Consider the following 103121-nt stretch of genomic DNA (forward strand, 5'->3'; position numbering starts at 1 on the left):
ACATAATTTCCACTATTACACAAAGCTTCTTCAAATGTTATGAAGACATATTTTAAAGGTCAAACATCCCATAATTGTTTCATTTGCTGATAAACTCTACACCCATGACTTGATGGTATATTATATACAATGCATATTACACAATTATTAAAACTCCTCTCATCTGTTGTTGATAGTACAGGAGAAATACCACAATTTAATTAGGGCTCAGATCACTGAACTGTGTTGAAAAGCTAAATAACTTTAATTACACATTAATACAATTCATGAAGATTACCAAGTACATGGAGACAAGTCAGTAAATTACATTGACAATGTGATTATTTAATAACTAGAAATGTTTAACAAGTACAGATTTCTGACCTCTCAGATATTTTTGGTAACAGGGATGATTGAGAAAAAAAAAAAAAAAAAATCTCAAGCCTGAAAATTTTTCTTCAGGTCAGGTCAGGTGGGATGGGTCGTTGGTGGGCCGTCATCCAGCAATCCACAGGTCTGCATTGGAGCAAATAAAGAAATCGTACACTCCTGAGCAATAAGGTCTTGTGGCCCCTCAACCACCCAACTCACACTGAATACATGTCACATTTGGGGGTTCAGGGGCCTTGCCCTGAGAAAATTTAGAAAATTATACTGCCTTTTTATGCAATTTCAGATGGAAACTACTTGCTTGAGCAAAACAACATTAATACATATAATCTTATTTTTTCACTGCTGTTGAATTCACATTGGACAACTAACTATATCTGGAATCACTGAGAGAGAGAGAGAGAGAGAGAGAGAGAGAGAGAGAGAGAGAGAGAGAGAGAGAGAGAGAGAGGAGAGAGAGAGAGAGAGAGAGAGAGAGAGAGAGAGAGAGAGAGAGAGAGAGAGAGAGAGAGAGAGAGAGAGAGACAGAAAAAGACAGAGAGCGAGAGACCATATTTGTGTACTGGTCTTGCGGTTCGGTGCGGACCTCAACCCCCCGCCCCCCCACGTTGAGAGTCCTGTGTGATAACCCGCTGATCTCCATCACTATAACAGACATATCACAACAGATGTTAAGGTTGCATTAATACTCAGTGTGACCCACGCACAGCAGCTCTATCAGCTTCATTGTCAAAGTACGTTTTTTTTTTTTTTTTTAACCACTTGTCTCATTTCAGTATGCAGGAGCATAATGTACACAGACAAACACACCGCTGTCTTAATTATTTGCACCAGCTGCCGTTCGGCTTTCCATCCTTCCCCACCTCCTCTATCCACCCCAAACATCATTTATTTTTCAGTCCATGTGAACCTGCAGGACGTCTTCACTGGTCTAACAGAAGACCTGCCCCCTCTACTACTGATTGGCTAGTAGCCGTAGTTTAACTTCTTGGGAGCGAAAGCCATTGGTTTATCAAAGCGCAGGTTGTACCCCTGGTATTGTACTGGCTCCGATCTTTCTGCATACATGATACATGTCTTGCAACAACCCCCTTGCTGATCGCCCTACGCCAGAAATGCTGGAATCCTTTCACCCCTGTAAATGTAAAGTCATGGCTACAAGAGGAAAGGAAAAAAATAAACTTTTAAGTCACATGCCCTCAGACATTTTAACTCGATATTAATTACCAACCTCAAATCTGGACAATAAACTAAATATTTCAATGAATACACTAACTTATAGCAGAAGGTTCTCTTTCAGATATATGGGTGGCTCTTAAAAGAGCCTTTGGGTTCATGTTAAGGACCAGAACAGTTTACTTGGAGCTGGTGTACTTGGTCACCGCCTTAGTGCCCTCGGACACGGCGTGTTTGGCCAGCTCACCGGGCAGCAGGAGGCGCACTCCGGTCTGGATCTCCCTGGAGGTGATGGTGGACCTCTTATTGTAATGAGCCAGACGGGAGGCCTCAGAGGCGATGCGCTCGAAGATGTCGTTGACGAACGAGTTCATGATGCTCATGGCCTTGGAGGAGATGCCGGTGTCGGGGTGGACCTGCTTCAGGACCTTGTACACGTAGATGGCGTAGCTCTCCTTCCTACTCTTTCTCCTCTTCTTGCCTCCTTTGCCGGCGGTCTTGGCCACGGCTTTCTTGGAGCCCTTCTTGGGCGCGGACTTCGCGGGTTCAGGCATGTTTCCCTCTGATACTTTCAAGTAGAGATGCAACGTTACTACGGGAGTCTCATCTTATACAGGCTTCGTGCAAATATGCTGCGCTGTCTCCCGGCTGTGATTGGGTGATCGGCTCAGTGGGTGGGTCCACTGAAGCTTTATGTAATAGAAGAATTCAGGTCACAGCTGTCATATGATCCTCAGTTCTCCTTTCTTCAAGTGCTCCTTTGCTGTTGCATTCAACTTCTTTGTTGGACCTTTCTTTGTTTCTTGATTGTCCTCTTGGGACTCTGTATTTGTCTCTTTTTCTTTGCGGCTGCCTTTCCTGGAGCCACTCCCTGGTGCAGATTTAGCAGGTTCACAGCAAAAGAAAATAGGAACATCTACATTGTGTGCTGCACTTGAATCATGTGCAGAATAAGATCAGGACAGTCATTCATCCGCATCATGTTGGCGGTGACCCTTAATATATTTAAACAATAGCCATGTGATCATGCATTTAATCAGTTTTACTTGCAATGTCTATTTGTCATATTCATATCACTGTCAACACAATGGTCCATGAACGTAGCAGAAACATTCAAACATCTGTCAAATCTGTCCCTTACCTAGAGTGTAAAACTTAGACCATTGGAAATTCTAACAATTTTAATTCTTATTGAATCATTCGAGTTTTGTCAATGTTTGTGTTTTAATTTGTCATCTTTAATGTTGTCATATTGAATGCTGATTTTACATATATGTGTGAAAACTCCAAATCCCCTCTGGTGGAGGCTGTGCTTAACTTTTCTTTGCTTGGACAGGCCCATTAGCAGAAGAGCATATGTTAAAACATACATCAGTTTTAGACACATGCATCTTTAGTCAGTTTATATACAGTAATGATTGTGTTAAATCAGAAGTTGAGCTGTTTTACTTGAAGTGTGTGGCTCTAAGAGCCTTTCAGTTGTTTAATACCAGTCCAGTAGTGGTTGTATATTTTGTACTTTGATCAAACTAAAGCCCACCATGTTTTAGAAAACATGAGGTGGATTGGACTGAGTCAGTAGGTTTTCAGTCACATTGCTCCTTTTAGTTTTAGTTTTACTTTTCCTCGACTATTGATAACTACTCATTTTCATTTATTACTAAACTACTATGTAGACAAAGCAGACATGCTTAACTCATTTTTTATGACATGGTAAAAGCATCTCTTTTGTGGGAAGTGTGTGGCTCTTAAAAGAGCCTTTTTGTGTTTAATGCCGGTCCAGTCGTGGTACCTCCGAATCCGTACAGGGTTTGGCCCTGCCTCTTCAGAGCATAAACCACATCCATGGCGGTCACAGTCTTCCTCTTGGCGTGTTCGGTGTAGGTGACAGCATCACGGATGACGTTCTCCAGGAAAACCTTCAACACTCTGCGGGTCTCCTCGTAGATCAGACCGGAGAGCCGTTTGACTCCACCATGGCGAGCCAGGCGGCAGATAGCGGGCTTGGTGATGCCCTGGATGTTATCACGGAGAACTTTACGGTGACGCTTGGCACCTCCTTTACCGGGTCCTTTCCCTCCTTTGCTTTTTTAAAAAATATTCTTTATTGAATTTTACAAGATAATACAAAGCACAAACATACACGTCATTCATTCATTCATTCTCTGAACCCGCTTTATCCTCACTAGGGTCACAGGGGTCGCTTGGAGCCTATCCCAGCTACTTAGGGGCGAAGGCGGGGTACACCCTGGACAAGTCGCCAGTTCATCGCAGGGCTGAACATAGAGACAAACAATCATTCTCACATTCACACCTATGGGCAATTTAGATTAACTAGTTAACCTGTGAGTGCATGTCTTTGGATGGTGGGAGGAAGGCGGAGTACCCGGAGAGAACCCACACAGACACTGGGAGAACATGCAAACTCCACACAGAAACATACAATTCTATACTTAAAATATACATATTTAGCCACCCTTATATACATCCACACATAAAATTGCACATTACCCATGTTCACAAGAGTGAGAAAAAAAATTAAAAAATAAAACGAAACAAAAAAAACAAACAAAAAGAAAACATTTGTATATACACTCTCACCTAAAAATCTAAAATTTACATCAACCCATATATATACAATAACAAGGCACACATTCTTGAAATATGCATTCATGTTTTTTTTTTTTTTTTAGTTTTGTTTTTAATGTGAGACAGACTTGGAAGTCTATGGTATTCCATGGCAGTGTCTGCTGTTTGTCCAAAGGTCTTCTGTGTAATTCAGTCAGTATTTGTTTGATCACTGTATTGCTGTCTATGAAGTTCTGGTTAATGATCGTTAAGCATCTTTTTATTTTCCAAAGCTTGACTGACACAATGCAGATGATTAACTGGAAGAGTCTTTGTTGGTTTGTTGGTGTTTTTTCCTCTAGAAGTCCGTACATGACTGAGCAGTAGTTTATAGAGCAACTCAAGCCAATGTTTTTAAAAAAAGTCCAAACAGCTTACGCTCTATAACAGTCAATAAGTACATCTTCCTGAGTTTCATCGTCTCCACAGTTTATCACTGGACATTTTTTGGTTGTAATATAACAGCTCCAGGAAACCAGAGCTCTGGCTGGAAGTCTGCTTACACAGATGAGCCAACGGATATCTGTGTAATTTTCCGAGATAGATTTGTCATGTATGTTTTTAGCAACAGTCTTCTTCTCATTTTCCTTTACATATTTATAATCCACCAAACCACCATAGCTAAAATTGCTTATGCATTTGTAGATCCCTTTAGAAGTCCCCGTCACCCGGTTAATATTTAGATGTTTATACTTTTCTTTTATGTCACCATATATGATTTTGTAATATGGACCTTTCTTTGCCCTGCCTTTTTTTTTCTCCCAGGTGGACAGGTCATCGATCCATATTGCTTTTCGTGACATACTCATAGAAACATTCTTAATAAAGGCAATATTTAATTTGAGACTGAGATCTAGTGCTCTGAGTCCACCGAGTTCTTTACTTTTAAACAATAATGTTCTCTTAGTGACCTCTCTGATGGTTCCCCGGATCAGATTTGCACACTGTTTGTTCAGTCGCATTATCATTTTCTCAGTTGGAGGGAAAATATTAGCTAAGAAGAGTTTGGAAAGGACATGAATTTTCACAATGTTAATTCTGCTTTTATAATTTGTATTCTTGTTCTGCCATCTGTTGACCTCTTCCTTGATCAAAGTCATTTTTTGGTCCCAATTTCTTTCCCCACAGTTGTTATTCCCAAATGTGATTCCGAGAATTTTAATTTCTTCTTTAGTTTGAATATTTAGGTTGGGTTTATCATCAGCATTTCTGATCCAAACTCCCTCTGTTTTGTTATGGTTTAGGACAGCTCCTGAAGCCATTTCATACATTCTGAGGTGTTTGGTTAAAACATCCATCTCCAACTGGGTTTTAATTACAGCAATGATGTCATCTGCATAAGCCATTGGTTTAACTAAACAGGATTGGCCGACAGGTATGCCTGTTATTCCTATATCTGAGTTGATTGATTTTATTAAAGGGCTGATTGCTAAAACGTAAAGAGCAGAGCTGAGAGGACAGCCCTGCTTCACTCCTCTCTCCACCTGGAAAGATTTTGTTCTTCCCTTTTGATTTCTCCTTTTAGGCAGTCACAGTTTATTGGAGTGGAGTCCCGAATGGAGTCTAAAAGAGTTTTCATACAGCTCCTGTTTATATCTTTGTGTGTGTGTGTGTGTGTGTGTGTGTGTGTGTGTGTGTGTGTGTGTGTGTGTGTGTGTGTGTACGAGTTCACACAGTGTTCTCTGATGGTTTCTCTGATATCTTTGTCAGTATTTACTATTTGACCATTTGGTTTCTTTACTGATTGTATAGTTTTACTCTGAATTTGTTTTTGTGCAGAGGTGATAACATATGATATGTTTCCTTTTTCATTTATCTCAGTATCTTTACGAATATTAAACATTTCACTATTCAACTTATCAATTAGAACCTTTAAATCACACATAAGGTCTTCTTCTGTTAGTTCTGTGTTCTTTCTGTTTTAAGGTAATATATTCTTTGACCATGATGTTATATTCCAAGTTTTTTCTTTTACTTAGTTCTCTGCATTTGAATTTAAAGAAATCCTTAACTTTATGTTTTAATGTTTCCCATAGTTTAGTGTAAGAGTTTGTGATACATTGTAATTGTATCACCTTTTGGATTTCATGTTTTAATTCTATTAACAGTTCTTTCTTTTATTTAAACATTGTGTATTAAGTTTCCCGTACCTTCTATGGGCAGATTCACCAGAAGACAAAGTTGTTTTAACTAATAAATGATCAGTAAAGTAATTCAATATTGTTGAATACTGTATCACTTTAAAGTGAGAAGATACATAGATCCTATCGATGTGGGTTTTAGATTTGGAATTAAATCTGGTGAATTCCAGCCCAGAGGGACTGATTGATCGGCAGGTGTCTATCAGTTTGGCTTCTTCACTAATAAGTTTTAGATGTTTGCCTTCAGTTGTGAGGCGAAATGGTGCTGCGCTACAACGATCGTTTTCTGCTGTGACTGTATTAAAATCTCCACTTAAAATGACTTTATAACCTACCATCAGCAATTCTCTGAGCCTTTTAAATAATTTTGTTTTTTTCATGCATCAGGAGCTGTATAGACATTAATTAATCGGTATTTATCACCTTGGTACAAACAACTGATCATTTAAAGTCTACCAGGTATTATATCTTTTCTTCTTATAATAACAACATCACGAGTTTAAAAAAAAATTCCAACCCCATCAGCCTTATCTTCCCCAACTGATATTATACATTTAGCCTTAGTCCACATATCCCACACTTTATCAACATCATCATTTGTAGTGAGCCTTAGCTCTTTTGTGTACACAATGTATATGTCAGAGTTCAACAAATATCCAATCTTCTGTATTCTGTTTTCGATAGATTTGATTCCTCTAACATTCAGAGTGGCCACTTTGAGGAGCCCCATTAACGGGGGGGGGGGGGGGGGGGGGGGGTGTTGAGGAGAGGGCTTATCATTATGCCGTTTCCCTCCCGTGGAGGTGTGGAACGGGATCGTCTTTCCTTTTAACTACTTCAAAGGGGATCTCTAATTCACATGAGCTTGGAACAGGAAACTCTGGGGTGGGTGAGAACGAACCGGACCCCGAGTTCCTACGTGGTGATGAGTTCTCATAAGGAGGGGAGATGGGGGTACTTGTAGCTCGTTGACCTATGGTGTAATCCTGTCTGTATTAGACTCTGAGCTTTGACTCTCGCTTATGCTGATCTGCTGGGATGGGACTCGGGGTGTGCTGAAGCTCGTCAGACCTGGAGCTGAGCGAACACTGCTGGACCGCGGGCTTTGAACTAGGGGGAGGCTGCTGTACCACGGACCTGGAGCCGGGCGGACGGGGCTGGATCTCTGGCTTGGTGCCAGACGAACGGGGCCTTTCTTTTTTCTTTTTTTCCATTCAGACAGTTTTATTAATAAATCTGGTGAGCATACACATAATTTAAATGATTTTATTGTTTCAAAATAATTCCCTTGTAATCTTTTCTGTATTTTTATTTACACTTGCCCTACCTTAGTGACAATGCTTAACACAACATATACATACAGTATTCAATTCACTATATGACCAAAGTAAAAATGAATTACCCCAATTATTTTAAATTATTCTGATGATTTCTTTAGCTTTATTAATATTCCTTGGCCTTTCCCCTGCCACTCATCTTCACTGATCGGTTGTTTTTTTTCCAAAATGTAAAGGTGAAAGAGAGTCCCGTTTATTTGTTCAGTGTTTGGGAACGTTTTTGAGGAAAGTTGGTTAGGGGGTTATTCTTCTATGGATTTCCACGGAAGGTCATTGTTTCTTCTTTGGTGTATTAGGGCCACCAGGTGGACCGTGAAGGGTTACATAAAGCTGATCTCAGGTCGTTCGCTGTCCGAGGTGCTGAAGTGTCTCTAACAGGAGGCAAGTTTATTTGTATGGCAACGGACTGGAAAGATTAAAAAAAAAAAAAAAAAAAGTTGAGAAAATAAGTGACAACAGGAAACGCAGCAAAATCTGGACACATTTCAATTACACTGACCAAACTAAGGCAGAATGGAGAGCGTGCAAGACAAAAATCTCATACAGAGCTGGCTCCACAAACAGCCTACACAGACACATGAGAACTGGTCATCCATCAGTGCAATTTGAAGAAAAAAGACAAGCAAGTGAACATGATATTAATGAAGGTACCAGTGAGTCTACTGCAACTGTTGCTGCTACCTACAGCACCGTCCAGTACACCACCACAACCACCTAAAAGTACAACCCAGAGCTCTATGAGCCAAAATTATAAATAATTAAGCGTTTCTTTGTGCACTTTCTACTTTTTTTTTTTTTCATCATCTGTAGAGCAGTGGTTCCCAACCTTTTTTGGCTCGTGACCCCATTTTAACATCACAAATTTCTAGCGACCCCAGAAGGGAGACTTTTTTTTGCTAAAATTAATTTGTTTTTGATCATGTAATAGTTTGATATACTATATTGCAAATAAAAATTAATTTCAAACGATATTTAGTCTATATAATGTATATCATTATGGACGGAGGCAGAAAAGCCAGGTGTAGATTACTGCACAAAGTGAAAATTGTATTTTCCTTGGTCAGGATATGTAGGATATGTCCAGCTTATATTTAGAAGGCAAATTAATACTGAACAAACAATAACTCAAACTATGAATTATGAAAGAGCTGCAGCATCTGAAACCGACTACAATGAACATTTGACAGATAAACAGAACCACAGTGCTTCAGTTTCAGCTTCAGAGTGTCATGTCATATGTATTGTGATTGTCTCTCTGTCAATTCACCATATATTGTTTTATTAGTACGTTTTTCTTTCTTTCTTTTTCTTTTTTTTTTTTTTTTTTTATCGATAACCAGAAATTTCAGGCGACCCCATTTGAATTCCAGGCGACCCCACGTGGGGTCCCGACCCCAAGGTTGAAAAACACTGCTGTAGAGTGTATAAATACAGGTGTATTTATATAATAAACATTTGATATAGCACGTTTTTTTTTTTTTTACATTAGTAATTCATATTGCGCATAACTTTACATCATTGTTGGTGAATTAATTTAAGCACCAAAAAATCTGAAGAGCCACTTGGGAGACGAGCCAAAAGAGCCGGTTCTCTAAAAAGAGCCGGAATTCCAATCACTAATTAACAATACAAATGCATTTTCCTTCACTGTCCCAGGTTGTGAAATTGCAACAAATCAACAAAATAAGAAGCTGTAGCAATAATGCAATTGTTATTTAAGAAGTCATCACATATTTAAATTTAAGTTATTTAAAGCATATTGTGAGTGCAACATGCTAACTCACTAGCCTTGGACCTCAGATCTTTTACACACAACACGTATTAGAAAATAAGGGGTCTGGAATCCAATTTTTTTTTTTTATCTTTACCTTGAATTTAAATTGATACATAACATAAGATGAATTCCTAAATGCTAAAAATTAAATTAGGTGATGTTCAAAAGACAGTGAAGCAATTTGGCTTTAGGATTTTGCTTTCATGCATCATTACATTTTTATGTCCAACTCAGTAGTCAATAGGACTGAATCACAACAATGACATTACTCAAAATATACCCTTAGACATATAATACTAAATCACACGTTAAATATTGAACATTATTAAGTATCTTCAAGTAAAACAAAAATGACTCAAATAGCATATTGTGATATTTATGACAGATATTCCACTTCGTCCCTAATCAAGCAGCTCTTCAGTGTCCATGTATTGGCTCTAAAAAGAGCCGTTGTGTTTACTGGGGGAGGGGAGGGGGGGTCTGTTTAAGCCCTCTCTCCGCGGATGCGTCTGGCCAGCTGGATGTCTTTGGGCATGATGGTGACCCTCTTGGCGTGGATGGCGCACAGGTTGGTGTCCTCGAACAGCCCCACCAGGTAAGCCTCGCTGGCCTCCTGCAGAGCCATGACGGCGGAGCTCTGGAAACGCAGGTCGGTCTTGAAATCCTGAGCGATTTCTCGGACCAGACGCTGGAAGGGCAGTTTGCGGATCAGCAGCTCGGTGGATTTCTGGTAGCGGCGGATCTCACGGAGAGCCACGGTACCGGGCCTGTAACGGTGAGGCTTCTTCACGCCGCCGGTGGCCGGGGCGCTTTTCCGGGCAGCCTTGGTGGCCAGCTGCTTCCTCGGGGCTTTGCCACCGGTGGATTTACGGGCAGTCTGCTTTGTTCTAGCCATGGTTCTACTTTTCTCTTTACAGAAGGAATACGAGTCTGAAGCAGACAGAGGCTGTTTTTAACCTGTGCGTCTGCGGTGAAACAGTGACACATGTTCAGATCTCCGGCTCCCGATTGGTCACATACTCACCCTGACCATCAGCTCCCACCCCCAGACTCAATATCAGCTGCTGATTGGAGAAAATGTATTTCAAACCACCCGCCAGAAATCTGAGGGGACAGCCCTCTGCGGGTCCAAAGCCCCTTTTGTGATTGGTGGATACACACCTTCGCGCGCTCAGCAGAAGCATATATTGGAGAGTTGGTGGATCCAGCAGACACTTCTGTTTGAATCTCGACTTTGAAACAACCTTTAATCATGAGTGGACGTGGCAAAACCGGCGGTAAGGCCAGAGCTAAGGCCAAGAGCCGCTCCTCCCGTGCCGGACTCCAGTTCCCCGTGGGTCGTGTCCACAGGCTGCTCCGTAAAGGGAACTATGCCCAGCGGGTGGGTGCCGGAGCCCCTGTGTACCTGGCGGCTGTGCTGGAGTATCTGACCGCTGAGATCCTGGAATTGGCAGGAAACGCCGCCCGTGACAACAAGAAGACCCGTATCATCCCCCGTCACCTGCAGCTGGCTGTCCGCAACGACGAGGAGCTCAACAAACTGCTGGGAGGAGTGACCATCGCCCAGGGAGGAGTTCTGCCCAACATCCAGGCGGTTCTGCTGCCCAAGAAGACCGAGAAGGCCGGCAAGGCCAAGTAAATGTCAACACGGACCGGCTGGCCCGAAACCCAAAACGGCTCTTTTAAGAGCCACACACTCTTAGAAAAAGAACACAACTTCTGTTGTCACTTATTCAACAATATGTCCCAAAAAGTCCCATTGCTGAGTTGAGTGTAAATTATGTTCGTTGGTGGAAGAATATTACTGATTATCCTTTATAGCAATGCAGCATTTCTGTAAGGTGAAGTGTCACACTGTAACAGCTCATACATGTTGTGTTAGTACCTACATTATACTTGAATGTATATAATCCATCTAAAACTGGCCGAAAAATAACCCATCATATCTTCAGAATGTGTGTATTCTTTTTTTTTTTTTTTCTTCGCTGCTTATACAGTGAATAATTAGTGTTCCTGGTGATGTCTACTATTTCGTCTTGTTGCATATATTCACGATGAAAACATGTACCTACCGCTTTAATACAAATAACTGAACATAAGATTTCAGTCAGGCCCATTAGACTTTTTTAAAGTATACTAAACACTTGTGCAAGTCCATTTTATATTTTACTTTAATGAAATATAATAGATGAATTATCAACTAAATACCAGAGGTCTACCTTTTAAAAAAAAAAATAAACTTAAATACAGAATACCGACAGAATAAAAGAAATTCTACTTTTATTTGTGGTTTAATGAATATAATTAATATCTTATTGAATAATTTTCCACCCAGTCTTTCATATTAAACATCATTTAGTAGGGACTGTGGATGAAAATTAGCACTGAACTCCGGTATATTTACATATTTATACTGAAATGGAATATATAAATATGTTCATTAATGTGCACTGTCCCGCCTAAATAATAATAATAATAATAATAATAATAATAATAATGCATGTCCATTCACGTTTGTAATACTGTTATATTTTATTGCTTTTATTTTCTATTGAGTTGTTTTACTGCATCAACCATAGAAATTATGTAAAAAACGCGTATCTATTTATAATCTAGTCAAAACTTGTCTAATTTAACTATGTTTTAATTAAATAGTAACTGTGTGTCACTGTATGAGAACATGTACCCACTGCCCTGCTTGAACTGCTTTAATACAAATAAACTGAACATACTAGTTCAAAGCTAGTAGATTTTTTAAAGGACATTAGAAACTTCTGCAAGTCTGTTTTATGTTTGAATTTCATGGAATGTAATAGATGAATTACGAACTAAATACCAGCGGTCTATTTAAAATAAATCTTAAAAACAGAATACTACCAGAATGAAACTCAGAAATCCTAGTTTTATCTTTTTGATGATTATCATTAGTATCGTAATTGAAGTTTTATATCAGTCTTTCATATCAAACATAAGTATTTATGTCCGTTTGAAATACCGGTGGCTTTTATTTTCTGCTGGGTTGTTTAATTGTATCACAACCATAGAAATTATGTAAATGATGTGTATCTATTTACAAACTAGTCAAAGCTTGTCTAGTTCAAGTATGGCTGAATACAGAGGAAGTGATTTACACCCTTTAAGGTAAAACTTATTTCAAATAAATACACGTTTACAAGGAGGAAGTGTCTCTTTCTGGTAGTGGTGGGGGGCTCTTAAAAGAGCCTTTGGTCAGTGTGGTTCTGTCTCAGACTGGACACTTTACTTCTTCTTCGGGGCTGCCTTCTTTGCTGGGGCCTTCTTGGCTGCTTTGGGCTTGGCTGCCTTCTTTGCGGGGGCTTTCTTAGCTGCGGGGGCCTTTTTCGCCGCCTTCTTGGGGCTCTTGGCTGCCTTCTTGGGGCTCTTAGCTGCCTTCTTGGCCGCTGCAGGCTTCTTGGCCTTCTTCGGAGACTTCTTAGCGGCTGGGGCCTTCTTGGCTGCCGCTGCCTTCTTGGGTTTCTTGGCGGCTGCGGGTTTCTTGGCGGCCTTCTTGGCTTTGGGAGCGGCTTTCTTTGCGGGCTTCTTGGCCTTGGCCTCGGTCTTCTTGCTCATCTTGAAGGACCCAGAAGCCCCGGTCCCCTTGGTCTGGACCAGAGCTCCCTTCAGGACCAGTTTCTTGACCGCGGTCTTGACCCGAGCCTTGTTCTTGTCCACATCGTATCCTCCGGCGGCCAGAGCCTTCTTCAGGGCGGCCAGAGACACGCCGCTCCGCTCCTTAGAGGCGGACACGGCTTTCAGGATCAGGTCCCCAACACTGGGTCCGGCCTTCTTGGCGGGTTTGGCCGCCTTCTTCTTGGCGGGCTTGGCCGGAGCCGCGGCGGGAGCTGGAGCTACTTCTGCCATAGTTAGAGTTAGAGATGTGCGGTCACACAAGTGTCTGACTAGACTGAAGGGGAGCTCGGAGAACGGGGTGTCCATAAACATACCATGAGAACCGTGAAGACTCAACTCAGCCTGTCCATCCTCGGTCCGGTCTGAATGCTGAGATACTTGTGTTTTCTCTTCACACATAAAACCGTATAAAACAGCTGTAGGTGAAGGACTGGAGGATGAGAGTGAACGGAGCCGATAGCGGACCTTTGTCTCTTCATGTTCCGGTCATGTAGACCTCTGAGGATCTGTGGATTTAGTCTGAACAGCCTCCAAACCCCACAGATCCACCGGGACGGACAGCACCGATCAACGGATTTTCACACTTCTTTCCCTCATAAAATAATTTCAAATGGATCCAAACTCCTCCAAAGCTGCGGTGTAGTTGGTCAACATTCCTGTTAAGAATCTCAAGGTCTGAAACTGTATCTATACTGAACATATTAAATAAAACTGAAGCTGTTTTGTCAGCACCAAACACACAGATTTACAGCGCAGATTAGTGGAGTTCTGATCAGGTCTGCAAACACACACTGGGATCACTGTTTTGTAGAAAACTTTTCTTTTTTTTTTTTATGAATAGACATGGATCTAAAAATATGAAAATAACATTCATCTGTTTCTAACAAATGAATAACAATAACATGATTTTGCTGCAATAAGGTCCCTTATTATGAGATGAGACAGACTGTGACATTTGCTGCATCTGTGCTCAGTGGGACTGGGCAGTCCTGTGGTGTGATATGGTTTATTTATTCCACTGTGCAATATTTGTTTGTGGTTGGTAATTTAGTTTTCTTACTGCTGTGAGAATAATAACACAATATAATTATTTTTTTATTACTATTCATTATTACTACTTTATTATTTATTTACACTAGTAGTTTTTAATGTGCCAATGCCTGTTTTTCACTATTTTTTTATATATATCCCCCACCCTTTTTTTCCCCTTGTAATGTGTATTATATGTGTTTGGTACATAAAATTTTGTTCTGCTATTAGAACCTTAATTTTCTGAGGGCTCTGCCAAAGGGCTCTATAAAGTTCTAATCAAATGTAATTTTGATAAAGAATTGGTGTAATAACCTTTTATAGGGCACTGATGGACAATACTCTGATATATATATATATATATATATATATATATATATATATATATATTTTTTTTTTTTATTTAATTAATTCTTTTTTTGGGGTCGGGGGGGGGTCAGTCATGGCACTGGGTTGATCATGTAAACTGCAACCGCTGTTCCTGGCCCCCACCCCCTCCACTAGCAGGCAGACGCAGACGCACCATGACGTAACATGTCCTTGCATACAGTTAGTAGCTCTATACTGTAGCTGTGGAGCATATATGATCTGTGCTCTGTAGGCTGTCGGTGGTCAGCTGTGTTTGCTGTTTGAAACATGGATAATAGAGAGAGCAAAGGTGGCGCAGAGAAGCAAGAATTAAAAAGAGGAAAGCTCTTGAAGCAAACACAGCCAAATGTGCCAAAATCTGCAACTTTTTCACAAAAACGACCTCCTGGTTGGAAACAACTAATGAGGACGATGAACCAGGTAAACCACCTTTCAAGTTAGTTAATTATCGAGTCAATGAATTGTGTGGCATTGTGGCGTGAACATAACGTTATGCAATTTAAATAATAGTATGATGCGACACCCCATAACTGGGAAACTTTGTCTTGTAGCTCCTCAGAGTCAGAAAGAACATTCAGCAGCAGACACCAGCCATGAGCCCACAAGTCCAGAGAGGGCAGGTAGGACTGCTCAGAGAGGGAAGAGGATTAGAAGAAATAGACTACAATGAAGAGTATGGTGTAGGCCTGTTCAATATGAAAGGTGCTCTGAGATGCTCCAGGATTCAGCACTACATGAATGAAACTGACACCAAGGCTTTGCAAAATAGAAGATTTGTGCTGACAATTATGACCATTTTTAAAATGTGCTTTAGTGTCAGAAGCAGAGCCAGGAGTCAGTAGTGATGAGGGGATTGCTCCTGTCAGTATGGAAGGAAAAGGTACAGGAACAGACTGTGTGAACAAGCATTAGTTCCAGTAAAACCACTTTCTATACCCAAACCATAGTCCTGACCTTTTTTTTTTTTTTTTATTAAAAGTGAGACAGTAAATACACAAAGCCCACAATTGAAAGGCAATAGCATAAAGTAACATCAAATAAGCCTACATATTTTGCCAATGTAAATATCTTAATTAGTTAAGTAAGTCAAAATGTCTGTAGATATTATTTTTTATTGTGATCCAGGTGCAGGTGAGTCTAGGGAAACTGGAGGAAGTGTGAAAGGGAGAGCAGAGTCTGCTGATGACAGAGGAGCAGCTCAGCAGCACAGCCCTGAACCACTAGGCACAAATGTGACAGATGAAGAGGAGTCTGTTGTTAGCTTTGATTACTTTGCTCGCCCACAGGATATACATACATTTTTTTTCTTATCATCCTCATCAAACCCCTAATATCACTATACCAAAAGTTTTCAATAGCAAAGATGGAACAAACCGCAAGTTAGTTGTGATGGAAATCTTTTGTTGCAGAGGATACAAAATTATAGTTATTAGAAAGTGCAGCAAGCTTTATTTTTTTTATTATTTTTTTAATTAATATTTTTATATATTCTTTTAATTCATTTCAAACATTTTAAAGGTTTGAAAAATGTTAACAATTATAAGAACAAAAATATAGATTCTGTTGTTGTGAGGAATAATAATGTTGGAGATGTCGATGTGCACTCACTGTTGAAATAAATCCACATTGTGAAGCCACCTTTACTTGCGCTGAATTTGAAATATTTTAGAAAATACACTGAATTACAAGGCTTTGCAGAACAGTGTGTAGACCTAGCATGTAAGGTTATAATTCCATGATTTTAATAATAATTGGTCGTGATCTAAAGTGGGCCAGTCTGAGGTATGAAACGCCAGGGCTGAAAATGAGTCTCAGTCCGGCCCTGTGCACACACACACCCAAAGCAAAACACATGTAAGGTGAAAGGAACATCACTTTTAGAACATTAGACCAACATAAGTGTTGATCCAGACACCTGACGACATCCACACTATCCCTTTGAATATCTTACATTCTTTAGTTTAGTACCATTACTTCATGGTACCTAACAAAGCAGATACACTCAGGTGGACCTTGCAGATCCTGTAGACCACATTGTATCACATTTTTGGCTCTCTTTTGGCATTATGTAAACCTTTAGGCTTAACTGTGGTATGTTTAAGGTTATCCATAATAGATATGGAGGCACCAACAATATATGGCTGAGTTCTGGCATATGTGTGGTTAACCAAAAGACTGGGCAAAGAGCGGGATCAAGTACAGGGATGATATGGCATGTTTATGGCAAACCAGAAGATTGACTAAAGAGCAGCAACATCTTATCCCATATGGGGTTGTGTTTTGGCATATTTCTGTAAAGCCAAAACACTACGCACAGAGCAGGAATTTCAACCCAGAAGAAAACCCCACTTCATTTTAAAAGCATCATCAACACAAATTTTGGGTGAATTTTGGCCTCCTTTTGGGTCAGTTTTGGCTACTTTTTGGCTGGATTATGGGGATTTGGGGCCTTTCTGGAACAATTATGGCTATACAGGGTGAGGAAGCTAAATTTACAATGAACATTTTGTTGTTTTTTCTCAGCAGGCACAACGTCAATTGTTTTGAAACCAAACATATATTGATGTCATAATCATACCTAACACTATTATCCATACCTTTTCAGAAACTTTTGCCCATATGAGCAATCAGGAAAGCAAACGTCAAAGAGTGTGTGATAATGTAAAGAAGAGAATGACTATGAGCAAAACTATTACGAGAAAGTCTGGAAGATACTATTAAAGAAGAATGGGAGAAGTTGTCACCCGAATATTTGAGGAACACTTGTGCAAGTTTCAGGAAGGGTTTGAAGGCAGTTATTGAGAAAGGAGGACACATAGAATAAAAACATTTTCTATTATGTCAGTTTTCTTGTGGCAAATAAATTCTCATGACTTCCAATAAACTAATTGGTCATACACTGTCTTTCAATCCCTGACTCAAAATATTGTAAATTTTGCTTCCCCACCCTGTATTTTGGAAGTCCGCAATTCATTTCGGGTGAATTTTGGCTTTCTTCTGGTTTGATTTTGGCTTGCCTATTTTTAAGCCATTTAGGGCCCATAGATCCACCCAGAACTTTGCTAAATGACATGCCAGTTTTGGGCTAGATTTAAGCCATAATGATTTTGCTATCTGGGTTGGTTCAAGTGGCTCGATGCCTCATCTCACCATCACTAGTTATAACCATTTTAACAATAAGACATGACAAGTAAATTATTTTAACTTTGCTGTATGGTAACAAGTAGTGATGGGTCCGGCAACACCGATGCGTCGGTGCATGCGTCGAGCTCACAGAGCAAAACCCCGTGTCAGTGCGCATGTCGCTTCAAGAAAGTCACGTGATCGATACAGGAACTGTTTTGAACTGACACTGATGTGCCAAACTGTGTTTATAAGGAAGCGCATCTGTCAACGGGATGCATCTGTCAAAAGAATCTCTGATCTTTTGCGGTTCATCGTCAAATTCATCAAGAATTATGGAACAGCCTCAAGCCAAAAGAAAGGTTTCCGCTGTGTGGGACCATTTTAATCTCATATCGGAAAATAAGGTATTTGTTTTAATTTCCTTGTTGTTTCATCCTGTTCCTCTCAGAGTTTCCACTTGATCTATCTGCATTCAAATTCATTTCAAAGTGACTCTTAGTTTACTATTCATATTATTTTCTGCAGGTTAAATGTCGCATTTGTTCGACAAAACTTTCCTATTTAAACAAAAGCACCTCCTCAATGCTGAGGCATTATAGGGCCAGGCATGAGAATGAAGTCTCAGATACACCCAGGATAAACTCAGGTCTACAGCTGTTCTACAACTTACTCACAGTTGCTTTATTGATAATTAATTCCTGTTAATTTATTCTTTACTTCATTTTTAACCATCAAGCTCAAAATGTTGGAAAAACTTATTTTTTGAATAAAAATTTGTAAAAAAGATCCCAGATCCCAAAAAAGAAAGATCCCAGTCCACAGTCATCCTCATTCACAACACATTCGCTTAGATTTTCACGTTATGATATATGTTCTCGTTATTTATTGACTGTCAGCTTAAGGATCATCTTAAGGTTGTGACAAAAGAGTGACTGATTTGATAAATGAGTTTATGCTACTGAGTTATTCAGTCCCACCAGGATTTTGCGGGCTTTTTTTGTGATTGTTGCGGTCTAAAATGACTGATTTTGTGGCAGGTTTTCCAAAAAAATGCGATGAAAGTTGCAATGATTTCAGGCTTCTTTTATTAATGTCATTGGAACATGGGCATTTACAAATTACCTAGAACAGTCTTTTTTGTGTTTTTAGCCTTAAAAAGCACCAGGAAGCCATGATTTTAAACAAAACAGGCTTTTTTTGCATTCATTCATTTATTTGTTTTGAGCAGAAGAAAAAAGTTAAACATTTTTTGTGTACAAGGAATTAATATCAGAGCAAATACATTAATAAATAAAGATGATCAAGACAAAATAACAATTGCCATGTACACTGGTAATAACAAAATAAATTCAATCTGTACTGCTCAAAAAGGAGTGGGAAGAAGAAAACTGATTAAATCCCACCCCCATCTCACATTTATACAACACAACACATGAGTTTTGCTTCCTTAAAGATATAGTTGTATATTCAGGATTAGGATTAGATGCATTACATGGTTAGACGGGTTACATGCACACACAGAGACTGACATGCACACACACACACACACACACACACACACACACACACACACAGGCACAGTGCAGCCAAACTTGGGTTGCTTTCTAACACGAGAGTAAACATTAATATTAACACCAAGTTTAGAGTAGATAGAGTAGATCCGCGCTAACCTTAATTCTTTCAGCTCCTGCTATTGTTCTGGATCCAACAGCCTCTGTCATTGGGACTTGTCTCGTCTGTCCTCTTCCAGTTTCAGCCATTCTCTTTGCATGTTTTGCTGTTGAAAAGTGTCTCTGGAGCGGCCACTTTCATTTGTGTTCCACCACAGAACGGTATACTTCCGCTTTTGTGTAACACATCTAGAAACTGGCTTGCACGAACTTTGGCAGTGATATTTGTCGGTAAATGTGGACATTATGCGTCGCACATGTCTTCATCTTCTCAAACGTCAACAAGGAAGTGAACATGATGACGTACATGTCACGTAGAGGGGGGTGGGAGATACGGGGCTAAGGTGATTGGTCAAATTTGCGGAAAATTCATGGTGATTGGACAAAATTACAGCGCCATGCAGAATTTGCGGTGATTGGTGGAATTTGCGTAAATAATTGCGATTCGCAACACTGCAAAATCCTGGAGGGACTGAATTAGCAAAACAACTGCCATGAAGAATGCATCAGACCTGCACAATACCACCTTCAGTGATAAAGCAACTCAGACATATATATATATATAAATATAAATATATATATATATATATATATATATATATATATATATATATATATATATATATATATATATTCCTTTTCTGAACCTGCGTTATCCTCACTAGGGTCATGGGGGTCACTGGAGCCTATCCCAGCTACTTATGGGCGAAGGTGGGGTACACCCTGTCACACACCACTTAACCTATCAGTGCATGTCTTTGGATGGTGGGAGGAAGAAGGAGTACCTGGAGAGAACCCATGCAGACATGGGGAGAACATGCAAACTCCACACAGAAAGGTCCTACCCCCATCGACTGGTGTTGGAATCTAACCCAGGACCTTATTGTTATGAGTGCTATCTATGGGGCCATTATTGTAGCAATATTATTTGCAAATGCGTGTGGAGAGTTGAGTGTCCGTATTGCAATCTGTCTGTGCGCACTCGGCTTTGCTCGCTCACATTGGTAGTAATACAGCCTACATACCACCAGTTGGCCGTATTTTAAGGGTACATGACATTACTGGGCTTAGTGGTGGTTGTACCTATAGACATATGTGTACCTGCAAAGTTGCGGGCGATGGAATGCCGGCTGCTTGCTGTAAGTATATTTGTTTCTGTTGTTTTTTGTTTGTTTGTTTTTTGCAGCCATCTTTCCTTGCCCAGGTGAATCTTCTTCTTCTTCGATTTTTAGTGGCAGTTGGTGAACCTTGCAAGCACAACTCACGTAAACTCACGTCAGGTACAAGAGCGAGCAAAGCCGAACGCAGCCGAAATGAGGGAGCCTGTGAGCCTGAGCCCAGGGCAGGCTGAGCCCAGGGCAGCTGAGCCCAGGCACACAAACCCTGGTTTTACAGACAAATCCCGCTGCGCATTTGTGGATCTGTCACGGCAGAAGTGCAGCAAAATTCACGTGTGTAAAGAGAGCCAATCGAGAAGCCGCTTGACTTGTAACCAATGATTTGTCTGTACGTCTGGGTCTTGTAGTGAAAATACTTTGACTTTTCAAATCTGATTACACACACAAGTTGTTTTACACATTTGCAGATTGTTGTACAGACACACAAATCTCATCACGCATTTACAGATTCATTTACACATTTGCAAATGTGTCTGTGCGCACCCAGATTGAAATACGGACACTCAACTCTCCACATGCATTTGCAAATAATATTGCTACAATAATGGCCTCATAGCTATCCAAAAGCACTCGTACACAAAAGTGCGTGTGTAGACAATGCGTACAGCAGTTGTGGACACATGCACCTTTAGCAAGATATATAGAATTTAAGACAAGTTGTTTATATGCAGTAATAATTCTGTGCAAATCTGAAGTTGAACTGTTTTACTTGACTCTAGCGCCTTGACCCAGCGCTGCACAGACCAGACCCTTACATTCAGGGTCTACTGATGGAACAGGGGCTGCGGCAGGTGGATGATGGATCTGATTACTGAGGGAGGGGTCCGCGGACACGCTGAAGTGGACCGAACCTCCACTTCCACCTCCGCTTCCATCACGCGCATCAGGTAAGAGGAAAGTGTCAGAGCTCAATGACACTGAGGGATTTACACGCAGTTCTATCAGGCTGACCTCCGCGTCGAAATCCGACGCAGAAGGGGTACCCCCTGCGTCAAATAGTGCCGAACGGGGCTCTGACCATGCGTCCATTTCTGACGACTTGGGATGAGCGGGCGGGGCTTTGGAGGGAGGCGGGTTGTTCATGTTCAAACTTTTACTAAGTGCTGTGAGAAATGCCACATCGGTAGGTATAGCTTTAAATCTTCAATTAAACAGGATGATTGAGAGAAAAAAAAAAGCTTAAGACATTAAGTGTTCTTTATTTGTCCTAATTACTGAATATCACCCGTTTTTATTCATTATTCAACTACCGCGTAGACAGAGCAAACATGTGATTCTTTCTTACATGACAGAAGCACATCTTTTGGTTCAGTGTGTGGCTCTTAAAAGAGCCTTTTCTTGTTTAATAGGGGTTCACCAGTGGTTTAGCTGCAGTTTAACCTCCAAATCCGTACAGGGTGCGGCCCTGCCTCTTCAGAGCATAAACCACGTCCATGGCGGTCACAGTCTTCCTCTTGGCGTGTTCGGTGTAGGTGACGGCATCACGGATGACGTTCTCCAGGAAAACCTTCAGCACTCCGCGGGTCTCCTCGTAGATCAGACCGGAGATACGCTTGACTCCACCACGGCGAGCCAGACGGCGGATAGCGGGCTTGGTGATGCCCTGGATGTTATCACGGAGAACTTTGCGGTGACGCTTGGCGCCTCCTTTACCAAGTCCTTTGCCTCCCTTGCCTCTGCCACTCATCGTCACTGTTCAGTTATCAACTTCACAATGTCTGAATGAGCGGATGAACCACTGCTTTATACAACATCTGAGAACGTGTTTGAAGACAGACAGAGGCGGGAGGGTTTTTTTTTTTTTTTTTCTTTCTTTCTTTTTTGGCGGCACCGGAAGCAACAGCAGGTTCATAAACGGCGCTCCGCTCCAATCAAATAGAGAAAGCAAAATGCTTTCTGTTTTAAACCTTAATTATGTCTAAGATAAAACATTCTTTCATTTCTCATTGAGCGTAAACCAACACCAAGACTCTAGTTATTTCGATCATTTAATAGCTGACAGTGACATTTTCACTGGTTGAAATACAACATGTGTATTGTATTAAATTATTTTAATATTTAAACATCTGTAAACACCTTTTTTCAGCACTGAATAACTTCACTTTTAAAGATGATATACTTTAACAAGCAGCATTGTACTATTCATGCTTAATATAAATAAAATCGATTCGATATTGTTTCAGATCAAGAATGTCCATCTTCATTTTAGATACACACTAATGTATCTACTGTCATGATATTAATGACAGAAAACAAATGATAATCAGACGAATATACTGAGATTGCAGTATTTTTATACAGCACATGCATATGGCAGCTAACAACATGCAGACTTCTGTCATCTCCATGTCAAATAAATCAAACAAAATAACTGATTTTTATTTCAGTGGGTTTACTCTCAAAACAAATGAACAATTGGCACTGAAACAACTCTACGGACATGTTTTTATTCATCTGAAATAAAACTTATTTTACATTATTCCAAACAATTAAGCATATTTCTACAAAAGAAAAAACTACTATGGATCTGACTGAATGCCTTTATTAATTACTCTTAATCCTAAACAGCAGATGTGTGTCCACATATCTAAATTTTAGACACTAGATCCAGTAATATACTGAAGAGAGTAAAATTATCTAAAATCAGAGTTCAAGCACCAAAACATGACTTCTTTTATCTAAATGTATTATTCAAGCTACAGAAAACAGTTGAGACAAACGTGTAACATTAAAATTCTACAGATATTTACCATCAGATGTTAAGGTTTAGTAGAAGATATCTGCAGAATACACGGACAGTGAAAAATGAGTGGCAGAGGAAAAGGAGGAAATTTGACCCTCATGTTACACTCAGTCGTACCTTGTCCTTATCCGTCACCGAACCCTCCGGGGTATAAACCAAATGGCCTCAAATGGTCGAACACCATACGCCTCTATGTTTGGGCAGTATTGGGTTCGCCTCACTTTTTCCACGAAGCTCCGCTGAGGCGCTTCTTGGAGGTGCAAGCTTCAAAAAGTAATGATCCAAAGTGGAGAGACTGGTCTCAATTGATCGACACCTGCCGATCAATTAATCCCTTTGGGCTGGAATTCACTAGATTTGATTCCAAATCTAAAACCCGCATTGATAGGATCTACGTATCTTCTCATTTTAAAGTGATACAGTACTCAACAATATTGAATGATTTTTCTGACCACTTATTAGTTAAAACAACCTTGTCTTCTAGTGAACCCGCCCATAGAGGGTACTGGAAACTTAATACACAATGTCTAAAAAATAAAGAATTGCTAACAGAATTAAAACATGAAATCCGAAAGGTGATACAATTACAATGTATCACAAACTCGTATACCAAATTATGGGAAACATTAAAACATAGAGTCAAGGATTTCTTTAAATTCAAATGGAGAGAACTAAATAAAAGAAAAAATTTGGAATATAACATCATGGTCAAACAATATATCACTTTAAAACAGAAAGAACACAGAACTAACACTGAAGAAGATCTTATGGGTGACCTAAAGGTCCTAATAGATAAGTTGAATAGCGAAATGTCATTTAATATTTGTAAAGATACTGAGATAAATGAAAAAGGAAACATATCACATATTATCACCTCTGCACAAAAACAAATTCAGAGTAAAACTATACAATCAATAAAGAAACCGGATGGTCAAACATCAAATACTGACAAAGATATTAGAGAAACTATCAGAGAACACTGTGTGAATTCGTATAAAAAAAACGACATAGATAGGAGTTGTACGAAAACTCTTTTAGACTCCATTCGAGACTCTACTCCAATAAATTGTGACTCCCTAAAAGGAGAAATCAAAAGAGAAGAAGTGGTTCAGGCCATTCACCAGTTAAATGTAGGTAAAAGTCCTGGACCTGATGGACTCCCCACAGAGTTTTATCAGCTAAGTATAGAAGAAGTTCTACATCTACTTACCTCTATGTTAAACGAAGGTTTAAATAAAGGGGTCATGGCACATTCATTTTATGAAGGAGTTTTAAACTTGCTGTACAAAAAAGGTGACCGTTCATGCATCGATAATTATAGGCACTTAACATTAATGAACACCGACTATAAGATTCTGGCAAAAATTATCAATAATCGGTTAAGTAGTGTTTTAGAAAAAATTATCGTAAAAGAACAGACCTGCGCAGTCAAAGGTCGATATATGTGGGATAATTTGAGCACATTAAGAGAACTGTCATATTCAGGCCAAAAGGATTTCTTTATTGTAGGTTTAGACCAAAAGAAGGCTTTCGATTATATTTCACGTGACTATCTTTGGGCTGCAATGGAGGCATATGGTCTTCCTAAAAGTTTTATCGACATGGTTAAATGTTTATATATGAAGTCATCCGTAAAGATAAACGTCAATGGTGTTTTAACAAAATCTTTCCAGGTGGAGAGAGGGGTGAAGCAGGGATGTCCTCTCAGCTCTGCTCTTTATGTTTTAGCAATCAGCCCATTAATAAAATCAATTAATTCAGACATAAAAATAACAGGCATACCTCTCGGCCAATCCTGTTTAGTCAAATCAATAGCTTATGCAGATGACATCACTGTCGTAATTAAAAACCAGGTGGAGATGGATGTTCTAACTAATCATCTTAATATGTATGAAATGGCTTCAGGAGCTGTCCTAAACCATAGCAAAACAGAGGGAGTTTGGATCGGAGATGCAATAGATAAACCCAACCTAAATATTCAAACTAAAGATGAAATTAAAATCCTCGGAATCTCATTTGGAAATAACAACTGTGGGGAAAGAAATTGGGAACAAAAATTCACCTCGATTAAGGAAGAAGTTAACAGATGGCAGAACAAGAATACAAATTATAAAAGTAGAATTAACATTGTGAAAACTCATATCCTTTCCAAACTCCTCTTTTTAGCTAACATTTTTCCTCCAACTGACAAAATGATAACGCGGTTGAACAAACAGTGTGTAAATCTGATCTGGGGAACCACCAGAGAGGTCACTAAAAGAATACTATTGTTTAAAAATAAAGAACTCGGTGGACTCGGTGCAATAGATCTCGGTCTCAAATTAAATATTGCCTTTATTAAGAATGTCTCAATGAGTATGTCACGGAAGTCAATATGGATCTATGACCTGTCCACCTGGGAGAAAAAAAAAGGCAGGGCAAGGAAAGGACCTTATTACAAAATCATATATGGTGACATAAAAGAAAAGTATAAACATTTAAATATCGACTGGGTTAAGGGGACTTCTAGAGGGATCTATAAATGTATAAGCGATTTTAGCTATGGTGGATTGGTGGATTACAAACATGTAAAGGAAAACGAGAAGAAGACTGTCATTAAAAATATAAAGGACAAATCTATTTCTGAGAATTACAGAGATATCCGCTGGCTTATTTCTGTAAGTAGACTTCCAGCTAGAGCTCTGGTATCCTGGAGCTGTTATGTCACAACAAAAAAATGTCCGATGATAAACTGTGGAAATGACGAAACTCAAGAACACGTACTTATTGACTGCTATAGAGCGCAAGCTGTTTGGACTTTTTTTAAAAACATTGGCCTGAGCTGCCCTATAAACTATCGCTCAGTCATGTACGGACTTCTAGAGGAATCAACATCAACAAACAAACATAGACTCTTCCAGTTAATCATCTACATTGTAACAGTCAAGCTCTGGAAAACAAGATGTTTAACAGTCATTAATCAGAATCTCATAGATAGTAAAACAGTGATTAAACAAACATTGACTGAACTACGCAGAAGAAGAACCCTGGACAAACAGCACTCCTTTTCATGGAACATAATAGACTTGTAAGTCAGTCTTCACATTGAAAGAAAAGAAAAAAAAAAAAAAAAAAAAAGGACAGGAAAAAAAAAAAACATGTATGCATGTTTTAAGAATGTGTGCCTTGTTAACATGTATATGTATGTATGTTTTTTTTTTTTTTTTTTTTTTTTTTTTTTTTATATAGATAAAGAGCAGTTTTATAAGTGAACGTATTTATGGGTGGCTAATCAACTGTGTTAAGTATAGGGACATATGTCTGTGCCTGTATTCTTTTGAAAATTTCAATAAAGAATTAAAAAAAAAAAAAAAAAAAAAAAAAGCTTAAGACATTAAGTGTTCTTTATTTGTCCTAATTACTGAATATCACCCGTTTTTATTCATTATTCAACTACCGCGTAGACAGAGCAAACACGTGATTCTTTCTTACATGACAGAAGCACATCTTTTGGTTCAGTGTGTGGCTCTTAAAAGAGCCTTTTCTTGTTTAGTAGGGGTTCACCAGTGGTTTAGCTGCAGTTTAACCTCCAAATCCGTACAGGGTGCGGCCCTGCCTCTTCAGAGCATAAACCACGTCCATGGCGGTCACAGTCTTCCTCTTGGCGTGTTCGGTGTAGGTGACGGCATCACGGATGACGTTCTCCAGAAAAACCTTCAGCACTCCGCGGGTCTCCTCGTAGATCAGACCGGAGATACGCTTGACTCCACCACGGCGAGCCAGACGGCGGATAGCGGGCTTGGTGATGCCCTGGATGTTATCACGGAGAACTTTGCGATGACGCTTGGCGCCTCCTTTACCGAGTCCTTTGCCTCCCTTGCCTCTGCCACTCATCGTTACTGTTCAGTTATCAACTTCTCAATGTCTGAATGAGCGGATGAACCACTGCTTTATACAACATCTGAGAACGTGTTTGAAGACAGACAGAGGTGGGAGGGTTTTTTTTTTTTTTTTCTTTCTTTCTTTTTTGGCGGCACCGGAAGCAACAGCAGGTTCATAAACGGCGCTCCGCTCCAATCAAATAGAGAAAGCAAAATGCTTTCTGTTTTAAACCTTAATTATGTCTAAGATAAAACATTCTTTCATTTCTCATTGAGCGTAAACCAACACCAAGACTCTAGTTATTTCGATCATTTAATAGCTGACAGTGACATTTTCACTGGTTGAAATACAACATGTGTATTGTATTAAATTATTTTAATATTTAAACATCTGTAAACACCTTTTTTCAGCACTGAATAACTTCACTTTTAAAGGTGGTATACTTTAACAAGCAGCATTGTACTATTCATGCTTAATATAAATAAAATCGATTCGATATTGTTTCAGATCAAGAATGTCCATCTTCATTTTAGATACACACTAATGTATCTACTGTCATGATATTAATGACAGAAAACAAATGATAATCAGACGAATATACTGAGATTGCAGTATTTTTATACAGCACATGCATATGGCAGCTAACAACATGCAGACTTCTGTCATCTCCATGTCAAATAAATCAAACAAAATAACTGATTTTTATTTCAGTGGGTTTACTCTCAAAACAAATGAACAATTGGCACTGAAACAACTCTACGGACATGTTTTTATTCATCTGAAATAAAACTTATTTTACATTATTCCAAACAATTAAGCATATTTCTACAAAAGAAAAAACTACTATGGATCTGACTGAATGCCTTTATTAATTACTCTTAATCCTAAACAGCAGATGTGTGTCCACATATCTAAATTTTAGACACTAGATCCAGTAATATACTGAAGAGAGTAAAATTATCTAAAATCAGAGTTCAAGCACCAAAACATGACTTCTTTTATCTAAATGTATTATTCAAGCTACAGAAAACAGTTGAGACAAACGTGTAACATTAAAATTCTACAGATATTTACCATCAGATGTTAAGGTTTAGTAGAAGATATCTGCAGAATACACGGACAGTGAAAAATGAGTGGCAGAGGAAAAGGAGGAAATTTGACCCTCATGTTACACTCAGTCGTACCTTGTCCTTATCCGTCACCGAACCCTCCGGGGTATAAACCAAATGGCCTCAAATGGTCGAACACCATACGCCTCTATGTTTGGGCAGTATTGGGTTCGCCACACTTTTTCCACGAAGCTCCGCTGAGGCGCTTCTTGGAGGTGCAAGCTTCAAAAAGTAATGATCCAAAGTGGAGAGACTGGTCTGTCGAATCCTCTGTCCAAACTGATGTTATATCTGTGGTTGTTAAGTTCTGGACAGGACGAGTTCCAGATGAGGACATTGATTTGTATTTAAGAAGATTCTGTGACATTTTGCACACAGTGAAACCTGTAGACAAGCTTGGGATCTGGTACGGAGTCCGAAAATATAAAGTACGGCTCCATAAAAATGCTAACGGACATCTTATCCAGATCCCAAATTCAGTTTCTTTGGGCCCGTATAATGGCAGAATCATTACCCAGGACAGTCAAACACCTGCTTCATATGCCAATCAACTGACCACCAGGTGAAAGACTGCACTCAGGTGAAATGCTGGAGGTGTGGCCACCTGGGACACAAAGCCAAAGACTGCAGCTCAGAGGGCCGGTGTAGTTTGTGTGGTATGGACGGGCACACCTTTTTCACCTGTCCACACTCATATGCAAACAAAACACGGTCCCAACGGAACCCAGTCCTCCAACGTCAACCTTCCAGCTCCGCGACCATTCAGCAGCAGACAGATCCAAGAGCCCAGGGCTTCTCCGACCATCAGCGTCCGTCCGGCACCAGGCCTAAGGAACAACGGCACCATTCCATCCCCGGGCATGGAATCCACCTGCCGCCGCCCGGTATCAGATCAGCCGACCAGCAGCGTCCGTCGAAGCCAGAGATCCAGCCCCGTCCGTCCAGCTCCAGGTCCGTGGTACAGCAGCCTCCCTCCAGTTCAAAGCCTGCGGTCCAGCAGCTTTGGCCCGGCTCCAGCCCTGACGAGCATCAGTGAACCCCGAGTCCCATCCCAGCAGATCAGCACCCACCCCCCGGGCCACCGGTAGACCATCACACTCCATCTCACCCCCCCAACAGCGACCCCTTTAATCAGTCAGGTGAGAGTAATTTAAGCACATATAGTAACAGTACGACTTCCGAAAGTGGTGATGACGTCACTCATTTTGAAAGCATAAGTGAGTCAAAGTTCAGAGTCTAACACAGACAGGATTACACCAGGTCAGCGGGCTACAAGTACCCCCATCTCCCCTCCTTTATGAGGAGAACTCGTCACCACGTGGGAACTCGGGGTCCGGTTCTTTCTCACCCACCTCAGAGTTTCCTGTTCCAAGCTCATGTGAGTTAGAGATCCCCTTTGAAGTAGTTAAAAGGAAAAGGCGATCCCGTTCCACACCTCCACGGGAGGGAAACGGCATAATGATAAGCCCTCTCCTCAACCCCCCCCCCCCCGTTAATGGGGCTCCTAAAAGTGGCCACTCTGAATGTTAGAGGAATCAAATCCACTGAAAACAGAATACAGAAGACTGGATGTTTGTTGAACTCTGACATAGGCATTGTGTGCACACAAGAGCTAAGGCTCACTACAAGTGATGATGTTGATAAAGTGTGTGATATGTGGACTAAGGGTAAATGATGATTTTGAAGGATACAATTGTTAAGCTCTAACAAGCAATAGGTAAATTATTTATTTTTGAGTCTACATTAAATTACCATTAATTTGGTGGTTAAGTTTTCTATTTCTCTGGTATATTTTCACCCTTTTAGGTTTCGCTTGTTTGTTGGCTTGAATACATCATTTGTTTGTGTGTGTTTTTCTCTTTTTCTTTTTCCTATATTGGATGCTGGGTAGCTGAATATGTTATGTAGGACAGACATTAATATAAGCATTTTGCTTCTGCCTGTGCCTTTTCAGTCATAACCCGTTGGTAATGTTTGTAATGTTTGAAGTGCTGTTGTTGACACTGGTTATTGTGTGATGACTGAATAAAGAATTTCATCATCAATGTATAATATCAGTTGGGGAAGATAAGGCTGATGGGGTTGGGATTTTCTTTAAAACTCATGATATTGTCATTATTAGAAGAAGGGACATAATACCTGGTAGACTTTTAATGATCAATTGTTTGTACCAAGGTGATAAATACCGATTAATTAATGTCTATACAGCTCCTGATGCACGGAAAATAAATAAATAAATAAATAAATAAATAAATAAATAAATAAATAAATAAATAAATAAATAAATAAATAAATATATATATATATATATATATATATATATTTAAAAGGCTCAGAGAATTGCTGATGGTAGGTTATAAAGTCATTTTAAGTGGAGATTTTAATACAGTCACAGCAGAAAACGATCGCTGTAGCGAAGCACCATTTCGCCTCACAACAGAAGGCAAACATCTAAAACTTATTAGTGAAGAAGCCAAACTGATAGACACCTGCCGATCAATCAGTCCCTCTGAGCTGGAATTCACCAGATTTGATTCCAAATCTAAAACCCATATTGATAGGATCTATGTATCTTCTCACTTTAAAGTGATGCAGTATTCAACAATATTGAAAGATTTTTCTGATCACTTATTAGTTAAAACAACTTTGTCTTCTGGTGAATCTGCCCATAGAGGCTACAGGAAACTTAATACACAATGTTTAAAAAAGAAAAAACTGTTAATAGAATTAAAACATGAAATCCAAAAGGTGATACAATTACACTGTATCACAAACTCTTACACTAAACTATGGGAAACATTAAGGATTTCTTTAAATTCAAATGCAGAGAATTAAATAAAAGAAAAAACTTGGAATATAACATCATGGTCAAACAATATATTACTTTAAAACAGAACACAGAACTAACATAGAAGAAGACCTTATGTGTGACTTAAAGGTTCTAATAGATAAGTTGAATAGTGAAATGTCATTTAATATTTGTGAAGATACTGAGATAAATGAAAAAGGAAACATATCACCTCTGCACAGAAACACATTCAGAGTAAAACTATACAATCAATAAAGAAACCGATTGGTCAAATAGTAAACACTGACAAAGATATCAGAGAAACCATCAGAGAACACTGTGAACTTGTATTAAAAAAAAAAGACATAGACAGGAGCAGTATGAAAACTCTTTTAGACTCCATCCAGGACTCTACTCCAATAAACTGTGACTGCCTAAAAGGAGAAATCAAAAGGGAAGAAGTGGTTCAGGCCATCCACCAGCTGAATGTAGGCAAAAGCCCTGGACCTGACGGACTCCCTACGGAGTTTTATCAGTTAAATACACAGGGTGTCCCATAAGTCTCCATACATAGGAGACATAATACATATGGTTCTAACATGTATTTCTTTATATTTCTTCTTTATAGTTCTTCAGCAGTGGAGGACATGCATTGAAATGTGTTCCCGGCAAAATGGCAGTCATATAGAGCATATTATATAAATAAAAATGGTTTATGTCAAGAAACATTTATTTTTCCTATGTATGGAGACTTATGGGACACCCTGTAGATAAAGTTTTAGATCTTCTTACCTCTATGTTAAACGAAGGTTTCAATAAAGGGATCATGGCAGATTCATTTTATGACGGAGTTTTAAAGTTTTACTGTACAAGAAAGGTGATGACTCAAGCATTGATAATTATAGGCACTTAACATTAATGAACACCGACTATAAGATTCTGGCAAAAATAATCAATAATCGATTAAGTAGTGTTTTAGAAAAAAAATTATTGTAAAGGAGCAGGCCTGTGCATTCAAAGGTCGATTCATGTGGGATAATTTGGGCACTTTAAGAGAACTGTTATATTCAGGCCAAAAGGATTTTTTTATAATCAATCTAGACCAAAAGAAGGCATTCGATTATATTTCACGTGAGTATCTTTGGGCTGCAATGGAGGCATATGGTCTTCCAAAAAGTTTTATCGACATGGTCAAATGTTTATATATGAAGTCATCCGTAAAGATAAATGTTAATGGTGCCTTAACGAACTCTTTCCAGGTGGAGAGAGGGGTGAAGCAGGGCTGTCCTCTCAGCTCTGCTCTTTACGTTTTAGCAATCAGCCCATTAATAAAATCAATTAACTCAGATATAAGAATAACAGGCATACTTGTCGGCCAATCCTGTTTAGTTAAATCAATAGCTTATGCAGATGACATCACTGTGGTAATTAAAAACCAGGTGGAGATGGATGTTCTAACTAATCATCTTAATATGTATGAAATGGCTTCAGGAGCTGTCCTAAACCATAACAAGACAGAGGGAGTTTGGATCGGAAATGCTTACGATAAACCCAACCTAAATATTCAAACTAAAGAAGAAATTAAAATTCTTGGAATCACATTTGGAAATAACAACTGTGGGGAAAGAAATTGGGAACAAAAATTCACCTTGATCAAGGAAGAGGTTAACAGATGGCAGAACAAGAATATATATACACACATATATATATATATAGGTTGATGTAATTTTAGATTTTCTTTTGGTGTGAGTGTATATCCATTTTTTTTTTTTGTTAACATGGGTAATGTGCAGTATTGTATGTGGATGTATGTACGGGTGGCTAAATGTGTATGTTGAGTATAGAAGCGTATGTTTGTGCATGTATTCTCTTGTAAAACTCAATAAAGAATATCTAAAAATAAATAAATAAATAAAAAAATAATAGAAGTGCATCTTTGTGAACATGTGTTGGCTCTTAAAAGAGCCGTTGTGTTTACTGGGGAGGGGGGGGGGGGGGGTCTGTTTAAGCTCTCTCTCCGCGGATGCGTCTGGCCAGCTGGATGTCTTTGGGCATGATGGTGACCCTCTTGGCGTGGATGGCGCACAGGTTGGTGTCCTCGAACAGCCCCACCAGGTAAGCCTCGCTGGCCTCCTGCAGAGCCATGACGGCGGAGCTCTGGAAGCGCAGGTCGGTCTTAAAATCCTGAGCGATTTCTCGGACCAGACGCTGGAAGGGCAGTTTGCGGATCAGCAGCTCGGTGGATTTCTGGTACCGACGGATCTCACGCAGAGCCACGGTACCGGGCCTGTAACGGTGAGGCTTCTTGACGCCGCCGGTGGCCGGGGCGCTTTTGCGGGCAGCCTTGGTGGCCAGCTGCTTCCTCGGGGCTTTGCCACCGGTGGATTTACGGGCAGTTTGTTTGGTTCTAGCCATAGTTTTCCTTCTCTCACCCGACGTGAAATAAAGTCTAAAAGTTGAGCTATGCGGCTTTTAAACCGTGTTTCTGATGTGAAACTGTGACGCTGTTTCAGAACTTAGGTTACTGATTGGTCAGCAACTCATCCTAAGTGTTAGCCCCACCCAGGGGAGGGGTTTCCGCCTTCATGTTAGTTTCTGATTGGACAAAAATGTTTTGAAACTGTCCGCCAAAATCAGAGTGTGTGTGTGTGTGTGGGGGGGGGGGGGGGGGGGGGGGTTGGTCCTTGTGGGCGGTGTCTCTGCAGTGATTGGAGGAGGTAAAAACCCACGGGCTCTTTGGTTATTAAATATCGGTACTTCCTGTTTGAACATTATTGTGATCGCTATTTCTAAGAGAGATAAGGTTCAGCAAAATGAGTGGGCGTGGTAAAACTAGTGGCAAAGCCAGAGCTAAGGCTAAGAGCCGCTCCTCTCGTGCCGGACTCCAGTTCCCCGTGGGCCGTGTCCACAGACTGCTCCGTAAAGGGAACTATGCCCAGCGGGTGGGTGCCGGAGCCCCTGTGTACCTGGCGGCTGTGCTGGAGTATCTGACCGCTGAGATCCTGGAGTTGGCAGGAAACGCCGCCCGTGACAACAAGAAGACCCGCATCATCCCCCGTCACCTGCAGCTGGCTGTCCGCAACGACGAGGAGCTCAACAAACTGCTGGGAGGAGTGACCATCGCCCAGGGAGGAGTTCTGCCCAACATCCAGGCGGTTCTGCTGCCCAAGAAGACCGAGAAGGCCGGCAAGGCCAAGTAAAGCTGGAGAACCACAACCAGACCCAAAAGGCTCTTTTCAGAGCCACACAATTCATCTTAAGAGAAAACGTTTCATCATGTCTTAAAATCCGGATCATTACCTCTGTAGTCGTTAATGTGTAATCCATATTTCTCAAACAGTCATCATGCACTTCTGTTATATTTTAGATTGTACTACTAATTCGAAAATGCAGCTGAATGTCTTAAAACTGTTACTGCATACGGTGTTGTGCTGCTGGAACCTAAATTTCCATGTGGACAGAACCTCGAATATTCTTGTCTATTGTATTCTTTTTCTATTTTTTCCTGTCAGTTGTGAGCTGATGAATGATCTTCAAATCTTTTCAGGATCTGCATCATTAAAGTTCTAAATTAAGGCTTTGATTATCTTTAAAGATACTTAATCTTCAAGTCTGACACTCAACTGTTTTAAAAAGCCCACAGACATGATCAATTATGTTTGCTTTGAAAATCTTTAAATAATTTGTAATCAGTGTTGATCATTTTATCATGACAATCATTAGGCAAAGCAAATTAATTTGTATAGCATCATTCATACACAAGGCAAATTCAAAGTGCTTTACAAAGGCATAGAAACACATACAATTACATTAAAAGCATAGAAAAACAATCAAAAGGAAAGTGCAGAAAGGATACAAATAAAGAAAGAAATTAAAACAAGAATAAGAGGCAGTTAAAACAAAAGCTAAAAACAGTTTTGATTAAAATCAGTCAAAACAGTTAAAACTGTGAGTAGCAGTGCAGGTATTATTACTATTAATATAGTTCACACTGTACTTATAATGTACAGTTTCCTGCCTATTCATTATTTAAGTGTATGTCATTTACTACTAAGGTGAGAGAAACGTTTCAGTTCTCAGAATTTCTGTGTTTGTCCAATGAATTGACAATACAGAATACTTTCATCTTTTGCAGGCTGTCCAGACCCTTAAAAACTTCAATTCAGTCATCTTTAAACTGAATAATTAATCCTTAAATCAAGTCACTCAGAGGTCTTAAAAATCTCACAGGAAAAACAAATTATATTGTTGTAATTAAATCTTTATTGAATTAGTGGAACCAGTGGGTGGAGGGTTCAGGTCTGAGCAGCAGAAGAACCATTAGTCATGGACAAATGGAAATGATCTGGATTGAAACATGGTTACGACTGGTTCAATGCCATTATTCTGATGCCTGTTTGGCTGTTATTTATGTGAATGGACAGTCTCCATTTTGACCACAGACTAATGGTAGAAGAGTGAAGCATCCTTACTCTAGGCCTCACTGAAACAGTGTTACATACTGCCATCTGCTGTGCAAATGAACATATGTCAGTATGTTATGTGACAGTACTACTGCTTTGACCTGCGCTGAAATCTATTGACAGCTTTTATATGCAGTGACAATAAACCGGATATTTATATAATATTTCCCTGTTTAAGTACACAAACATATGGCTTTACTCTTTACTGAAATTGCAATAAAAGCATTAAAATCATTTGCATTTTTTATTTATTTTCATGCAAAACCAGTAGTTGAATAGATTCCAAATGGGAGAATAATCTACACTGATGCTTCAAATTCTACTGCTACACCACTTCTATTTATTCTACTTCTTCTAATACTGCTGTTGCTTCTTCAGCTACTTTTCTTCTTTTAATTCATTACAAGCACACCCACAGTGTGATGTGAGATCTGAAGTTTTTTGTTTGTTTGTTTGTTTGTTTGTTTTTATGAGGAAGTGATACAATTAATTTAGTTATTCTTAAAAATTAAAGAGAAAACAGAAACACATAGATTTTTTTTTTTTTTTTCTTTTTTTACATTTTTGTAGAATGGCCACATTATGAATGAAAATTAGCAGAAATAACAACAATATCATTTTTGTTCTGTCCTACTTTAACATGTTATGTTGAATGAACCAAAGATGTAATCTTCAGCCTTGTTTCTCTTATCATATTTTAACCCATATAGACCCAGTGTTACTTTTGTGGTAGTTTCCATATGATTTTTTTTTTTTTTTTTTCTATATTAAACCTTACTTAAGTTATTTATCACCATTTATTATAAAATTACACTGTGTATTTAGCATTTTTAAGTGAAAATAAAGTATTTTCCCATATTTCATTTACTGATCATGTAGATGTTCATAAAAACTAAAATGAAAAGTTGAAGGTTATTTTATCAAAAACAGAAAATGGAAGAAAAAGTGACTTTTTCAGTGAAATATATCATTAACTAAATATAAACCAAGTGTTTTCATCCACTGTCACTGATCCAACTCCATGGGTTTTACTGGTGAATCAATGTTGTAGAAGATGACAATGTTTCCATGTTCACTATGGAGCCTCTGAATGTTCAAATGGTTCATATCTGATGACCATGAAAACATGACAAACTGTATTCTACGCCAATTATTTACATGTATTGATAGAATTAGTGGATCAACACTTACGTAACATTTTGGATCAATAGATGTTTTTGATCAGCAAAGGATGTTTGGGTCTTGATTGGTTAATTTTAATTAATATGTTATTCATATATTAACTTAGTATCTTAACCTCAAACAGGATACCCGTATGGTGTGTCTGACAACAGCATTTCATCGATTTTACCTGTTGTTTTTTCCTGAAATGTACAGATGGATTACAGATTTGACAAATGTGTGTACTCATCATTTTGCTGGAATTTTCAAAAAATAAAACTTCACTCAAATTACTCAAATGGTTTCAGAGCTGTTTTTATTTTGGGATAAATGTGTGTGAATATAGTTCTGTGGATTTTGTTTTATATGTGGTTAATTGATTATTTTATGTTATTGGTTTTTTTGGGGGTTTTTTTTACACTTCTGTCGAATATCCTTTACTGTCCTTTACATAAAGAAAACATAACAGCATTACATTTTCTAGTCAAACTGCTTAATCTTTACTTGATTTGTCTTTATGCAACAAAATGATGCATTGGTGAATGAACATATTTAAACATATGTGTAATATGGACTCATTTAATTTTAAGACAATTTCAATATTCAGTGAAGGCTCTTATTTAAGAAAGGAGATTTTTTTTCCCCCCCTCACACCTCATCATTAGTGGTGGTTTTAATATAGCTTCATTTTTTATTAATATTCTGTAGTAATCCACTGAATAAAATAGATCACTAATTCAACAACTGTGTTCATTAGTGTCAAAACTCAGATGAACAGCAGCAATGTTGTCTCATTACAACTTGAAAGAAAAACTTTCATTTTTTTTAACATACAGTACTTTAACTAGATTTAAACACTTTTAATTAGATTGTTATTATTATTATTTTTTTATTTATTTTTTAATCTAGATTTACAGTGATATTAGTTAACATGCATCACTGTTGCAGTAATGACAATGAATAAATGATTGTGGATTTTGTTTCATATGTGGTTAACTGATTATTATATGTTATTGTTATTTTTTTCCCTTCTGTCTAACATCCTTTACTATCCTTTACATAAAGAAAACATTACAGCTTTACATTTTTTCCAATCAAACTATTAGCTACAAAATGTCATAGCTCTGTTATCCATTAATAATATACAGCTTACAACTAAATGATCACCAAAAATAGGCTGAATGTTACATCTTTGTTGGTAACTTAACTTTAACATTAACTGATACCTTATCGGCCTAATCTTTACTTGATTTGTCTTTCTGTAATATAATGATGCATTGGTGAATGACCATTTTTATGCTTAAACATATGTGTAATATGGACCTATTTAATTTTAGCACAATTTCAATATTCAGTGAAGGCTCTTGTTTAGAAAAAGGTGATTGTTTTTTTCTCCCACAAATAAACTTAACAGCAAATACATGACGATAATCATGATGATGGAGAAACAATACTAATGGTGGCATTTTCATGGAATGTATGGAAGGAAATTTATGTTAAAATCTATTATTTCTGCCCATTTATGTTTCATTCTGTCTGTTTAAATCTTGAAAACATGGTGAAGTGACATTAGCTTTTTCCAGTTTTAGAAGCTGATGAGGATGTGTTTTTTTTAAATTATTATTATTTGACTTTTTATATGTTACTGATGCTCTGGGAAATAAACAGTCAACTGAGCAAAGCAAGGAAATGAGCAGATTATACACTGTTGCCCATAAAGTTGGAATTCATGTGAAAAGCTAAGGAGCTGTTTTTTTTTGTTGTTTTTTTTTGTTTTGTTTTTCTTAATAGAAATGATCTGCCCGACAGATTAAATGTGCTGAATTTAATTACATTATTAATTACAACATTTAATTGAGAAAAAAATGACAGAAGTGCTGATTAGCTGATGTTTTCACTTTATATGATTTGATTTATATGAAGTTTTATTACACAAAGTGGTTTATGTCCATTTATGCAAGACATTTATACATCTGAATCTGTAAAGTGAATGTATTGAGACAAACATGTTTTGGAGTTAAACCCATTCTTTCATTAATTCTCACAATTTTACATTTTGACCCAAGACTGTATCTTGGAAACTACAGCCAAACAGCATTTGGACTGATTTTGTATTCATTAGTGATTCAAACTTGGTAAAGCTTCACTATTTTTATTCTGAAGGTATATATGTTATGTGGGATGGAATTTAGTTTAAAGAGTGAATCCATAAACTTTGCAGCTATGCCTGAATATAGATCACACCTCATCATTAGTAGGCTTTAATATAGTTTAATTTTTATTAATATTCCACAGTAATCTGCTGAATAAAATGTATCACCAGTTCAACAACTGTGTTCATTAGTGTCAGAACTCAGATGAACAACAGCATTTTGTCTTGTTGCAACTTTAAAGAAAAACTTTCAGTTATTTTAACATACAGTACTTTAACTAGATTTAAACACTTTTAATTAGATTGTTATTATTATTATTTTTTTTATTTATTTTTTAATCTAGATTTACAGTGATATTTGTTAACATGCATCACTGTTGCAGTAATGGCATCTGTAACATACAGCAGTTTAACCCAATCACACAACATTCATGGAGGTCTACATGTCCAAACATGTCCACAAACTCTCATAGATCTATCCCTCTGTGTCTCCTTAATGTCATTCTAAGTGAAACAAACTGTGCTACCAGTCCAAAGAAGCTTGTTCTTAAATGTGAACTATTGCATTAAGTGTTGAAGATGTTTATTCACTTTACTATGACTTTACTATTGTTCCAAACAGGCAGCACTGAATGACTGCCCTCTTTGTGTGAAACTAAAAGATCAGTCAGAATGAATCCATGAAGCATTTGATCCCCTTTGTCAATTTTGGCACAAAACTATGAAAAATCGACTTTTCTCTTCAAAACATTAAGTAATGTAATCATTAAAACAAACAGATGTGTTCATAAGCATGGCTGCCCTACCCCATGACACTCCAGCAACAAGTGTGTTTGATGCTGCCAGAAAAGTTTCATTTTATGTCAAAGTAAAAGAAAAATAAATGTTGTTTTGTATTTATTCTCCTAAAAAAACATGTTGTTTAACTGGGAGAGGGTGTTTTGTGGATCTCCGACACATTTAAAAGCATTTTAGAAGAGAAAAAAGTGGGAAATTCTGCCGATGGGTGCAGGCGACAACGGTGGATATGTGACATTTGGAGGCTCTTAAAACTAAATAAAAAGACCCTCAGAGGAAAAAGAAAGTCCAAAACCAAGACGAAAAGGTCCGCTATCGGCTCCATTCACTGTCACCCTCCAGAACTTCTCCCATATGTGTTTTAAAGGCTTTTATCGGTAGAGAGAAAACACAAGTAGTTCACGATTCACACTAGAATAAGGAAGCACTGGCTGGTTGACTCTCCACGGTTCTCATGGTGTGTTTAAGGACACCCTGTACTCAGGAAACCTGTTCAGTCGAAGTTTGACAGATACAAAACTATGGCAGAAGTTGCTCCAGCTCCAGCGGACGTGGCCCCGGCCCCGACCAAGCCCAAGGCCGCCAAGGTGAAGACCAAGCCCCAGAAAAGGGTCTCCAAGCCGGGGACAGGCGGAGAAAGCGTCAGTGCACGCATAGTTAAAGCTGTGGCTGCCTCCAACCAGCGGACCGGTCTGTCCTTGGCCGCCCTGAAAAAGATGCTGGCCGCCGGTGGGTACGATGTGGACAAGAACAGAGCCCGGATCAAGATCGCCATCAAGAAGTTGTTGGAAAACGGGACCCTGGTTCACACCAAGGGAACCGGGGCGTCCGGCTCCTTCAAACTGAGTAAGAAGGCTGACACCGGTGCCAAGAAGTCCGCAAAGAAGTCCGCACCTGCAGCCAAGAAGAAGAAGAAGAACCCTTCAAAGAAACCCCCAGCAGCAAAGAAGCCAAAGGCAGCCAAGGGAGAGAAGAAGACCTCCACCACCCCGAAGAAGCAGAAACAGGCCAAGAAGTCCGCATCTCCCAGGAAGAACACCAAAGCCCCTAAGGCCAAGGCAGTGAAGCCCCCTGCAGCCAAGAAAGCCCCTGCACAGAAGGCGGCCAAGCCCAAACCGGTGGCCAGGAAGCAGGTACCCAAGAAGCCAGCAGCTAAGAAGGCAGCAGCCAAGAAGACGGCAGCAAAGAAATGAAGTGTCATCACAAATGATTGACATTAACCAAAGGCTCTTTTAAGAGCCACCCACCAAGTCCACTAAAGAGCCAAAGCCATGTCCTCTGCATGTTCACTGGCACTAGAAATAACTGCTGTGTTCTAGGAGTTGACATCTGACTGAAAACCAGTGGAAGTTCAGACTAAAGCCAGGATTCATGTGGTCTGAGGAACACCTGAACCCACTTCAGTGGACTCAACTGGCAGATCACAGGTGTTTTCAGACAGGTAGGAAGACTGACTATGATTGACAGCTGTCATTAGTGTCTGCTTTCACCCACAGACGCACAATGAAGGGGTGGAAAGTCTGGTCTTTTATTCTTTATTCAAGCTCCTGCATATTTAGCATTTGGACTCTTGTTTAAAACCATGATGAATTCAGTTAAGTTGAAGATGTTCACGTTAAAGTTAAGTATAACTTTAAGCCGGGCAATATTCAAGAAATGCTTTGTGAAAGAGAGGGAGGTTATAATTTACAGGGAAAATTAAATTTAAAGTTTCATAAAGTACGCACTACATTAAAAAGTTTCTGTATTACCATCTGTGGAGTAAAATTGTGGAACAAATTGTGTATGTGGAGATAAAACGTAATTCAGTTTAAAAAAAGACAAAGAATTGATTCTTGAGAGGTCCAGTATTTAATAATGACAATGAGGGCTGTTTGTTTATGGATGATGTTGTATTGATAAATATGCTGTAATTATTGAAGAAAATTGTTGAATTGTTGAGTCTGTTTGTATGACTGTACTAACATGATCATATCGTTGTGTATAATTCAGTTACTGCATTATGTATTTGTTGTGGTTGAATGCTAAAATTAGGAAAATGTTTTGTTTGATTCTTGTATTAAGTTAGTGATAAAGGTGTAAAAGCACTTGAGGGGTTGGATTAAATAAATTTTTACTTCTTCCTACTCTTTTTTGACCATGCAATATTCAGACTTGTGCATACTTGAAGATAGATTATTTTCATTTAAATGTTATTTTGTTTTTGTCTTAATTTGCTTTGTTTTGTTTTATGTTTCTTTGCATGTTCAAATAAATAAAAATAATAAGAATAATAAAAAAAAAAATGACCACTAAAATGACAGAACAGTGACTTTATGACTGCATGTTGACTGTTTTCTACTTTTATATTCATGTACAACAAAATCCAGACCCATGTAAGAGACTGACGCCTGTAAATCTGATCTCATTTCACAGATAAATGTGCTCCAGCATCACTGGGTTTATAGTAGATGATGAGTTTCAGCTGTTTAGGCCTAACTTTGGTGGGGTAGGAAACAAGAATATAAATTATAAAACTAGAATTCACATCGTAAAAACCTTTCTCCATCTCTTTTTGTCAAATGTTTCCTCTAACTGGGAAAACAATAATTCAACTCAAACTGTGAAAAGAAAAGAAAAAAAAAAACAAAAAAAAAACACAGGTATTCATTTTCAATCTGAGGACGTAAAAGAAGACAGAACTGATGACAGGAAATACCAGCTTTTGGCACGACACCAGCGCCAACCAACTGTCATCAGGCTTATGATTTCAAAATAACACAGTAGCAACTTAGAATTAATCAAACAAATGGTCTTTACCCATAATGCAACACTTCATGCACTTATTTCTAAACTGGAACTGCTCATACTCAGTCAGAGAATCTTAACAACACATATGTTACTATCCAACATATCTTTTTAATTTGAATGAAACATTAATTTAACAATCTTACTAATCATTACACACGTCAAATAGACTTATTAGAGCCACAAAATTCAGTTTTTAAGTCTATTATCCAGTATCTTGTGCCATCCCATTAGGTGTTTCACAACCAGTAATGTAATAATGGCCAATGACGTAATGGAAATAAGACTTTTTTTTTTTTTGCAGTTTTTTGTGCATTTTGATCATCAATTATACATATAGTTGATGGAGTAGTCATCAAATTTATTCATAAATGTGTCCAAGTATCTCTCACTCTCCCTAATTATGCCTGTGCGAGAGAATTTGATTTTTTGTGGTGCGAAATTTTCATCTAGAATATTGTTTATTTGTTCAGATACATAAATTCATAATACATTAATATTAATATGAAGTGTATTTGGTAATTAGATGATGAATAAATATACCGATTGTGCATCCATGGTACCTAGTTTTGATGGACAAACTGCACAAAAACTGAAAAAAAAACAAGAAATGCAGTTCTATTTATTTATTAGTACATTATTGGTAAGTCCGCTACAAACAAAAGTTAAGGAATTTTTTATTTATTTTTTTTTCTTTGTCATTTTTTACCATTTGTAAATAAAACTATGTCTGGTCATTTAAAAAAAAATGTGTTTCAATTCAATTCACACACAAAAAAGTTAAAAGTGTTATGTAAGAATCCCAACTGAAAGAAATAGCCCAAAAAATTAAAAATATCCTTAACTTTTTGTTTGTAGTGTATGATTATGATTCTGGACAGAAAAGTGTTCATGTAATGACCGTTTCCACTTTCCTGTTGCATTCTCAGAGTTTGAATAAATGTCATGTAAATAAGGCTCTAAAAAGACACGAGGTAAATGTTTTTATTTGTCAGATCCATACGAGGGATGTGAAAGCTGAATGTCTCTGGTGAGTCAGGAGCCATCGATGACCTGCTTGATCCAGTTTGTCAGCCTGGTGATGCGAGTGTAGACCCCATAGTAGTCTGGACGTCCACAGCCGTGACCCCAGCTCACGACCCCGGCCAGGAACCAGCGACCTGACGGCTCCTGGCAGACCAAGGGCCCCCCCGAGTCCCCCTGACAGACAGAGGGAGCGTTAGAAGGCAGCAGATTTCAACCCATAAAGACCCAGTGCTACTTTTGTGCCTGTCCCTAAATGATTTTTATCTCTACTTTTAACTTTTCTTAAGTGATTTATCACCATTTATTCTAATATTAATATCTTAAATGAAAATCAGGTATTTTCCTACATTTAATTTATTGATCATGATTGATGTCCATAAAAGCTCAAATTAAAGTTGAGGGTTATTATATTAGACTTTTGACAAATCCCAGTCATAGTTCGGTGTGATACCAGTCATCCTTGTGGCAACACTGGTACAGCTGTCTTTTATAATATTGATGATGCTTTGTCTGTGTTTTTAACCTGCGTTTTTAAATTATTTTATTTTATTTGTTGCTTGCTTGCTTGTTTGTTTCTAAATGGATTCCTGAGTCACGAAATAAAGATGATGATGATGATGATGATGATGATGATGATGATGATGATGATGATGATGATATTAGAAACAGAGAAAATGGAGGAAGAAGTGACTTTTCTGGTAAAATATATCATTAACTGAACTTAAAAACAACCGTGTCCATTCACTGTCATTGATCCAACTCCATGGGTTTTACTGGTGAATCAATGTTGTAGAAGATGACGGTGTTTCCACGGTAACTACAAAGCCCTGAAGATCCAAATGGGTAATATCTGATGACCATGAAAAGATGACACATTGTATTTTACACTAATTATTTACATGCAGAGGAAATGGATGGTTTAATGTAAAGAAAAAATAATAATTTAGGGGTTTCTACAATAGTTCTAGTAATTTCAGGCCAATCATCGCCCTCAATCATGTGCCCTCTTTGATAATAATAATAATAATAATAATAATAATAATAATAATACACTTATCACTTATTTATGCACATCACTAATGTACATACACATTTCCGTATGAATATGATCAAGTACAAATACAAAAACTGACTATGATTATATGAATAGTATTTTGTGTTTAAAAATACAGCAAATATTTTGCAGTTTTGCGGAGGGTGATCAAAAAAAAACCATCACAATCCCCATGCATACATATGTAGCATGTTTTATCATCATTAAACCAAGCTGATGCTAGCAAGGAAGCAAAAAAAAAAAAAAAAACTGGATAAACTTTCTGCTAACATGAGAACTACCAGTTTTTTTTTTTTTTTTTTTTTTTTTTTACAGTGTATAGCTTTATTTGTACATATATGAAGGCACAGTGCATAAATCCTCTGCTGATATTGTGAATTTGTAGCAAAGTGGACATTGTACTGAGACAAGTGCACATATGGCTGTAATATGTGTGTAATTGACTTTTCACCACATGGTGGCGCCACAGTCCCTCAAACCCAGCAGCTAAGTTTATCAGAGACTGTTTTTCTGAAAACTACTTCCTGCTGAGGCCAAGAACCATGTAGCAGTAACTGAAGGGAAACATTAAAGCTGTCAACCATAACTCTGAATCAACAAGGTATAAAGTACTAGAAACTAATCACAGTCAGAAGATCAGAGTCTGAGTTACAAAACACAACACGACTGCATACAAAAATACATTTATATGAATTTCATTTGTTGTTTTTTTTGTTTTTGTTTTGTGTGTGTGTGTGTGTGTGTGTGTGTGTGTGTGTGTATGTGTGTGTATGTGTACCTGACAGGCATCCTTTTTTCCAGTCCGGTAACCAGCGCAAAGCATTCTGGGAGTGACCAAGCGCCCATAGGACCGAATGCAGTCCTCCTCACTTACCAGGCGAACATCCACCTTCCGAAGAACGTTACTGGCTCTGCCTAAAGACGACACACAGCAGCCAGTGAAAAAAACACTCTACTGGATCTACAGTTACTCCATAGTTTTACTGAAGTTTTTTACCGAAGTTTTTTACATCACATTTTTAGCTAAATTACCAAGAAAAAATGTTACTCCTCTGCATTTCTGTAAACAGTGGATACCAAAACCAAAACTATGCTTCATATCTAAATTATACATTATGTATTTAACAGAGTTTTAGTGTTTAACTGATGTTCATTGGGATTTTTTGATGCAGTTGTTCCATTGGTCAATTGGTCCCCATTATTGTCTTACAGTTCACTTGTGCCATGTTTCCGCTACGAGGAACCAACTCAACTCAACTCAACTCGACTCACCTCGGGTACTAGGTACTATTCCTGAAGATGGTTTCCATTACAGGATACTACCAACTTTTGAGTATCTGGTCATCATAGAGACACTGCGTGTGACTTAAGTAATATCTGCTCAGAGAGTTGCTGATAAACTCGTTTGTTGCGTGTTGTCCCGTCAAGCTTACACTGAATCTTTTCATCAGCCACCAAGGACAGAAATGTCTGAACCTCCTCGACCGACCACAGTGTTGTTTTGCGGGCTGTCATCATGGATTAGTCTACCGCTATATTTACTGTAAACTTCCGAATCTGTTTTTTAAAAAATGGAGTGTCGCACATTTATGATGCAATGACGCAGAGACAACTCACTGACCAATCAGTGGTCTGCCGTGTTTACACGTCACATTGTAGTATCTCTTCACTCAATTTGGAACCTCAGCCAAGCCAGTACTAAAAAAGTAGTACCAGGTACCAGATTCCAGGTTCTTTTACGTAATGGAAACGACTCAAGTTGAGTCGAGCCAGTACCCCATAGTGGAAACGCAGCATTGGACTGAAGCATGAACTGATATGATTTTTATGGTCAGAGGTCAAAGTCGCTGTGACCACAAAAAATATGTTTTTGATCTTTGATCTTCACTCAAGAATTCTCTAATTCTCTAATTATATATAAATTGTGAAATTGGGATATTTTATATCCAAAGGTCATTGGCAATGTTCACTGTTACATCATGTTCCATAATACCCATTTTTGTCCTTTTTTTTCTTTTTTTCTTTTTTTTTTTACTGTATTCTGTAAATACATGTTTATTCTTGACATCATCAGATTTTGTGGACCCATTCTGAAAAAGGTGCAAAAATTTATCTACTATAGCCACTGAATTCTTACTTACCGTACTAAAAATCTGTTACAAATAGTAAGTTTCTAATACCTGACAGAACATGAGGATAGTGGGCGTTTCTGATTGAAGTTATGGTTCTGGTTAAAGTTAGGCTTAGGTACTGTTAGTATTTGGTTAGATTTAGAAAAAAAATGGGTTTCTTAGTTTTAATCCAGAAGAAATAAAAACAAATAAGTGAAAAAATATGTACAGATATCTAAAACACTGTGATTTGTCCTTACAGTGGGTAAAGCAGAGTTTTGTGAACTCTGGGAACAAGCTATGAGACTGAAGAAAGGAGTGCAAGTGTACGACATGAAGATAAGTACTGAGAATATCCTCATCAACAACCACAACCATCTGACTAGAACCAACATCAGAATGAATGGACTGAATGAAGTGAAGGACTTCAAGTAACTCGGATCTTTTTGTGAATGAAGATGGCAGCTCCACAAAACAAATAAAAACAACTGGCATCGTAACATCAGCCATGACAAGACTTGACAGCATCTGGAAAAACAATTCCATCAGCTTCCATGTGAAGGTCAGACTGCACAAACCATTGGTCCACTCCATTCTTCTCTATGATTGTGAGAGAAGACACTGAGCAGAGGTTAGAGCAGGGGTGGGCAATCCTGGTCCTCGAGGGTCAGTATCCTGCATGTTTTAGATGCTTCCCTCTTCCAGCACACCTGGTTCACATCACAAGCCTATCATCAAGCTCTGCAGAAGCCTGATAATGGCCTTCAGGTGTGCTGGAAGAGGGAGACATCTAAAACATGCAGGATACCGGCCCTCAAGGACCAGGATTGCCCACCCCTTGGTTAGAGTCAAACACCGGCTTCAAGAGGATATGCTACGTATGTCATACAGAGAACGCTGGACAACTGAATATGTAAGACAGCTAGCTGTACAAAAGGCAGACAGAGAAAGTCCTGGATGGAGGATCAAGGAATGGACTGGCTGTGGCTTCCAAACCCTGCTTCACACACCAGAAGATCGACAGCGCTGGACATCCATGACTGACCAAGCATCCATCATAACACAACTACAGCCCATAGACCTGATGGGTGAGTGAAGTAGAGCGTGTTTACTGCAAAACTTTAAAGACATACGTATGTCATATCTAGTCTCTGGAGTCAAGGTCATGGATTTTGTAAATTCACCCATTGAGGAAATGGCAAACGCCTACAACTGGGTTGATTAAAACATGATAACCTACTTGCATTTTGAAATACTAATGTGGTGTATGACTAAGGTTTAGAAACTTTAAAATGATACACATCTATTGTTTGCAGAAATGAACATTTTCCAGGCAAATGGGTTGAAATTAATCTTACAACTGCATTACAAATGACTACATTTAACTCTTAAATGCTTCCAATAACACCATCTTCAGAAAATCTTTCAGAAGATGCTGTAAACCATTGCACATCTTGTAAATTCTCATGAAACTGTGAGAAACGGAAGTTAATTTCCCACTTAAAGAGTTCACCCCCTTCAGTAGTTGAAACCACAGCCATCACACTAACATCCACTCTCTCCACCTCTTAACTTTATCTGCTTTCATTTGTGTTGCATTTTGACAGTTTGTCTGGAAAGCACAAACTGAATTTTCTGTTTGGTACCATCCTCATAGGCATCTCAACCCACATCCTACCTTCATTCCTTCTCACAGAAAACTGCAAACAGAGAAGCAGGTTTTTAATGTCATCTAAAATAAACCTGTAAAACTGATCTATTCTAGCCCTGTTGTATTATACCTATACTAGTGGAGAAACGACTCATTCTGCAAAAAGAAAAAAGAAGTTCCTGAATGCATTTTGAGTGATGACTGATGACTGAAGCCTAAAGAAAATGGCTGCTTTGGCTACACTTAACAATATTAAAATGAGTGAGCAAAATACAATGAAAGATGTGCTATGCATTTAAACAAAAACAAAAAAAAAAGCTATAATAAACTTTCCCATTTTAAACTCATCTTTTAAAGATTTTTTTGAATATACAAAGTGTACTTGAATGTACCATTACGTCTGCTGGTATACATACAATAAAGGCTTCAGAGTTTACGAGGTCACATGAATGCACCATTATGAAGTTTCTCTTTGTGTGTATAAAGATGGATACTGGATGTTATTTCCTCCTGCTTTGTAAATATGTGTCTCCTGCAGGTGCCTGTTTAGTCTCTGTTGTTCTGATAGTCTTTTTTTTTTTTTTTAATAACTTCAAATGATGTATTATCTTGTTCCTTCCCACCTAATTTGTTTAAATGTTCACCTATTTACCATTCCAAGTTCCAAAGCTCAGAATTACAAGAACCACGCAGCCGAAATTAATCAATGATGTCTTATTTGAAAGGTGATAACTTCTAGTTTCCAGTTTATGTTTTTTTAATACAAATTGAACTACATCAAGTTAAAATTAGCAGTCCCATTCACTTTGATCACTATCCAGGTGCTTCTTTTAATAATATACTGTAAAATAAACTTTGTGGAGATTTGTCAGTAATCTAAGCTTTCTAGCAAGGTACAGCATGTCTGTGTCTATACTGACGAAGGTTTTGTTTTAAAAACTTGGATGTATCTACAATATAAAAGCCTTTTGGCCTCTGTGTCTGTGTGCGTGAGTGTGTGTGAGTGTGTGTGTGTGTGTGTGTGTGTGTCTCAGGATTCACACATAATCTGGAAAGATCTGACTCCTGCAGTTTGGCATACTTATGTATTTTTGGTCAAGGAAGAGACTAGCAAAAACGGCAAGTAGATAGGACCAATATTTTGGGAGATATTAGTAATTTTGGAATACAATAGCCTCACAATCACATTGCTATGGGCAGAACACTGTGGCAGTGACTGCTGGACAAATGTGGTACAGCATGCACAAATACAAAACAGCATAAAAACTACCACATCTAGAACCTGTGGATCCCCACGGATCAACGTGCTACTTGAATATAATATGGTGACTAGGTCACCAGTGATCCAGAGGGAATTGAGAGGTTAAAAACAAATGTATCATATATTCCCTCTATGTGACAAGGTTATAATAGTTTTGGATTTTTCAGTATAGTTTATTTAGTTTTGACTTTTTTCCCTCTAATTTAGTTAGTTTTAACTAGTTTTTAGAGCAGGTTTGCTAGTTTTTATTAGTTTTCTTTTTTTTTTCTAAATGCTTAGTTTTAGTATTGGCTTTAGTTTTTCATATCTTTTATCTTCTTCGCTGTCATATTCAAATAAATCCCATACAGGACTCTGCTGCTTTCTCCCAACTTTAGTCTCCTTGTTTCTAGGTAGAGTGGGGACCAGAAGACGACTCTAAACCACAAGTGACGAGAAGTGACAGAGTGTGAAGTGTCATATGGTGCCACTAGCTAAAATTGCTGGAGCAAAATAAATCGCTTTCATATCAATCTGACATTAACAAAGATGAAAACGAAGGGAATTTTATCCGTAATTTTTATATGTTTTAGTTAGTTTTATAAGCACACAATACAGTTACAGTTAGTTACCATTTTTTCTTTAAATTATAGGTTTTTACTTATTTCAGTTAACGAAAAAATTTTTTCAATTGTAGTTTTCGTCATTTCGTTAGTTTTCGTTAACGATAATAACCTTGCTATGTGATATGCTGTTAGAGCTATCTATATTGAGTAAAAATACCAACCTACATTTAATGGCAATCCCATTTTGAGGTTATACGGACAACCAGATTACTTGCAAATACTTGAGAGATATGTTGTCAAGGTTAAGCTACTGATCTAGTCCATTTGTTGCAAAAGAAGCATTCAGGGTTTTGATGCTGCATATGTCCAACTGTCTTAAGCTCCAGTTCTCACCTCCTTCCTGGAGCGCTCCCCACCCAGTGACCCAGCAGAGCAGGCCTGGCTCCAGCTGGTGGGTGGGTGGGGGCAGGCAGGCGGGCCGGGCGTGGCCAGCCAGCACGGCCGAGGCGGGCCGGTCCAATTTGAGCAGAGCCAGATCATAGTCATGGGACTCGTCATCATAGTAGTGGTGGAGGTGGATTCTCTGCACACGGGCCACCTCCTCTGTGGGGCTGCTACGGTTCAGCAGGACTTTTCCCAGATACACCATCCACATCGTAGGTGAATACAGACTGGAGGAGGACAAACAGGAGGACAAATTATCTGATATCACAGAGATACACATTTCAGCAGTCAACCAGTGGAGCCAGTATGCTGTTTATTACAACTTATTTCTGAAATGAGGCACCAGTTGGGTTTCAGATGGCGCTAAATTCATTCATTTAAAGGGGTCATATTTTGCTAAACCCACTTTTATTAGTCTTTTATTAGCACGGTGGTGTACATCATGCTACCCATTAGCTAAATAACTTACTAGCTTTTTTTTTCTAGATTTTTTAAAGACTTGTAACGGTAATTATCAACTTTTTCCACTTCCTCTGCTCTTCGTCATCACATAGAAACTTGTAGAATAACAACTAGATGTCATTTATGAATTTGGCATATTTAATGAAGCACATTAAACAGGACTGGATTTCACGAGTTAGCAAACTGATTACACAAATTAATCACTATTAAAGAAACTTAAATTCATCTTTTACATTATGATGCAAGTAATCCTTTGGCAGTGGTTCATTCAGTTGTGTGCCTGATGCTGTCTGTGAGGTACATCAGTATAAACACATAAGTACATTGTCTTTGTGTCAGAAAGTCACAGTTGAACCCTAAATGTGGTAAAGCTGCTGAAGGACTGAAATTAAATACAAATTGTGATGATCAGTGATTAAACATTGTATACATAAAGTGAATAATTTCTAACAGTTCAGTAAATACACCACTTCCTCCATTCCTCTGTTTCTCACCGGTCGTCATAGAAACAGTGCGCAGCGGACACCACCCACTGGCTGGAGATCAGTGAGCCCCCACACATGTGTTGACCCTTGACCTGTAAGCTGACCTGCCACGGCCACTCCCCCTCTGAGGCGTTGGTCCCTCCCACAATTCGGCTGGAGAACTGCCTCAGGCCACAGTCTGAGAACATACACACACAAGCATTAGAAAACTGAAGTGATGTTTTAAGACAGAGGAGAAGCCCTCTTAGAAAAGACAGAAAATGATGTAAAAATCTTTGCAGCATGGATGAGAAAAGGGAAGTATTTTATTTTCTCACCACATTGTTTCTCATCTGAGGCATCAGGGCAGTCAGTGATGGAGTCGCACTCTGGGTTTGGCTTTTTCAAACACGTTCCATCAGCACAAACGTATGTCATATCAGTACAGTGGACACCTGGACACACCAAGAGTATATACACTTATAGTACCTATTAACTCATAAAGACCCAGTGTTACTTTTGTGGTAGTTCCCAAATGTACTTTTCTCTATATTCTCTATATTTTCTGAAGTGATTTATCAGTATTTGTTGTAATATTACCTTCTTTATTTTGCATTTGTCAGTGTAAATCATGTATTTTACTAAATTTAATTTACTTATCATTTAGATATTTATAAAAGCTCAGAGTAAATTTGAGGGGTTTTATATCTAAAATAGAGAAAACTGAAGAAAAAGTAACTTTTTCAGCAAATCTATTGTTAACTGAACATTAAAACACCCATCTGTAACCTCTGGCATTGATCCAACTCCATGGGTTTTACTGGTGAATCAATGTTGTAGAAGATGATGGTGTTTCCATGTTCACTACGGAGCCTCTGAACGTCCAAATGGGTCATATCTGATGACCATGAAAAGATGAAAAACTGCATTTTATCTCAGTTATTTTGCATATATTGATAGGATAAGTGGATCAACAGGTATTAAACAGCTTATATCATCAGATGTTTTTTTTGTTGGCGGTGGATGTTTGAGTCCTTATGGGTTAATACTAAAGGCAACGGAACCGAAGAACACATTCTTTACTCCAGCAGATACCTGTACAGACTTATACAGTGCTCATTCTGCTTCAGGTCATAACATGCACTCAAAGTACATAAGTGCAACAATATCTTTTAATGTCATTTCTATTGGCTGTTTCTGTGTAACAGTAACTGAGTGTCATATCATGGTAATATAAAGTGAAAAGTATTGAATAACATCAAATAACAAATCATGTCACATAACATTAAGACGATAATTTGCAATTAATTTTTTGTATGTCAGCAACATTTTCACCATTCTCCCTCACATCATCACGTCACTTCTACTCAGACTTGCATAACCATAAATTAACTACAGGTTGTTTTTATTGCCTCCGCCAAGGAGGTTATGTTTTTGCCGGTGTTGGTTTATTTATCTTATCTGCCTGTCTGTCTGTCTGTCCATGTGCAAGATAACTCAAAAAGTTATGGATGGATTTGGATGAAAATTTCAGGAAATGTTGATACTGGCACAAGGAACAAATGATTAAATTTTGTTGGTTTTCTTGTTAAGTCTTGTTTTGTTTTTTTAATGTCATTTTAGTCTCATCACATTCACTGATGAATACACCAAGGTGTGATCTGTTTTGTGATGGACTGTTTCATCTCTTTAGGCTGAAATCAGTGTTAATGTAAGGAAGGCATACAGATATGCAAAATACAAATCGATAATTCCCATCAAATGCATCAGAACTAATGTACTGAACCTGTTTTGAAAATGTAAGGTGTAGAAAGAACAATGTAAAAGTAAAAGGATAAAATGATGCTCACATAAAGTTCAAATACCTGAAAACGACACTAATAAATGAGCTATACTTTGTTACCTCCCACCTCTGATTAACTCTCAATCAGACTAATATAATACTGAGGTTTGTGATACCTTTGGTGCAGTTCATCTCATCTGAGGCTTCGGGACAGTCTGGGTGTTGGTCGCACACTTTGTAGTAGTCAACACACTGACTGTCTTCTGGACACTGGAACTGGGCAACACACACTGAAACAGACACACACACACAAACATGTATCAGCTCATATCTACTGTATGTGCACTATATATGAAACACAGCAACATATGGGTTGTTTAGGTTCTTGACTAAAACAGAATATTTCATTCATTGTGTTCCTTATGCCGTGTTTCCATTATGTGGTATCGGCTCAACTCGAATCGACTCGACTCACTCCAACTATGTTTCATATCTAAATTAAATATTATGTATTTAACACAGTTTTAGTGTTTAACTGCTGGTGTTCATTGTGATTTTTCGATGCAGTTGTTCCATTGGTCAACTGATCCCCATTATTGTCTTACAGTTAACTTGTGTCGCAGTACCACTACAAGGAACCAACTCAACTCGACTCAACTCACCTCAGGTACCAGCAGAGGCGATTTGTCATAGACTGCAAGGGAAGCTCGGCTTCCCCTAAAATTACAAAAATGAAATGGTCAAATATGTACGGGTGCGTTGACAATTTATTGACTACATATGTGTTAGAACATGTTCATCTCACAGACGAGTTCGTTCAGAATCAGCTTTATCACAAATCAACGGACGCGATGTTGTTCACTTCTCATACATTCCTGTTGCTTTGTTTTCTCATTCGATCTCTGCTCAGTGCATTTGCCCGTAGACGCTCAGCGTCCATGCACTTCAATAGGACTGAGTGGAACAGTTTTTTTCATTGCCTCAAAACTGGATGGTAATTGGATAAATGCCACGATGTTGTCCCGCCCCCGGATGCTCAGCGTCTCTGGGGGTGAATGGAGCTGTGGGCGGACCTTGGCTGGGCTGGACGCAGGGCTTCCACGTGCTGATTGGAGGATCAGTCAAAAGGCTAAATCCCATTTGACTGACAGCTAGTTTGAGATCTACTCCTTCACTTGACAGATTTCAGTTTAATACCATCGCACATTCTGCTGTGAAATCGAGAGAGAAACCACTATGAAATTACTTGTTCATTTCTTGCACTGTAAATAAAACACACTCATTGTACTTCCTTGTTTCAATTTAACATAATTTCAATGTTTTCTTGTTTAGTTGGTACGATAAGGTCACTGACCATTTTTTTAAAAAAGGAACGGAGGGACGAATTTATGTTTAAATAACTTTACTTTTTTTTTTTTTTTATGTAGGCCGACAATGAGCTTCCCCTCTCTGAAAGACGAGCAGCCGCCACTGTGTACCAGGTACTATTCCTGGAGACCTTTTCCATTACAGTATACTACCTACTGTAGAGTACCTGGTCATTATAGCGACACTGCATGTTGTGCCAAATTCTACTCCCTGCCGAAAACTGCTCCCTCTTCCCATGAAGAGGACGATGTGCACCAAATTCACCCTGTCACAACTTTTTCTCCTTTCTGACTGTAGGGTATAGAATTAATTGTGAATTATTCAACTTCTTAACACCATCATAGCTGTGTAGCAATTAAGTTATTAATAATATTCTAAGATATTGCAGTGATGTTTTTTTTTTTATCTTTTTAATATTAAAGAATGTACAAACTGTAAGGTATATGAAACTTTTTAAAGTTAAATCTTAGATACACAACACACAAAATATGTAACAATAAAAACAGATACTGCTGAAAACTACATCACTTGCGGCTGGGGGATGCAGTTTTTGGCAGGGAGCAGAATTCGGCACTAGATACTGCTGAAAACTGCATCCGCAATCAGAATAAAACTGCGAAACCAAAGGAGTGAAATGACTTTAGCAGCTCATATTTGGAGCTATTCTGGTGTGACAGGGTGAATTTGGTGCACTTTGTCCTCTTCATGGCTGACTTAGGAAGAGGCAGCGGTTTTCGGCAGCTGCTGTGCGATGCAGTTTTTGGCAAGGAGTAGAATTTGGCACAACACGTGTAACTGTCGTCTGCTCAGAGAGTTGCTGATAAACTCGCTCATTGCGTGTTGCCCATCAAGCTCACACTGAATCTTTTCATCAGCCACCAAGGACAGAAATGTCTGAACCTCCTCAACTGACTACAGTGCCGCTTTGTGGGCTGTCATCATGGATTAGCCTACGGGTATATTTACTGTAAACTTACGAATCTTTTTTTTTTTTAAATGGTGTGTCATGCATTGATGACGCAGAAACAACTCTCTGACCAATCAGTGGTCTGCAGTGTTTACACGTCACATTTTAGTGTCTCTTCACCCAATTTGGAACCTCGGCCGAGCAATTACTAGTAAAGTTGTACCAGGTACCAGATTCCAGGTTCTTTTATGTAATGGAAATGCAAAAAAGGCCCAGTCAAGTCGAGTCGAGCCGGTACCACATAGTGGAAACGCGGCATTAGATACACTATATTTCCGAAAGTATTGGGACACCTCTCCCAATCATTGAATGTTGGTGTTCTAATCATATGCAGATTGCTTCATTCTTTCATATTAGTGAAAGAAGATGTTGTACTGAAGGGTATTACTGACTTTGAAACATAAAAACATTCACCACAGTTCCTCTCATCGAGTCCATTGGGACAGTCCTTGATTCCATCACAGGCAGGAACACACATTCCATTCACAGTGCACAAAAACTGCCCTGGGCATGCTGAAACACACAAACACACACTCATATGAATCGACAGGTCATTTACATATGTCAGTGGATCGTATTTCACTATATTAACATCTCACGATCTGTCAAGTTGAAGATGCTGTATTGCAGCTGGAGCCCCGGCCCTGTGAGTGACACCTCCGACGTCATGACAACGGTGGTGATGGTGGAAATCAGGAAGACGCGCTCACTGTACGGCTGCAGGCTCCTGGTTCCACATAGTCTGAAGAAGTTACGCGGTACGTAAAATTAGAAAATAAAACAAAAAAACCTACTCATACTTTATGAGGCACTTAGGACATACTAACAGACATGAGTTGAAAGTATCTCATTGCCTGGTTTACATCTAAATGGATCACATTTTCAGAAAAATCTTCGAATGAAAATGCAAATTTCTGTTGCTTTCATCCATGACACAAATGTGACCATAAGTGTAAGTGTATCTGAAATCTTACAGGTTGCACTTTTCTATTTAATATGAATACTTTAATTACTTTACCAGTGTAATTTAACCCATAAAGACCCATGGCTACTTTTATGGCAGCTCCCAAATGATTTTTTCTGTCTATTTAATCATTTTTAGGTGATTTATTACGTTTTTATATATTATCCTCTGTATTTTGTGGATTGTTTCAGTGATAATAAATTGTTTTCCTGTATTTTATTTACTGGTCATGTAGATGTTGATAAAAGCTCAGATATCAGAAACAGAAAAAAAAACTGAAGAAAAAGAGACTTTTTCAGTAAATCTATCAATAACTGAATGTAAAATCAAGCATCTCCATCCATTGCCATTGTTCAAACTCCATGGGTTTTACTGGTGAATTCACTACGGAACCTCTGAACGTCCAACTGGGTTATATCTGATGACTATGAAAAGATGACTGCATTCTACATCAATTATTTACATTGACTGACAGGAATAATGGATCAACAGGTATTAAACAGCTTACATAACTCAATGGTTTTGGTCTGCGGGGGATTTTTTTGGTGTTTATGGGTTAACTTATAATAGTTAATGATGGGAGTGGACCCTTGAGGAACTCCACATGTGGTTTTTCTTCAGACTCACAATTACCAACTGAGAAAAAGTAGTCCCTGTCTTTTAAGTAAGATTTTAATCAATTTAACACAGCGTCAGAAAGTCCCACCTACTTTTCAGTAATACCAACATAGAGGTCTTGAATGCATTGTTATTCAGATGTAATGCATTTAAAGGGATCATATTTTGCTAAACCCACTTTTATTAGTCTTTGGTTCATTTATTTGTGTATTTGGACCCTAATAGTTCCAAAAGTTTGAATTTGAACCCTCCAGGTGCTGCAAAGCTATCTTTATATTCATTTTGGCAAAAATAGAGTGGATTTCTACAACCCATTTCAATTCTTGCTTAAGTTGTTACATTTTATAACTAGTTACGTCACAACATTTGCACATATAAGGTCAAGAGTACACCATAATTGTTTGTCAGCAGCAGCGGTTGTAGTAAAAACTGAAAATATGACCAAACTTTGAGCTGATTACCTAAAATGTTCAGTTGTTGGTTGTATTAACGGACAGAAGTCGCTGAACGGGACAGAGCAGTACAGTCAACAACCTGGAGGGGGTGGGGTGTGAAGTGGCTCATGTGCATTTAAAGGGCCAGCGCTCAAAATGACCTTTCTGGTGTCATTACTCAGAAATAGGGCTGAAGATGGACCTGTAGTGGAATTAATGAAGAATTCAGACCCAAGCATAGCATTTACAGTTTATGTACACCACAGGGAAATGATTGAAAATGCATAATTCCATTCAAAAAAAAAGTAAAACATCACTCCTTTAAAACTTTAATAAGTGCAGTCTCAGTGCTGTGGCGTGCTTGAAATCCAGACTGAAATGCATTAAAAAGGTTGTTCTGCACCAGAAAACTCTGAATTTGTTCCAACAGAAACCTTTTAATTATTTTCCCCAAAAATGGAAGATTTGATATGGTTCTGTAGTTAATTAATATGGAAGCATCAATCACTCTATGTCACCAGATTCTTAGTCTGTACTGGGTCTTAATGACCTAAAGTCAATTAGCATGCAAATGTTAATTAAAGACCAAACAACAAAAAGACTGTGGACAAGGCTTGTGGGAGATGCTGCTCCCTGTCCATCAAAATATAATAAAGTGATGGTTTGAACAGATTAGGATCATATAATCAAATACTATGTGTTTGCATAAATGTAGTTTTATTATTTATTCATTCATTATTTAGAAAATATGTCATACACTGTGTGACCTTTATGCAAAATTTGTTACACACAGGGACATTTCCCTTCACCAAACCACATAAATGTGGCTGTTATAAATAGATGTTGATTTGATGTCAGATTTTTCCACTTCATTTTCAGCAGTGGGCGGTCAACCGTTTATTTAATTTTGTTTCCATTTATCAGTGCTGTACATCTTTTCCACTGTAAGGTGTATTTTTTAACGACAAGTAAGAAGAGAAACTAATCTGAATTAATATTTAGTCAATAGATAAAAACAGCATTCACTTGTTAAATCTAGCTGGAAGAAATATGAAGTTCATTCTGCATATTTCAAGCATTCACTGATTATATTTTAAATAATATAAGTAGAAAAGCAATTCAGCGATACAATATTCAATTTAATGTGGTAATTTAATGCATAAATTAATGTCTATATTTTACTCACTTTAAAGCCACTGATGTCAATCACTTGATTTTTGATAATAATTGAAGTTTAATGACTCATAGCCTAAAGTAATGGTCAAAATCATATATCGTACATGTTTTGTATGCATTGCTTTCATTTATTATAACTGTTGTTGTTGAATTTCATTGAAGAAACATTATATCATTGAATAGATTTAAAGTTATAAACTCGTAATCAATAAAATACATTTAAGCATTAAAGACCTGAACAGGAACCGCTGACCAAAAGCATATTTTGATCTGAAATGTTTAATATTTGTTGATCCTCTAATCCTATCAATATATGTAAATAATTGGTGCAAAATACAGTTTGTCATCTTTTCATGGTCATCAGACATGACCCATTTGGATGTTCAGATGCTCCGTCCTGAACGTGGAAACACCATCATCTTCTACAACATTGATTCACCAGTAAAACCCATGGACACACTTGGTTTTATGTTCAGTGTTGTTGTTGTTGTTGTTGTTCTTCTTCTTCTTCTTCTTTTTATCTATTTATTGATTTTCTTTAGTTTTTATGTTCAGTAAATGATATATTTTATTCCAAAATATATTTTTCTCTGAAGTTCTGATATAATAACCTTTGAACATTTGCACAATCTGTAAATAAAGTATAGGAAAAGTTTATTTGTTGATATCCTCATCAAAAACTACAAACTCATCCCTACATTGCCTTCAGTTCTGGACATTTCACAATGACTTGAAGCCTACCTGCGGTTCTGGACGATCCACTGTCCTTGGGTGCAGGCCTGGTTATAGGTGGCTCTACTCAGCTCATAGCCCTCAAACTCCAGGCACAAACCCATCAGTGCATCAGGCATCTAGAGGTGAAAACACAACACCCTAGTGATCATACACCGCAAAAATACATTACTGAATAGATTTAATGAAAAGGCTGTGGACAGTGAAGTGTCTCACTATAAAAGTCCAGGTGCAGTTGGTGTTTGGGGGGTAGTAGCTCGGGAAGAAAGGTGTCCTCAATGTCCCCTGGATGCCTAGTGCTTCCTTTAACTCTATAGTTGAATTACAATCTGAGTAATGACAAAATGAGAGAGAGCATACTGTATTCACAACATGAATCCACTGATAAACTTTACAGCTGATCATGAGCAAATTTATGTATATTTTACTACATGAATACGACAAGAACACAGTTGATTCTTAAATGTGATTTCTGAAAATTTATTGTTTCCAGCTACTCACTCAGTCAATAAATACACCAAGTTTCATCAACAAGTCACACTGAAAACATACAAAGATGAGAACAATACCCTGTTCACCTTCCATCCATGTACAGGGTAATTTGTTATTATTATTATTATTATTATTATTATTATTATTATTATTATTATTATTATTATTATTATTATAAAATGTACTGTATGTTCCTTGATAACTGCATTTTTCAGTGCATATGGTCTTAAATTAAACCCTCAGAGCTGCTCAATGTTGAGATTGTTTATGAAGCTAAAACAATAAAGATGAATGCACGTCATTTTGTTAAATACATACTGTATTAACTTGTGCTTCTTTATGTGCTTTTAATTTGGTAATAGAAATGTTATATTTACCCTGGTGATCCCAGGCCTGTGCAGAGAGAGAGAAGGGGTCTTCATAGCTGTACAGACCCTTTTTCCAAACAACCGTCATCCATTCGCCTGATGACAGGATGCGTACAACACGTTCATGTTTGCTGCAGCCATAAACTCTGAGAGGACACGAGAAAAGACAGAAGGACATGGTTGTGGCTAGTTAGAAATTCAAGAGTTTATATAATAAACAGGTTAATTAATTGTTAATCATGTCTATAATCCAGTCACTGCAGGGATGACAACAGTCCAGACTTTAATATAGACAATAGAGCAGGGGTTCCCAACCTTTATTGGCTCGTGACCTCATTTTAACATCACAAATTTCTGGCGACCCAAGACGGAGACATATTTTTTTGCTAAAACTGATTTGTTTTCAATCATGTAACAGTTTGCTATACTATGTTGCAAATAAACATTAATTTTAGATAACATTTAGACCATATAATATATATTATTATTGACAGAGGCTCTCTCAACTCACCATATTTTTTTATTATAAAGTTTTTTGTTTTTCATTCAAGATGGGTTGTTTCAGCGATATAGGGACCTAGTTGAACCCTGAAAGACCCTTGAGTTGAGTAAGAGTGAAACCACTGCAGGGTCAAACCTCTGAGGCCAACACACGACTCTAACAGGGAAAGTAAAATGTAGTGGTTGACTGTGTCAAAGGCTGCAGACAGGTCTAAAAGCAACAGGACGGCATCTACTGTTAAAATCAGATCATTAAAAACTTTTAAAACAGCAGTTTCAGTGCTGTGATGTGCTTTAAAACCAGATTGCAATTTCTCAAAAATTCCATTTTGGTCCAGATTAATCCAGTTTGAGCACATTTCACTGATTTTAGCTTCACTCCACTGGCTTCCCATCCATTTTAAAATTCTTTTATTTGCTTTTAAATGACTAAATGGCCTTGCCCCAGCATACCTCTCTGAGCTTCTGCACCCCTACACACCTAGCCGATCTCTCAGGTCAGCTGACCTGCTGCTCCTGAGGGTTTCCAAAACAAGGCTGAAGCTCAGAGGGGACCGAGTTGCAGCTTCAAAACAATGGAATGAACTGCTGCTGCACAGTAGACAGGCCTCCTCACTGTCTAATTTTAAAACTGCAACTGCAAGTGTATTAATACTATAGTAAGTAAGGACTAATAAGTACAGACACCTGAAACCTCTCTGTGTGTATAGAGGTGCCTGTACTTCATTTCCTCCTACATATCTGTGTACTTGTATCATTGTCAACACTTACGAAGTGATGAGGTGAAAGTCTGAGGGGGTGAGCGAGTCATACACCAGCAGCCGGTCCCGACACTCGGGCAGCATCCACTCCATGTGGAGCTCCAGCTGGGAGCCCGGAGTCGCCTGCAGGTGCCAAAGGCAGGAGGCCCGCTGCATGCTGGGGCCACGGAGGGTCACCGCCCTGCTGGACACCACCTTCTGGTAACGGTAACAGTCTGAGAAACAAAAGGGAGTCCACTCATGTCTGTGCAGTATCACATGGATAAGATGCCACAGTGGATTGAATGTAAATGACTCTGCGGCTTCAGAAGTAATTATTCCACATTATTCAACACAACAGTCATTCAATAAGTTATGGAATACTAATTGATTCTATATCAGATGTTCTTAATCAATATTATCAAGAAAATGACTTTGAATCTTCAATTTTATTTTAATTTGTGAAGCAAAAAATATTCACAAGCTTAAATTTATTTAATTTTTAGAGTATTTTAATAAAAAAGAAAGGAGAAAAATTTACATAACTGATGATATGAAAATCAGAAAATGATAAAACAAGTTTAATGTGTCTTTGAGAGTTTAATATGACTTCTTAATATGTCTTACATTTTCAATAAAAAACATTGATGTATGATTTTACAGGAAATAACAGAGTATAAGTATGTGTAATTTCCATTTGAACATCTGTGATTTTCTGTATAAAATCCCTTTATCATGACATTTTGGTATCTGGTCTTGAAATACTAATTGTTTCTTGATAGTTTTTTTCATTTGTTATTGAGAAAGATAAAGTTTTTTTTTGGTCATTTGTACATATTATTTCTTTATTAACTTTGTGCGTGTCCAAATCACATTTATGACAAATGTTGACTTCACACTGGTCCAGTAATTATTTCAAAACCTGCTGTTGAAATGCCATGTTATTGGATTAAATTTCAAATGAATATTCTGTTAATATATTCTCTTGCGCATCAAAACTGACAACATTAGAAAAAATGCTTTAAATCATCATCATTGTAAAATATTAGTGATATAATACTGTGATTCTGCTTATTGATGTATTAGGTGTTGTTAGGTGTGTCTGCAATGATTATACACAATACAACATGAGATTCACACTTTAATATCTGATTCATGCGGTTAAATTAATGTCTCTAATCACAGAAGATGGAAATAAAAATAAAACACAATACCAAATGAGGATTTCAAAAGATCTATGACTTTGGTGTCAGTTTCTGTGAAGAGCAAAACAAAAAAGACAGCATGAACAAAAACTAACATGAAATTTTCCATGGTTGTGTTTATTTTGCCCTTCTCCTGTCATCCTCTTACCACTAACAGACAGTGAGGGGAGGTAGAGGAGGTATCCGTCGACGTTGGCCGTCTCCTCCTCAGACCCCCGGTAGCTCCTAAAACCCTCCTCCAGACTCTCTGTGACTTTGCCCAGTGTCACCATCTGAACATGGCTGCTGGGGACAGAAAGAACTATCCAGAAGTGAGCCACGACACTCCCCTCCCTGGAGGAAAACAGGGATGAACATGTTTTAAACAGACAGACTATAACTTCTATAAGGAAGAGGAAGTGATGTAGGACAGGTGTCATTAAACACAATCAAAACAGGAAATACACCTTAAAATTTTCAAGGCAATCAATAAGTAAACTTTTAAAGTGGTTTCTCAGGGTAAAAATAATAATAATAGAGCTGTAGCTATTGATTATTTTTGGTTATCGATTATTTTCTTCTATTTGATTAATTGATTATTTGAAGAGGTTCAAAACAAATGCAACAACCCTGTAAAATGTAAGGACTAGAAAGTACAGATCTGTGTGTGAAAATATAAAAAAACAATTATGCCATTTAGTCACAATGTTTTTTGTTTTTGTTTTTTTTTTGTTCAGTTTTGTCAGCATCTTATTCTTATGTGCTCACATTTACCTGATTATTTGTGTTTTTCTGTCAAATATTGATAAAATAAAATAAAATAAAATAGCACATGGAAATAAAACTAAATCTGCACCTGTACAAATTGTTGTCATATTAGGTTTTATTTCAGCCATGATGTTTCCAGCAAAGTTGCTTCACACTTCTAACTTCTATTATAAATATCAAAAACCATAGCATCTTTCAGAGGTAACAGCATCCTTAGTCTACACAGGAAGTGGCCACCAAGAGAGGAAACCACCGACGCTGAAGAACAGGATGATTCACTGAAATGTCATTTCCTGTTTGCTGTCACCTGCTTTCTCACTGGCCCGCCCCTTTAGGAGATGAGTGGCAGGTCCCACTCCATTCTTTACAAAGAGAATGTAATGTAATTTACGGTTGTTGTTTTTTTTAGATGTCTCAAGAAGAGAAACTTTGTCATGGTTGAAATAAACCTTTATACAGGAGCTATGCTAGTGAAAGGATTTTATTTTCTTGTGGGGTCATTTTTCAACAGTTACAGGGTGGGGAAGCAAAATTTACAACATTTTGAGGCAGGGATTGAAAGACAGTGTATGACCAATTAGTTTATTGAAAGTCATGAGAATTTATTTGCCACAAGAAAATTTACATAATAGAAAATGTTTTTATTCTATGTGTCCTCCTTCTTTCTCAATAACTGCCTTCACACGCTTCCTGAAACTTGCGCAAGTGTTCCTCAAATATTCGGGTGACAACTTCTCCCATTCTTCTTTAATAGTATCTTCCAGACTTTCTTGTACTAGTTTTGCTCATAGTCATTCTCTTCTTTACATTATAAACAGTCTTTATGGACACTCCAACTATTTTTGAAATCTCCTTTGGTGTGATGAGTGCATTCAGCAAATCACACACTCTTTGACCTTTGCTTTCCTGATTACTCATATGGACAAAAGTTTCTGAAAAGGTATGGATAATAGTGTTAGGTATGATTATGACATCAACATATGTTTGGTTTCAAAACAAGTGATGTTGTGCATGCTGAGAAAAAACAACTATGTATGTAGACATCGTAGACATCATTTTCATGATGCAAGTCACCTTTGTGGTATTCTGCTTAATCGTCAGCTCTTTTTTAATAGTAATTCCTTACCCTACAATATTACTGTCTCTGAATTGTAATGTGTTACATGACTCCTGTATTAGTTTTGAGTTACATACAGACTTTTGTCATAAATGCACATGCACAGTAGAACCCCCCCCCCCCCCCCCCCAAAATACAAGACATACGGGAGCCTTCAGGTGTATAACTTTACATCCTGCAGTACATGTGGACGGATATTCCCTGCAGGAATGCTTGCATTTTTTTCAACATTTTACATGTTCAAACAGGGGGCACGGCACTGAGGACACCAGTAGATAAATCCATAATTGATAAAGAATTCTCACTAGTCATAGAAACATTAGCTTACCTTGTCATCGCTGATCACAGGGATCATGCTAACTAGCTTCTTAAAGCAGGGTTAGGATTAGTAATGAGCATATGTCCATGTGGACAGTGCAGTGCACTGTCTTCTGCCATCTTCACCCAATGGCTGAACACTAACAGGAAATTTAACTTTCCTGCCACATTTTTGATTTTGTTAGGTCTCACATTTTTGCTGTGTTGTATTTTTTTTTTTTTTTTTTTTTGTGCAATTAATTATGGGTGAAAAGTGTGTTGTAATGCAAGCACTATTGAACATGTATTGAGTAAAATATTACTGAAAATTGATTAGTAATGCCTTCCACTACTGCATTACAGCAAAAAGTAATTTGTTACTGTAAACCATTACTTTTGTTATGAATTACTCACTCCCAACACTGCTGATGAATGTTAGCCTTGTGGTTAATCCACTTACCCAAAGGCAAACACAGTGGTGTAGTTCAGATATCGAGACAGACTGGAGCACATCATTATCTTCTTTACCTAAAACAGGAGGAAATATATCACCCATATATGAATTTAACTGGAGGATCCATGAAGGATTTCTTTCCAGTATAATCCTGATCCCAGCTAACCATGTCCTGAACTCCCTTGGCCTCTTTCCTGAACGCCCGACTGGTGTGAGAGGACAGATCAGTGGAGAAGTTCCTGTTGAGGATGGACATGTAGGCGGTGTACTGCTGCTGGATACGAGGCTCCAACTTCCAAACCCTGTGCTCTGTTAGAGAGAAGATGGATGTGGTAATTAACAAAAAGGAGAGAATAAATGAAGCAACAGAGAGCCCAAATACTGCCCTTTCCAGTTGTAACTTCCAAAAAAAAAAAAAAAAAAAAAAAAAAAAAAAAAAACTAGAAGCACTCAGAGAGCGCAGACCTCTGCCAAAGCAGATCAGTGCCCTGGATTTAGATGAAAATTTCAGGAAATGTTGATACTGGCACAAGGAACAAATGATTAAATTTTGGTGGTGATTGGGGGTGGGGGCCCACTGATCTGCCTTGGCAGAGGTCCGCACTGTCTTTTCTAGAAAAGCACTCATAGCGCAATCCTCCGCCAAGGCTGATCAGTGGCCCCCCCACCCCCAATCACCACCAAAATTTAATCATTTGTTCCTTTTGCCAGTATTAACATTTCCTGAAATTTTCATCCAAATCCGTCCATTACTTTTTGAGTTATCTTGCACACAGACAGACAAACGAACAGACAAACCAACGCCAACAAAAACATAACCTCCTTGGCAGAGGTAAAAAAAAAAAAAAACAAAACAACTGCATTACAGTCAATGGTGAGACACATTTCATTTTTAATTCACATTTTCAGTATATCATCATTTAAACATATGTTTGACAATTTAAAAGATAATTTCAGAAGGCAAGAAAATCCCAATTTGTGGTAAAACTGTTGAAATATCAAACTGTGGAAATACTTATAAAGCAGTGGTGGCTGCTGGTCTTTAAAACAGGAGATGCTCCACATAAAAATTGTCATATCATAGTGAATGTAACAGAGCTCTGCTTCCACTTGTCCTCCACATGTCAATTGTATGGGTGGTCATTGGTTCAGGGGCTTCTTCTGGCTGACAGAAACGGAAGTTAGTCAGCCAATGAGGGATGCTCAGGATAGGTTTATATGCTCGGCTCTCCACATGAACAAAAGTTATCAATCAGAAATTCCAATTGTAATTGGAGAAGAGTTATTTTCAGCATATATAATATGGCACAGTGATCACTTTGAACTCATTTTGTTGTAGTTGATATTTCTGGACTGTATGTTTCAGTGACGTTTGTGATGTGCTAAGCTAAAGCTAATTATGCAAACTCTTTTATAGCGGAGACCGAGCAGTGCTACCAGCCATGACTGATCCACCACAATACTGTATTTTCTGTATGTTCAGAATAAATCTGCCTCAAGTGACACCTGCGCCTCCTCCTCCTTCCACCCCATAAAACCACTGCAACACACACTCGCAGGTGTATGACTTGACCCTTCTTCTCTTCCAGCGATGTAGTCACGGCACTTTGGTAAACAACCTCTTCCACTGATATCCACATGGGACTGAGCTCCGACGTGCTCTGATGCTGGTATGTTTCAACATCGCTGTCAGTCAAAACGGGTTCAGCCTTTCAGAACAATACCAACTCTTTCAAACAGTTCATCTAATCCAACGTCCAAAGTCAAGTGTCCTAGTCCACTTACTGACCCATTCACCCCCAGAGACACTGAGCATCCTTGGGAGGGTTTTGGGTGGGATGATTTTATGCATTCAGCCAATGACCACCATGTTTCCCTGCAGTGGGAAAAACAGCTCGGTGTTGCCTCACAGACAACCTACTGACACTCGACGTCAATGGGGAATTCAACAGTGTAGACTACTAATACCAGAATGTATTAGGGAATTTGCATTGTAAAGCAAACGATACACAGCTGACCAGAACAACATAGCCATGAAATTAAGTGCATGCTTGTGTAATTTTAATGTAAATGTAATTTGCATCTTTATTGTAAATTCAACAGTTCTGTCCATTCATTTCCTAAAATGTTCGATGAAGTTCGGTTTCCCTTGCTGTCTCAAAGTAATCACCTCTGTTATAAAGATCAAAAACCTGAAAGTTACAAAGGTGTTGTCATTGTATCTGTCTCTGTCCAAATATATAGTTACATCTCAATGGACATGGCGGAAGGGGCGGGGCTTTGGGCTCTATGGGATGAAAAATATGGACAGCACATCAGAATAGGAAAATCAAAGTTCCTTATTCCACTTCATAGTGAATGTACAAAACACTGCAAACAACATTAATTACAGCTTCTTATGATAACACATTAACTAAATATTGGCATCAAATGGTCATTCTGTCACAAAATCAAGGGAAACACAAGGGATCATAGGAAATGTAGTCTTAAGTAGCTCTGAAAAATCAACGAAAAATAAAGTACATATTATTATTATTATTATTATTATTATTATTATTATTATTATTATTATTATTATTATTATTAGCAGCAGCAGCAGCAGCAGCTCTGTATTAATTAAATTACAATAAACAAATCTAAGATAAATCTAAATAAATAAGCTTTGAAAGAATAAAGAATATTTATAAGAACAATGCTCAATAAAGTAACAACAACGTGCTCACCCAGGAAGTACCAGGCCAGCGTGGCCCCTGCAACTATGAGGAGGATGGTGATGGTGATGAAGAAGGTCAGGATTAACTTGCCCAACCGAGTCTTCCTGGTGGGTGGAGCCACAGCTTGTACATCTGATCCAGTCTGTGAAGCAAGAACCAAAAATCGATAATGAGAGTCTATGGAAAATATATGTACGTATGTATGTATTTATTTATTCATAACACTTGATCAATAGAAACTGTGGAATTGAGTGGCTTCTAATTATGTTACTGCAGGAACAGGTTTTAACAAAGCAACACCATGTATTTAGCATTAACTAACATGTTATTCTTCTACATATTTGTTCTACTTGTTGTAAATGAATGCAGATTCTTTGTTAAAAAAAATATTTGATGGTTCCAGCTCACAAATGTAGTGATTATTTACACGCACCGATGCAAAAAGTGTTACCACCATGTCTGATCTGTCCTTTTATAATGAATAGGAGTTACTGATTGAAACATCGCTTCAGTGCCTGTAGATTATATCACTTTTCACCATTAAAAAAAAAAGATTCACTGAGATAAAAGGAACAAAATAGTTATTGAAAAGCCAGAGACATTTTTTCTGTCTAGTATTTTGTGTTCTTGGTATTTTATCCAGAAATACAGTGACAGGAAGTAACTTTTACAGTCCTCATGCATAATTTAAGACACTACAACTAATATCCAGCTACAAAATAGTTGCAAGGTTTCAACTCGTCTCTTAGTGAATCTTTGGTCTGAACTTAACATTAATTACACTTTCCTCAATGGAATTTAAGGAATATTTCAGCTACAGTTGAATGATATGGCATTATTCTTATTTACACTTATTTTACCAGATGTCACACTTGCAGTCCAAATTGTCCTTTTTGTGTTACATTTTCACAAAAATATACAAAAAGGTTGATGTGATTTTTTTTTTTTTTTTTTTTTTTTTTTGATGCATGTTCACATGTCTGGAATCTGATTTGTTTCAGAAATATCTCAGTGACACAAAATGCTTTAGTTATTATGAATGTTATGACACATTTTTACTGTACCATAAAACAACATGTTTCTAAGTGTGTTGAGCTAAATTCAACATTATTTAAAGATGTTACAATCATTCCACCTCTGTCAGACAGTATCTGACAAGTTGTATTTGCAAAACGGATGCAAATTAGCATCTAATATTCAGTGGTGGCCTAACAGATGTGAAAATATAGACTTTTTTTTTGTCTCCAAAACATGTTTTCATTTCAAAATGTCAGTGAAACCTGCAGGTGGTTGATCTGAACACAGCAAATATCAGATGAAGTGAGTCCTACTGTTTTTATCGACTTTTAACTTTAATATTTCCTTAATAAGCAGGATCAGCCTTGTACATTCAATAGAATCACACAGCTGTGTCTGAAGGACCATCAGCATCAGTTTAAAGGAGTGATATTTAGCTTTTTTTTTTTAAAAATGGAATTATGCATTTTCAATCATTTTCCTGTGGTCTACATAAACTGTAAATGCTCTGCTTGGGTCCAAGGTTATAATAGTTTTGGATTTTTAATTATAGTTTAGTTTTAATTAGTTTTGACTTTTTTTTTCTCTAATTCAGTTAGTTTTAATTAGTTTTTAGAGCAGGTTTGCTAGTTTTTATTAATTATCTTTTTTTTTTTCTGAATGCTTAGTTTTAGTTTAGTTTAGTTTTAGTATTAGTTTTAGTTAGTTCATATATTTTATCTTCCTCACCATCCTATTCAAAGAAATTAGTGAGGCACAGATCAGTGGGTTACCCTGGATGCTTTATTTTGGGGGTTGGGTTAGGGCGGCTCATTGACTGAGCAGAGACACAAACACATGTACAGTACAATGTATAAATTCCCTATCGCAGGATGAGGTTGTTTGTGATCTATACAAAACGTCGCTTACATGAAAACAATGCGAAGATGTGCAAAGCGTGAGAGGAGATGCACAAAGCAGCCAGCAGTTTAACCAGAGAGAAACATATATAAACTAGCTAACCAGCAGTGAACCACATACAAACATATAGAAACCATATAGAAACATATATAAACCATTTATAAACACATATAACCCAGTCCATCATCAGTAAACCACACCTTAGCAGATCTCTCATCTCTTAATCATCTCCAGTTCCATTATTAGCCAACTTTGCTTCATTTCAGTTCAGCTAGCTGTTGCTAGTAACATCAAACATTTTTCAACATTATAAAAGGTTCCATACCTCTGTAACTGAATTAGTTTTCATCCTCCTCTTTTCTCCTCTTCTAAACTGTGCAGTTAAGGGCTTGGAAGGCCTTTTCATGGTGATAAACTCTCCAGTCTTTACCTGATGCTTACACTTGTCTGACTCTGTCCTTTAGCTCCGCTCTGTCTCCATCACTCACACACACACACACACACAGTGCGCAAAAAAAAAAAAAAAAAAAAAACTGGACCCCACGCATCACTTCAGTAAATCCCAGACAGGACTGTGCTGCTTTGTTCCAGCTTTAGTCTGCATGTTCCAGGTGGAGTGGGGACCAGAAGACGACTGGAAACCACAAGTGACCACAAATGACAGACTGTGAAGTGTCAAATGGTGCTGCTAGCTAAAATTACTAGAGCAAAATAAATCTATTTGATATCAATCCGACATTGACAAAGACGAAAACAAAGGGAATTTTATCCATAACTTTTATACGTTTTAGTTAGTTTTGTAAGCACACAATACAGTTTCAGTTAGCTATCATTTTTTTCTTTTAATTAGAGTTTTTATTTATTTCAGTTAACGAAAATGTTTTTTTCAATTTTAGTTTTCGTCATTTTGTTTATTTACGTTAACGATTATAACCTTGCTTGGCTCTGAATTTTTCATTAATTCAACTCCACAGGTCCATCTTCAACCCTATTTCTGAGTAATGACACCAGAAAAGTGGTTTTGAGCGCTGGCCCTTTAAATACAAATGAGCCACTTCACACCCCACCCCCTCCAGGTTGTTGTCTGCGCTGCTCTGTCCCATTGTGTTCATTAATACAACCAACAACTGAACATTTTAGGTAATCGGCTTGAAGTTTGGACATATTTTCAGTATGGACTACAACCACTGTTGCTGATAAACAATTATGTCATACTCGGAGAAATGTTCATCTGAAGTCTTGACCTTGTATATGCAAATGTTGTGACGTAACTAGTTATAAAACGTAACAAATTAAGCAGGAATTAAAACAAGTTGTAGAAATCCACTCAATTTTTGCTGGAAAGCTTTGCAGCACCTGGAGGGTTCAAAATCAAATTTTTTGAACTAATAGGGTCCAAATACACAAATAAACGTACCAAAGACGAATAAAAGTGGGTTTAGCAAAATATGACCCCTTTAACCACCATCACACCTGACAATGATCACACAAGGAATTTGGATTCTACTGTGAACAAACATGATTGTGTGACATTGACAGTGAAATAGGCCCAACTATCTATGATTTATGGAGCATAATCATAAATTTGTATATAATTAATTTGTTTCACGAGTATTTTAATGGCGAATTAAAACACACACATACACACACAAATGAAAATCATTACATAGGCCAAGTGTTATAATAATTTTGGCGACCATTTTATGCCATATCATTTTATTTACAATTATAATTGTACAGCTATGAAACAAAATATAGCTTTGAACTGTATTATTTTTAAATCTAAAACCTCGCAGTAGAGTCTGTATGTGTCTGGTTAAAGTTTTGACTTTAGGGAGGAAGTGGATTAGCACATAAATTATTATTACGGCACATTTTTATCCCAAATGACTGGAATTAATATCACTGTTCTGAGTTTTTAGAAATTGTCACAGTAAATGTGTTAAATCTCACATACTTTAACAGGATGAGACGAGAACAAATGGCCAAAGTGCTGGTTATATTATTTTCTAATGTATATGATAAAGTGTGATTCCAGTTTATGTCCATTTATCCAATAGATTTATAAATGTTCCAGAATTAAGAACCTGTGAGGTGAATGTATTTGAATGTACAGACAGTGTTTTGAAGCAGATCTAGTAGCTCTGACACACATTCCATCGGAGTAAAACCCATTCTATCATTAATTCACACAATTTCTCATTTTGACCCAAGACTGTATCTTGGAAGCTACAGCCAACCAGCATTTGGACTGAATTTTTCTTTATTAGTGACTCCATCTTAGTAACATTTCATTATTTTGGAGGTTTTTTACTCATAGACCATTATAATACACTGGTGCCTATGAAGTTGGAAATAAAATATGTACCTCTTCACATGAAATGATTGATACAATATGATTTCTTTAATATATAAAGTTTATATAATTATTACACTAGGTCAAAGGTGATTATTGATGTATTGAAATAGGACCAGAAAGAAGAATGTATCTGAGAGTAAAATTATTCCAATTTAATGGGGAACAGTGTTGTTACAATAACTCAAATTTTACAACCGTTACATTTCACTACATTTGTGGAACTTTATTTGATCTAAATTAAACCTACATCTGCATTTTCTGGGATATAAAGATAATCTATTTCTGCTGCTGCATTCATTTTTCCATTACAAATCCAAAAGCAACATGAAGCAACATCTTAGGTCAGGGCAGATTAACCCTTTCATGCATACTGGTCACTACAGTGGACATCTATTCAAAGCTCTTCTCTTGTATATTTATGGATTTTGTTGTTTTAGTTCCATATCAGCCGACACAGTGGACGCTTATGCATCATCATCATTAGTGTAACTTTGCGGTTCTAGATAAACCGGATCTGCAGTAACATGTTTGAGTGTTGAAGGGGTGGGATTAAATAACTTATACTTCCTCTCACTTCTTTTCGAATGTGCAAATGAAGTCACGTATATGTGTAAGTTTTGTTTTTTTTGTTTTCTTACATGACCTCTTACTACCTGTTAAGTAAGATTATTTTGTCTTGTTGCATATTCGAAATAAACTAAACTAAAAAAAAAAAAAAAAAATCAATTGCTTGCTATTGTTACTAAACTGCAATTAACTGTTTTTTTTGGGGGTTTTTTTTTAACAAAAAAGTTGGTGTTTTTTTGCATATTATTTCCATGAAGTGAGTAATGACTAGTATTTGAGTTTGTTAAAATGTGAGAAAACAGCAGATTAGCAGCAATAGAAAAAGTTTTTATTTCATAGTTTTCACACGTTATATCAGTAAATCCATGTTATTTTGCTTCAAAAATTAAACACATGATGTCAAGCGGACATTTTAGGAACTCCATGAAAAATAGACTCATAAGAAAATTTTCAGTCACATTGTTTTTTTTCATGCCTAAAGAGGAATAAAAACACTCAGGAAATAAATGTTGATTAAGGTTCTCATAATTCATGCATGAAAGGGTTAAACTCATTTGCCCAGCCTGTGGTCAACAGTCAGCCAAAATAAGAGCCTGTATTTTTCATCTTATCTTTTATTTAACAATGGTTTACTCAAACAGAGAACATGAGGACACTCCAAAGGTGAATCCAAACTGAACATACCAGTGTGAGATCTCATTCAACATATATTTTAATGTGAACGTACTGACCCCATTACTCAGAGAGGCAGGTGTGCCTAACTGGTCACAGTTCGTAGACTTCTTCGAGCCGTGTCCTAGTGCCATGGCGTCATTCCACATCAGTCGCTCCTTCAGAAATCATCTCAGTATCCAATGGGATCCTTCGCTGAATTTAAAGTTTATAACTTTTGCTTTGCATCTCTTCTAAATACATAACCAGACATGTTGCTCTGACCGACAGACAATAGTTCTGTCTTTGTTTGTAAGTCCAAAGGTAAGAAAAAAAAAAATCGTCAACATTTCCCAAAGCTTCAGAGATAAAGAGAGGCAGGGGGATGTTTCAATGACTTAGACATCAGCTGAATAAAAGCAAAATGCCTAAAAAAAAATATGAATTGAAGATGCATTATGTAAGGCATGTTTCCATTCAAAGGGAGCAGAAGTGAATGAGCAGATGAACAACATGTGTGGTGATGTTACTAATAATCACCAAGCAACAGCGACACTCCCAGTCAACACACCTGCACAACTAAACCTGCTGGGAACAACAGGCTTCAAGCTGTTCTAAACCCAGCTCACATCATTTCTCCAGAGTTTACTCACACAAAATCCCATAGAGACATTTAATGAACCTTCTGCGCTGCCAGAAAGAGAGACTGCAGATGGTAACTGAGACGGCTAATGAGAGTTAATTTCATCACTTTTCACCTTTTTAACAGCAATGTAAATTACATCTAAAGACCCATTTTCATATGAACCAAAAGGAAATGATTCCATTACTGGAGTAAGCTGCAACAGTTACACAGAGGAAGAAAAACAGTTAATATGTGACTAAAAACCAGGTTTACTGATGTGGACACACATTTTAAGTAGCAGTAGTATTTGCACAGATGCATGTAACTGTAACTATTTAACTAACTTTAATTAACACGAGGACTGAACATACTGTATCTGGTCTTCCATTTACATACTACCAAAGACTTTTCTTCATTTTGTTTCATTTATCATTTTTACTGAGCCACTTTCACAGAAAATTAAACAACAAACCATAGATACATTCTATAGATTCATTGTATGGTATGATGTTGACCGATTATTGTTATTATTATTATTATTATTATTATTATTATTATTATCATTTTTTAAAAAATTGTTATTGTTATTGTTGCTGTTGTTATAACATTTTTATACTTTCTCCTTCTTTTTCAAATATGTGAATAAAGTTGTTGTATTTTTTTTTTTTTTCATATATATGTATGTTTTCATGTTTTCTTGAAATCTGTTTTATTTCCAGGCACTAAGGTAGGATTGCTTTGTTTGCTTTGTTGCATACTTAAAATAAACTGAACTGAAATGGACTGAATCATTATTATTGTCACGTAAACATTTTGACAATTGTGACAACTTCCACATTACAGATTTTTAATGATAACACAATAAATAAACAAATAAAATAGTAGTAAAATCCTTTTACAATGTAGAAATATACAAAATTAAGTTAAATAGCCTCACAATTATTTATTTATTTTTTTTTAGCTGAGAATGATAAACGCCAGAGACAAAAGCAGCTTTTGCATCACAATAAATGAATTAACAATGTGGTAACTCTTTACTTGAAGGTCTAGTTACCTCCGCCAAGGAGGTTATGTTTTTGCCAGGGTTTGTTTGTTTGTTTGTTTGTTTGTCTGTCCGTTAGTGTGCAACATAACTCAAAAAGTTATGGACAGATTTGGATGAAAGTTTCAGGGTTTGTTGGAAATGGGATAAGGAAGAAATGATTAAATTTTGGTGGTGATCGGGGGTGGGGGGGCCCACGGGGGGGGGGGGGGGGGGGGGGGGGGGGGGGGGGGGGCACTGATCAGCCTTGGCGGAGGTCTGCGCTCTCCGAGTGCTTCTATTTTATAATGTATTAAGCGCACATTCATAAGATATTATAATGCATTTATAATGCATTATAAAAGTCATTACAACAGTTTATGATCATGTACAACAACTTATACCAAGGTTAATAAAGTATTATAGGTGAAGGCATACTATATTATAAATTCAGCTTTCATAATGTTTTATACATCCATACCAAAGCAGTGTGACGGAATTTATTTTTTTTAGGAGGGAAACTTTTGTTTGGTTTTGTCACTGGTCTCTATACCCATCTATTTTAGGGATTTCATATTTATTAAAAAAAAAAAAAAAAAAAGCATGTGTTTGAATTAACAAAGATTTAGAGCTGCCACATTATTTTTAATTTATAAAGCAACATGTACCACTTCTATTTACTGTCTTTGTTCTTTTAATGTTTTGTTTTTGCAAAATAAAGAGTTATTAAGAACACTTTGTTGTATAATTTTTGACTTACACTTTACTTAGAGCCAGCAGATACTGCTCATACGTCATCATACTTGTGTTATAATATCATCAGTCATCCTTTAACTTATTATTGATGTTTATAAGGCATTATTCAGTTTCAGAAACTACATGTCTGGATTCTGTTGGGTTTCTGTAAATTGGCTTAGAGTCTGTTTTTTGACCAACTCTATATATAAAGTGTCATGAGATAACTTTTTTTTGTGATCTGGCATTATATTAATAAAATTTGATTGATTGAGTAATTTAATTGGTTTTCCCCTGTAAGTCGCTTTGGAAAAAAGCATCTGCCAAATGCATAAACATAAACATAACATGTCACAGCAGTTCTCTGTATCTTTATATCTGGCTAGAGTTATGATGGTTCGAATGTGTTATGTAACCCAGGACGTGAGATTCTTCCTAAAAACACTGTTGTCACTTTGGTAGGGATGTATAAAACATTATGAAAGCTGAATTTATAATACATTATGCCTACACTTATAATACTTTATTAACCCCGGTATAAGTTGTTGTACATGATGAAAAACTGTTGTAATGACCTTTATAATGCATTATAAATGCATTATAAATGCATTATAATGTCTTATGAATGTGCCCTTAATGCATTATAAACTAGACCTTCAAGTAAAGTGTTACCAAAAAGGTTTATTATCTCATTATCATCTAGCTTTTATCATCAATAATAAATAATCCTTAATTAAATATGGCCATTTGATATATTACTGTTAAATGTAGAAGAACAAAAATGATATGCAGTTTATGAATGACAATGAGAAAAGCTATAAAAAAGTACATTCATATGTCAGAGGTTGCTCCTGCTTGGATTTCCCCTCATGTGACCATTATTGATGCATTAACCCTAAAAGACCTGAACAGCTGCTGTTGACCAAAATACTGATATGAAATTTGTAATATCTGGTGATCCACTAATCCTATCAATACATGTAAATAATTGGTGTAAAATGCAGTTTGTCATCTTTTCATGGTCATCAGATATGACCCATTTGGACATTCAGAGGCTCCATGGAAACACTGTTATCTTCTACAACATTGATTCACCAGGAAAACCCATGGGGTTGGATCAATGACAGTGGATGGACACACTTGTTTCACATTCAGTTAATGATATATTTTGTTGAAAAAGTCACTTTCTCTTCAATTTTCTCTCTTTCTACCAGGGACGTGTACAGGATTATAGAGGGGCAGGGGCTCAAAGTCACAAAAGGGCAGTATGTGTGCGCCAAATTTTTTTCAGGCCATATTGTTGAAGATAAAGATTGTAACACATGGACATTCAACTGTGAACCATTGACAAAAATATAGAAATAAATACTAGAAAAACAGTCCTGTTTAGTCTGTAGTTCAGCCTGCATGCCTACAGGACTGCAGTCAACATGTTGATCTCAATGATTTGTTGTTGATATAGCACAGCTAACATAGTCTGAGACCTGAGATTAGCTACACAATAAACTAGAACAATTTCCCGACTCCCCAAAACCGAGTCATAACTTCCAAACTGGTAAGCTAAGGCTAATATGATATTTTTCCCAAGGTGCACATTAACGCAGCTTTCATTTAAAAAAAAAAATAGTCCAGGCTACACATTAAACAGTCCTACTGTGACTGCTGTTTGAGTTTCCTGTTCCTACTGGAGAAACAGTCACAGCAGCAAAGGCACAATAAACTGAATATCTGGAAACAAATGTAAATTGTCAGTAAAATCAAGTGGAGTGAATGATTCCTCCTGTTTCCGATTCAATACATTCAAGTAATTTTAGAGAGGGGGGCTTGATAAGCCACAAAGGTTGAAGTCAATCCACTGTCCCGTCTCATCTGTGCAGGGACTACACAGTGGAGATGTGACCGTGGCTTGTACCTCTCTCTCTCTCTCTCTCTCTCTCTCTCTCTCTCTCTCTCTCTCTCTCTCTCTCTCTCTCTCTCTCTCTCTCTGCCCCTGAGACAGCGGACAGAGAAGCGTCATCAGACTCAACACACGTACGCGCTATAACAAGGACATGCGTACGGTAGATAACTGTGGCGTTTTTATACAGCCCTTTTCTTTTAAAAGTAAAAAGGGCACTTTTTCTACGATGCAAAAAGGGCAGGGACTCAAGCCCCCTTTGGGCCCTATGTATGCACGTGCCTGCTTTCTACTATGATAACCCTCAACTTTATTCTGAGCTATTATGAACAACTACACAATCAGTGAATTAAATAGAGCAAAATACATGATTTTCAATGAAAAATCGCAAAGTAAAAGGATAATACGACAAAAAAATGATGATTAATCATTTAAAAAAAGGTTAAATATGGAGAAAAAAAAAATCATTTGGAAACAGCCACAAAAGCAGCACTGGGTTTTTATGGGTTGAATGAATGAGAGAATTGTTCAGGTAATGACAGATTTACTGAAAGAGTCCATTTTCCTTTTCTCTAATTTAATACAATCTTTGAATTTACTCTGAGATTTTATGAACATCTACAAGCTCAGTAAATGAAATACAGGAAAATACCTGCATTTTACTAAAAAATGCAAAATACAGAGAATGATGTGATAAGTGGTGATAAGTCACTTAGAGAAGGTTAAATGTACGAGAAAAAAAAAGAATATTTGGAAGTTGTCAAATAGTTCTAGGTATTCAAAGGTAAAGTGAGGGCAGTGTTAACCACAGGTGCTTTCCGAGTACAGGCTGTACTAACTTTCATCAAAGGTCACATTTGTTAAAATCTTTTTTTTTTTTTTTTTTTCTGAGGTAAGAGGTGTTCATCACAGCCTTATTTAAAAACAAGACAGCAGTAACCATCTTAAAAACTTGTTTATGACATGCAGTAGTCCATTACATCTAATGCACAACCCTTCAAAAAGGATACCTGCTGCAGAAGAGTGGATGGATTTGAGTTTTGGAGACTTGTCTCGACCTTTTTAGATGTGCAAATCTGGACTAACACTGTATCTGGTTAATCTATATCATCTGTCACTCTAATAAACATCACTATATTATAGTTACTATATTATAGTACATGCTGTAATGACAAAGAATATTGCACAACACAGCGGATCGTACTGTTACTCCTCTGAACATGGTGACGTTAGTTCTCTTCCTGCGTCACTGGCAGATATCCGTCAGCAGAGGGCTCCAGCGAGCTGTTATGTGACATCACAGTCCGGTCTATCAGAGCCGCCAGTGGTCCAGGACCTGGACTGGACCCTGGTCTGGTGAAGTTTAGTGATGATGGGGTGAAAGAGGGTAAGAGTAAGACAGTAGGAGGATCAGACCGAGAGCATGTGGACGGAGTGGACAGGATGTGGTGGTGACTGAGCTGCTGGTCTCTGCTGATACCCTGGTCTGAATCCACACTCATGTCATCAGGGATCTCAACCTGCAGCTTCTGGACTTGCTCATAATCAGAGCAAACCTCAATCGACCCTTTATTAAAACTATCTCCACTGTTTGAATGACCAAATAACTTCTGAAGACAGTCTCCATTCCCTTCCTCCCACTGTTTCTTGCTTTCTGGCTCTTCTTCGAGGCTCTGTGTGATGCTGTCCGGCTCCAGACTCTCCTGACTCACCTCTTCTCCACTGCACATGCCTGAATCTACACTCTGCAGCCTGTTGCACTCAACCTGGACTTTCTCAACTTTCTCATAGTCTGAGATCACCGGAACAGCCTCACGATTATTGGCTTTAGAAAGCAACTGCATGATGTCTACGTTTTTCCCTCTTTGCTTTTCCACGCCCTGTTGTGGGTTTGTACTTTGGCCGTCACCCCCTGCAGGCCCATAAGGCGAGTCTGCAGCGCAGGGCTCCAGATTCCCTGCAGAGAGCGAACAGATGGGACGGACAGGACACAGCTGAGAGTAACTGGGGTTGGAGAAGCTGGAACTAGACGACTCCTGGGAGCACTCCCTGATGCTATTTTCCACGGAGAGCAGCTCTTGTTTGCATGGGGCGATGTCGTCCACAGCGCAGGTTACCTCTACAGAATCTATATCCAGAGGTTTTAAGAAGGAAAGGTACGACTCACTGGTGAAGAAAGAGCTTTGCCATTTCTGCAAAAGGGAAGATCAGAGTTAGAACTGTAAAAGATACAGATATAAGATGTTGGATCTGGGTACAAACATAGTTGTTGTTCTTGTTTTCATCTAAAATTACTCATCTTTAATCTTTTGGATCAAAAACACCACATGTCCTCTGACTAATGGGTTAGTTTACTCATCACACATATCACAGGATGTGGGCTGCACTTTTTTCTATGCCTTACTTTGGTGTGGGACTTTTTGTGTTACTTTTAATGCCACCTTTAGCACTATGTTCACAATGTAAAGTAAGAGGTTAGTATTTTTCAACTTGTGTCATAATTTTGCCCTTACAGTCACTTCTAAGTAAACGTTTTGAAAGGCTACTACTCTAACATAAAAGCATACTTATGATGTGCAAGTACTTTGCAACAATTTATTGTAAGTAGTTAATAAACTCTTTGAAAAACATCAGCAAATGGCTAATGCTTCTGGTTAAATAGTGAGTCCCCATTTGGGTTAATATTCAGCCTCCACTGTTTAACCCTCTGGTATCTGGGTGAGCATATTATGCACACTTTGCACTTCATGTTATAAAAGGCCATTTTATATTTCACAGTTTGTATTAGCTAAGAATTCAGAAGTTCTGTATTTTTGCATAATTTTTAAAATTCTAAACCCCTAAAATCAGCACATTTTACACAAAGTATAAATTACTACGCTAACACCCTTCTCCAGAGTTAGTAAAAAATGTGCACTGACAAATTTTAGAACTTAACATTTGACCTAGCACAAAAAATATAATGCATATTAACCAATGTTGCTGTTAATTATTGACATATGCCAGGCTTAAAACACACACACACAAAAAAAAAGAATAAACCAATTTTTATGATAAAAAAAATTTGCATCAAAAAATGTGGTTTGTTTACATTACAAACATGGCATTTAAAGGATTAAAATAGGACAGTTATTGAGTATTATTGTCTTTGGCTCAAGTTGATGAAATTAAAAAAAAAAGTTAAAAACAAACTATGAAACTAATTTTGACATTATTATGTCCCTTGTGCAGATTATGCGCTTTCAGTGATTAGGAAGGGCCTCTGTGGGTGGGATACTGGAGGATTAAAGCTCATTGTACCATAACATCATCACCACAACCACTGTTTTCATTATACAATACAATGGCTGTATATTTATAAAAATGTGGTTACATCTGACTACATTATTTCTCCATGTCTATGAAAAGAAACAGGTAATAATAATAAGTCATTGACGGCCACTCACTGACATGTTTCTGTAAATGTATGCAACTACTGGAGGCAGCAGTAAGAGCCAAAGAATGTGGCAATATGGTTAAAAAAAAAAACAAAAAAAAAAACAGAAGCTTCAATATTGAAATCACAATTTTTTTTTGTTTGTTTGTTTTTTTTTTTTTTTTTTTTCCACCAGTCAGCTTGATTATGACGTTTATGGAAATACTGTATGAAATTACTACAATGTGTTTTTTATGTTTCCTTATTTCATGGTTTGTTCATGATTCAGACGAAATTCTGACCATTTTGTCCTCTTTTGGATGATGAAACTGATGATCAGTGCAGCTATTTACAACATATATATGGAAAACTTGATGATAACATGATACAGATCTATAACCAATGAGCTTCACTTATTCTTTGAGTGATTCAGTCTGTGGAGACGTCGTATTGTCTGCGGTTTTGGTAACTCAGGGTGTTCTAATGCATGACTTCCCCTTCCTTAATTCTACTGAGCTTCCTCTGTCTTCTCCACCTGCCAGTATTCACGTACATCAGTTTTAACCCTTTATCGGAAAAGTGACTATTTTTGGTAATTTCCTAAAACATTAAATATACGGCCAATTCCGTGTCTCGTTAAGATCAAGAAGCATGTTGATTTTTATAACATTATACCATAATTCAGAGAGATTTTAAAGAAATTTTGAAGCTGTAAATAGTGAAAATGAGTGATTATTGTCAGTTTATGACCTTATAACAGTTATTTATTGCAAGTGTTTACTTTTTAGCAAGTGGTTTTCATACATATGTCTTTTTTTTATTATTATTATTATACAAAGGTCTTTTTCATGTATACATTGTTTCTTCTATAGATTTTATTGGGCTAAATCTGGGACCTCAGGTACCAAATTTCATGCCATCTCATGTGTAAATGTGTGCTGGTATGACAATAAAGTTCTTTGTATCCTTGAATAAACCTCTTATCTTACTTATAAACGTTTAGTAAATTATTTATGAGGACACTACTTATTGTAACCTAGAACCAACATTTTGAACACATACTGCAAAGTTTCAAACAAATGAAATAAATGTTACAGTCAAATGTATTTACAAAAGTTTTTCACGCTGGAAAATTTTATAAACTGACCTCAACATTTCCATCCTTCAAAAAGTTGGATTTGGCTGGATTAGGGAGGGGTGGTCCTCGAATCAACTTTATCACATAAACCCTAAAAAACAGAGTGACTGTTATAACTTGTAGTCTTCCATGTAACGTATCACAAAATGTGGGTTTCCTGTGCTTACCAGGTGGTTCTGTCAGTCTTAAAGATTAACATCAGAAACAAGGCAAATGGAGCAGCTGCTGCCGCGATCTTCCCCCAGACACCAAGTCCACTTTTAGCTAAGAAAGACAATGAATGTTAGCTAAGAAGAAAACACTACTGACTGTCCATAACAGATGTAATCTTTGCCTTTAACCATGTCATAATGTAAAAGTGAACATCCATGCTGTCATTTACTGTTGTTGGCTTCGCTTTCTATTCAGTGCACTGCTAAACTGTGTCTCTCAGTTCCTTAAACACATCCAGTCCTCATTCTAACACTTTACCTGTGATGATACAGAGCAGCGGATGTGGATGGAACTGATAAGTTACAATTCTTAACCCATAAAGACCCAAACAGCTACTGGCAACCAAAATTATTTACTGATGTAAACTGTTTAACACCTGGTGATCCATTAATCCTATCAATACATACAAATAATTGGTGTAAAATGCAGTTTGTAATTTTTCACGGTCATCAGATATGACCCATTTGGACGTTCAGAGGCTCCATAGTGAACGTGGAAACACTGTCATCTTCTATAACACTGACACACCAGGAAAACCCATGGAGTTGGATCAATGACAGTGGATGGACACACTTGTTTTATGTTCAGTTAATGATATATTTTGTTGAAAAAGTCACTTTCTCTTCAGTTTTCTCTCTTTCTAATATGATAACCCTTAACTTTATTCTGAGCTTTTATGAACAACTACATAATCAGTGAACTAAATAAAGCAAAATACAAGATTTTCAATGAAAAATCACAGAGTAAAAAGGATAATAATACAATAAATGGTGACAAATCATTAAAAAAACAAAAAGGTTAAATATAGAGAAAAAAATAATTTGGAAATTGCCACATAAGCAGCACTGGGTTTTTATGAGTTGAATGAATGAGAGAATTTCCCAGAAACAGAATAAGGATTTTATGAGGTGTTACACATTTTCTTCACGCACCCTTATATTAACGCACAGCAAACAATGTAATGAAATATTTTAGATAAGAAGAACTAAAACTTCACAATATTAGACAAAAAATGACAAAACAGTTTAAAAATAGAGGGAGAAAAAAGAAACAAGATCTTACAATAAGAGAAATACAGTATGACTATGTACATGTGTAGCGTCTGTATGTTCATTTTTCGAAGATGAAAAATGCCCCCCCCCCCCAAACCGCCACAAAGGATGTCCATATAAGTGTGGCAGGAGGATTTGCTCCTCCCTTCCCCCCGTGTGCCAAATCGGCATTGATTGAAGGGAGGCGCTACCTGCCGTATATATACGCAAGTGAAACTACTTTCTCTCCTTTCGCTCTTCCTCATCAGCAGCAGCGTTGGCTGTGTGGCGGTTCTTTTTAAAATCCAGTGCAACGCTGGTGGCTGGTCGGCGAGGCTGAAAAGGTAAGCCGCTTTCAATCCACCGTTGGTCGGTTGCGCGAAAGCATTCTAGTACCTCCTCATTTATTATGTTACCATTCGTTGTAGTGCGACTGACTTCCTGAACAGCGTGTGGAAGCGTGTTTGCTTGTTGGCGTCTCATCGGGTGTGTGTATACGGGTAGGTCGCCGTTGTCCGTCTGTCGGTGCAGTTTTGTCCTTGTTGCCTGGCTCCCGGAGCCAATTATGTTCTTGTTTATGCTGCAGTGTGGTGAAGCCGGGTTTAAGAAAGAGTTCCACTCTGCACGTAACGTGACTGTGGAGCCGGCGGACATTCCCAGAGTCCACCACCGCCATTTCCTTCACCCTCCGAAGCACTGCTGTTCTGGCTGTTTTGACCGACTTTATGATTTTATTTTAATCTTGCATCCGTGGCCCCTGTGCGGAGCGACACGGATGCGCCATCCCCCTCTTCGGCGTTTCCTTTTCATTTGGTTAATTTGTATTCCGTTGTGTTAAGTGTTTGTTTGTTTGTGTTATATTGAATTGGTTTTGTTGAATCTTTTGTTACAATATCTTCATTTGTTTTGTTAGTGTATTATTGGGTTGTGTTTTATTATAATTGTATGCATTCCATTTGTGTTTCATTGAATCTTGGTTTATTGAGTTCCTCTTTCTTTTTGTATGGTTAATTTGCTTATTATATTGCATTTTTTTGCTTAGTAAGTTTTGTGTTAGTTGAATCTCTTGTGTGTGTGTGTGTGTGTGTATGTATATATGTATGTAATTTTTTTTTTCCTTTTGGTTTAGTGTTTGTCTATTAGTTTGTTATTGTGTTTTGTTTAATTTTGTGTATTATAGTCTGATTGTTTTTTTTCTTTACTTTAGTTGAGGGGTTGGGGGCAGCACGTGGCCTTTTTTTAATTGTTCTCTTTTCTTTTGAACAGGTGCCGTGGGCCTAGGGTGGCAGCGTGATCCCTGGTGGTGGAATTTTCTTCACAAAGCTTCCAGTTTTGTTGGTGTGCAGTTCACGGGTGTTGGTTTGCGGTTCCCTTCTTTTATATTTTGTTGGATCCCTGCCATAGTGGTAAGCCCCGGCCCTGTTCACCCGTATGGGCCACGTGCTAGCTTTTTAATTGTTTTTTAATAGCAGTCTTTTTAATAATAATTGTTCAATAAATTGTTTTAAATCGAAACAGTCTACGCCCCTGTGGTATTGTTTTCAATTCGAACCTGTGAGCCTCCTACTAATTTCCTGGGGTGTAATTCCCCAGGTGGCGTTGTCACCCGACTTCATCCTCCATCTCTCTCTTGCTACATAAGGAATTGTATATTATTCCCTCAGCAATTTACCCAGGGTGCACCTGCAGCATGGACCCATCACACATGAACGGCAAGGCTTAAACTGAAATGGCTTCATTAATATTCAGCCTTTACCTGTTTGTTTAGTTCTCCATACAGGTGTCAGGAAATTTTTTTTTTTATGCTCAGCCACCTTTAAAGCTTTAAAATCCATCAACATTTACCTGATTTTTGTTTAGTTCTTCCTACAAGTGACACCCATGATGCAGTGGGGCTCCAGTCGCTCCATGTTGAAAAGATGGAAGAACCGGTAGCCAAGGGAATTTCAGTTCTTACTCGAATACGTGCCCTGTAGCTCTCATCTTGTATCAGTGTGTCTGGGTTTAGCTCTGCTGCACAGTTATCATTACATCTGGTTTGTTTCATCTCCTTCTGCACAGAGGGATCCTAATAAAAACAGAATTTTTATGTTGTCTGTTAATTTAATCTTCATTTCCAACAAGTCATGGATCATTTCTACTCATAACTCCACATGGCATTACACAAATCTAAAAAATAAAGTAAAATTTAAAAAGAAAATAATAATTATTATTATTATTGGTGGTGCCTGGTACAATAAACCCCACCCCTTGCAAGTATTGTAGTTTATTTGGGTATCAATCCAGCTGATGTCATCGTGTGTGTGTGGTGATGTCAGCATATCAATTGCCTCTATATATGAGCCAAGTTTGAAGTAAATTGAAACAAAATTGATGCTTTTATAGATATTTGAAATTGTGCCAATTATAAGTAAATAGGAGAAGAAAAAATATTTTTAAAAAATTCATAAAATGAGAAATTTGACCTACTTTTCTCAAAATGTGCTGGCATCTATTCTGGGTCACTGGTAATCTATAACCCCAATTTTGTATGAATTCAACCAATAGTTTTGCTGCTACAGACATTTGAAATTCCACCTATTAAAAGGAAATGGGGGGGGAAAAAAAAAAAAGATTTTGAAAATTCATTAAAAAATTTAACTTTGACGTAATTTTCTCAAAATGTACCTAATGTGATCTATTCTGGGTCACTGACAATCTATAAACCCAAGATTGGTATGAATTCAGCTAGTTGTTTTGCTGCCACAGACATTTGAAATTTCATTCATTATAAGTAAATAGGGGAAAAAAAGATTTTTAAAAAAAATTCATTAAAAAATTGAACTTTGACCTACTTTTGCCAAAATGTAATGAGATCTATTCTGCATCACTCAATCTATAAACCCAATTTAGTACGACTTCGACCAATAGTTGTGCTGTTAGAGTGCTAAAAAACAAGCAAAGAAACAAACCAAACTAAAAACAATACCCCTTGCCTCCCCTTCCAGAGCCAGGTTTATACTATAAAGAACAATTATGTACAACAAATAACAAGTAATTGTCTGAACTGAGTGGAGCATTAATGGACATTTTATATCATATAGGCTACATACATACATATATATACAGTATCTAATGTTTATTGCAGAGTTAGTCATGAATAAATACATATAAATAACAACAAAGGCAGTTAAGCACTCACACTCCATGACTGATCCTCTTGTTTCCACTGCATCTGGAATTCAAGTCCAAGTTTTCTGAGCTTAGCAGGGATCCACTGAACAGTGGTTAGATTAACACTTGGTTTTTCTGGAGGCTTCAGCTTCACTGCAGTATCACACACACACACACACACACATACACATACATACACATACACACAGATGCGCACTTTCCAGATCATGATGAACAAACCATCAGGTAAATCTAGAGGACGTGGTGTTATCCACTGTACTCACCGTGATTAACTGGGATGTATCTGAGCTTCACACTCTGGTTCCAACGGCTGCAGCTCAGACTGAGCCACACAATACTCTTCGTACTGATCTGAGGGAATATAATATTGCCCTTAGACATTAAACTTAATGCCTTAACCTATAAAGACCCATATAGTTCACAAAATCACAGGTTCAAAGTTATAGTAAAGTGATAACAGTTATAGTAGTCAGAACAACAATATAAGTAAAAAGTAAAAGCGATAAGAGAACTAAATTACTAACTAGAAGCACTCGGAGAGCGCAGACCTCCGCCAAGGCTGATCAGTGGCCCCCCGTGGGCCCCCCCACCCCCGATCACCACCAAAATTTAATCATTTCTTCCTTATCCCATTTCCAACAAACCCTGAAAATTTCATCCAAATCTGTCCATAACTTTTTGAGTTATGTTGCACACTAACGGACAGACAAACAAACAGACAAACAAGCCCTGGCAAAAACATAACCTCCTTGGTGGAGGTAATAATAATAATAATAATAATAATAATAATAATAATAATAATAATAATAATAAACCCTCTGGTGGTGGTAAACTACATATGTATCCACAGTTGCACTGGGGCAGACTGACAGAAGCGTGGCTGCCAATTCATGCCTACGGCCCCTCCGACCACCACCAAACATTCATACGCATTCATACACCAGTGTGAGTGGCACTGCAGGCAAGGAGGGTGAAGTGTCTTGCCCACAGACACAACGGACTGACTAGGATAGAGCGGGATTCGAACCGCCAACCCTTCCGTTATTGGGCGACCCCCTCTACCACCTAAGCCATGGCCAACACCTATTATTATTATTATTATTATTATTATTATTATTATTATTATTATTATTATTATTATTATTATTATTATTATTATTATTATTATTGAACTTTTCAAACTCACTTTGCCAAACGACTTGAAGTCCAGGTTACATGTGTTAAGCTGTGGTTTGGAACTGTCAGTGACTTTCATTGTACAGTCGCTTGTATACCGTAACCTGCAGTGGCAAACACAAGAGCAAAAAAAAAAAAAATAAGAAGAAGAAGAATAGTATAATTACAGCAAATAAAGAAATACTAGTACTGGTAATCTGATAATTTCTCATTAACTGTCTTAAAAATAAAGAAATGAGAAAAAACAAACAAACAAACAACACCACCAACCCCCCCACCCCCGTAATTTCTCAGGTGAGCTCTCTCTGACCCTGGTGCTCACTGTGTATGTGTGTGTGTGCGTGTGCGTGTGCGTGTGCGTGTGCGTGTGTGTGTGTGTGTGTGTGTGAGTGAACTGATACAATTACTGATACTACCACTGATGCTACTACTACTACTACTACTACTACTACTGCTACATATTTCTATGTCATCTAACATGTTGTGAAGGTTAAATTATTCCAATGTAGGATACATGGATAAGAGTTTTGTCTGTGCTTGTATTGACACTAAATCTTCGCCCGTGGTTTATAAAATCTGGTCTGTCCTTACCTTCTGCCGTGTAACATTTCAGCATGTATTGCACAGCTGTCTGTGTGGTCAGACTCATATTTTCTATTCCACACACAGTCTACTATGTCGCTGTAGTCATTGTAGCAAGTTAGGTCTGTAGAAAACAGTGATGACAGAGGAATGTACAATCGATAAGGGTGGTAGATAAATATAGGCCAATTAAGCAAAAAAGTTTCCTAAAATGTAACATACTGTATTCTGGAAAGGTGGGACTCTCCTCCATCTGGACAACAAAGACCTGAAGCAATGCAATATGAAGCAACAACAGAAGCGTTCTCTTATTTCTCTCCATCATCAGAGTTGGATATGGCAACGACTGGGAATTCATTCAATTTGATGGATGTTTTGCTCCAGGATGGAACTCACGTCTTTCTCCTTTTTCTCATTCTGTGGATGGAAAATGAAAGATGCTGATAAATACCATCAATAGCTTTATCCCTCTATACTTTTTGTGGCATTTCTCAAACTGCAGGTGGTCACACACCCGGACAGACCAAAAAAAAAAAAAAAAAAAGCTTCCCAGAGAAATAAATATAGAAATAGAAACGTTTCACATCCCTCCTCTGTATATACAGTTTGGACAAAACACCTGTTTCATTCACATCCTCAAATAATAACAAGTTGAGATGGTGCAAATTATAACAAGCAAAACAACATTACTGAAATATACTTGATTTGTATGTCATTGGAGGCTGCAACATTTTCAATAAAAATTGAGATATGGGCAATTTAGGTTGATCCACTGGTGTGAATAGATAACTGTAGGTACAAAAGCAGCGTCCAGGAGAGGTCTAGTCCTCCAAGAGGATCTAGGATCACTAGAGAGAAAAATATTAACCCATAAAGACCCAGTGCTACTTATGTGGCAGTTCCAAAGTACTTTTTTCTCTATATTTAACTTCTCTTAAGTGATTTATCACCATTTTTTATAATATTATACTCTGTATTTTGTAGATTTTCAGTGAGTATCAGGTATTTTCCTACATTTAATTTACTGATCATATAGATGTTTAGAAAAGCTCATATTAAAGTGGAGGGTTATTACATCAGAAACAGAGATAACTGAAGAAAAAGTTACTTTTTCAGTAAAATATATCATTAACTGAACATAAACCAAGTGTGTCCATCCACTGTCATTGATCCAACTCCATTGGTTTTACTGGTGAATCAATGTTGTAGAAGATGACGGTGTTTCCACATTCACCACGGAGCCTCTGAACGTCCAAATGGATCATATCTGATGACCATGAAAAGATGACAAACTGTATTTTACACCAATTATTTATATGTATTGATAGGATTAGTGGATCAACAGGTATTAAACAGTTTAGATCAGTAGATGGTTTGGTAACACTTTACAATAAGTACACACTATGAAGCATTAGTTAAGCATTAACAAATACTGAATTCATTATTTATAAAGCATATTTCTGACATGAATACTCATTAGTATATGGTTTAAAAGCACAGTTATAAATGTTTTATTCATCATTCATAATCATAATCATTCATCATTTAATCATGCAGTGTGTTTTAAAAATCCCATGTGCTGTGTTGTTTCCTTTGTTAGAATAACTGAGACTTTTGTGAGTCTTTAGACATTGCCAACCTTTAAATATCATTTGTAAATGCTTTATATGACATAGATAGTGCACACTTTAGATGAGCTCACACCATATACTTAATTAATGAGGAGTAAGTGCTTTATAACTACCTGAAATAATGAATTCCTGTATTAAGATCTGTTTACAGGACATCTATTGGAAAATAAATGTGTGAGTTAGTATAAAACACACACTAATATATTCACTAACCATTAGTACATGTCTGAATAGTGTACGTGTGAGCATAAATGTACATCATAACTGGTTTGTAAGTGATGCAATACTAAATTTTTAAATGCTGAATCCATAATTTATAAAGTATGAAAATACAATCATTAAGCACATTGTAGATGAGTTTATTAATGATGAGTAAAACCATTGTAACTGTGCTGATAAACCATATACTAATGAGTATTCATGTCAGAAATATGCTTTATAAATGATGAATTCAGTATTTATTAATGCTTAACTAATGCTTCACAGTGTGTACTTATTATAAAGTGTTACCGATGGTTTTGGTTGCCAGTGGCTGTTTGGGTCTTTATGGGTTAAAATGTCTAACAATGATCTTTCTTAATGAATACAAAAAATGATGTCAGTGTATTTATTCCTGTATGGTGCAGAACAGAATCAAAAGATTCAAGGGATGGGTGTGTATTTCAGTGTGTAAATTAGTGATGTCCCGATCTGGCTTTTTTTGATTCCGATCCGATTTTTAGGAGTAGTTTTGCCAATCTGTATTGGTATTGATATTGATATTGGTATTGATTTATCTTCAGTTAATGATATATTTTGCCAAAAAAGGTGAGATTTTTTGCAAAAAAAAAAAAAAAATTGCAAAAAAAAATGCAAAAAAAATTGCAAAAAAAAAAAAAAAAAAAAAAAAAATATATGTATACACACACACACACACATATATATGTATATGTATATGTATAAAATGCAAAAGATAATGTCATAATAAATGATGACAAATCAGTTAGGAAAGGTAAAATGTTGAGGAAAATTTAGAAGTCTCAACAAAAAGTATTGTAGGTCTTTCAGGGTTAGGACTGGAGCAAAATTTCTTTTGTTTTAAACTGGCAATATTTTTGCTTTTTTAAATAGAATCATGCATTTTCAAACATTTCCTTGTGGTCTACATAAACTGTAAATGCTCTGCTTGGGTCTGAATTCTTCATTAATTCAACTCCACAGGTCCATCTTCAACCCTGTTTCTGAGTCATGACACTAGAAAGGCTATTTTGAGCGCTGGCCCTTTAAATGCACATGACCCCATCCCCTCCAGGTTATTGTCTGCGCTGCTCTGTCCAGTTCAGCCACTTGAGTTTGTTAATACAACCAATAACTGAACATTTTAGGTACTCGGCTCAAAGTCTGGACATATTTTCAGTATGGACTACAACCACTGCTGCTGACAATTATGGCGTACTCGTACTCGTGTTCGTCGGAAGTCTTGACCTTATATGTGCAAATGTCGTGACGTAACCAGTTATAAAATGCAACAGATTAAGAAGGAATTAAAACAGGTTGTAGAAATCCACTCAATTTTTGCCAAAATTAATATAAAGATAGCTTTGCAGCACCTGGAGGGTTCAAATTCAAACTTTATGAACTATTAGGGTCCAAATACATAAATGAATGAACCAAAGACTAATAACAGTGGGTTTAGCAAAATATGACTACCTTAAAATCTCATAAAAATAAATGACAACGCTAAAAAGAAGGTGATATTTTACTGTTGGAACTAATTGTTGGTTGCTGGAACAGGCAATCACAGAAAGAGGAATGAACTTTTTTTTTGTTGGAAGACTCAAGATTGAAAATGAAATTCTGGATGAGAATTTGTTTTGTTTTAGGTCTCACATACTAGATCTTGATACCAGTGCAATAAAATGCAAAACTCTGAAGTAAACTAAAGTGTCTTACCTGAAGTTGCACAGGCTGCAAGTGTCACTTTCATCCCATTTGAAAGAAACTGTTCCTGTGATAAGAAAAGGAATATTCTTGAAATTTTTGTCAGCCCACTACAAACAAATTTAATTTTGATTCAAGATCAAGTTTCATCCTCTTTTACACTGTGGTTTTAGACATCGCACCTTTATTTCTCTAAAGCCTCATTCAGTCACACCCTATTGAGACCACAGAAACCCAGGATATCAACGTGTTTTGTTTTTTTTTTTCCTCTGGCAGATTCTCCGGTCATCGGATGTGGTTTCATGTTTTGTTTTGTTTTTTTCTCAGAACCAAATTTTCCACAGGTGCACTTCCTGCTTACAACATTTCTCGTTCTTAAAACAGCATTTTTCATTCTAGGTCATGAGCTCAATGTTGATAACCACTAGCTTATCTTCATTTTAAAGAAACATGTTATCATGCCAGTAATCAGAAAGAATATGTACTTAAATCATCTTTTCTTTCACCTTATGTTATGTTAAAGCACCTGAATTATCTGAGCCTGACTCTTGATATGACTATTTTGCAGCAACTGGTCTTTACTAAACCTGGATTCAACTACTGTCAACAAACCAAACATATAACACTTCGTCTAAACATTGCACAGTTTTAGGAGTACGTGTTCATGTGCATGTCTGGAGAAGCCTGCATTGCTTGGATACATTATTAAAAATCTTAATGAAGACATAGGGAAATGATAAAGACAATTTAAGTGTTTTACTGACATCCAGCTTCTCTCTACATCCAGTCAATTAACCATCAGTGCATATAACAGGGATTTTTCTATGATACAGCATTAATGATCTATTATGTCATCCACATGGAACATATCTGCTATCCATTGCGATGTTAATTTCACACATCACACTATACCCTAATAAGTCTCCCTGAAATAAAAGCCACTCACTGTAAAGTACATTGTCCTCGCATAAGGTGTGTTGTTAAATGTTTCAACATTTTTCTCATGCATTTGGTAATAAATTGATGGTCTTGAGGCCATTTGTGTTCCTAAATGACTAGACCTTTCATAGTGGCTGCTTCTGCACCAACTCATGTTCACATCTTGCAACTTGCATTTAATTGTTTAACTCATCATTGGCCCTAACTTTAATATTTTCTTAAATATATTACAGCCTTAATCTGAGGAAAGGCTGTATATTGACTAATGAAATGAAGCTGACAAGAAAAAACATGAACCATCATTTTAATATCATTACTTTCTTCTCTATTTCCCATGTTCCATATTGACTCATCTATATCCTTTTTTTTTTTTTTGGTTGTAGTATTTTACATTTGCTTTGAACAAACCAGGTTTCACTGGTCTTTGTAGTGACAGTGCCTCTACGTCTGACATTTGGGTTTCCCCTACTCTCCAACAGCAAACACTGCTGACGTTTCTGTCTGTCTGTCTCTTCCTCCTCTTTCTTTCTTCTCTCTCTCTAGTCTCAAACTAAATACACACTTAAACACAAACACAAGCCACATCCTTAACCACTTGTTTTCCCAGAAAGCTACCGTTATACCATTTCTTATAATAATGTGCTAAAAAGAGGCAATTCATCAGCTTCATCACTTTCCTGTCTTCCTGAGATGGGGGGGGGGGCAGCTCTGAGTAACTTTCACTACTAATTAGCTTAGTAACCCATATTAATACTGACTACTGATTTGTTACATTCAAAAGGCTATCAGGAAGGACCTTCATTAACCTTCTGGTGACAGATTAACTGATGCTGAACACATAATTAAGCTGATTTACTGTCTCTCACATTGTGGCTGTAGATTTGATCACTTATAAGAACCACAAACTATAAATAACTTGTGGTCAGATGAACCATAACATCACCTATCGATTTCTGATCTGCTGTTTTGAAGCAATTTATCTGTCACCATTTTTGGCTTTTTGAACTCAGAAGTGATTGTATTTGGACAAAAGAGACAAAGCTGACGAAGTGCGAGGGGTCTGAGCTGTCTGCAAGGGGTCATGGGTGAGCCAATGCTAAATGCTAGCTCACTAAAATGGTCAACTTTATCAAGCCCCATGTAAAAAAAAAAGTCATTTTACTCTCTTGTTATTGTTAGTCTAATCATTATTAATCAAAACTACAGTTAGAAAAATGTAACGTGTCATTACTAGAAAAGCACTTGGAGTGCAGACCTCCGCCAAGGAAGATCAGTCTCTCAGACAAACTCCACTAACAGACAAACAAAATAACAGACAGACAAACCCTGACAAAAACATAACCAGTAATAAAAGTGTAACTAACAGTGTTGTGCAAGTTACTTCTAAACTGTAATAAATTACTTGTCACTGTTATTTAAACATAATTCCCAACCTTACAATATTACTGTCTCAGAATTGTAATGTGTTACATGACTCCTGTATTACTTTTGAGTTACATACAGACTCTTGTCATAAATGTAAACTGTAATGCATTACTTTTGTAAGACGTTACTCTGGACACTGGTAACTAAATACTTAAACATGAACTCTAAAGGGAATTGTGTAGCTTCATTGTGATGAAACACATAAATACAGGTCAAAATACACATAAAAATTCATACATATAATTTAAAAAAATCTGCATTTCATTGGTGAGAATAGATTTACAATAGGAATTAAATCATTATGTTTCAATTAGCAGGTAATAGTTCACAAAAAGTTAATATTTATGACCTGGAATCTATTCATGTTTAATCAATGTCAAGATGAAGTGTGAAAAAGTTAGAATTATGAGTGTGTTGTGACATAGATTGTCACTTCCATCATCATCACTATTACTGTCACTGTCTGTAACCCACTTACGCTAAAACCACATACTCTGCTTTCGGAGGTACCTCATGAAAAAAACAAACTCTATCGTACTCATTATCATCATGCTTTATCATATCACTTCCTCTCACAGACTCTTTCATTCATTCATTACTATAAAAAAAGAAGTTGTGTTTAGTTTTGTTCTTTAAAAGCTTACCTGCTCAGTGTTGCTCTGTGAAAACGTCTCCTTCTTGGATGTGAATACACTTGTGCAATCTACACCTGTGACTGAAAAGTTTTATTTCCCCTCTAAAACCAACTTATCTCTTGTCAGCAATTGATTGACGTAAAGGAAATTTTCAGAGCAAAAAAATTGTTGTTAGTGGGTGAGGCAATTCATCTTTTACAAAAAGTGTGAGAAAACCCTATCTGCTGGTAACAGTTTCTTTTTTTTTTCGGGGGGGGGGGTTTCTGGCACTTTCCTTTCCTGTTTCACCTCTATGTGATACTTGAACTTCAGTTTTCATTGCAATAGAAATAGCTGTGATATACATTATGAGTCCGTCAGTTTAGACTGAGCAGAAACTCTGAATTATGACTCACTAAGATTGATCAAATTTGGTTGATATTTGGCTAATGCCTACATCAGCCTAGTTGCATCATTCCTAAGAAAATAAACAGCTTTATAGTTTTTGAGAAATGTTACTGAACAATGAACAAATTTCCTCAGAGTTAAAGTCTTAAAACAAGGAAGGTAGGAAGGAAAGTAGGATGGATGGATGGATGGATGGATGGATGGATGGATGGATGGATGGATGGATGGATGGATGGATGGATGGATGGATGGATGGATAGATAGATAGATAGATAGATAGATAGATAGATAGATAGATAGATAGATAGATAGATAGATAGATAGATAGATAGATAGATAGATAGCGCTGCATGAAAAACCAGATTATCGACCCCGTAAACGCCCGCCAACTTCAAAGATTCCCGGTAATTATCGTGAGTTTACAGAAAAGTTCAGCTGTGCCGGAAACTGCCGCAAACGGAGCCAACCGGGGAGGAGGAGCGGGGCGGGTGTGGGGGCGAGCGGGTGCGGGGGTTAACAGCTCGCAGAGGTGTGAAAGACCCTCATTTACATTTGAATGTCACTGGTGCCTGCCATGTCTGGCAACAGAGACACACATTGGATGTTTTTTTTCTTTTTTTTTTTCTTTTTATAGCATCCCATTGGATGTTACCACAAAGGACAGCTCACATGTGATTGGTCATCTGTGCAGCATTATAATATGCCCCACCCATTAAAAATATTATTATTATTGTTATTATTATGTTTATTATTCAGATATTTATTTACATATTTATTTATTGTTGCACGGTAATAATTCACATACTGAAAACATCACCACCAATATCAATTAAGAAAGAACACGACTGCCAAGATCATGTTAAAAAATAAAGACAAGCTTTAATAAAATGTAGAATGCAAAAAGCACACTTACATATTTAAGAAAACAGTGCCAACACTTTCAAATTAAACACACTTAGAATTTCCACAGTCAGTTCAGTCAGATGTGCTGTCCTCACAACATGTGACTGTGCAGCTACAACCACAAACAACAACACAGTAGAGTCCAAACAAGGCTTTGTGTTCTGAGCTGGAGCTTCTCCTTTACTTGACGTTTTCATTAACGTTTTTGTAACTGCAACATATAAAATACATCCAACTTAAATTACTAACAGACAGTTATTATTAATTACTCTACACACGTAATGCACTCACATCACTAGCTTGAATATCATAAACGTTAGCTTCATTACACGTTCACAGAACAGTTTCAATCAACCAACATCTAGAACCTAATGTTGTTTTCGGATATATACACTTACAAAGAAGAAAATTTTCCAAGGCACACAGTAGTAGACCACACTTAGCGAACATGAGTTTTTCTGAACTTTAACTGCAGAGAAAAGAACGAACGGAAATATACGGCAAAGATCATCTCTAGCAAAAGAGCGCTCACTCTGTATACAACCTGAGTGCACAGAGAACACAAAGATCCTTAAGGAGAAGACATCTCACTCCTATCAATTCTTAAGCCAACTGCATTTTAACAGATTTTAACTGATTTATCTATTATCAGCTTATTGTAACTTATGAAAGTAATTTATACAACGTATGAAATAAGTTTGATCTTTGACCTAAAAACATCACATCAGACAAGTGTTGGTGCCATCTTCTCTGAGGGTGGTCCAGTCCAGTCTTCTGTGGTGGTAGAACATATGTTGGTTCTGCTGTAGTGTCTGTGGTGGTAGAACACATGTTGGTTCTGCTGTAGTGTCTGTGGTGGTAGAACACGTGTTGGTTCTGCTGTAGTGTCTGTGGTGGTAGAACATGTGTTGGTTCTGCTCTAGTGTCTGTGGTGGTAGAACATGTGTTGGTTCTGCTCTAGTGTCTGTGGTGGTAGAACATATGTTGGTTCTGCTGTAGTGTCTGTGGTGGTAGAACATGTGTTGGTTCTGCTCTAGTGTCTGTGGTGGTAGAACATGTGTTGGTTCTGCTCTAGTGTCTGTGGTGGTAGAACATATGTTGGTTCTGCTGTAGTGTCTGTGGTGGTAGAACACGTGTTGGTTCTGCTGTAGTGTCTGTGGTGGTAGAACATGTGTTGGTTCTGCTCTAGTGTCTGTGGTGGTAGAACATGTGTTGGTTCTGCTCTAGTGTCTGTGGTGGTAGAACATATGCTGGTTCTGCTTTAGTGTCTGTGGTGGTAGAACATGTGTTGGTTCTGCTGTAGTGTCTGTGGTGGTAGAACATATGTTGGTTCTGCTGTAGTGTCTGTGGTGGTAGAACATGTGTTGGTTCTGCTCTAGTGTCTGTGGTGGTAGAACATGTGTTGGTTCTGCTCTAGTGTCTGTGGTGGTAGAACATATGCTGGTTCTGCTTTAGTGTCTGTGGTGGTAGAACATGTGTTGGTTCTGCTGTAGTGTCTGTGGTGGTAGAACATATGTTGGTTCTGCTGTAGTGTCTGTGGTGGTAGAACATGTGTTGGTTCTGCTGTAGTGTCTGTGGTGGTAGAACATGTGTTGGTTCTGCTGTAGTGTCTGTGGTGGTAGAACATGTGTTGGTTCTGTTGTAGTGTCTGTGGTGGTAGAACATATGCTGGTTCTGCTGTAGTGTGTGTTAGAGTGCAGCTCAAAGGTTAGAGAGCTCCAGACTCTGGAAGGATGGAGGCCTTACAGTCCACCCAGATGTCCCATCAGCAGTGCCATCTTCTTCATCAGACGTCATATCCATTGTGATCCCCCTCCATAAATCTCCTCCTTGTTGTCCAGTTCACCCTCTTTTGCCTCCAGCTGCTGTAAAGACAGAAGTACCATCAGTGCTGCACTGTGAGGCTAACAGTAGTAGAATGTGGTGTTTGTGTCAGATTCAGATTAAACACAGATTCTTATAAATCTTACCATCTTTCTTCTCTGCTGTGGGCTGAAATGTTCATGGCTTCTGCCTGGACTGTTAGATCTGGTTGGCTGTATGTGTAGTTCCACTGGACTGTTTCTTTATGTCTTACAGGCCACTGGAATTAAAATATACAAGTTAGGAAGAGTAAAAAAATAGATGCATAGGATTACAGCAATAGAGAAACAAAACACAACAAAATATTAAAGTTACTTAATCAACAGGACTCCACTTTCTACTCCATTCAAGCCTGGACCTTCAGCTGGAGCTGCCATTAAATGAGCAGTCACTGCTTCACTGTGGGTGAGCTCAGTCTGAAAACCAAATAGAAATAGTTCAGAAAAAGCAGACATTAAAGGCATACATTTACTTCTATAGAGCAGAATGGATCCAAACTCTTTAAAATCTTACCGTTGCTCTGGTTCATACCATCTGTTGTTTCCTTCACTGTTTTGCAGACGGCGCACACCTTCCTAAAATAACACAAGACTAAGTCACTTTGAGGAACAAACACCTCCAGGTTCAAGCAGTTCAATGTGACAGATTCATTACTTTAATCAGTTCCACAAGTCAAACCACACTATCATACACTGTGCAATTAACTAAGAAAGTCACACTAAGATAAAATTCCCACCTAAATAGCACACATGTAATAATTAATTGAATATATACTTACCACAATTTTTGGATTGTGCTCCAGCCTTTTTCTGGTTCTTGTCCACAGTCTGGTGGCTCATCCAGCAGTGTCTGCCTGGTTCAAGTCAGTGAGTTGTTGTCTCACCTCCACTGTAAACTGCTGTGTCATGTACGACTCCATTTGCATTTGTATACCTCACAGCAGGACCATTGACATACCAAAACCTCACATAGCCCAAGGGGCTGGGGAGAGGTTACTGCCAAGGCTCTCTAACCAGAGGGGGGGGGGGGATTCACGGCAATTCCCGGCAGTAAGAGAGAATTTTCTGTGGTGACTTCAAATTCCCACCAGTAGGCGTTAATTTCAAGTTCCACAGCAATTTACAGGGACGTTAACTGACGAAAACCCCACTTTTCATGCAGTGAGATAGATAGATAGATAGATAGATAGATAGATAGATAGATAGATAGATAGATAGATAGATAGATAGATAGATAGATAGATAGATAGATAGATAGATAGATAGATAGATAGATAGATAGATAGATAGATAGATAGATAGATAGATAGATAGATAGATAGATAGATAGATAGATGTGGTAACCCTGCAGTATCTGTGTGCCACTTTAGTTGTGGGGGCTTGTGTGGGGTTGATGTTGAGCATGTATGTGTGTGGGTAGACTACACAGTGTGTTGTATTCAGGGTTCTGTGGTGGACTATGCATTTAAATGCTTATGTAAGTGTGGTGTTTACCTGCTTCGTGGCCCACTATGTGTGATTGTGCAGGTTTTGTGATTCAGATTCTTCTGAAGCACTTTGTTGGTCAGGGTCAGGTGGGGGCTGCCGTTTACTGGATTGGTGTTTCACATTAGTGGTATATGTGTTCACTTTATTACAGTTATGGTGTTTGACTTGCATTAGTTTGTTGCTAAACCTGAGCTGCAGTGTTGTACCTTTAGTAAAGTGTGATTGTAATATATATAATTTTTTTTTAATATTGCCTTACTTTGTTGCTCAGGTGTGTGTCTTCACATAAATTGTCACTTTCTTTTAACCAACGCTTGGACTGGACAGCACAAAGAACTGACAAATGGAACACAAAGTACAAAAGTGTAAAACACGCCCTAAAACCCTTCTGTATCAGAATAATCAGTCAATATTAGGTTGACAGATGCTGTGGGAACTGATAATAGCAAGATAATCAGCTGATATTAACAAGGACCAACTTTTTGTCACTTGTTTTTGAATTGTAACTTTAGTTGTCAACTTCAGCCACTTTCTCTACTTTTTATCGTTGGAGTGGTCGAAAGACAACTGGAACTGTTTTAGGGACTAAGAGACAGATTGAACACAGAGTGAGTAATATTTTGTGGCAAATTATTTTTAAATATCAAATTTGTAAATCAGAATAATTTGAGTTATATTCAGATACCCTATGTACTGTATGTATTGTAGTATATGTGTGTTAAAGTTGGCTGTATTGTGTTGGTTACCTTTTACAGTATGAACAGGTCCAACAGTACAACAAAAAAAGGGGGAAATGTAGAAAAATAAAGAAAAAATAAGTCCAATTAAAGCCGCAAACAGCATTGGGAGGTCCTCGTCAGTTGGAGCTGGCAGTGTGTGCTCTCGCGCTTAATAGAGTATGATCAATATTCTGAGGGGCACTATCACGCCAGCTTATGTCCCTCTGTGACTCCAGACCTCCCCCCTCTCCCACATCTGAGTGGATGTAACTCCCTCTTCTCATTCTTGGCACACAAAAAAAATGGATCCCACTGACATTTTTGATCGGAGTCATGTCAGAGAATTTTGTGCCAAATTCCATACATTTCTGAAAGAAACAAATTTAGTCTCCCTTGCAAATATGCCCAACATCCTGTAAGGGGCACTAAGGTGCCGAATTTTCATCTCTTCTATTGAATGGGTGTAGGCCTGGGAGATTTACAACTGATTCAAATTTGAACCAAATCGGTGTTCGTATGTATGAACTGACACCATTTTTAAAAAGGTAAATTTCCAAAAAGACTTCGTACACTTTACAGATTCACTGCACAAAGACCATGAAGCCTATCCAAAGAAGTCGGTTAACTTTTGATCCCCCACTTCTCTAGATAATGTTCACAGATTTTGAGCTCATTCATTCATATGTCAGCGAAAATACTGACTCAGCGTTTCGGAATTTGCAATCCAAGATGGCCTTTCCGAGTAGAGTTTACATGTTCTGCATGTGCTTGCGTATGTTCTCTCCAGGTAGTCTGGCTTCCTCCCACCATCCAAAGACATGCACTGACAGGTTAATAGGTTAAAGCTGCAGGAAACTTTTGTCACTAATTTTTCATCAAATCTGTAAAACCCGAGTCATAGCTCAAGTTTCATGAATCTGTAAGTCTTTCCATGATTACTCACCTGAATCTTTTGTCATATCAGTCCCTGGACTCCAGCCTGTTTTGTCTGTCTTGTCCTTCGTTTCCTGTTTTATTTTGTTAAGTTTCCTTTGTGTGTCGTATCTGGTGTCTTTACTTCTCTTCCCTGATTACCTCCACCTGTGTCTGATTACCTGCCCACACCCTGATGTGTTGCACCTGTGTCCAATTGTCTCCCCGCCCTCTTGTGTATATAAGCCGTGTCTTTGTCTGTCCTTTGCCAGTTCATATTCTCCTTGTGTGATTACTTACCAGTGCCTTTTGGAGCCTATTCGTCTGCCTGTGTGTTTTTGACCTGGATTGTTTCTTATCGACTCTTGAGCTTCGCCTGACCCCTGTCTGTACCTCAGCCTCTGATTCCTCTCCTGTGTTCGACCTTCAGCCTGGATTTACGGTAATTGAGTTTGCCTTTCCCCAATGTCCTGTTGCCTGTCTGCTTGTCCTCCCATGTATGACCTGGTCTGTCCCCTGACTCGTTTGCTTCCTCCTAGTCGGGTTCCCCTCGTGTGCTCCCGACCCGGGCTGTGAGGCCTTTCACTCGGATTTGGAATCCGTGACGAATCTGTGACACAGCTTCACTAAAGACTCACCCGTTATCTTTTTGTGTGAACTGTGTTTACTGACTGTGTTTAATAAACACACTTTCACTGTATATCTGTCTGAGGTTCTTGCATTTGGGTCAGATCTCGTACTACCAGTCTTAACATCTTTTCCCTCACGGTGAACAGTTTCTAAGTGTACTCCACCATAAACAAGCCATTTGTTTTCAAACAGAGCAGGCAAGTAACTCGGGCGTCTTTGGAATTTTGTTGCAACGTGCATTGTGAGAAGTGGAGCTCTGGCTGTTTCTACGTTGTTTGTTGCTGCCATATGATATCATATTGTTGCACTGCCACTGTGCGAACCTCCACTGCCCACAATGCATGTTGTGATAAAATCCCAAAGATTCCCGAGTGATTGGTTGTTTGTCAGCGACACATCTGAGATGAATCCTGCCTTTGCCCATAGGTAACTGGGATAGCAACCCTGTGACCCTCTCACAGAAAAAGCAGTACTGAAGATGAATGTATTCATTAATTAATAACAATTAGCAGTAGATTATTAATGTTATATGGATGTCAACTCTTCTTCTGACTAGTCTTACTTTACATATTAAAATTAGCACTTAACAGTTCATAATTGTCACATAAGAATTTAACTGTCGAACACTGCTGTGTAACAACTCCACCTGTCCTTTATATAGAAGTTTCTTTTCTATCTCTACGGGACAAAGAGGAACACAATTATGTACTTCTACAACGGTGTTTATTAGAGCAATATATAGCACAGACTGTAGCACCATCTTGTGACCAATCAATGCAGTCCAGTTTCTTAGCTCCAAACATAAGCATTCTTGTTTTTGACACTTTGAAGCTTTTCAAAGTGTACACATTTTTTATATATATATATATATATATATATATATATATATACACACATACATACAGGGGTTGGACAAAATAATGGAAACACCTTCACATCAAGATGATAATGCCCCAATCCATACAGCTAGAATTGTTAAAGAATGGCACGAGGAACATTCTAATGAAGTTGAGCATCTCGTATGGCCGGCACAGTCCCCAGACCTCAACATTATTGAGCATTTATGGTCAGTTTTAGAGATTCAAGTAAGACGTCGATTTCCACCGCCTTCGTCTCTAAAAGAGTTGGAGGGTATTCTAACTGAAGAATGGCTTAAAATTCCTTTGG

At 37.7% G+C, this 103121-nt stretch overlaps 9 protein-coding genes and 1 pseudogene across 11 annotated transcripts; 3 read left to right on the forward strand and 7 right to left on the reverse strand.

Annotated features, from left to right (window-relative positions):
- Window positions 1-1632: 1632 nt before the first annotated feature.
- On the reverse strand, window positions 1633-2100 carry LOC115411606 (histone H2B-like). Its single transcript, XM_030123833.1, has one exon. The coding sequence runs from the start codon at window positions 2097-2099 to the stop codon at window positions 1725-1727; it is 375 nt and encodes a 124-aa protein (XP_029979693.1). The 5' UTR covers window position 2100; the 3' UTR covers window positions 1633-1724.
- Window positions 2101-3222: 1122 nt separating this feature from the next.
- On the reverse strand, window positions 3223-7528 carry LOC115417486 (histone H4-like; annotated as a pseudogene).
- Window positions 7529-10677: 3149 nt separating this feature from the next.
- On the forward strand, window positions 10678-11143 carry LOC115411358 (histone H2A-like). The gene has a single exon (XM_030123498.1). It carries the CDS (start codon window positions 10678-10680, stop codon window positions 11062-11064), a length of 387 nt encoding a protein of 128 aa, XP_029979358.1. The 3' UTR covers window positions 11065-11143.
- Window positions 11144-12414: 1271 nt separating this feature from the next.
- LOC115411997 (histone H4) lies at window positions 12415-22230 on the reverse strand. Its single transcript, XM_030124330.1, has 3 exons — window positions 21803-22230; window positions 21482-21483; window positions 12415-12426 (listed from the first exon to the last, which is right to left on the reverse strand). The coding sequence occupies exon 1, from the start codon at window positions 22130-22132 to the stop codon at window positions 21821-21823; it is 312 nt and encodes a 103-aa protein (XP_029980190.1). The 5' UTR covers window positions 22133-22230; the 3' UTR covers window positions 12415-12426; window positions 21482-21483; window positions 21803-21820.
- On the reverse strand, window positions 12608-13330 carry LOC115410543 (histone H1-like). The gene has a single exon (XM_030122261.1). It carries the CDS (start codon window positions 13302-13304, stop codon window positions 12684-12686), a length of 621 nt encoding a protein of 206 aa, XP_029978121.1. The 5' UTR covers window positions 13305-13330; the 3' UTR covers window positions 12608-12683.
- A 4516-nt stretch (window positions 22231-26746) lies between the features above and the next one.
- Window positions 26747-27076, reverse strand: LOC115412095 (histone H4). Its single transcript, XM_030124427.1, has one exon. The coding sequence runs from the start codon at window positions 27059-27061 to the stop codon at window positions 26750-26752; it is 312 nt and encodes a 103-aa protein (XP_029980287.1). The 5' UTR covers window positions 27062-27076; the 3' UTR covers window positions 26747-26749.
- Window positions 27077-33759: 6683 nt separating this feature from the next.
- Window positions 33760-34205, forward strand: LOC115411447 (histone H2A-like). The gene has a single exon (XM_030123616.1). It carries the CDS (start codon window positions 33760-33762, stop codon window positions 34144-34146), a length of 387 nt encoding a protein of 128 aa, XP_029979476.1. The 3' UTR covers window positions 34147-34205.
- A 5817-nt stretch (window positions 34206-40022) lies between these two features.
- On the forward strand, window positions 40023-45244 carry LOC115410407 (histone H1-like). 2 transcript variants are annotated; one of them, XM_030122145.1, is made up of 2 exons: window positions 40023-40961; window positions 45173-45244. In XM_030122145.1, the coding sequence occupies exon 1, from the start codon at window positions 40042-40044 to the stop codon at window positions 40711-40713; it is 672 nt and encodes a 223-aa protein (XP_029978005.1). In that variant the 5' UTR covers window positions 40023-40041; the 3' UTR covers window positions 40714-40961; window positions 45173-45244. The 2 variants fall into 2 exon arrangements, with proteins under 2 accessions (XP_029978005.1, XP_029977936.1); XM_030122076.1 differs by lacking the exon at window positions 45173-45244 and adding an exon at window positions 43303-43437.
- On the reverse strand, window positions 43341-75273 carry tmprss6 (transmembrane serine protease 6). The gene is made up of 18 exons (XM_030131448.1): window positions 73479-75273; window positions 68012-68106; window positions 65455-65597; window positions 65295-65362; window positions 62822-63006; window positions 62683-62724; window positions 61500-61704; window positions 60237-60373; window positions 59584-59696; window positions 59377-59486; window positions 56043-56185; window positions 55858-55956; window positions 53285-53398; window positions 51664-51780; window positions 51356-51524; window positions 50349-50626; window positions 45166-45302; window positions 43341-43507 (listed from the first exon to the last, which is right to left on the reverse strand). The coding sequence occupies exons 1-18, from the start codon at window positions 73664-73666 to the stop codon at window positions 43343-43345; spliced, it is 2508 nt and encodes an 835-aa protein (XP_029987308.1). The 5' UTR covers window positions 73667-75273; the 3' UTR covers window positions 43341-43342.
- Window positions 75274-78212: 2939 nt separating this feature from the next.
- On the reverse strand, window positions 78213-95126 carry LOC115437898 (uncharacterized). Of its 2 annotated transcripts, XM_030161326.1 has the most exons (11): window positions 95063-95126; window positions 92067-92121; window positions 88726-88920; window positions 88513-88627; window positions 87932-88025; window positions 87009-87096; window positions 86753-86877; window positions 85417-85639; window positions 82495-82591; window positions 82337-82418; window positions 78213-79966 (listed from the first exon to the last, which is right to left on the reverse strand). In XM_030161326.1, the coding sequence occupies exons 3-11, from the start codon at window positions 88859-88861 to the stop codon at window positions 79004-79006; spliced, it is 1923 nt and encodes a 640-aa protein (XP_030017186.1). In that variant the 5' UTR covers window positions 88862-88920; window positions 92067-92121; window positions 95063-95126; the 3' UTR covers window positions 78213-79003. The 2 variants fall into 2 exon arrangements, with proteins under 2 accessions (XP_030017186.1, XP_030017262.1); XM_030161402.1 differs by lacking the exon at window positions 88513-88627 and having other exon boundaries at window positions 78214-79966.
- Between the last annotated feature and the right edge of the window lie 7995 nt (window positions 95127-103121).

The sequence above is a fragment of the Sphaeramia orbicularis genome, chromosome 1 (assembly GCF_902148855.1).
Source record: "Sphaeramia orbicularis chromosome 1, fSphaOr1.1, whole genome shotgun sequence".
Lineage (NCBI taxonomy): Eukaryota > Metazoa > Chordata > Actinopteri > Kurtiformes > Apogonidae > Sphaeramia > Sphaeramia orbicularis.

Bases quoted from the DNA above. Each gene is read 5' to 3' on its own strand.
- LOC115412095 (XM_030124427.1), bottom strand. From the start codon at position 27,061: ATGAGTGGCAGAGGCAAGGGAGGCAAAGGACTCGGTAAAGGAGGCGCC.
- LOC115411447 (XM_030123616.1), top strand. From the start codon at position 33,760: ATGAGTGGGCGTGGTAAAACTAGTGGCAAAGCCAGAGCTAAGGCTAAG.
- LOC115411358 (XM_030123498.1), top strand. From the start codon at position 10,678: ATGAGTGGACGTGGCAAAACCGGCGGTAAGGCCAGAGCTAAGGCCAAG.
- tmprss6 (XM_030131448.1), bottom strand. From the start codon at position 73,666: ATGTGGAATGACGCCATGGCACTAGGACACGGCTCGAAGAAGTCTACG. The intron at 62,725-62,821 runs GTAAGAGGATGA...TGCTCTTCACAG, and splicing joins CCCCTCACTGTCTGTTAGTG to AAACTGACACCAAAGTCATA. The intron at 61,705-62,682 runs GTATTGTGTTTT...TTTGTTTCTCAG, and splicing joins TCTTTTGAAATCCTCATTTG to ACTGTTACCGTTACCAGAAG.
- LOC115410543 (XM_030122261.1), bottom strand. From the start codon at position 13,304: ATGGCAGAAGTAGCTCCAGCTCCCGCCGCGGCTCCGGCCAAGCCCGCC.
- LOC115411606 (XM_030123833.1), bottom strand. From the start codon at position 2,099: ATGCCTGAACCCGCGAAGTCCGCGCCCAAGAAGGGCTCCAAGAAAGCC.
- LOC115410407 (XM_030122145.1), top strand. From the start codon at position 40,042: ATGGCAGAAGTTGCTCCAGCTCCAGCGGACGTGGCCCCGGCCCCGACC.
- LOC115437898 (XM_030161326.1), bottom strand. From the start codon at position 88,861: ATGAATTCCCAGTCGTTGCCATATCCAACTCTGATGATGGAGAGAAAT. The intron at 87,097-87,931 runs GTGAGTTTGAAA...ATATTCCCTCAG, and splicing joins ACTTCAAGTCGTTTGGCAAA to ATCAGTACGAAGAGTATTGT. The intron at 82,419-82,494 runs GTAAGCACAGGA...TCTGTTTTTTAG, and splicing joins AAGACTGACAGAACCACCTG to GGTTTATGTGATAAAGTTGA.
- LOC115411997 (XM_030124330.1), bottom strand. From the start codon at position 22,132: ATGAGTGGCAGAGGCAAGGGAGGCAAAGGACTTGGTAAAGGAGGCGCC.